This window comes from Rutidosis leptorrhynchoides, chromosome 7 (genome assembly GCF_046630445.1).
Source record: "Rutidosis leptorrhynchoides isolate AG116_Rl617_1_P2 chromosome 7, CSIRO_AGI_Rlap_v1, whole genome shotgun sequence".
Classification (NCBI taxonomy): domain Eukaryota; kingdom Viridiplantae; phylum Streptophyta; class Magnoliopsida; order Asterales; family Asteraceae; genus Rutidosis; species Rutidosis leptorrhynchoides.
This window is the reverse complement of record NC_092339.1, coordinates 317,259,170-317,403,348: the sequence shown is the minus strand read 5'-3', so window position 1 is coordinate 317,403,348 and position 144,179 is coordinate 317,259,170. Positions and strand designations below refer to the sequence as shown.

The window sequence follows — 144,179 nt, the reverse complement described above, 5'->3', positions numbered from 1 at the left end:
CACAAACTAAGTAGTTTGCATAGTCTGCAAATCATGGGATTTCTTTATAATCTATCTTCAATAGATATTCATCAGGAAAGTTGTCTTGTATGGCCGATTCATTTAGAACTTCTAATTCGGGATTTTCAAGACGAGAAAGATGATCAGCGGCGAGATTTTCTGCTCCTCTTTTATCTCGGATTTCAATATCAAACTCTTGTAAGAGTAAGATCCAACGGATTAATCTTGGTTTAGCATCTTGTTTTGAAAATAGGTATCTAAGAGCAGAATGGTCGGTATAGACCACCGTTTTTGCTAGAACGAGATATGATCGAAATCTGTCAAAAGCAAAGACAATAGCAAGGAGTTCTTTTTCAGTAGTTGTATAGTTCGTTTGTGCTCCTTGTAACATCTTACTAGCATAATATATAGGTTGAAATCGTTTTTCAATCCTTTGTCCTAAAACGGCTCCCATTGCAAAATCACTTGCATCGCACATTAGTTCAAATGGTAGATTCCAATTTGGTGTTATCATGATCGGCGCATTAGTGAGTTTTTCTTTAAGAATATTAAAAGATTTGATACACTCATCTGAAAAGATGAATGGAGCATCCTTTTCTAGGAGTTTATTCATAGGAGTGGCAATTTTAGAAAAATCTTTTATGAAACGTCGGTAAAAACCGGCATGCCCTAGAAAACTCCTAACTCCTCTAACATTGGTGGGATGTGGAAGTTTAGCAATTACATCTACTTTAGCTCTATCCACTTCAATTCCTTCTTTTGAAATTTTATGACCAAGAACGATGCCTTCTTTAAGCATGAAATGGCATTTCTCCCAATTAAGAACTAGATTTGATTGTTCGCATCTAATTAGCATTCGTTCCAGATTAACTAGACATGATTCAAATGTATCACCGAAGACTGAAAAGTCATCCATGAATACTTCCATGCATTCTTCTATCATGTCGTGAAAAATCGCCATCATACACCTTTGAAAGGTTGCAGGGGCGTTGCAAAGTCCAAATGGCATGCGTTTGTAAGCAAAAGTACCATAAGGGCACGTGAATGTGGTTTTCTCTTGGCCCTCGGGTGCTATTGGAATTTGAAAATATCCGGAAAATCCATCTAGAAAACAATAGTAACTATTTCCGGCTAATCTTTCCAACATTTGATCTATGAAAGGTAAGGGAAAGTGATCTTTTCTGGTGGCGTCATTTAATTTTCTATAATCAATACATACACGCCATCCTGTTACAGTCCTAGTAGGAATAAGCTCATTTTTCTCATTTGTAATGACAGTCATGCCACCCTTCTTAGGCACGCATTGAACTGGGCTTACCCATGGACTATCAGAGATTGGATAAATTAAACCTGCATCTAGCAGTTTAATAATCTCCTTTTTTACTACATCTTGCATATTAGGATTTAGTCTTCGTTGGCGTTGCACATACGTTTTATGACCTTCTTCCATAAGGATTTTATGTGTGCAATACGAAGGACTTATTCCTTTAATATCATGAATCTTCCATGCAATGGCTGGTTTATGAGCTTTCAACACAGAAATGAGTTGTGATTTCTCATTTTCAGTAAGAGAAGACGATATTATTACAGGTAATTCAGATTCACCATGTAACTAAGCGTATTCCAAATGGTTTGGAAGTGGCTTTAACTCTAATTTTGGAGGTTCTTCTATCGATGATTTGTATCGATATCTGTCTTCTTCTTTTAGCATTTGAATTTCTCCTGTTGTTGGTTCATATCCATTAGCTATAAGTGTAGCTAACATTTCAGCTTCATCAATTGGTTCATTACCTTCTCCTAAAGAACATTCTCCTGTTCCTTGTAATTCTGGAAATTCTTCTAATAATTCTGAATGTGCATCTATAGTTTGAATATAATAACATGTATCATCTGCAGATTGTGGTTGTTGGATTTCTCTATCAACTGAAACGGTAACACTCTCATCCTCTATACTTAGGGTCAGTTTCTTACCGAACACATCTATCATTGCTTTAGCTGTGTTTAAGAATGGTCTTCCTAATATGAGAGGAACTTGAGAATCTTCTTCCATGTCCAGAACAACAAAATCTACTGGAAATACTAAAGTACCAACTTTAACTAGCATGTTCTCCATTATCCCTCTAGGATATTTTATTGATCTATCGGCTAATTGTATGCTTATTCTTGTTGGTTTCAATTCTCCAAGGTCTAGTTTAGTGTATAGTGAATACGGCATTAGATTTATACTAGCACCTAAGTCTGCCAATGCTTCTATTGAACTAAGACTACCCAGAAAACATGGAATTGTGAAACTTCCTGGATCAGATAGTTTTTCTGGTATCTTATTCAACAGCACTGCTGAACAATTAGCATTCATAGTAACAGCCGAGAGTTCTTCCATTTTCTTTCTATTTGAAATTAGATCTTTCAAGAATTTAGCATATCTAGGCATTCCTGAAATCACATCAATGAAAGGAAGATTTACATTTATCTGTTTAAACATATCCAAGAATTTGGATTGCTCGGCTTCAAGTTTCTCTTTCTTCATTTTACTCGGGTAAGGAAGTGGTGGTTGATATGGTTTAACATAAGGTTTAGCCTTAACTGTGTTATCTTCATTAACCTTTTCAACTACCGGTTCTTTTTCCTTATCTTGATCAGGTTGTGGTTCTTGTGGAGTAGGAATAGCTTTATCAGAAGTTACAGGTATTTCCGGTGGTTTAAGTGTTGTACCACTTCTTGTGGTAATGGCTTTAGCTGTTTCATTCCGGGGGTAAGCATTTGTATCACTAGGTAGACTTCCTGGTTTTCTTTCACCTATTAACCTTGCTAGGTTACTTACTTCTTGTTCTAGATTTTGAATAGAAGCTTGTTGATTTCTAAATGCTTGAGCATTTTGTTCATTGGTTTGTTTCTGAGATGTGAAAAACTGCGTTTGATTTTCAACTAGCTTCGTCATCATATCTTCTAAATTCGGCTTTTTATCATCGGTTTGTTGTGGTGGTTTGTTTTGAAAATTAGGCCTTTGCTGGTTGTAAGTATTATTGGATACTTGTTGATTGCTAGGACCTTGTTGGTTGTTGTATGGAATATTTCTGTTATAATTCTGGTTTTGATTGTAAATCGGTCTTGGCGGTTGATAATTATTCTGATAATTATTTCCAGGCCTTTGGTTTATGTATGAAATATTCTCTCTTTGTTCCATTGTTAATTCAATATTGAGACAATCTTTTGTCAAATGTGGTCCTCCACACTGCTCACAACTAATTCGTATTGAGTGAATATCTTTAGTCATCTTTTCCATTCGTCTCTCGACAGCATCTATCTTTGCGGAAATGGAATCTAAGTCATGGCTAGAATCGGCTCTAGCTGCTTTAGATGATCTAACGATATCTTTTTCTTGGTGCCACTCATGTGAGTGGGAAGCAGTGTTATCAATAATTTTGTAAGCATCAGTTTTGGTTTTCTTCATAATAGAACCACCAGCTGCTATATCTATGTCTTTTCTTGTAGTGATGTCGCATCCTTGGTAGAATATTTGTACTATTTGACAGGTATCTAAACCATGTTGCAGACATCCCCTCAATAACTTTCCAAATCTTGTCCAAGCCTCATATAGAGTTTCATTTGGCTTCTGTGTGAATGTAACAATTTCTCCTTGAAGTCTTACGGCTTTAGATGCAGGAAAGAATTGTTTAAGAAATTTTTCAACTAAAACATCCCATGTATCGATCGCCCCTTCAGGTAACGATTCCAACCAATCTTTGGCTTCTCCCTTTAAAGTCCAGGGAAATAACATGAGATATATCTGTTCATCCTCTACTTCTCGAATTTTAAATAGTGTGCAGATCCTATTAAAGGTACGTAAATGTTCATTTGGATCTTCCTTCGACGCACCACTAAATTGGCATTGATTAGTCACCATGTGTAGAATTTGTCCTTTGATTTCATAATCTGGCGCATTAATGTCTGGATGAGTAATTGCGTGACCTTGGCCAGTGCGTTTAGCTCTTATTCGGTCTTCCATATTTAAAGGTTCCAGATTCTCCATAATTGAATTTGTTGAATCAGAATCACTAGAGGATTCTGATTTAATGGTTCGTTCCTCAACAATCTCTGTTTGAATGATTGGTGGTTTCGAAGGAAAATTTAATGGTTCAGGATCTATGAATCGTCCCTGAATATTCTCCGGATTCTCAATTGTGAGGTCGGGTTCAAAAAATGGATTATCGGAAATTTGAATTGGAGTACTTGGTCGACTGGATGACGATTCTAAAGGAAAATCAACGGCGGTAATATTTGCTAGATGTCTTGATCTAGTTACAGGTGGTGAACGTACAAAAGGTGGTGAACGTCTTGCTCGGTGCATTCACTGAATATCCTATTAGTTTTTAAAAGGAAAGAAAAATTATATAAGTTATCCAATTAATAGACTTTTCTGATTTTGCCCACGTTTCGAATAGCTAAAAGATGCAGCAGAGGGGCAGGATTCGTTTGGTCTTAATATAATTGAGGACTGTTTGGCTCCAATAACCCGGTCCACGTACAAATCCAACTATTACTACGAACCAGAAAATTTTGATGTCTATCAATTTAACCACTTAAAATAAATTTTTGTAATTTTAAGAAATTTAGATAAGAAGTAGAATAAAAATCTATGTCCTAAAACTAGAATAGCGAGAAATAAGAAAGAAAAAGAGCGCGTCGAAAAAGGTCGAAAAAGAAAAGATCGAAAAAAATAAAAGGCGTCGAAAAATAAGAAATAATAAAAAAAATGACTATAAAACTTAAAAAAAAAAACTCGACTAACCCAACCTTATTACTATCACTAACTTAAAATTATAATCGCAAATTGAGATTACTAATTGGAATGATAATTGATACATAGGTAAAAGGTGTCTAAAATATTAAAGCTTACAAGTAAAACTGTATCCTAAATGGCAATATCTTAAAAAGGAACTAAAACTTAAAAAGGCGTCGCAAAATTCTAAAGCACCTAAATCTTAGTCTAAAGAAAAAGCACTTAAGGGATGTTACGTATGAATGAGGAGAAGAAAAAGATTATTTTTTACGATCAGAATGCGCGAGCTTTATAGGGAGTTTCTGAAATTGGGGTTCCGCGACTCGCGGCCATTTTGGCCTTCAAACTCCGCGAGTCGCGGAGTTTACTTTTACAGCTCACACAAGCTTGGCTCTTTGTTTACCGACGGTTTTAAATATAAATATAATATATTAAATAATTATAAGAATTATTTAAATATTATATTATATTTATGTGCATAGTTGACTTGTAATTTTTAGTCCGTTGCGTCGAGCATTGAGAGTTGACTCTGGTCCCGGTTCCGGATTTTCGAACGTCCTTGCGTACAATTTAATATCTTGTACTTTGCGTTTTGAATCTTGTACTCTTGTAATTTCGAGACGTTTCTTATCAATAATTGGAACCTCTTTGATTGTCTTTTGTACTTTTGAGCTTTTTGGTCGTTTGCGTCTTCAATTCGTCGAATCTGTCTTTTGTCTTCACCTTTTATTATTTAAACGAATATCACTTGTAAATAGAACAATTGCAACTAAAAGCTTGTCTTTCTTGAGGAATAATGCTATGAAATATATGTTCGTTTTTAGCATTATCAAAACGAATATCACTTGTAAATAGAACAATTGCAACTAAAAGCTTGTCTTTCTTGAGGAATAATGCTATGAAATATATGTTCGTTTTTAGCATTATCAAATATTTCCACACTTGAGCTTTGCTTGTCCTCAAGCAATACTTCTTTATTCTTCACACTTTATACATCAGTGATTTCTTTACGGCGGTATAAACAATGGTAGTAACGATGTGGTTTACAGTCTCACATGACTTATGAAAAATTAGATCCTTTAGGAAATTGGATCTTTATGAAAACATTTGATTTTTTTGAAAATTAAATCTAGCTTTTACCCTAAATAAGTTTTCCGGAATAACCCTTCACCGGTGTTTGCAAAATATTTTTGTGGGTTTGGTGGGTTTCAGATTTGAAAATTTTAGCTCAAAACTTGTGGTTTTGTGTCACCCACTTGCTATCCTTGTATTGGGAAATCAACACGTCCAGTTTACTTGCTCCGTATATTACCTTTTGATAAACTACCATCCGGTTGTAAAGGAAAGCGTTAAACAAGCAACTGTTAAGGCAATGTCCCCTGACATGCTTTTAATTATGGTCTATAACGTGTCGGACGCAATTACTATCCTTGGTAGGAGCAATAGTAAAGCTCACCCTTATGATTTTTTGGTCTGGCACAAGGTCCTGTCTTTGACCATGCTATGCAACCACCGTTCTTACGGTTGACACCCGATTTGGTTCAGGTGACCTAATGAATTCCAGGTGAATTCCTAGGATTTTACGTTCAATGGTAATGAACGCATTGAAAATGGGTTTTCAGAAAACAAATCGGTTTGTAATTTTGATCAAAATATTTTCTCGTTCAAGCTCGAGTTTAGATATCATTGAATTCCATGAGTTTGAATTCTCAATCTTTAAGGTCAATCTCAAGGATTGAGTAATATCAGTCTTAAAAGCTAATTTTTAATCTTTAAGGAGATTATCCTTTCTGGGGATCTGATTCATTAGTCTTATCAAGCTAATTTGCACGGTGCCCCCATTGTACAAGACAGATCCTCTCATGGTTAGGATAAGTCTGACCACTTGGTGACCCTGTTTGATGCTGAGGTCCGTGAATTTCCTGCTGATTTTAGTGATGACTTTTCTAGGTTTTTCGTCAACCTACAGCTGGTCTGGACGACAATTTCATGACCTAAATCAAGAAGCGCGTGTCTTTTTCGGAAGACTTTACTTCCTTTAAATGATGGAATTGATTCATCGTGTAGATCCATCTTTCTTTCAAATATATTACAGTAAATCGGGTAAAACTGTTTAGTTTAGTCCAAAGCAAAAGTATCTTCAATTATTTGTTACAGAAATATGTGATATATGTTTAAGATAACTTGGTAATTTTTCCACACTTGGCTTTTATTTTCCTTTTTATTTTCCTCTATTCCATTTTAAATGAATTTTAACATTTTGATTTGTTTCTCAATTTATGTCATTTCTGAGGTAACAATAATTTCGGTGTTAACACCTAGTTTTATCGTTCATAAATATGTATAAACATAATTTTGAGTTCATTTAATTGAAAATTTTGAAAATTTTTACTAGAATTGGGTAGTCAGTATATAAGACTAGGGCTGTTCTTTATCAGAGAGCACTAGATTCTAATACAACTACTACTTTACTAGTATTTCTAATGGTAACTAAGTGTATAAAGTAAAAAATTTAAAATCCAAAAGAATTTAACCCCTTTCCACACTTAAGATCTTGCAATGCCCTCATTTGCAAGAAATCAGTAACAATTTAAATTATTGAGGGTGATTAGCGTAGAAAAATGATTAAATTTTACCAAAGTTTCTAAACATATTGGCATTTGTTTGCTGAATGATAAATGGTGCATATCATTTGTTAATTCCGTCTGTTGTTACATCACATTTATTTGTCATCTTGTCATCAAAATTAGTAGCTTTTGCTGAACTTAATGCCAGTCTTTGAAAATGCGCTGTTTTACCCTATTTTGTACAATTTACAATATACATACATACAAATATAAATATGCATGGCAATTTGAAATGGGACTTAATATCCCACTTTCAAATCCTAAATGTGAAATATTAGTACACAATAATAACAAAAATGATAAATATTACATTAGTATATTCTATAACATAAGTTTAAACATGAATAAGTAAAAAGATAAAAACATAAAAATCATATAAATAACCAAATGGAACCAAATCAGTCTGGATAGGGGTTCCAGTTCATCTCATCAGGTGGGTTCCATTGTTGGTTATAGGTGTTCTGATAGGCTTGGTTATAGTCATACCGGTTAAAGGGTGGTCGGATATCGGGGCTGTGTGGCGGAAAATGAGCAGGTCGAGTAGGTACATAGTTATTTGGTACCTGATATGATAGCTGGCTCATGATTTGGTGCTGATGAACTACCCAGCTATCGTGTTGGCATCGCCTATAATCCTCGTATACTCACTCGGAGTTCCACTGCTCGTACATACTATGTCTGGCCGCGTTCGTCATTGCTTCCTCATCTATACGAATGTGGACGTCAAGAATAGCATCTCGAAAGACATCCATAATGTCTTCCGCCTCCTCCATTTCCTCGTCTGAGCCTCTCTCTACCTGAGGATGAGATCCCTCATAGGGTACTGCCTGGTTACGTCTACTTTTCAATACCTTAGCACCCACATAAACTTTCAATCCTAAGGGCTCAACCTGTTCTCTACAAAGCTGTAATGGACCCCCTTGGTTCCTATCAACACCTAAATACTCTCCAATGAGAGTAACAAAAATACCTCCTCCTATTATACTCCCGTCCTGCATTCCCTCTACCATTTTAGAAAAATAAAAAGCAACACAGTAAGGGATATTGACAAAGCTTCTAGGATCTCGAATACACTTTAGGTAGAATAAATCATGTAAGGTAATTTTTTCTTTATTGTGACCTCTCTGTGTAATTGAGTTAGCCAAAAATCTATGAATAATACGAAGCTCGGCTCTGTCAATATGCGTATAGGAGTGTCCTCCTGCTCGTGTAAAAACATCAAAATGTGACATACGCCTCCAAATAGAGTCAGCGTTAAAGTTACTATCTACCCTTTCACCATAATGAATCAAATTTGTACAATCGGGTAATAGCAACTCACCAGAAGTATATATCTGTAAGGCCCTGGCCATGTCCAGCATGGACATTCTGTACATCCTACCGCCAAGGATAAACCTAAGAAATCTTCTATCATCTATTCTAACTATATTTGTATCAAGTGATACAGTACTCATCAACTCAACACACCATTCCTTATATACAGGTCTACGAATGGTGAAAAGACGTTCCCAATCTGTAAAAGAAGAACTGCCATACCTTTGTACCAAAAGCTGTCTAACACGGTCAGCTAGATGGACCGTTTCCAAAGGGGCCCAATCGATTACCCTTGGCACCTCTACATTTTTTGTTACCAATTTGAATTTGTTCCTTTGATATGTCTCGTAATCTCTCCATCTCCTATCAAATCTCATATTAGGATGCAGAGTGTGCTCAGGAATCGTTGAGAATTCTACTGGCGGCCTCATTGGGAATACTATGAATTCATCAACAAACTGTACCGGATCATAATAAGGTATGTGCTGATCAGGCTGTTGTTGTGGTTCTTGTTGTGGTTCTTGTTCGTGTTGCATTTCTGGTTCTGGTTCTGGTGCTGGTGCTGGTCGTCTAGATGATGATGCTCCTGAACCTTCAGTATCGGCTTTCTGCAAAACACATTAAACACAAAATTTGTGCATTCAAATATGCATTAGTGTTAGCAAAATAACAACTTAAAACAATCACTATAACATGTTAAATCAAAAGTAAACTTATACACATTTTCACAATTTTTCACAATTCTACACTTTTCAAATAAGTACATATGAAAATGTATACAAAGTTCATAAGCATTTAACTCAAATAACATGTCAAAATATTCATTACTAATAATTAAACAAGTCTCAAATGGCAATTACATCAAATTAATCAAGTTCATGAATTTTGGACTTAAAAAGTCCACTTTAATCTCTAAAAATCATGTTTAGGATCAATGTTTGGATCATTTAACTATCTAAACATGTTACACTACTCAATTTAGTAATAATTCATGACAAAAATCGACCATAACCTGTTTATATCAAAAAGCCCCAAATTGCTCAAGAACACTAACCTTAGATTTCTAAAAATTTTGAAGTTTTTTGCTTCAAATCATGTTAAATAGCATCAATCTTGGTTATACATGCATAAAATACTAACAATTTAACACTAATTACACTAGAAATTAACAAAATTGCATTAGGTAAAAAATTGATAATTATCACAAAAACTAGGAATTTATAGAGTTTAGGGGTGTAATTTTTACCATTTTGCTGAAGAATGAGAATCTAGGCATGATTAGAGCAAGAAAAATGACGAATTACGGTGAAAAATTGGCAAAATTTGGTGAAGATTTGAGAGAGTTTCGTGTTTGTGTGTGTGTTGTGGTGAGGAAGACAGACTCGCCGTCTGTATGTATCAGGCCAGATTTTTGCCTCCATGCGATCGCATGGAGGTATAAGGTGATTCCCATGCGATCGCATGGGTACCCGGCTACAGTGTTTTGACCCTTTTTTTTTTTTTTATAAAACCTTATACTTTATAAAACTTATAATTAATTAAATTTTAAAAATTTGTTTTCCTTTAGGAGCGAGGGTGTTTCGGATCGATGTCCTAGTCCATCCCTCGACAAAATTTTAAAATTTGTCAATTCAAAGCGCGGTTTTAAAAGTAAAGATTTTTGGATTTTTTAATGTTTTTGGCATACTTTAATTCAATAAGATTAAAAATAATGATAATAAAAGTTCTCGTCCCTCCCTCGGGTAAAGCAATTTCGGTTCAACTACCTAGTCTTCAACTCACGACGAATTTTAAAAAACATATTTTTAACTTAGCGAAATAAAGTAAATTTTTGTTTTTAAATTCACACAACTTAAATTTAAAATATGCATAAAATTAAAAATTCACATTTTTTTAAAAATTAAAAATTCACACCAAACTTATATTATATTTTTGTTTTTATACATACAAACTTAAAAATATCAATTGTTCAAATATTTACAATTTTAAATATATTAATTTAAAAAGTTTACAATATTAATTTAAGATTTACATATTAATTTTAAAAACATGGTAAAAATAAAATTAAAAATCTTTTTGACTTTTATCCCACTTTAATCAATCAAATATTATCAAAGATATGCGCCCCTCTTTTCGGTAAAGTAATTTCGGTTCCATGACCTAATTTAACTCATGACGAATTTTTGAAATATTTTGGGTTGATTGACTAAAGATATTTATACCTTAAGAATAAACGTTAAATTTCGCAGTGATGTAATAAATTTTTGTATGATATCAATAATTTCGGTCGCCAAACCTAATTTTATTCAATACCAATTTAATACTTTATAGCGAACAAATTAGCGTTTATTATCAAAAGTTTAAAAAAAAATAAAAAAAAAATTAAAAACTGTACGGACTTACCTGTGAGATAGTATTCTTAGTTATATGATCTATCCCATTCATAAGATAGTCGGTTTAATTGGTTTTCCATAGCTACATAGGCGTAACCTCGAGCATTCAGTGTTTTTTCTTCTAAACATATGAACGGTCCATCTCTGCATAAAGTAACAAATTCGGTATTTGAATAGGTTTGATTATTTGAACATTTACCTCCATGTGACCATTTTCCGCATTTGTGACATCTTTCTAGGTGTTGTGCTCATCTTTTTGCTGCGGATTTTGATTTTCCTTTACCAAATTGTAACTTATTATCTTCGCATCTGGATTCTTTTCTTACTCCGTCCAATCTTTCTCTGATTGCTGATACTAGTTCACTCGAAAGTGTGTCATTATTACATTTAGTGATCAAAGCGTGTAGCATTAGACCATGGTTTAGTTCACAGGCAGTCTTCATTTCGTAAAAACCTAAAAAAATTAAAAATTCAGAATGGGGGGAGAAGACTAGTTCTCTAGGGTCTGCTAGGGAAAGACCATTCGGGTTCCATTTTCGAGAACTACACGAAAACAGAAAATCTAACTCTAACAGAAATACATATTATCCTTTAAAGACTTGATTCTCCCCACACTTAGTTAGCTGTGGTATCAAAATTGTGATTAACTTCGTTGTCGACTTCCATCGGACTATCTATGTAATGTTTAACTCTGTGACCATTAACTTTAAATTCAATCCCATTTGAATTTATTAACTCTACTGTTCTATATGAGAAAACTCTTTTGACTATGAATGGTCCATACCATCTTGATTTCAATTTTCCAGGAAATAGCTTAAATCGTGAATTGAAAAGAAGAACTCTGTCTCCTTCTTTAAATTCTTTTGAACTTCTGATTCTTTTATCATGCCATTTCTTCGTTCTTTCTTTATAGATTAACGAATTTTCGTATGCTTCATGTCTTAATTCTTCTAATTCGTTTAATTGACTTAATCGTAGACGTCCGGCTTCATGTAAATCAAGATTACATGTCTTCAAAGCCCAAAATGCTTTGTGTTCAATTTCTACTGGAAGATGACATGCTTTTCCGTAGACGAGTTTAAAAGGTGTGGTTCCAATTGGAGTTTTGTAGGCTGTTCTAAAAGCCCAGAGTGCATCCTCCAATTTAATGGACCATTCCTTCGGATTTGATCCTACGGTTTTCTCTAGAATACGTTTTAAAGTTCGGTTGGTATTTTTAACTTGTCCACTTGTTTGTGGATGATATGCGGTGGAGATTTTATGAGTTACTCCATATCTTTTGAGAACTTTCTCAAGTTGATTATTACAGAAATGAGTACCCCGATCACTTATTAAAGCTTTCGGTGTTCCAAACCTTGCAAAAAGACGTTTTAAAAAGTTGACTACAACTCGTGCATTGTTAGTTGGGAGAGCTTGTGCTTTCGCCCATTTAGATACATAATCAATGGCTACGAGAATGTAGAGATTATTATGAGATTTTGGAAATGGACCCATAAAGTCAATACCCCAAATGTCAAATACTTCACATACTTGAATGACATTTTGTGGCATTTCATCACGTTGACTTATTTTTCCGGCCCTTTGACAAGCATCACAGGATTTGCAAAGAAGGTGTGCGTCTTTGTAAATTGTAGGCCAATAGAATCCAGCATCATAAACTTTTCTTGCTGTTAGTTGAGGCCCATAGTGCCCTCCTGTTGGTCCTGTGTGACAATGGTTTAAAATTTTACTAGCTTCATCTCCGAATACACATCGGCGTATTATTCCATCTGGACAACTTTTAAACAGATGTGGATCTTCCCAGAAATAGTGTTTTATATCACTAAATAATTTCTTTCGTTTTTGGTACGATAATCCTTTTTCAAGGAATCCACATACTAAGTAGTTTGCATAGTCTGCAAACCATGGAATTTCATTATAATCTATATTCAATAGATATTCATCAGGAAAGTTGTCTTGTATGGCTGATTCATTTAGAACTTCTAATTCGGGATTTTCAAGACGAGAAAGATGATCAGCGGCGAGATTTTCTGCTCCTTTTTTATCTCGGATTTCAATATCAAACTCTTGTAAGAGTAAGATTCAACGGATTAATCTTAGTTTGGCATCTTGTTTCGAAAATAGGTATCTAAGAGCAGAATGGTCGGTATAGACCACCGTTTTTGCTAGAACGAGATATGAACGAAATTTGTCAAAAGCAAAGACAACAGTAAGGAGTTCTTTTTTAGTAGTTGTATAGTTCGTTTGTGCTCCTTGTAACGTCTTACTAGCATAATACATAGGTTGAAATCGTTTTTCAATCCTTTGTCCTAAAACGGCTCCCATTGCAAAATCACTTGCATCGCACATTAGTTCAAACGGAAAATTCCAATTCGGTGTTATCATGATCGGCGCATTAGTGAGTTTCTCTTTAAGAATATTAAAAGATTTGATGCATTCATCTGAAAAGATGAATGGAGCATCCTTTTCTAGGAGTTTATTCATAGGAGTGGCAATTTTAGAAAAATCTTTTATGAAACGTCGGTAAAAACCGGCATGCCCTAGAAAACTCCTAACTCCTCTAACATTGGTGGGATGTGGAAGTTTAGCAATTACATCTACTTTAGCTCTATCCACTTCAATTCCTTCCTTTGAAATTTTATGTCCAAGAACGATGCCTTCTTTAACTATGAAATGGCATTTCTCCCAATTAAGAACTAGATTTGATTGTTCGCATCTAATAAACATTCGTTCCAGATTAGCTAGACATGATTCAAATGTGTCACCGAAGACTGAAAAGTCATCCATGAAAACTTCCATACATTCTTCTATCATGTCGTGAAAAATCGCCATCATGCACCTTTGAAAGGTTGCAGGGGCGTTGCAAAGTCCAAATGGCATGCGTTTGTAAGCAAAAGTACCATAAGGGCACGTGAACATGGTTTTCTCTTGATCTTCGGGTACTATTGGAATTTGAAAATATCCGGAAAAACCATCAAGAAAACAATAGTAACTATTTCCGGCTAATCTTTCCAACATTTGATCAATAAAAGGTAAGGGAAAGTGATCTTTTCTGGTGGCGTCATTTAATTTTCTATAATCAATACAAACACACCATCTTGTTACAGTCCTAGTAGGAATAAGCTCATTTTTCTCATTTGTAATGACAGTCATGCCACCTTTCTTAGGCACGCATTGAACTGGGCTTACCCATGGACTATCAGAAATTGGATAAATTAAACCTGCATCTAGCAGTTTAATAATTTCTTTTTTAACTACATCTTGCATATTCGGATTTAGTCTTCATTGGCGTTGCACATACGTTTTATGACCTTCTTCCATAAGGATTTTATGTGTGCAATACAAAGGACTTATTCCTTTAATATCATGAATCTTCCATGCAATGGCTAGCTTATGAGCTTTCAACACAGAAATGAGTTGAGATTTTTCATTTTCAGTAAGAGAAGACGATATTATTACAGGTAATTCAGATTCACCATGTAAATAAGCGTATTCCAAATGGTTTGGAAATAGCTTTAACTCTAATGTCGGAGGTTCTTCTATCGATGATTTATATCGATATCTGTCTTCTTCTTTTAGCATTTGAATTTCTTCTGTTGTTGGTTCATATCCATTTGCTATTAGTGTAGCTAACATTTCAGCTTCATCAATTTGTTCAGTTCCTTCTCCTAAAGAACATTCTCCTGTTCCTTGTAATTCTGGAAATTCTTCTAACAATTCTGCATGTGAATCTATAGTTTGAATATAATAACATGTATCATCTGCAGATTGCGATTGTTTCATTGCTCTATCAACTGAAAAGGTAACACTCTCATCCTCTATACTTAGGGTCAGTTTCCTACCGAACACGTCTATCATTGCTTTAGCCGTGTTTAAGAATGGTCTTCCTAATATGAGAGGAACTTGAGAATCTTCTTCCATGTCCAGAACAACAAAATCTACCGGAAATACTAAAGTACCAACTTTAACTAGCATGTTCTCCATTATCTCTCTAGGATATTTTATTGATCGATCGGCTAGTTGTATGCTTATTCTTGTTGGTTTCAATTCTCCAAGGTCTAGTTTAGCGTATAGTGAATACGGCATTAAATTTATACTAGCACCTAAGTCTGCCAATGCTTGTATTGAACTAAAACTACCCAGAAAACATGGAATTGTGAAACTTCCTGGATCAGATAATTTTTCTGGTATCTTATTCAACAGCACTACTGAACAATTAGCATTCATAGTAACAGTTGAGAGTTCTTCCATTTTCTTTCTATTCGTGATCAGATCTTTCAAGAATTTAGCATATCTAGGCATTCCTGAAATCACATCAATGAAAGGAAGATTTACATTTATCTGTTTAAACATATCTAAGAATTTGGATTGCTCGGCTTCAAGTTTCTCTTTCTTCATTTTACTCGGGTAAGGAAGTGGTGGTTGGTATGGTTTAACATAAGGTTTAGCCTTAACTGTGTTATCTTCATTAACCTTTTCAACTACCGGTTCTTTTTCCTTATCTTGTTCAGGTTGTGGTTCTTGTGGAGTAGGAATAGCTTCATCAGAAGTTACAAGTATTTCAGGTGGTTTAAGTGTTGTACCACTTCTTGTGGTAATGGCTTTAGCTGTTTCATTCCGGGGGTTAGCATTTGTATCACTAGGTAGACTTTCCGGTTTTCTTTCACCTATTAACCTTGCTAGGTTACTTACTTCTTGTTCCAGATTTTGAATAGAAGCTTGTTGATTTCTAAATGCTTGAGCATTTTGTTCATTAGTTTGTTTCTGAGATGTGAAAAACTGCGTTTGAGTTTCAACTAGCTTCGTCATCATATCTTCTAAATTCGGCTTTTTATCATCGGTTTGTTGTGGTGGTTTGTTTTGAAAATTAGGTCTTTGCTGGTTGTAAGTATTATTGGATACTTGTTGATTGCTAGGACCTTGTTGGTTGTTGTATGGAATATTACGGTTATAATTCTGGTTTTGATTGTAAATCGGTCTTGGCGGTTGATAATTATTCTGATAATTATTTCCAGGCCTTTGGTTTATGTATGAAATATTCTCTCTTTGTTCCATTGTTAATTCAATACTGAGACAATCTTTTGTCAAATGTGGTCCTCCACACTGCTCACAACTAATTCGTATTGAGTGAATATCTTTAGTCATCTTTTCCATTCGTCTCTCGACAGCATCTATCTTTGCGGAAATGGAATCTAAGTCATGGCTAGAATCGGCTCTAGCTGCTTTAGATGATCTAACGATATCTTTTTCTTGGTGCCACTCATGTGAGTGGGAAGCAGTGTTATCAATAATTTTGTAAGCATCAGTTTCGGTTTTCTTCATAATAGAACCACCAGCTGCTATATCTATGTCTTTTCTTGTAGTGATGTCGCATCCTTGGTAGAATATTTGTACTATTTGACAGGTATCTAAACCATGTTGCGGACATCCCCTCAATAACTTTCCAAATCTTGTCCAAGCCTCATATAGAGTTTTATTTGGCTTCTGTGTGAATGTAACAATTTCTCCTTGAAGTCTTACGGCTTTAGATGCAGGAAAGAATTGTTTAAGAAATTTTTCAACTAAAACATCCCATGTATCGATCGCCCCTTCAGGTAACGATTCCAACCAATCTTTGGCTTCTCCCTTTAAAGTCCAGGGAAATAACATGAGATATATCTGTTCATCCTCTACTTCTCGGATTTTAAATAGTGTGCAGATCCTATTAAAGGTACGTAAATGTTCATTTGGATCTTCCTTCGGCGCACCACTAAATTGGCATTGATTAGTCACCATGTGTAGAATTTGTCCTTTGATTTCATAATCTGGCGCATTAATGTCTGGATGAGTAATTGCGTGACCTTGGCCAGTGCGTTTAGCTCTTATTCGGTCTTCCATATTTAAAGGTTCCAGATTCTCCATAATTGAATTTGTTGAATCAGAATCACTAGAGGATTCTGATTTAATGGTTCGTTCCTCAACAATCTCTGTTTGAATGATTGGTGGTTTCGAAGGAAAATTTAATGGTTCAGGATCTATGAATCGTCCCTGAATATTCTCCGGATTCTCAATTGTGAGGTCGGGTTCAAAAAATGGATTATCGGAAATTTGAATTGGAGTACTTGGTCGACTGGATGACGATTCTAAAGGAAAATCAACGGCGGTAATATTTGCTAGATGTCTTGATCTAGTTACAGGTGGTGAACGTACAAAAGGTGGTGAACGTCTTGCTCGGTGCATTCACTGAATATCCTATTAGTTTTTAAAAGGAAAGAAAAATTATATAAGTTATCCAATTAATAGACTTTTCTGATTTTGCCCACGTTTCGAATAGCTAAAAGATGCAGCAGAGGGGCAGGATTCGTTTGGTCTTAATATAATTGAGGACTGTTTGGCTCCAATAACCCGGTCCACGTACAAATCCAACTATTACTACGAACCAGAAAATTTTGATGTCTATCAATTTAACCACTTAAAATAAATTTTTGTAATTTTAAGAAATTTAGATAAGAAGTAGAATAAAAATCTATGTCCTAAAACTAGAATAGCGAGAAATAAGAAAGAAAAAGAGCGCGTCGAAAAAGGTCGAAAAAGAAAAGATCGAAAAAAATAAAAGGCGTCGAAAAATAAGAAATAATAAAAAAAAATGACTATAAAACTTAAAAAAAAAAAACTCGACTAACCCAACCTTATTACTATCACTAACTTAAAATTATAATCGCAAATTGAGATTACTAATTGGAATGATAATTGATACATAGGTAAAAGGTGTCTAAAATATTAAAGCTTACAAGTAAAACTGTATCCCAAATGGCAATATCTTAAAAAGGAACTAAAACTTAAAAAGGCGTCGCAAAATTCTAAAGCACCTAAATCTTAGTCTAAAGAAAAAGCACTTAAGGGATTTTACGGCAAAGCCTAAAAATTTAGAAATAAAAATAACTATGGCAAAAACTATGAATTAAAACTAAATACGAGCGAAAAATACAAAAAATTACGCTAAAACAATTAAAAAGGGACAAAATATAAAAATATACTAAAAGTTGTAAAAAGGACAATTTTTATAAAAATATTATTTTTATATTATTTATTTTATAAAACTATTAATTTTACAACTTAATTAAACTAATTTAACTAAATATAAAATAAATTAAAAACTAAAATTAAACTAAATAATAAAATATTAAAACCTATTTAGGGTTTATTAAATAATAATAATAATACACCTTAATAAATGCAGTTTTAGGGTTGCAGTTGGCGTGTCAGACACTCTCATTCGATCGCATGAGTTTATGCCTTCGGGCTCATGCGATCGCATGAGCTGAGGTTTTGGGCCAAGTTACGGGCTGCTACAGTAGCAGGCCTGAGAGTTTTTATATTTTTTTTTTCTGTTTTGAATTTTCTGTTTTATATATTTATATAATATATTTTTATAAATTAAATAAAACTTATATTTTCATAAAATAAATATAAAGAAACTTTTATAGAACTTAAATATTTAACACACTCTTAAAAATATTTATATTTTTGTTTTCTTTTTATATTTTCGAATATTTAAAACGTATTTTTACAAAAGCGTATTTTAATAAAAATCTTTTTGTTTTTTTCTTTTTAGCGTTGCGCTTCCGGCTTTTAAGCAAGAAAGTTCCCCGACAGCGGCGCTAAAAATACTTGATAGTTAAAGCTAAGGGGTATAAAATACTATTAAATTTTAGCAGGAAATACTATTAAATACGATACAATTTTACACAAGATATTTATTTATTTATTGAATGGATATACTTAAACCTTGCTACAACACTTATAGGCAGTGTACCTAATCATACAGTAGTGTAGTTTTTAGTAAGTCCGGTTCGTTCCACAGGGAATCTTTTAATCAAAGCTTAACGCTATATTAGTTTAATTTATAAAAATAATAATATATATATAAGTAATATTATTATTTTAAAGGGGGTTTTTTACCGTTTAATGACCGGTTTGTCGATTTTAAAACTTTAGTCGCAGTTAAAACCAAATGTAAAATATTAAATAAATAAAAGACTTAATTTAAAGCGTAAAGTAAATAACGATAATGAAATTGCGATAAATAAAAGTGCGATAAAATAAACTTGCGATAATTAAAAAGTACGATAATTAAAAGTGCAATTAAATACAATAACAAAAAATAAAAGTACGATAATTAGAAGTGCAATTAAATATAAAATAAAGGAAATTAAATATGAAATAAAAGAATTATGCTTATTTAAACTTCCGTAATCATGATGTTTGACGTGTTGATTTTAGTTTTATGCCCATGGGTTAATTGTCCTTTGTCCTGAATTATTTAATATGTTCGTCTGGTTTTTGTCCATAACAGTCCATCAGCCATAAATATAAAGTGCGAGTGTCCTCCTCAAATTATCCTTATACCCGAAGTTAAATATTCCAACTAATTGGGGACTTAAACTGTAACAAGATTTTAATACTTTGTTTAATAATTACACCAGGATGTCGACTGAGTGTAACCCAAGGTTTTAATACTTTGTTATCAATTATGTCAAGTGTCCTTGTACATAATTTCACCCCTGTTTTAATAATTCTAGTGGCTATTAATCCATTCCCGTGTCCGGTTAAATGAATGATTATTCGTACATATAAATACCCCGCCCATCGTGTCCGATCGAGTGTAAATGGTTATTTATAGGGACGTTCAATTGTAAATCTTTATATTAAAATTAACAAACTATCATTTAGTTAAATAAATATAAAGCCCATTAATAGTCCATAGTCTAATTTCCACAAGTGTCGTTCTTTTGTCCAAACCTCAATTATGGTACAAAGCCCAATTACCCAATTTTAATATTTTTAGCCCAACATCATGATTACTTAGGATTAAATAAGCATAATAATAACTTAGCTACGAGACATTAAATTAAAAAGGTTGAACATAACTTACAATGATTAAAAATAGCGTAGCGTTACACGGACAGAATTTCGACTTACACCCTTACAACATTCGCTAACACACCCTTATTATTATAAATTAAAATTAAAATTAAAATTATAATATAAATATAAATATTATACGTTGAATGAGGAGAAGAAAAAGATGTGTTTTGTGTTACACCAAAGCTCGATTTTTATAGGCATGTGGGCTGGAACTGTGCACCATGCGATCGCATGGAGTTTCTTCCTCCAGGCCATGCGATCGCATGGCCAGCTGGGGAGACTCAAAATTCTTTGTTTTTTTATGCCGACGGTTTTTAAATATAATATAATATATATATTAATTTTAAGAATTAATTATATATTATATTATATTCATGTGCATAGTTGACTTGAAATTTTTAGTCCGTTGTGTCGAGCGTTGAGAGTTGACTCTGGTCCCGGTTCCGAATTTTCGAACGTCCTTGCGAATAATTTAATACCTTGTACTTTGCGTTTTGAATCTTGTACTCTTGTAATTTCGAGACGTTTCTTATCAATAATTGGAACCTTATTGATTGTATTTTGTACTTTTGAGCTTTTTGGTCGTTTGCGTCTTCAATTCGTCGAATCTGTCTTTTGTCTTCACCTTTTATTATTTAAATGAATATCACTTGTAAATAGAACAATTGCAACTAAAAGCTTGTCTTTCTTGAGGAATAATGCTATGAAATATATGTTCATTTTTAGCATTATCAACCGTGTATATCAATGTTTATCGCAACATAAATACATGGGAGAATTAAAAACATTATAATTCCTAGGGCGAAGTAGAAGAAAGCAGATTCCTCTGGTGGAAGTTGGAAAAGGAGAATGATTGTCGCGATAGTAAGGATGAGGCCAAGGATCAGAACTGGATTAATCATTTTCAGAATCTTTTGGATGTATGAAACAAGAAGGAAAGTATATGAATGGTGAGAATAATGGAACGGAAGAGTTTAATTTATAATGGAAATATCGGACAGAGTAATCGAAGCAGATCACCGTATTTAATTAGAGAGATCTTAATTTCCTTATTCGCCGAAGAATCAGATCTTATAGATTTCCAAGATTTTCTTTTAAATCCCTTGAATTCCGGAATTCAATTAAGGAAACGTCAAAAGTTAAGACGAAACTTTATTTATTCGTTTCACTCTTTTGTGATAATTTCATTCGTACTCTTCGAATAATCGAATTATTATTATCCATATTACTCAATGATGATAAAACTCAAGTATCAACTCGTATTCGTCATGAAAACATTTTTACTGTTAGCCATGACCACCTCACTCAAATTTAAGGACGAAATTTCTTTAACGGGTAGGTACTGTGATGACCCGGGAATTTCCGACCAAATTTAAACTTAATCTTTATATGATTTCGACACGATAAGCAAAGTCTGTAATATTGAATCTCAAAAATTTTGAAGTATTTTTCTTTATGTAATTACCCTTTGACTATTCTCGACGATTCACGAACCACGATTTGTAAATAGATAAGTATATATATGTATATATATGTATATGTATACATACATATGGATATTACTTATAAATATATAATGATATCAAATTTAATGATAAAAAAACAAATATATATATAAATATTGTTTTCAACTATGTAATAAAATTTAATATAATTATAGATATTGTAATTTGAAAATATATATTATATAATCATTAAATAATTATAACATTTTACTATGAATAAATGTAATTACAAGTTTAATTATAATTTTTATCTTATTATTACATTAATTATTATTATTAGTATTATTAGCATCATTAAAATTATAATATAAAATTTGTTATATGTAATTTGTTATAGTATTACTAGAGTTTTTATTGTTATGATTATTAATTTCATTATTGTTATTAACAATATTATCATATTATTATTAATATTATTTATATCATTATTATTCTTATAGTTATTATTATTAGAAAATAATACATTTTATTATTATTAACATTAATAATACAATTACTATCATTTTATGACTATTGGTAGCATTATTAATTAATTTTATTATTAATATCAATATTATTATTAATATTATTATTATATATAAATATTAATTATTAATATTAATAATTAATTATATAAAACATATAAACTTGAATTAAACGTACAAGTTTGTTTGATATCATTATCTAACTGTGTTAAATTATTGTTCTTTTCCTTAATTTTGTTACAATTTGCAATCAATCTTAGACAGCATCCAAATTCCATTAGGTATCATTTTCTACCTTATATTATTTTTTTTATTTTTTTTTCGACCGAATATATTATGGTCGACCCATTCATTTCTTAAATATCTGATTGTACAAATCAGTTGAAAAATTGCTATCTGTTTATTATTCTTTTTTTCTTCTCTCTCTTCACTGATCGATTTCATTGTACGATTTTGTTACACATCCCCATCATCCTTATTCAATTCTTGTTCTTGTCTCCAAATTATTACTTGTTAATATTAATTCTGAATATCTCAATATATATATATATATATATATATATATATATATATATATATATATATATATATATATATATATATATATATATATATATATAACAGCCTTTGCAGTGTAATTGAATTGGAACAAAAATATAAAAAAATATATATATATACATATACGACACCTCTGTTCTTTCTTCTTTTTTTTCCAAACTCGAAATCAAACAAATTGTCAAATTGTAATAATGCAGTCTTGTTGAGATTATTTCACTCAAACTATCTGCAAGGTTTTAGTTTCCAATTCCTAAAAACGAGTGTGAATTTTTTAGTCAAACTCTTAAATATAAAAAGTCAAATATTTTATTCATGGCGAAATTAGTGATTCTGTTGATGTCTCTGTTGAAATTGAGGATTCACAAAGATTATAGAGGTAATTTGAAATACATTTCGTATTATAAACTTTGTCCAAAACATTCTCTATTGCAAAAATCAATTTTTTTTAAAGGCCTTCGACGAATAGCCTGTACAGCAAAGGTTATTTTTAATTTTTTTTATTCACCATAAACTTTTGATATTAATTAGTTATCATCATCTTGATGTATACAAATTAGTATTTGGATGATTTGAGTGTATTGGTCGATTAATCGGTCTGAAGAAATTGAAGATGAAGAACACATGTAATATACGGGTTATATAGTTTAAAGAGTAAGAAATAATCAGAAAAAATGGAACAGATCTATGGTCAATTGTGTTGGTGGGTGAGCGAGGGATCCCGGGTTCGAGTCCCGTTTGCAGCAAATCTTTTTACTCAAGATTTTAAAGGGTATAATATGTTATTTTATATTTATTATTATTATTATCATTATTATTATTATAAATATGAATATAATTAGTAGTATTGTAATTATAAAAATAACACAGATTATTATTAATATTAGTACTTAGTATCAATTTATAATTATTAATATTATTATTGTTATTAATAACATTATCATTACTTTTATTGATGTAATTATCATTATCATTAAACTAATTAGTAATATTATCATTATTGTTATTATTAGTGTTATAATAATAATAATAATTATTATTATTATTATAGGTACAAGAATTATAATCATTATCAATAATATTATTAAAAGTATTAATAACCTTATTATTATTATTAGTAATCTTGTCATTTTAATATTAATACCATTGATGTTATGCGAGGTGTATATAAAATAGCTTTATATTTTAGCAGGAAATACTATTAAATACGATACAATTTTACACAAGATATTTATTTATTTAGAGAATGGATATACTTAAACCTTGCTACAACACTTATAGGCAGTGTACCTAATCGTACAGTAGTGTAGTTTTTAGTAAGTCCGGTTCGTTCCACAGGGAAAATCTTTAAACAAAGCTTAACGCTATATTAGTTTACTTTTATAAAAATACAAATATATATATAAGTAATATTATTATTATAAAGGGGGGTTTTTACCGTTTAATGACCGGTTTGTCGATTTTAAAACTTTAGTCGCAGTTAAAACCAAATGTAAAATAATAAATAAATACAAGACTTAATTTAAAGCGTAAAGTAAATAACGATAATGAAATTGCGAATAATAAAAGTGCGATAAAATAAACTTGCGATAATTAAAAACTACGATAATTAAAAGTGCAATTAAATACAATAACAATAAAAATGCGATAATTAGAAGTGCAATTAAATATAAAATAAAGGAAATTAAATATGAAATAAAAGAATTATGCTTATTTAAACTTCCGTAACCATGATGTTTGACGTGTTGATTTTAGTTTTATGCCCATGGGTTAATTGTCCTTTGTCCTGGATTATTTAATATGTCCGTCTGGTTTTTGTCCATAACAGTCCATCAGTCATAAATATAAAGTGCGAGTGTCCTCGTCAAATTATCCTTATACCCGAAGTTAAATATTCCAACTAATTGGGGACTTAAACTGTAACAAGGTTTTATTACTTTGTTTAATAATTACACCAGAATGTCGACTGAGTGTAACCCAAGGTTTTAATACTTTGTTATCAATTATGCCAAGTGTCCTTGTACATAATTTCACCCCTGTTTTAATAATTCTAGTGGCTATTAATCCATTCCCGTGTCCGGTTAAATGAACGATTATTTGTACATATAAATACTCCGCCCATCGTGTCCGATCGAGTGTATATGGTAATTTATAGGGACGCCCAATTGTAAATCTTTATATTAACATTAACAAACTATCATTTAGTTAAACAAATATAAAGCCCATTAATAGCCCATAGTCTAATTTCCACAAGTGTCGTTCTTTTGTCCAAACCCCAATTATGGTACAAAGCCCAATTACCCAATTTTAGTAATTAGCCCAACATCATGATTACTTCGGATTAAATAAGCATAATAATAACTTAGCTACGAGACATTAATGTAAAAAGGTTGAACATAACTTACAATGATTAAAAATAGCGTAGCGTTACACGGACAGAATTTCGACTTACACCCTTACAACATTCGCTAACATACCCTTATTATTAGGATTAAAATTAAAATTAAAATTAAAATATAAATTATAAATATAAATATAACGTATATAGATGGATGGATATATTGGATGAAAAATTGATCAGAATTCGTTGGGCTTTATAGGGAGTTTCAGTTTTTGGGGCTCCGCAACTCGCGGCCCATTCCTTCTTCAAACTCCGCGAGTCGCGGAGATCGTTTTCACAGCTCACCCACATTTGGCTCTTTGTTTACCGACGGTTTATTATATATTATAATATATATATTAATTTTAAGAATTAATTATATATTATATTATATTTATATACATAGTTGACTCGTAATTTTTAGTCCATTGCGTCGAGCGTTGAGAGTTGACTCATGTCCCGGTTCCGGATTTTCGAACGTCCTTGCGTACAATTTTATATTTTGTACTTTGCGTTTTGAATCTTGTACTCTTGTAATTTCGAGACGTTTCTTATCAATAATTGGAACCTCTTTGATTGTATTTTGTACTTTTAAGCTTTTTGGACCTTTGCGTCTTCAATTCATCGAATCTGTCTTTTGTCTTCACCTTTTATTATTTAAACGAATATCACTTGTAAATAGAACAATTGCAACTAAAAGCTTGACTTTCTTGAGGAATAATGCTATGAAATATATGTTCGTTTTTAGCATTATCAACCATCATTAAGATTATGGTTAAGATTATTATCATTACGAAAATAATACAAAATATTATTCTTTTCATAAATATTAGTATTAGTATTTTTTTTATAAATAATAGAATTGTTAATATTAACATAAGTATTATTATTTGTATTATCACGAGTATTATTATGTAAATTACAAAGATCGGTAACATAAATATTATTAACAGAAAAATTAATATTTTACGAATATAATTATTAATATCATTATTATTAACATTAATAGAATTATTAATATTATTATCTCGTCAGTAATATTAAGTATCATAATTACTATCATTTTTACCACTATTAATATTATTTTGGTTTTATTATAAATACAATTATTAACATACAAATGATATGTATATATATATGTTAAAAATATTTAATACATATAATATAACGAAAATTAATACCTTATATAACAAAATGAAGATATGAAATATATATATTATTAATATAAAAAGTATACAACTAATAAATTTATATATATATATATATATATATATATATATATATATATATATATATATATATATATATATATATATATATATATATATATATATTGTTCGATTACAATTATGTATATTAATAAATATACAAATGTTATAGGTTCATGAATCCGAGGCCAACCCTGCATTGTTCAGTTGTTCAAAGTCGTCATATGTATTTTTACTACAAAATACAGTATTGTGAGTTTCATTTGCTCCCCTTTTAAATACTTTTGCAATATATATTTTTGGGACTGAGAATTCATGCGCTGCTTTATAAATGTTTGACGAAATAGACACAAGTACTTAAAACTACATTCTATGGCTGAATTATTAAACCGAATATACCCCTTTTTAGTCTGGTAATCTAAAAATTAGGGAACAGACACCCTAATTGACGCGAACTCTAAAGATAGATCTATTGGGCCCAACGAGCCCCATCCAAAGTACCGGATGCTTTAGTACTTCAAAATTTATATCATGTTCGAAGGAGGATCCCGGAATGATGGGGATATTCTTATATGCATATTGTGAATGTCGGTTACCAGGTGTTCAATCCATATGAATGATATTTTTGTCTCTATGCATGGGACGTGTGTTTATGAGAAATGAAAATATGAAATCTTGTGGTCTATTAAAATTATGAAATAATTATTTATGTTAAACTAATGAACTCACCAACCTTTTGGTTGACACTTTAAAGCATGTTTATTCTCAGGTACGAAAGAAATCTTCCGCTGTGCATTTACTCATTGTAAAGACATTATGTGGAGTCGATCATCGCAATGGAACCAGATGTTGGTGACTTCGTCCAGACGGATTGGGACGGGGTATGACATAATGACCCTAACTGGCACAACGCTATGACCGAGGATTATAATGCTTTAATTAAAAATGGTACTTGGACTCTTGTGCCTAAGCCATCGGACACCAACATAGTTCACTCTATATGGCTCTTTAAGCACAAGTTTAATGCAGATGGTACCCTAAGCAGGTACAAGGCTCGTCTTGTCGCTAATGGTCGCAGTTAGCAGGTTGGTATTGATTGTGATGAGACCTTCCGCCCGGTTGTCAAACCGGCCACTATCAGGACTGTTCTTAGTCTTGCTGCTTCTCGACACTGGCCCGTTCATCAGCTAGATGTCAAGAATGCTTTTCTTCACGGCCATCTATCTGAGACTGTTTATATGCATCAGCCTCCAGGGTTTCGTGACCCTGCTCATCCAGACCATGTCTGCCTTCTGCAGAAAGCTTTGTATGGTTTGAAGCAGGCACCTCGTGCCTGGTTTCACAGGTTTGCTGAGTATGATCAGCATGTTGGTTTTCAGCACAGCAGATGTGACACATCTCTGTTCATCTATAGACACGGTGCAGACACGGCCTATTTATTATTATATGTGGACGACATCATTTTGACTGCAACATCGACTTCTTTTCTTCAGCGGATTATCAACTCCTTACATCAGGAGTTCTCCATGACAGATGTTGGTCCGTTGAATTATTTCTTGGGTATATATGTCAATCGTACTACTACATGGATGTTTCTTTCCCAACAGAAGTACGCGTCCAAGATCATAGAACGCGCAGGTATGGTTGGTTGTAACTCCAGTCGGACTTCGATTGATACATGTGCCAAAATCACTACGATTAGTCCTCCGGTCAAGGACCCCACACTATATCGTAGTCTTGCAGGCGCACTTCAGTACCTTACTTTTACGCGACCAGATATTTCTTATGCGGTACAACAGATATGTCTCTTCATGCACGATCCTAGGGAGCCTCATATGGCTGCCCTCTGAAGGATCATTCGTTATATACAGGGCACCTTAGATCTTGGTGTGATGACCCGGAAATTTCTGACCAAATTTAAACTTAATCTTGTATGATTAAACGTTTTTGACACGATAAGCAAAGTCTATGAAGTTAAATCTCAAAATTTTGAACTATTCAATTACCCTTCGAGTGTTCTCAACGATTCGCGAACAATTATATATAAATAGATACATATATATATATATACTATAACTTGAAAACGTAACTAAGTGTTGAGTATATGATAATGTGCATTAAACTTATTGGTTTGATTACCTGATTGATATATTTAACTACGGAGTTAAAAGATTATGCCAAACGATTGAATTAAAAGATATTTAATGAGTCCCTTAAGGATTATGATATTATTACGGGTCTCTGTTGTGAGGTCCACTTTGATTTGGGAAATCATTCATTTTTAACGATATTCGAAATAAATGGTAAAGTGTTTGTTTAAATAACGTAATTTGGAGACATACAATAATAAGGAATATTAACTGTTAGAATTAGATATATGAATAACTTGTGATATGTATTTTAAAACGTATATATTAATATTGAAAATATATAAAATATAATATTAAACTGGTCATAAAACGAATTGTTATTATATATATATTAACAAATAGCGAGACAATGATTTATAGAAGTAAATGACCAAAATACTCGAAAGTTTAAGATATACTTTGAGTGATATAGTTTAGGGATAATTTAAGGCTATATTTTGACAAAGGTACGTGACACGAAACGTAAAATGTAAGTTTTCTCAGCGTACGAAAGGACATTTGAAAAATCAGAACCGGGACATAAGTCGAGTGATGACGTATGACTTATCAGAACAAAAATTACAAGTCAACTATGCATGTGAATTTAATATAATATATAATTAATTATATAAATTAAATATATTATATATATAATATAAAATTATGTCGACAAACAAGAAGTTAAAAATTTGTGAGCTGTCCCAGGGTGCCATGCGATCGCATGGCCTTGAAGCACAAATCCCATGCGATCGTATGGGGTGCTTTTTCAGGAAAGATGCTATAAATTGCACGACTTCTGGTTCAGTTTTCTCACACTCTTTATATTACTCCATATTACTTATGTTATTTATTTAATTTATTATTTATAATAATAATAATAATAATAATAATAATTATTATTATTATTATTATTATTATTATTATTATTATTATTATTATTATTATTATTATTATTATTATTATTATTATTATTATTATTAAGATTATTATTATTAATCTTATTATTAATAGTATTAGTATTATTATTTTTACGATACAAAAATAATAATATATATAAAATATCACGACGGAATGATGTCCAAATGATTTCGAAACGGGTTTTCGAGCAAGCTAGAGCTAAGGAAATTATGGGTTATTGTCAAGGAGGTTATGGGTAATATTCGAGGGTATATTTGTGAATCAAACCTAGTGTTTATCATCTCCGTTACGTCTACATACTTTTCTGAAATATTGAATCACAATATTGATACGTAAGCATTTATATTTTATCTTTTATAAATTAATAGTGTATCCATGTCTAGAGCTCGAGTATATATATTTATACATGCTTGTATGCTAAATTTTGTCGCTAAACAGTTTATAATGAATCACGAATTAAATACATATATTACTGGTAAAAGGTATATGATATACATGTTTTTGGAAAGCTGGCGAAAAATCAATAACTTTTCATTTAGATATCGAATAGTTTCGATGAATGAATTAAAAGATATGATCAACTGAATTATGATTGACGTTAATTAAAATTGCTTTTAAATCTGCAATTAAGATTTAAACAACTTGTTTACGAGATTGATAAAATGTATTTTTGAATATTACCAACCGAGTAAATGAATCCTTATACAAGGTACGTCTTGTTTTGTTGAACTATTGTCAAAAATGACTTTTTGAAATGACTTTTGATAAACTTTTGTATGTCAATCTTGAGCATTAGGATTGTGATACACTATGACCTGACCTAGCTTGATAAACATTTATTGACTAACATATGTTCTCTAGGTTGAGATCTACGGTTATTTGGTAATCCGAGATTCAGTCACATTTTGGTGAACAACTTTATATGCTGCTAAGGTGAGTTTCATTTGCTCCCTTTTTACTCATTACATTTTTGGACTGAGAATACATGCAAATACTTTATTAACTGTTTTACAATATTTATATGCGTGAGTTTCATTTGCTCCCTTTTTAATTGCTTTTGCAATATATATTTTTGGGCTGAGAATACATGCACTTTATTTTAAACGCAATGGATACAAGTACATACTAAATTCTACACCGAGTTTGAACCGAAAATCCCTTAGCTTTAGTAACTAGTAACTGCCAATTATAAGAACTGGTGGGCGCGAGTAGTTGTATATGGATCCATAGGGCTTGACATCCCCGTCTGTTCCAGGTATAGAAACCCTAGTCTGAACTATAAAACAGACGTATGCTATTTGAGTTTAGTACATTTCCCCCTCCTACATTACCTTGCTGTTGGTTTCTCTTAACCTGTGGATGTCTACCATGGTATTGTACTGCGGCGTTATTTCGCCTCTTCAAAAATTTCGCACCATGGTATACATTTAAACCTATTGTATCGCGGGGTTCTGGTTCTTCGACTAATAATCCCCCCCGACTTATATCCACACCGAGATATTCAGCAATCAAAGTAATAAATATATCACCTCCTATTATGCTATGTGGTCTCATCCCCCTAACCATAGCTGATAAATAATAACCCACACAATAAGGTATACTTACAGCGATTTGTGGGTCTCGAATACACATATGGTAAAACAAATCCTGTTCATTTACCTTTTCCTTATTCTTACCTCTTTGTGTAATCGAATTAGCTAAAAACCTATGAATTACTCTTAACTCTGCTCTATCTATATCCAAATAAGAGTAATTTCCCCCTTTGAATCGGTGATGGCTTGTCATTTGACTCCATACACCATGTGTATCAAAATTTTCATCTATCTTTCTACCATTTAGTATCAACCCTCTACAATCGGCAGATGCTAACTCCTCAGGCGTATATATATGTAAAGCCTGAACCATGTCTAGTAAAGACATGTGGCGCATCGAACCTCCTAACAAAAACCTAATAAAAGATCGATCGGTTAAACTAGCTACCCGATCATTTAATTCTATACTACACAACAATTCTTCACACCATACTTTATATACAGGTCTACACATGGTGAATAAACGTACCCAGTCGTTAAAAGTAGAATTACCATACCTCTGTGCAAGTAATTCCCTAATTGGCCCGACCAATTCTACAGCTTCTAAGGGTCCCCATTCTATGACCCTCGGTACCTCAACAACCTTAGAATGAAGAGTATGCAAACCCCTTTGGTATTTTGGATAATCTATCCAAAGTCTGTCAAATCTCAGGTTCGGGTGCAACTCTTCCAAGTGCATATCAGAAAATGTCATGACCGGATGAGGTATATCCTGCTTGTAGTAGTTATCCACCTCCTGTTGTTCCGCATTCTCAGCAGGAGCATTGCGAGCTTGGGATGAAGATTCACCTCTTTCAGTCTGCAAAACACATCAAACACAATTTTTGTGCATCCAAATATGCATTAGTGTCAGCAAAATCATCAATCAAAATAATTACAATGACATGATCAATTTATATCAAACTTAAGCTTATTTTCATATTTTCATCAAATCTACACTTTTTCAAATAAGCATATACGAAAATGTTCGCCAAGTTCATAAGCATTCAACTCAAATAACATGTCAAAATAATCATTACTAGCAATTAAACAAGTTTCAAATGGCATTATCTTTCAAAAATCAAGTTCATGAATTTTAGACTTGAAAAAGTCCACTTTAATTCTCAAAATCATGTTTAGGCTCAAAGTTTGGATCATTTAACTACCTAGACATGTTACACTACTTAATTTAGCAACAATTCATGACAAAAATCGGCCATAACCTGTTTATATCAAAAAGCCCCAAATTTGCTCAAGAACACAAACCCTAGATTACTCAAAATTTGAAGTTTAAGGCTTCTAATCATGTTAAATAGCATCAATCTAGGCTATACAAGCATAATACATAAGCAATTTAAGCATAATTACACTAAAAATCATCAAAATCAAATTGGGTATAAAATTGCTCAAGAACACTAATTTTCGGATTAAATGGTGTTTAGGTGTAGAAATTTATCATTTTTCTTGAGTAATTCCTTGATAGCATCCTTCTCAACATGATTTTAGTAAAAGATTTGATGATTAACGGTTAAAAATTGTGATTTTGGGGGTGTTTTCTCGGGTTTTTTCGGGTTTATATTCGCTGTATGTTTGAGTTGTGGTGTGGACTGATCAGTTCAGCTCGATTTTATTTTTTTCTGTATTTTGGTCCTCCCGCCAGTCGCGGGGTTTGGTAGCCTCAAACACCGCGAGTCGCGGTGTTTGGTTTTTTTTTTTTTTTTTTAATAAAATCTTAACTTAATAAACAAATATAAAATAAATTTAAAATTTTGTTTTCCTTTGTTGTTTAGGACGAGGTCGTTTCGGATCGATGTCCTAGTCCGTCCTTCGACAAAATTTTAAAATTTGTCTTTTTCAAGCGATTGTTTTTAAAGCTTAGATTTTTGGATTTTTTAATGTTTTTGGCATACATTAATTCAATAAGATTAAAAATAATGATAATAAAAGTTCTCGTCCCTCCCTCGGTTAAAGCAATTTCGGTTCAGAGACCTAGTCTTCAACTTACGATGAATTTTAAAAATCATATTTTTAATTTAGCGAAATAAAGTAAATTTTTGTTTTTAAATTCACACAACTTAAATTTAAAATGCATAAAATTCAAAATTAATATTAAAAATTCATACCAAACTTAAATTTAAAAATTCATAAAAATAAAATTCACACCAAACTTAATTTAAATGTTTATATTATAAATTCACACCAAACTTATATTAATTTTTCAAATATTTACAATTTTAAATATATTGATTTTACAAAGTGTACAATATTAATTTAAAATTTATATATTAATTTTAAAAACATGGTAAAAATAAAATTAAAAATTTTTTTGGCTTTTTATCCCACTTTAATCAATCAAATATTATCAAAAATATACGCCCCTCTTTTCGGTAAAGTAATTTCGGTTCCATGACCTAATTTAACTCATGACGAATTTTTGAAATATTTTGGGTTGATTGATTAAAGATATTTATACCTTAAGAATAAATGTTAAATTTCGCAGTGATGTAATAAATTTTTGAATGATATCAATAATTTCGGTCGCCAAACCTAATTTTATTCAATACCAATTTAATACTTTTTAGCGAACAAATTAGCGTTTATTATCAAAAGGTTAAAAAAAATTAAAAATAAAAACTGTACAGACTTACCTGTGAGATAGTATTCTTAGTTATACGATCTATTCCATTCATAAGATAGTCGGTTTAATTGGTTTTCCATGGCTACATAGGCGTAACCTCGAGCATTCAGTGTTTTTTCTTCTAAACATATGAACGGTCCGTCTCTGCATAAAGTAACAAATTCGGTATTTGAATAGGTTTGATTATTTGAACATTTACCTCCATGTGACCATTTTCCGCATTTGTGACATCTTTCTAGATGTCGTGCTCTTCTTTTCGCTGTGGATTTTGATTTTCCTTTACCAAATTGAAACTTATTATCTTCGCATCTGGATTCTTTTCTTACTCCGTCCAATCTTTCTCTGATTACTGATACTATTTCACTTGGTAGTGTGTCATTATTACGTTTAGTGATCAAAGCGTGTAGCATTAGACCATGGTTTAGTTCACAGGCAGTCTTCATTTTGTAAAAACCTAAAAAAATAAAAATTCAGAATGGGGGGAGAAGACTAGTTCTTTAGGGTCTGCTAGGGAAAGACCATTCGGGTTCCATTTTCGAGAACTACACAAAAACAGACAATCTAACTCTAACAGAAATACATATTATCCTTTAAAGACTTGATTCTCCCCACACTTAGTTAGCTGTGGTGTCAAAATTGTGATTAACTTCGTTGTCGACTTCCATCGGACTATCTATGTAGTGTTTAACTCTGTGACCATTAACTTTAAATTCAATCCCATTTGAATTTATCAATTCTACTGTTCCGTATGGAAAAACTCTTTTAACTATGAATGGTCCAGACCATCTTGATTTCAATTTTCCAGGAAATAGCTTGAATCGTGAATTGAAAAGAAGAACTCTGTCTCCTTCCTTAAATTCTTTTGAAGTTCTGATTCTTTTATCATGCCATTTCTTCGTTCTTTCCTTATAGATCAACGAATTTTCTTATGCTTCATGTCTTAATTCTTCTAATTCATTTAATTGATTTAATCGTAGACGTCCAGCTTCATGTAAATCAAGATTACATGTCTTCAAAGCCCAAAATGCTTTGTGTTCAATTTCTACTGGAAGATGACATGCTTTTCCATAAACAAGTCTAAAAGGTGTGGTTCCAATTGGAGTTTTGTAGGCTGTTCTAAAAGCCCAGAGTGCACCCTCCAATTTAATGGACCATTCCTTCGGATTTGATCCTACGGTTTTCTCTAGAATATGTTTTAAAGCTCGGTTGGTATTTTCAACTTGTCCACTTGTTTGTGGATGATAAGTAGTGGAGATTTTATGAGTTACTCCATATCTTTTAAAAACTTTTTCAAGTTGATTATTACAGAAATGAGTTCCCCGATCACTTATTAAAGCTTTCGGTGTTCCAAACCTTGCAAAAAGATGTTTTAAAAAATTGAATACAACACGTGCATCGTTAGTTGGGAGAGCTTGTGCTTTCGCCCATTTAGATACATAATCAATGGCTACGAGAATATAGAGATTATTATGAGATTTTAGAAATGGACCCATAAAGTCAATACCCCAAATGTCAAATACTTCACATACTTGGATGACATTTTGTGGCATTTCATCACGTTGACTTATTTTTCCGGCCCTTTGACAAGCATCACAGGATTTGCAAAGAAGGTGTGCGTCTTTGTAAATTGTAGGCCAATAGAATCCAGCATCATAAACTTTTCTTGCTGTTAGTTGAGGCCCATAATGCCATCCTGTTGGTCCTGTGTGACAATGGTTTAATATTTTACTGGCTTCATCTCCGAATACACATCGGCGTATTATTCCATCTGGACAACTTTTAAACAAATGTGGATCTTCCCAGAAATAGTGTTTTATATCACTGAAGAATTTTTTTCGTTTTTGGTACGATAATCCTTTTTCAAGGAATCCACAAACTAAGTAATTTGCATAGTCTGCAAACCATGGAATTTCTTTATAATCTATCTTCAATAGATATTCATCAGGAAAGTTTTCTTGTATGGCCGATTCATTTAGAACTTCTAACGCGGGATTTTCAAGTCGAGAAAGATGATCAGCGGCGAGATTTGCTGCTCCTCTTTTATCTCGGATTTCTATATCGAACTCTTGTATGAGTAAGATCCAATGGATTAATCTTGGTTTAGCATCTTGTTTCGAAAATAGGTATCTAAGAGCAGAATGGTGGGTATAAACCACCGTTTTTGCTAGAACGAGATATGATCAAAATTTGTCAAAAGCAAAGACAATAGCAAGGAGTTCTTTTTCAGTAGTTGTATAGTTCGTTTGTGCTCCTTGTAACGTCTTACTAGCATAATATATAGGTTGAAATCGTTTTTCAATCCTTTGTCCTAAAACGGCTCCCATTGCAAAATCACTTGCATCGCACATTAGTTCAAATGGTAGATTCCAATTTGGTGTTATCATGATCGGCGCATTAGTGAGTTTCTCTTTAAGAATATTAAAAGATTTGATACATTCATCTGAAAAGATGAATGGAGCATCCTTTTCTAGGAGTTTATTCATAGGAGTGGCAATTTTAGAAAAATCTTTTATGAAACGTCGGTAAAAACCGGCATGCCCTAGAAAACTCCTAACTCCTCTAACATTGGTGGGATGTGGAAGTTTAGCAATTACATCTACTTTAGCTCTATCCACTTCAATTCCTTCTTTTGAAATTTTATGTCCAAGAACGATGCCTTCTTTAACCATGAAATGGCATTTCCCCCAATTAAGTACTAGATTTGATTGTTCGCATCTAATAAGCATTCGTTCCAGATTAGCTAGACATGATTCAAATGTATCACCGAAGACTGAAAAGTCATCCATGAAAACTTCCATGCATTCTTCTATCATGTCATGAAAAATCGCCATCATACACCTTTGAAAGGTTGCAGGGGCGTTGCAAAGTCCAAATGGCATGCGTTTGTAAGCAAAAGTACCATAAGGGCACGTGAATGTGATTTTCTCTTGATCTTCGGGTGCTATTGGAATTTGAAAATATCCGGAAAATCCATCTAGAAAATAATAGTAACTATTTCCGGCTAATCTTTCCAACATTTGATCAATGAAAGGTAAGGGAAAGTGATCTTTTCTGGTGGCGTCATTTAATTTTCTATAATCAATACACACACGCCATCCTGTTACAGTCCTAGTAGGAATATTCTCATTTTTCTCATTTGTAATGACAGTCATGCCACCCTTCTTAGGCACGCATTGAACTGGGCTTACCCATGGACTATCAGAGATTGGATATATCAAACCTGCATCTAGCAGTTTAATAATCTCTTTCTTAACTACATCTTGCATATTAGGATTTAGTCTTCGTTGGCGTTGCACATACGTTTTATGACCTTCTTCCATAAGGATTTTATGTGTGCAATACGAAGGACTTATTCCTTTAATATCATGAATCTTCCATGCAATGGCTGGTTTATGAGCTTTCAACACAGAAATGAGTTGTGATTTCTCATTTTCAGTAAGAGAAGACGATATTATTACAGGTAATTCAGATTCACCATGTAAATAAGCGTATTCCAAATGGTTTGGAAGTGGCTTTAACTCTAATTTCGGAGGTTCTTCTATTGATGATTTATATCGATATCTGTCTTCTTCTTTTAGCATTTGAATTTCTTCTGTTGTTGGTTCATATCCATTAGCTATAAGTGTAGCTAACATTTCAACTTCATCAATTGGTTCATTACCTTCTCCTAAAGAACATTCTCCTGTTCCTTGTAATTCTGGAAATTCTTCTAATAATTCTACATGTGCATCTATAGTTTGAATATAATAACATGTATCATCTGCAGATTGCGGTTGTTGCATTGCTTTATCAACTGAAAAGGTAACACTCTCGTCCTCTATACTTAGGGTCAGTTTCTTACCGAATACGTCTATCATTGCTTTAGCCGTGTTTAAGAATGGTCTTCCTAATATGAGAGGAACTTGAGAATCTTCTTCCATGTCCAGAACAACAAAATCTACTGGAAATACTAAAGTACCAACTTTAACTAGCATGTTCTCCATTATCCCTCTAGGATATTTTATTGATCGATCAGCTAGTTATATACTTATTCTAGTTAGTTTCAATTCTCCAAGGTCTAGTTTAGCGTATAGTGAATACGGCATTAAATTTATACTAGCACCTAAGTCTGCCAATGCTTCTATTGAACTAAGACTACCCAGAAAACATGGAATTGTGAAACTTCCTGGATCAGATAGTTTTTCTGGTATCTTATTCAACAGTACTGCTGAACAATTAGCATTCATAGTAACGGCCGAGAGTTCTTCCATTTTCTTTCTATTCGTGATCAGATCTTTCAAGAATTTAGCATATCTAGGCATTCCTGAAATCACATCAATGAAAGGAAGATTTACATTTATCTGTTTAAACATATCCAAGAATTTGGATTGCTCGGCTTCAAGTTTCTCTTTCTTCATTTTACTCGGGTAAGGAAGTGGTGGTTGGTATGGTTTAACATAAGGTTTAGCCTTAACTGTGTTATCTTCATTAACCTTTTCAACTACCGGTTCTTTTTCCTTATCTTGTTCAGGTTGTGGTTCTTGTGAAGTAGGAATAGCTTCATCAGAAGTTACAAGTATTTCAGGTGGTTTAAGTGTTGTACCACTTCTTGTGGTAATGGCTTTAGCTGTTTCATTCCAGGGGTTAGCATTTGTATCACTAGGTAGACTTCCCGGTTTTCTTTCACCTATTAACCTTGCTAGGTTACTTACTTCTTGTTCTAGATTTTGAATAGAAGCTTGTTGATTTCTAAATGCTTGAGCATTTTGTTCATTAGTTTGTTTCTGAGATGTGAAAAAATACGTTTGAGTTTCAACTAGCTTCGTCATCATATCTTCTAAATTTGGCTTTTTATCATCGGTTTGTTGTGGTGGTTTGTTTTGAAAATTAGGTCTTTGCTGGTTGTAAGTATTATTGGATACTTGTTGATTGCTAGGACCTTGTTGGTTGTTGTATGGAATATTTCGATTATAATTCTGGTTTTAATTGTAAATCGGTCTTGGCGGTTGATAATTATTCTGATAATTATTTCTAGTCCTTTGGTTTATGTATGAAATATTCTCTCTTTGTTCCATTGTTAATTCAATACTGAGACAATCTTTTGTCAAATGTGGTCCTCCACACTGCTCACAACTAATTCGTATTGAGTGAATATCTTTAGTCATCTTTTCCATTCGTCTCTCGACAGCATCTATCTTTGCGGAAATGGAATCTAAGTCATGGCTAGAATCGGCTCTAGCTACTTTAGATGATCTAACGATATCTTTTTCTTGGTGCCACTCATGTGAGTGGGAAGCAGTGTTATCAATAATTTTGTAAGCATCAGTTTCGGTTTTCTTCATAATAGAACCACCAGCTGCTATATCTATGTCTTTTCTTGTAGTGATGTCGCATCCTTGGTAGAATATTTGTACTATTTGACAGGTATCTAAACCATGTTACGGACATCCTCTCAATAACTTTCCAAATCTTGTCCAAGCCTCATATAGAGTTTCATTTGGCTTCTGTGTGAATGTAACAATTTCTCCTTGAAGTCTTACGGCTTTAGATGCAGGAAAGAATTGTTTAAGAAATTTTTCAACTAAAAAATCCCATGTATCGATCGCCCCTTCAGGTAACGATTCCAACCAATCTTTGGCTTCTCCCTTTAAAGTCCAGGGAAATAACATGAGATATATCTGTTCATCCTCTACTTCTCGGATTTTAAATAGTGTGCAGATCCTATTAAAGGTACGTAAATGTTCATTTGGATCTTCCTTCGGCGCACCACTAAATTGGCATTGATTAGTCACCATGTGTAGAATTTTTCCTTTGATTTCATAATCTGGCGCATTAATGTCTGGATGAGTAATTGCGTGACCTTGGCCAGTGCGTTTAGCTCTCATTCGGTCTTCCATACTTAAAGGTTCCAGATTCTCCATAATTGAATTTGTTGAATCGGAATCACTAGAGGATTCTGATTTAATGGTTCGTTCCTCAACAATCTCTGTTTGAATGATTGGTGGTTTCGGAGGAAAATTTAATGGTTCAGGATCTATGAATCGTCCCTGAATATTCTCCGGATTCTCAATTGTGAGGTCGGGTTCAAAAAATGGATTATCGGAAATTTGAACTGGAGTACTTGGTCGACTGGATGACGATTCAAAAGAAAAATCAACGGCAGTAATATTTGCTAAATGTCTTGATCTAGTTACAGGTGGTGAACGTACAAAAGGTGGTGAACGTCTTGCTCGGTGCATTCACTGAATATCCTATTAGTTTTTAAAAGGAAAGAAAAATTATAATAAGTTATCCAATCAATAGACTTTTCTGATTTTGCCCACGTTTCGAATAGCCAAAAGATGCAGCAGAGGGGCAGGATTCGTTTGGTCTCAATATAATTGAGGACTGTTTGGCTCCAATAACCCGGTCCACATACAAATCCAACTATTACTACGAACCAGAAAATTTTGATGTCTATCAATTTAACCACTTAAAATAAATTTTCGTAATTTTAAGAAATTTAGATAAGAAGTAGAATAAAAATCTATGTCCTAAAACTAGAATAGCGAGAAATAAGAAAGAAAAAGAGTTCGTCGAAAAAGGTCGAAAAAGAAAAATGGTTGAAAAATAAAAGGTGACGGAAAAATAAAAGAAACTTATAACACTTAAAAACACTTGACTAACCTAACCTTATTACTACAACTAACTTAAAATTATAATCGCAAATTGAGATTACTAATTGGAATGATAATTGATACATAGGTAAAAGTCGTCTAAAAATATTAAAGCTTACAGGAAAAACTAAATCCCAAATGGAAATAACTTAAAAAGAAACTAAAACTTAAAAAGGCGTCGCAAAATTCTAAAGTACCTAAATCTTAGTCTAAAGAAAAAGCACTTAAGGAATTCTACGGCAAAGCCTAAAAATCTAGAAGTAAAAATAACTATGGCAAAAACTAAGTTTAAAACTAAATATGAGCTAAAAATACAAATATTACGCTAAAAAGATTAAAAAGGGACAAAATATAAAAATAAACTAAAAGTTGTAAAAAGTACAATTTTTATAAAAATATTATTTTTATATTATTTATTTTATAAAACTATTAATTTATATATATAATAAAACTAATTAAAATTTAAAATACAATTTAATTTAAAAACTTAAACTAATTATATTAATAATTAAGTAATTAGGGTTTATTAATAATAATAATTAATAATTACCCGTAATAAATGCTGATTAGGGTTTCTGTCGGTGCCAGGGTGGCTCCTCGAGTTGCAGTATTCCAAGCAGCAAACTCCGCGAGTCGCGGGGTTCCAATTTTCAACTCAGGTACAGTTTAAAATTTGACGCGTTTTTTTTTATATTTTTTTTCTGTTTTCTGTTTTAAAATCTAAAATATTTATATAATAAAAACTTATATTTTTATAAAATAAAAATAAAGAAACTTTATAAATTAATAAAATCTTAAAAATATATAAATTTTTGTTTTTCTTTTTATATTTTCGAATAATTAAAAACGTATTTTTACAAAAGTGAATTTTAATAAAAGTAAACTAAAAATAAAAATCTTTTTTTTTATGTATGTAGCGTTGCGCTTCCGGCTTTTAAGCTAGATTGTTCCCCGGCAGCGGCGCCAAAAATAACTTGATGTTATGCGAGGTGTATATAAAATAGCTTTATATTTTAGCAGGAAATACTATTAAATACGATACAATTTTACACAAGATATTTATTTATTTAGAGAATGGATATACTTAAACCTTGCTACAACACTTATAGGCAGTGTACCTAATCGTACAGTAGTGTAGTTTTTAGTAAGTCCGGTTCGTTCCACAGGGAAAATCTTTAAACAAAGCTTAACGCTATATTAGTTTACTTTTATAAAAATACAAATATATATATAAGTAATATTATTATTATAAAGGGGGGTTTTTACCATTTAATGACCGGTTTGTCGATTTTAAAACTTTAGTCGCAGTTAAAACCAAATGTAAAATAATAAATAAATACAAGACTTAATTTAAAGCGTAAAGTAAATAACGATAATGAAATTGCGAATAATAAAAGTGCGATAAAATAAACTTGCGATAATTAAAAAGTACGATAATTAAAAGTGCAATTAAATACAATAACAATAAAAATGCGATAATTAGAAGTGCAATTAAATATAAAATAAAGGAAATTAAATATGAAATAAAAGAATTATGCTTATTTAAACTTCCGTAACCATGATGTTTGACGTGTTGATTTTAGTTTTATGCCCATGGGTTAATTGTCCTTTGTCCTGGATTATTTAATATGTCCGTCTGGTTTTTGTCCATAACAGTCCATCAGTCATAAATATAAAGTGCGAGTGTCCTCGTCAAATTATCCTTATACCCGAAGTTAAATATTCCAACTAATTGGGGACTTAAACTGTAACAAGGTTTTATTACTTTGTTTAATAATTACACCAGAATGTCGACTGAGTGTAACCCAAGGTTTTAATACTTTGTTATCAATTATGCCAAGTGTCCTTGTACATAATTTCACCCCTGTTTTAATAATTCTAGTGGCTATTAATCCATTCCCGTGTCCGGTTAAATGAACGATTATTTGTACATATAAATACCCCGCCCATCGTGTCCGATCGAGTGTATATGGTAATTTATAGGGACGCCCAATTGTAAATCTTTATATTAACATTAACAAACTATCATTTAGTTAAACAAATATAAAGCCCATTAATAGCCCATAGTCTAATTTCCACAAGTGTCGTTCTTTTGTCCAAACCCCAATTATGGTACAAAGCCCAATTACCCAATTTTAGTAATTAGCCCAACATCATGATTACTTCGGATTAAATAAGCATAATAATAACTTAGCTACGAGACATTAATGTAAAAAGGTTGAACATAACTTACAATGATTAAAAATAGCGTTGCGTTACACGGACAGAATTTCGACTTACACCCTTACAACATTCGCTAACATACCCTTATTATTAGGATTAAAATTAAAATTAAAATTAAAATATAAATTATAAATATAAATATAACGTATATAGATGGATGGATATATTGGATGAAAAATTGATCAGAATTCGTTGGGCTTTATAGGGAGTTTCAGTTTTTGGGGCTCCGCGACTCGCGGCCCATTCCTTCTTCAAACTCCCCGAGTCGCGGAGATCGTTTTCACAGCTCACCCACATTTGGCTCTTTGTTTACCGACGGTTTATTATATATTATAATATATATATATATATATATATTAATTTTAAGAATTAATTATATATTATATTATATTTATGTACATAGTTGACTCGTAATTTTTAGTCCATTGCGTCGAGCGTTGAGAGTTGACTCATGTTCCGGTTCCGGATTTTCGAACGTCCTTGCGTACAATTTTATATTTTGTACTTTGCGTTTTGAATCTTGTACTCTTGTAATTTCGAGACGTTTCTTATCAATAATTGGAACCTCTTTGATTGTATTTTGTACTTTTGAGCTTTTTGGACCTTTGCGTCTTCAATTCATCGAATCTGTCTTTTGTCTTCACCTTTTATTATTTAAACGAATATCACTTGTAAATAGAACAATTGCAACTAAAAGCTTGTCTTTCTTGAGGAATAATGCTATGAAATATATGTTCGTTTTTAGCATTATCAACCATCATTAAGATTATGGTTAAGATTATTATCATTACGAAAATAATACAAAATATTATTCTTTTCATAAATATTAGTATTAGTATATTTTTTTTTATAAATAATAGATTTGTTAATATTAACATAAGTATTATTATTTGTATTATCACGAGTATTATTATGTAAATTACAAAGATCGGTAACATAAATATTATTAACAGAAAAATTAATATTTTACGAATATAATTACTAATATCATTATTATTAACATTAATAGAATTATTAATATTATTATCTCGTTAGTAATATTAAGTATCATAATTACTATCATTTTTACCACTATTAATATTATTTTGGTTTTATTATAAATACAATTATTAACATACAAATGATATGTATATATATATGTTAAAAATATTTAATACATATAATATAACGAAAATTAATACCTTATATAACAAAATGAAGATATGAAATATATATATTATTAATATAAAAAGTATACAACTAATAAATTTATATATATATATATATATATATATATATATATATATATATATATATATATATATTGTTCGATTACACTTATGTATATTAATAAATATACAAATGTTATAGGTTCATGAATCCGAGGCCAACCCTGCATTGTTCAGTTGTTCAAAGTCGTCATATGTATTTTTACTACAAAATACAGTATTGTGAGTTTCATTTGCTCCCCTTTTAAATACTTTTGCAATATATATTTTTGGGACTGAGAATTCATGCGCTGCTTTATAAATGTTTGACGAAATAGACACAAGTACTTAAAACTACATTCTATGGCTGAATTATTAAACCGAATATGCCCCTTTTTAGTCTGGTAATCTAAGAATTAGGAAACAGACACCCTAATTGACGCGAACTCTAAAGATAGATCTATTGGGCCCAACGAGCCCCATCCAAAGTACCGGATGCTTTAGTACTTCGAAATTTATATCATGTTCGAAGGAGGATCCCGGAATGATGGGGATATTCTTATATGCATATTGTGAATGTCGGTTACCAGGTGTTCAATCCATATGAATGATATTTTTGTCTCTATGCATGGGACGTGTGTTTATGAGAAATGAAAATATGAAATCTTGTGGTCTATTAAAATTATGAAATGATTATTTATGTTAAACTAATGAACTCACCAACCTTTTGGTTGACACTTTAAAGCATGTTTATTCTCAGGTACGAAAGAAATCTTTCGCTGTGCATTTACTCATTGTAAAGACATTATTTGGAGTCGATCATCGCAATGGAACCAGATGTTGGTGACTTCGTCCAGACGGATTGGGACGGGGTATGACATAATGATCCTAACTGGCACAACGCTATGACCGAGGATTATAATGCTTTAATTAAAAATGGTACTTGGACTCTTGTGCCTAAGCCATCGGACACCAACATAGTTCGCTCTATATGGCTCTTTAAGCACAAGTTTAATGCATATGGTACCCTAAGCAGGTACAAGGCTCGTCTTGTTGCTAATGGTTGCAGTTAGCAGGTTGGTATTGATTGTGATGAGACCTTCCGCCCGGTTGTCAAACCGGCCACTATCAGGACTGTTCTTAGTCTTGCTGCTTCTCGACACTGGCCCGTTCATCAGCTAGATGTCAAGAATGCTTTTCTTCACGGCCATCTATCTGAGACTGTTTATATGCATCAGCCTCCAGGGTTTCGTGACCCTGCTCATCCAGACCATGTCTGCCTTCTGCAGAAAGCTTTGTATGGTTTGAAGCAGGCACCTCGTGCCTGGTTTCACAGGTTTGCTGAGTATGATCAGCATGTTAGTTTTCAGCACAGCAGATGTGACACATCTCTGTTCATCTATAGACACGGTGCAGACACGGCCTATTTATTATTATATGTGGACGACATCATTTTGACTGCATCATCGACTTCTTTTCTTCAGTGGATTATCAACTCCTTACATCAGGAGTTCTCCATGACAGATGTTGGTCCGTTGAATTATTTCTTGGGTATATATGTCAATCGTACTACTACAGAGATGTTTCTTTCCCAACAGAAGTACGCGTCCGAGATCATAGAACGCGCAGGTATGGTTGGTTGTAACTCCAGTCGGACTCCGATTGATACATGTGCCAAAATCACTACGAGTAGTCCTCCGGTCAAGGACCCCACACTATATCGTAGTCTTGCAGGCGCACTTCAGTACCTTACTTTTACGCGACCAGATATTTCTTATGCGGTACAACAGATATGTCTCTTCCTGCACGATCCTAGGGAGCCTCATATGGCTACCCTCCGAAGGATCATTCGTTATATACAGGGCACCTTAGATCTTGGTGTGATGACCCGGAAATTTCTGACCAAATTTAAACTTAATCTTGTATGATTAAACGTTTTCGACACGATAAGCAAAGTCTATGAAGTTAAATCTCAAAATTTTGAACTATTCAATTACCCTTCGAGTGTTCTCAACGATTAGCGAACAATTATATATAAATAGATACATATATATATACTATAACTTGAAAACGTAACTAAGTGTTGAGTATATGATAATGTGCATTAAACTTATTGGTCTGATTACCTGATTGATATATTTAACTACGGAGTTAAAAGATTATGCCAAACGATTGAATTAAAAGATATTTAATGAGTCCCTTAAGGATTATGATATTATTACGGGTCTCTGTTGTGAGGTCCACTTTGATTTGGGAAATCATTCATTTTTAACGATATTCGAAATAAATGGTAAAGTGTTTGTTTAAATAACGTAATTTGGAGACATACAATAATAAGGAATATTAACTGTTAGAATTAGATATATGAATAACTTGTGATATGTATTTTAAAACATATATATTAATATTGAAAATATATAAAATATAATATTAAACTGGCCATAAAATGAATTGTTATTATATATATATTAACAAATAGCGAGACAATGATTTATAGAAGTAAATGACCAAAATACTCGAAAGTTTAAGATATACTTTGAGTGATATAGTTTAGGGATAATTTAAGGCTATATTTTGACAAAGGTAAGTGACACGAAACGTAAAATGCAAGTTTTCTCAGCGTACGAAAGGACATTTGAAAAATCAGAACCGGGACATAAGTCGAGTGATGATGTATGACTTATCAGAACAAAAATTACAAGTCAACTATGCATGTGAATTTAATATAATATATAATTAATTATATAAATTAAATATATTATATATATAATATAAAATTATGTCGACAAACAAGAAGTTAAAAATTTGTGAGCTGTCCCAGGGTGCCATGCGATCGCATGGCCTTGAAGCACAAATCCCATGCGATCGCATGGGGTGCTTTTTCAGGAAAGATGCTATAAATTGCACGACTTCTGGTTCAGTTTTCTCACACTCTTTATATTACTCCGTATTACTTATGTTATTTATTTAATTTATTATTTATAATAATAATAAAAATAATAATTATTATTATTATTATTATTATTATTATTATTATTATTATTATTAATATTAAGATTATTATTATTAATCTTATTGTTAATAGTATTAGTATTATTATTTTTACGATACAAAAATAATAATATATATAAAATATCACGACGGAGTGATGTCCAAATGATTTCGAAACGGGTTTTCGAGCAAGCTAGAGCTAAGGAAATTATGGGTTATTGTCAAGGAGGTTATGGGTAATATTCGGGGGTATATTTGTGAATCAAACCTAGTGTTTATCATCTCCGTTACGTCTACATACTTTTCTGAAATATTGAATCACAATATTGATACGTAAGCATTTATATTTTATCTTTTATAAATTAATAGTGTATCCATGTCTAGAGCTCGAGTATATATATTTATACATGCTTGTATGCTAAATTTCGTCGCTAAACAGTTTATAATGAATCACGAATTAAATACATATATTACTGGTAAAAGGTATATGATATACATGTTTTTGGAAAGCTGACGAAAAATCAATAACTTTTCATTTAGATATCGAATAGTTTCGATGAACGAATTAAAAGATATGATCAACTGAATTATGATTGACGTTAATTGAAATTGCTTTTAAATCTGCAATTAAGATTTAAACAACTTGTTTACGAGATTGATAAAATGTATTTTTGAATATTACCAACCGAGTAAATGAATCCTTATACAAGGTATGTCTTGTTTTGTTGAACTATTGTCAAAAATGACTTTTTGAAATGACTTTTGATAAACGTTTGTATGTCAATCTTGAGCATTAGGATTGTGATACACTATGACCTGACCTAGCTTGATAAACATTTATTGACCAACATATGTTCTCTAGGTTGAGATCTACGGTTATTTGGTAATCCGAGTTTCAGTCACATTTTGGTGAACAACTTTATATGCTGCTAAGGTGAGTTTCATTTGCTCCCTTTTTACTCATTACATTTTTGGGCTGAGAATACATGCAAATACTTTATTAACTGTTTTACAATATTTATATGCGTGAGTTTCATTTGCTCCCTTTTTAATTGCTTTTGCAATATATATTTTTGGGCTGAGAATACATGCACTTTATTTTAAACGCAATGGATACAAGTACATACTAAATTCTACACCGAGTTTGAACCGAAAATCCCTTAGCTTTGGTAACTAGTAACTGCCAATTATAAGAACTGGTGGGCGCGAGTAGTTGTATATGGATCCATAGGGCTTGACATCCCCGTCTGTTCCAGGTATAGAACCCCTAGTCTGAACTATAAAACAGACGTATGCTATTTGAGTTTAGTACACGTTGGTTTACGTGTATTGTACATGTTGGTTGCATGTATGTTAAAACAGGGGTACTTATTATAACGTTAAAGCTTAGTTACCAGGGTGCTCAATCTTGTAGAATATTTTAATAAACCTTTTCTAGATGAAACAACTGAAATCTTGTGATCCACCTTTATGTACAGATTATGCAAAACATTAAAACTATGAACTCACCAACCTTTGTGTTGACACTTGTTAGCATGTTTATTCTCAGGTTCCCTAGAAGTCTTCCGCTGTTTGCTTATATGTTAGACAAGCTATGTGCATGGAGTCTTACATGGCATATTTATCAAGGAAACGTTGCATTCACCAAATCATCACCATGTATCTTATTTTGACTGCATTGTCAACGGAATTACTATTGTAACTATTATTTACGGTGATTGTCTATATGTGGAAATCATCAGATGTCGAAAACCTTTGATTTAAATATTCATTGATGGTGTGCCTTTTCAAAAGAATGCAATGTTTACAAAACGTATCATATAGAGGTCAAATACCTCGCAATGAAATCGATGAATGACGTGTTCGTCCATATGGATTTGGAGCGATCGTCACAGTTGGTATCAGAGCGTTGGTCCTAGTGAACCAGGTCATGAATGAGTGTGTCTAACTGATAGTGGTTAGGATGCATTAGTAAGTCTGGATTTCGACCATGTCTACATGTTAAAAGTTTTGCTTATCATTTCTTGTCAGAAATTACATGTTTATCATCTTAAGTCTAAACGCGTCTTATTGCATTGATTGCATAGATAGTCTATAGAAAAAATTCATATCTTAGCGTATCTGTTACTGTAAACTTTTCCTGGCATCTTCCGAAAATTCCTCCGTGATTTATGGAATTTTGGTATTATATATACATATGTAAATTATGTATTAAAGAGTACCAATCTAAATTCTATAATCTATTTCATATCAAAAATCATCTCTCTAATTATACAAGATGGATCCCGTATCTAGTTCAAATTCCTTAAACTCCGACAGCTATTCCGATATGGATATTCACCTGAATTCCGAAGACAGTGTAACCGGAATGGATCAACTAATCAGCCATCACCTATTCTGGATGAATTGGGGATGGGTTCGTAGCCTACTTAATTATTGGAGACAAGAAGAAGGCGATCCCTTCCATCCACCACATTGCCCTCTTGGCGAAGAACCTGAAGCACTTACCGGCGAACCTGTTCGAGACACCATTTTCTCTCTCATTTCCAGAGTATCTCATCACGATAATATACTATCTCAAATTCTGGATCTTATTCATCCGCTCGTCCGAACCGCCAATCATCCCGGTGTAGTAGAAGAAGTCAACGAGCTTCGCGCTCGGGTAGTGGCTTTGGAGACTATGGTGCAAAGGTTACAAGCACCAGCAGCATCACCAGCATCAACAGTACCACCGGCAACAACACCAACAGTACCATTACCACCACCAACAACATCCGCATCGCAAACCTCAACTTCACAATATGTTCCACGAGCATCAACGTCATACGCACCGTAGTTACCAAGAAATACCAGCAACAATAACCGATGAAGTATTAACTAATTTCCCCTGAAGAAATTTTATGTATATTTAATATATATGAATTTTGAAATGAAAATAAATCTTTTCGTACTAAGCTATTACATGTAAATCTTAACTGGTAGGTACTACTCGGTTAGTTCATATTACTAATATGCAATAATGTACATCCTTCCTTAACAACTTAACCATTGTTAACTACAATCTCTGTTTCAACTTAATGAATTCCATTTCATAATAAACCAAGTGTATTATTCAATTACATAATTGATTTTACATTTTCATTTTCGATGTACTCAAAACTTTTCAGAAAACATCATATGTGCCTTGTAAGGTTCACAAAAATTCCACGAGCACCAACATCCTTCACCGAGGAATATCAATAAGAATAAATAATGAAGTGTTGATTTCATTAGTGAAAAACTCCGCAAAGATTATGTAATCTTTAATGTTTTAGAGATTAATCATTTCTAAGTCAAGCTGAAAATCAAATGAGCTTAATATGATATTAACTCATTAAATCCGTATTACATCTGAAGAAATATACATACATATATTTTCATAAAGACTGTAATAAAAATTCTTTTGTATAAAATATTACTTGTGAAATCTTTAACGGGTAGGTAATTCCCGGGAAATATATAAGTTCACAATTAATATGTTATACTGTACATTCTTCAACTTTGATTCAAAAGTTATTAACTATGCTCACAGCAATATACAATCGTTTCCATATAAATTCAATTACATATTCTGATATTGACGGATCAGAATCCAAGTCAAGATTTAACGGGTGACATCATTCTAAGATCTCTATATCTTTCAAAGCTATACTTTGACTTCAAAAATGTGAAAGATCCTTTAGCATTATTATTACTGAAAATAATATTGCAATCCCTTTTCAAAGTATCCAGTTTTACCACACTTTCAACCAGTCAACTTCAACTTTTTAGATTAACCTTATTATAAACTTGGCATATACGTTCTTGTTACTGGGGAACCTTTCATGTTCCACCACATTAGCAGTAAATTTACCAACAACTTTATTAATCCTTGACCTTTCGAAAAATCCTTATACTCATTGAAACCCTATCATGTACTCATCCACATCTTGTAACAATAATTTCCATACCAACAACCGGGAATTAGCAATCAGTATTTTGAATCTCGCAGCATTTTCTACGACAACAGTTATATATACATATAATGTCTATCTTCTAGACTTACATAATTCGAATGTGAAGTTTCTGAAAAACATCCCAAACTATGAACTAGTTCTCTGAAATTGGAACAATGCTGATGAAGCAGCAAAAACTGTAAACGACCTTAACAGTCAAAAGTTTGATGATAAAGAATAGTATGGTGGTAAAGCTGAGAAAAAAAAGAGAAGGTTTGGAACTGAAAAACGGATTAAGCAAAGTATGAAGGAGGTTGTGGATAAATCACAAAGACTGAATCTACCTTCAAAGGATCCAAATGATTCAGTGTCTGCTAAAATCGTTAGCAAACACCTTACTCCTCATTCTAAACCTTCACAGACAGATTTTCCGCATCATCCTCTGATATTAGAAATTCTAAGATATCATCGTATCTTTCATTATAAATATCCTCGATATTTCTGAAGATATTTTTTTTATAACCATTCTTATCTGAAATCATTCATCTTTTCGCGCTATCTATGTTACATCATAAAAGAAACTATTTTAGTTTCTAAAATCTAAAAAATTCAAAAAATAGATGTTTTGAAGTAATGTTGGGAATTGATGCATGAGTTAGTATAATATAATGACACTTGATCAACGTGATTATATTACAGTAAGTCATGCTGAGTTTCTAATGGAACGTGATAAAGGTTCACAGATCACACCCTCATCATGAACCATGTTACATAACTCTTCCATTCTATTTAATCTCTAAATATATCAAGAAAATACTTTTCTTGATGATTCGGTCTTTTCCAGATATTCTGGTAATTTGACAAATCAAGATCGTGTCATTACAATATTTTTCTTAGAATATTAACTATGTTCATTCCGAAATGTATAGCTACGAATTCTGGACCATTATCCGCTTGACTTAAGGTCAGGAAGAGAAAACGAAAGCATGAAGCTCCGAAATATAATGGAAAATATAAAGCCCGAAAACAACTCTGAAATTACAAACCATGTATATCAATGCGTATAGCAATATAAACACACGGGAGAATGAAAAACAATATAACCCCAAGGTAATAGTAGAAGAAAATAACCTCCTCTGGTGGCAGATGAAAAAGAAGAATGAATGATATGATTGCCAAGAAAATATCAAGAATCAAAACTGGATGAAGCATTTTCACAAATCTTTTGTAAGTATGAAATAAGAAAGAAGGATATATGAGTGGTGAAAATAATGAAACGGAAGAGGTCAATTTATAGCGAAATATTAGACATGGCAATCGAGGCAGATTACGCATTTAATCAAAGAAAATCCTAATTTCCGCAAATTCTGAAGAATCGAATTTTATTTAGATTATGAAGATTTTCTATTCCTTAAATTCCGGAAATCAATCGTTACTATGTCAAGAGATAAGACGTATCTCTATTCTCCATTTCACTCTATTACGATAACTTCTCTCATACGCTCCGAGTAATTGGATTGTTTTATCCATATTATTCAACGGTGATAAAAAAATTCTATTTATCAACTCATATTCGTCGTGAAAACATTTGTCTTGTTAGCCATGACAACTTCACTCAAATTTCGGGACGAAATTTCTTTAACGGGTAGGTACTGTGATGACCCGGAAATTTCTGACCAAATTTAAACTTAATCTTGTATGATTAAACGTTTTCGACACGATAAGCAAAGTCTATGAAGTTAAATCTCAAAATTTTGAACTATTCAATTACCCTTCGAGTGTTCTCAATGATTCGCGAACAATTATATATAAATAGATACATATATATATACTATAACTTGAAAACGTAACTAAGTGTTGAGTATATGATAATGTGCATTAAACTTATTGGTTTGATTACCTAATTGATATATTTAACTACGGAGTTAAAAGATTATGCCAAACGATTGAATTAAAAGATATTTAATGAGTCCCTTAAGGATTATGATATTATTACGGGTCTCTGTTGTGAGGTCCACTTTGATTTGGGAAATCATTCATTTTTAACGATATTCGAAATAAATGGTAAAGTGTTTGTTTAAATAACGTAATTTGGAGACATACAATAATAAGGAATATTAACTGTTGGAATTAGATATATGAATAACTTGTGATATGTATTTTAAAACGTATATATTAATATTGAAAATATATAAAATATAATATTAAACTGGTCATAAAACGAATTGTTATTATATATATATATTAACAAATAGCGAGACAATGATTTATAGAAGTAAATGACCAAAATACTCGAAAGTTTAAGATATACTTTGAGTGATATAGTTTAGGGATAATTTAAGGCTATATTTTGACAAAGGTACGTGACACGAAACGTAAAATGCAAGTTTTCTCAGCGTACGAAAGGACATTTGAAAAATCAGAACCAGGACATAAGTCGAGTGATGACGTATGACTTATCAGAACAAAAATTACAAGTCAACTATGCATGTGAATTTAATATAATATATAATTAATTATATAAATTAAATATATTATATATATAATATAAAATTATGTCGACAAACAAGAAGTTAAAAATTTGTGAGCTGTCCCAGGGTGCCATGCGATCGCATGTCCTTGAAGCACAAATCCCATGCGATCGCATGGGGTGCTTTTTCAGGAAAGATGCTATAAATTGCACGACTTCTGGTTCAGTTTTCTCACACTCTTTATATTACTCTGTATTACTTATGTTATTTATTTAATTTATTATTTATTTAATTTATTATTTATAATAATAATAATAATAATTATTATTATTATTATTATTATTATTATTATTATTATTATTATTATTATTATTATTATTATTATTAATATTAAGATTATTATTATTAATCTTATTGTTAATAGTATTAGTATTATTATTTTTACGATACAAAAATAATAATATATATAAAATATCACGACGGAGTGATGTCCAAATGATTTCGAAACGGGTTTTCGAGCAAGCTAGAGCTAAGGAAATTATGGGTTATTGTCAAGGAGGTTATGGGTAATATTCGGGGGTATATTTGTGAATCAAACCTAGTGTTTATCATCTCCGTTACGTCTACGTACTTTTCTGAAATATTGAATCACAATACTGATACGTAAGCATTTATATTTTATCTTTTATAAATTAATAGTGTATCCATGTCTAGAGCTCGAGTATATATATTTATACATGCTTGTATGCTAAATTTCGTCGCTAAACAGTTTATAATGAATCACGAATTAAATACATATATTACTGGTAAAAGGTATATGATATACATGTTTTTGGAAAGCTGGCGAAAAATCAATAACTTTTCATTTAGATATCGAATAGTTTCGATGAACGAATTAAAAGATATGATCAACTGAATTATGATTGACGTTAATTGAAATTGCTTTTAAATCTGCAATTAAGATTTAAACAACTTGTTTACGAGATTGATAAAATGTATTTTTGAATATTACCAACCGAGTAAATGAATCCTTATACAAGGTACGTCTTATTTTGTTGAACTATTGTCAAAAATGACTTTTTGAAATGACTTTTGATAAACGTTTGTATGTCAATCTTGAGCATTAGGATTGTGATACACTATGACCTGACCTAGCTTGATAAACATTTATTGACCAACATATGTTCTCTAGGTTGAGATCTACGGTTATTTGGTAATCCGAGTTTCAGTCACATTTTGGTGAACAACTTTATATGCTGCTAAGGTGAGTTTCATTTGCTCCCTTTTTACTCATTACATTTTTGGGCTGAGAATACATGCAAATACTTTATTAACTGTTTTACAATATTTATATGCGTGAGTTTCATTTGCTCCCTTTTTAATTGCTTTTGCAATATATATTTTTGGGCTGAGAATACATGCACTTTATTTTAAACGCAATGGATACAAGTACATACTAAATTCTACACCGAGTTTGAACCGAAAATCCCTTAGCTTTGGTAACTAGTAACTGCCAATTATAAGAACTGGTGGGCGCGAGTAGTTGTATATGAATCCATAGGGCTTGACATCCCCGTCTGTTCCAGGTATAGAAACCCTAGTCTGAACTATAAAACAGACGTATACTATTTGAGTTTAGTACACGTTGGTTTACGTGTATTGTACATGTTGGTTGCATGTATGTTAAAACAGGGGTACTTATTATAACGTTAAAGCTTAGTTACCAGGGTGCTCAATCTTGTAGAATATTTTAATAAACATTTCTAGATGAAACAACTGAAATCTTGTGATCCACCTTTTATATACAGATTATGCAAAACATTAAAACTATGAACTCATCAACCTTTGTGTTGACACTTGTTAGCATGTTTATTCTCAGGTTCCCTAGAAGTCTTCCGCTGTTTGCTTATATGTTAGACAAGCTATGTGCATGGAGTCTTACATGGCATATTTATCAAGGAAACGTTGCATTCACCAAATCATCACCATGTATCTTATTTTGACTGCATTGTCAACGGAATTACTATTGTAAACTATTATTTACGGTGATTGTCTATATGTGGAAATCATCAGATATCGAAAACCTTTGATTTAAATATTCATTTATGGTGTGCCTTTTCAAAAGAATGCAATGTTTACAAAACGTATCATATAGAGGTCAAATACCTCGCAATGAAATCGATGAATGACGTGTTCGTCCATATGGATTTGGAGCGATCATCACACTTGGCCTCCAGCTCTTTGCTTCTTCCACCACATATTTGGTCGCATATTCTGATGCAGATTGGGCCGGCTGTCCCTCTACTAGACGATCCACTTCCGGGTACTGTGTATTTTTGGGTAATAATCTTTTATCTTGGTCTTCCAAGAGGCAGCATACACTATCTCGCTCCAGTGCAGAAGCAGAGTATCGAGGCGTTGCCAACGCCGTTGTAGAGACTTGTTGGATTCGTAATCTTCTTCGTGAGCTCCACTGCCCGCTTACATCCGCTACTCTTGTTTATTGCGATAATGTGAGTGCTATTTATATGTCTGGGAATCCGGTTCAACATCAGAGAACCAAACACATCGAGATAGATATACACTTTGTTCGCGACCTTGTTCTGAAAGGTCATGTGCGTGTGCTTCATGTTCCCTCTCGCTATCAGTTTGCAGACATCTTCACCAAAGGCTTACCTACGGCACTGTTTGATGAGTTTAGATCCAGTCTTAGCGTTCGCTCTGCTCCCGATACAACTGCGGGGGGATGTTAGACTAGTATATTAGCCTATATTTGTATTATTGGCCCGTGTTCTATAAGGGCCCATTTATGCTATTTATCCCATTATGTTTAAGCCTTGCTAGGCTATAAATGTACACTGTATTATGATTTGGGGTATTCAAGATAACAAAGCACGACATTCAACAATAGATGAAAGCTTTGGAAATGAAGATAACTCTGGTGCAGTTGTGAGTTTCAAATAGTCTTTTGTGATTTGTTAATCTTGTTAGCTTTGCTACTATGTTCTTGATTTCATGTTACAGTTGAGTTGATGCATAAAATGTACTATTTTTATATTTAAAATTCTATTCATCGTTTGAACGCGTAAATTTCATACGTACTTCGTATTGGAGTTGCAGAGAAATGATTTTATCTTCATAAATGCAGGAGTGTATCCATAGTGGTTCTTTAAGGGATGCATATAATATCTTATCAGTGAATGGTGTTGAGGTGTGGAAACTTTAAACAAGTAGAAAATTGATTCTGGTGATAGATGCGGTGCATCTAAGGGTGGATGAGGCGCATTCATCAAGCGTTTTTTGCCGAAGGTTTTAGATGCGGCGCATCTGGATCCAGATGCGGCGCATCTGGATCTATTACTTGAACCTGCATCGCGATTTTGAATCTGTAAACATGGAAAGCAAGAGGGATGCGGCGCATCTCATCCAGATGCGGCGCATCGCCTGTCTGGCAGCAAGTTGTCAACTTGCACACTTTACAACCGATCTTGTTTGGTTCAAGTTGCACTTTAGGTGCATGTTGGACTACTTTACACCATCAAAGGTGGCTGTGATCATACCATAGCATAGGTGTAAAGGCTTGCTAGTTGTCCATGTTGATTACTTGATTGTGATCTTGAAGATCAAGTTGCAAGAACACTTGTGTTCTTAGTTTCCTATAAATATAGCCTCATGTAACTCATTGTAACTCACCACCACGAAATTAATCAATATAGAACACTCTTTGGTTGGCCGTGGACTAAAGCAATCATAAACGATTGCATATAACCACGTTAAATTCCTGTGTTTTTATCATTCTTGATAGCTTTATAATCTTTTCACTATATTTTTGTTTATTGGAAGTGGGTTGATAACTTGGGGTTATCTAGTCTTGTTTGGGCTCACCTAGTCGGGTTTCCTAAAAAGTGGTATCAAGAGCTCTCGGGTTTACGAGTTTTCGGAAACAATGGCGGAAAAGAGTGATGTGAAGATCGATCGGTTTGATGGAACCGACTTTAGTTTTTGGAAGATGCAAATGGAAGATATGCTCTATCAAAAGAAGCTTTACCAACCCTTAAAGGGTGTTAAGCCGGAAGGAATGGATCAAGGCGAGTGGGAGTTGTTAGATAGGCAAGCCCTAGGGGTTGTTCGACTTTCTCTGGCCAAGAACGTCGCTTACAACATTGTGGGTGAAACCACAACGGCGGGATTGATTGCGGCTTTATCTAACATGTATGAAAAGCCATCCGCTTTGAACAAGGTTTTCCTAGTTAGGCAATTGGTGAAAGCTAGGATGATGGAGGGATCCTCGGCGGCGGATCATGTAAACGAATTTAATTTGATTTTAACCCGGTTGAAATCAGTTGATATTAAATTTGATGATGAGCTAGAGGCGTTGTTCTTACTATCTTCATTGCCCGATAGTTGGTCCGGTTTAGTGACGGCGGTTAGTGGTTCATCCGGAACTACTAAACTCACTTTTGAAGGAATCCGTGATTTGATTCTTAGCGAAGATATTCGTAGGAAAGATTTGAATAGGAGTTCGGGTTCGGTTCTAAGTGTTGGTCGGGGAAGAGCTAAGTCGCGAAGTCCGTCAAAGAGCAAGAGTGTGGTGTGTTGGAATTGTCAACAAGTCGGTCACTATAAGTCTAAGTGCCCGAGTTTAATGTCGGATGGGAGTTCAACGAATATGGTGATTGAAGATGCGTTGTTGTGCCAAGAAGATGTTCTTGACGAATCTTGGGTTTTAGATTCAGGTGCCTCGTGTCATGCTACCCCATACATGAACGAGATGGTGAATTTCAAGTCGTATTCCGGTAAGGTTCGAGTCGCGAATGGGAGTACACTTGATGTTGCGGGTATTGGTGATCTTGTGGTTAAACACACTTGGATCTTGAGGAACGTGAGGTTCATTCCAATGCTCAAGGGTAGGTTAATCTCGGTTGGGCAATTGGATGATGATAAGTGTCATGTCCTATTTGGAGATCAAAGGTGGAAGGTGTTTAAGGGAGGTCATGTGGTGTGATGACCCGGGAATTTCCGACCAAATTTAAACTTAATCTTATATGAATTTGACACGATAAGCAAAGTCTATTAAACTGAGTCTCATAATGTTTGAACTATTTCCATGGATGCATTTGACTTTGACCATCTCCGACGATTCACGAACCATAGTTTGCAAATAAATATGTATATATATATATATATATATATATATATATATATATATATATATATATATATATATATATATATATATATATATATATATTTATATATATATATATATATATATGTATATGTATATGTATATATATAATAATTTGAAATTATAAAATATAATTTAAACATTAGAACTAGAGATATAAAATAAGATACAAAATAATTAAGTATAATTTAAAATGAACCCATATATATAAAGACACATGATTTTTAGGTATAATTATTATATGTAATATATATAAAATTAAATAAGATAGAATCAATAAAAGTAATTATATAATATGATTATTAAATATTACATAATTAATAATATGTAAAATTTAAATAATAAAAATAATTACAAGTTAAGAATATAGTTGTTATAAGTAATATTAATATTACTTTAATTATTACCATTAATATTAACATTAATGTTAGTATTGTTGATATTAGTATTATTAGTACTATTGTTATTAGCAATATTATAGTTATGCATTTTATGGTAATTATTGTCATTACCATTAGTAATATTATCATTATAAATTTGTCTTATTTTAATATTAAGAATATTATTATTATAGTTAAATTTAATATTAAGATTAATTATAATCTGTAAAGAAAATAAATAAATATAATAGACATACAAATACTGTAATATGTAAATACAAAAATATATATATATATATATATATATATATATATATATATATATATATATATATATATATATATATATATATATATATATATATATATATATATATATTGCGATATATACAGATATGGATCTTTAGGAAATAAGTATTATTTATTGTTATTATTATTATTATTATTATTATTATTATTATTATTATTATTATTATTATTATTATTATTATTATTATTATTATTATTATTATTAGTAATTATTGTTATTATCATTAATATAAGTAATATTATCATTATCATAGTTATTATTATTTGTATTATCATTAAGTATTATTAATATTGTTATTATCATTATTATTAATTTTATCAGATTATTACTAATCTAAGTATTATTATTATTATTATTATTACTAGTATTATAATTATTATTAGTTTTATAAATATCATTATAAGTATCATAATTATTATTATTACTATTATCATTATAAATATGATTATTTATATTATAATGAGTATTACTAATATGTAATTACTAAAAATCATTTTTATAAGTATCATTAACCGAAAAATTAATATTTTTGCAGTTATTATTATAAATATCATTATTATTAGCATTAATATATTTATTAACAATAATACCTTATTTAGTAATATTAAGTATTATGATTATTATCATTTTTATCAATAATAATATAATCGTAGTATTACTAAATTTATTATTTTTAACAAACGAATGATATATACATATATAAAAATATACTTAATACATATAACATAACAACATTTCTAGTTTTATATACAAAATGAATATATGAGACGTATACATATATTTAATATAAAAATGATATAATTAGTAAATTATATATATATAAACTTATTCGATTACGATTATATGTTTTAATATATATACAAATGATATAGGTTCGTGAATCGAAGGCCAACCCCGCATTGTTCAATATAGTCATATGTATTTTTACTACAAAATACATTAGGTGAGTTTCATTACTCCCTTTTTAAATGCTTTTGTAATATATATTTTTGGGACTGAGAATACATGCGCTGTTTTTATAACTGTTTTACGAAATAGACACAAGTAAATGAAACTACATTATATGGCTGGAGTATTAAACCGAATATGCCCCTTTTTAGTCTGGTAATCTAAGAATTAGGGAACAGACACCCTAATTGACGCGAATCCTAAAGATATATCTATCGGGCCCAACAAGCCCCATCCAAAGTATCAGATGCTTTAGTACTTCGAAATTTATATCATGTCTGAAGAAGGATCCCGGAATGATGGGGATATTCTTATATATGCATCTTATGAATGTCGATTACCAGGTGTTCACCATATGAATGATTTTTATCTCTATGTATGGGATGTGTATTGAATTATGAAATCTTGTGGTCTATTAAAATATTGAATTGATTGTTATGATAAACTAATGAACTCATCAACCTTTTGGTTGACACTTTAAAGCATGCTTATTCTCAGCTATGAAAGAAATCTTCCGCTGTGCATTTGCTCATCTTAAAGATATTACTTGGAGTCATTCATGACATATTTCAAAAGACGTTGCATTCGAGTCATTGAGTTCATCAAGATTATTATTTAGTCAATTATAGTTGGATATATTATGAAATGATATGCAAGCCGTCAACTTTCGATGTAAAGCAAGTTTGTCTTTTAAAAACGAATGCAATGTTTGTAAAATGTATCATATAGAGGTCAAGTACCTCGCGATGTAATCAACTATTATGAATCATTTATAATCGATATGGACTTCGTCTGGATGGATTAGGACGGGTCGTCACATGTGGTTGCTCGCGGGTACAAGAGGGGGGCCATGTATATGGTTGAAGAATGGCTAGGTGATTTCGTGGGTATTAGAAATCCTAGCATGCTAATGCTTTTCGGATTTGTTGAAGGATCTTGTTTGAGTGGGAGCTCAAGGGAAGTCAAAGCTAGTGAAGATTCAGGATGAATTGGTTATACTAGAGCTTTCGTTACTTCAAGTAGATCTTCTCCAATGGCAACTTTGTTGCAATCGGCCGAAGAAGATGAACAAGAGATTTTCTTGAGAGTCACTGTTAAAGAAACATCCATACAGTGGGAGTTGGCTCGTGGTGGAAAATCGGGTTTGTCAAAAGACGTGCGAGCGTATGTAGTCGGTGTTCCAATGGTGAAAGCTAAGGCGGTTATGTGGAAGATCAAGGGTGTGAATGCATTCTCACATGGTTGCCTTGATGGGATTATCCTCATGTTTAATCTACCTGCGGGTTTATTCTATGTTGGAAAGATAAATCGGGTGGAGGTTATCGTGTACGGGTGGATCGCTTGGGCGATGGGGTTAATTGGGTCGGGTCAGACTCAAACGACCCGTTATTTCCTAGAGTAAGGAAATAGGTGTCATAGCCAAAGAGTTGTTGTTGTTTGTGTTTTATTCTCTCAAGCTAGTAACATGGTGATCAAATTATAGCTCAGCGGAAGGAGGTGTAATTAGTGGGTCAAGTTGTTATTGTGGGATAATAATGTTTGAAGTCTAACAAGTAGCGTTGAAGACCTTATATCGAAAGTCTACTCATCCGAAGTATGTGATGAGGTGCTTGTACTAAACGGTAATTGGAGGACCCCAAATGGCGTTTGGCGGTGTGTAAATGGTATTTAATGTTCTTGGTTAGATTAGGCGAGTTTACGAAGGATTGAGTTTGTTCAAAGTCTTCAAGTGGGAGATTTGTTGAGGTGTGGAAACTTTAAACAAGTAGAAAACTGATTCTGGTGATAGATGCGGCGCATCCAAGGGTGGATGAGGCGCATTCATCAAGCGTTTTTTGCCGAAGGTTTTAGATGCGGCGCATCCGGATCCAGATGCGGTGCATCTGGATCTATTACTTGAACCTGCATCGCGATTTTGAATCTGTAAACATGGAAAGCAAGAGGGATGCGGCGCATCTCATCCAGATGCGGCACATCGCCTGTTTCTTGTCAACTTGCACACTTTACAAACGATCTTGTTTGGTTCAAGTTGCACTTTAGGTGCATGTTGGACTACTTTACACCATCAAAGGTGGCTGTGATCATGCCATAGCATGGGTGTAAAGGCTTGCTAGTTGTCCATGTTGATTACTTGATTGTGATCTTGAAGATCAAGTTGCAATAACACTTGTGTTCTTAGTTTCCTATAAATATAGCCTCATGCAACTCATTGTAACTCACCACCACGAAATTAATCAATATAGAACACTCTTTGGTTGGCCGTGGACTATATAACCACGTTAAATTCCCGTGTTTTTATCATTCTTGCTAGCTTTATAATCTTTTCACTATATTTTCGTTTATTGGAAGTGGGTTGATAACTTGGGGTTATCTAGTCTTGTTTTGGGCTCACCTAGTCGGGTTTCCTAACAAATGGTATAAACGAAATGTTTATAATGCATACCCCTTAAGATTTGTGATTAAATGACTTTAAGAGTGTTTCCTAGTGTTAATTTGACTGCATTTTTTTATAGATGTTTCGCCGATAGAAATAGCAAGTGCGAGATTTCTGGATTTTATTGTGGACAATTTCATTAGCTCACATGTAGTTGAAGTAACAAATTTTGAGACTGATGGTATCTCGAAGTTGAGTAAGAGAAAGCCAACAGACCTTCAATACGAAGGTGATTCACGGTTTGTGTTGCCATTAATGTATGTGGCAAATATGTACGAAACCTTAGTTAATGAAGTAAATATGAGACTTCCGTCATTGGATGGCATGCGCGAAAGACAATTGGAGTGGCACTCGAAGCTGCTGGTTGTAGCGACCCGACAAAATCGTCATTGACGGCGCCGACTACTTAGGTCCCGTTGCGTGGTCGTAGTCCCTATATGAGACTCGTTTGACCAAAATTATGTCGCATTCATTTGAAAGGTGCAAGACTTGCAAGTTTAGTTTACAAAACCGTTCGACAACAAGTCTAAGTTTTCAAAAGTCGTAAAGTATAAATGAAATAACTTGCGACATAATTAGTTTAAAAACACAGTTGCTATAAATAGCGTAAGTAAGTAGACAAAAGTTTGAATCCAAAAGTGCTATCCCTAGCGTATGCATGCATGGTTGACTCCAATCAAGTAATCAAAGAGTGCGGAAGCATGTATCAAGTAGCCGAGTATGAACCTGAGAAACATATAGAAAACTGTCAACGAAAAACGTTGGTGAGATCATAAATGTATTTGTAAAAGTATATTTTGAACCACAATAGTTTGTATAGATGATTATCCAAATCGTATTTATTCCGAAGAATGTAGTTTGTATTGCGAGCACCCAATTACCAAAGCTTAACTGAATCTTCCCTCTGAATTTTGAATATAGTGTTAGAACATACACTATGCACGTTGAAATTATATTTCATCCACTAACGGTAGCGAACCGTCTGAATGAGGGTTCGTTAAACCCGTATGGCCACACAACATAATCACTCGCTTACACTTACACCCTGCAAGTGGAACTAATGATAATTGGATTGAGGACTTTTGTTCTAACTCGCCTGTATCTTTGTATTCGTATTTGTGTTCAAAGTATAAAAGTATGAAAAGTATATATACATGTGAAATGTATATAAGTATGTAACGTATATGTTTCTCAGCCCACGATTTAAAAGAATAAAAGTATTTGCAAAGGTGGGACCATGATCTCACCTCGAGTGCACGAGTATAAAAGTACTTCACAAAGTAACGTATGCATGATAGTTGCTTAGCCTTGACCTAAACAAATAAGTTGTATCAATTAACCGGTTACGACACAAGGTCGGGTGAAATGTGTTCAATTAGTCCTATGGCTCGTTACGACTCGATTAAGTATAGCATGTGAATCACGTTGTCAAGTTTCATACAAGAAACAAGTATAAAAGCATGTTAGAATGATTGTATAAAAGTTTGGTTAAGTTTGACTAAAAGTCAAACTTGGTCAAAGTCAACGAAAAAGTCAACACGTTCGGGTCGGACCTCGGACTATTTTTCTATGCTAGTTATTCATATATAAGCATATTAGAACAAGTTTCATGTGAATCGGAGGTCTAGAACATGGCAAACATTTTTGGTAAAAAGGGACAAATGGGACAGAAGCTGGACACGTTATACGCCGCGCCGCGGCCAGGCCTGTCGCGCCGCGACAATGGCCGTGGCCTGGTCCCAGGCCTGTTTCACTTATTCAAGACTTGGTCAATTTTCAAACAAACGCAAAACTCAAACCGTAAACAACTAGAAGACGTATCTTATACCGTTGGAAAGCTCTTTTGACAAAGAATACAACTAAACACAAATCATCAAACAAAAACATTATTTACAATAACCGAAAACTCGTCAATTGATCAAGAAAGGTTTATTTTCAAAGTTTCAAGTTCGTAAAACGTATTTTATGATTCGGGAATCCAATTTACACATACGATATGCCGTTACGAAGGTAATGAAACATACATTACAACTAAACACTAACAATTAACATTCCATGGCATTTAAGCATCCAAAAGTTCATGTCAAGAACTATCAAACCCTAGTCAAACATCACAAAATCATTAATCGGGTTTTTGAAGTTTTCTTAATCAACCTACACATCCAAATGTGGCTAATGATACTAGTAACACAATTAAAACATGCACTTTAACAATCTAACAACATTAACTCATCCAAAATCAAGGATTAAGCACACCCATTTCAAGTTCATGCTAGTTACTCCAAAAACAACAAATCGAGCAAACCAAACATATATTCATGTTAGACTTGAGCCATAGACACTAACTAACACCATTTCAAATCAAAAACACGAATTTAGAGAAATCTAGAGTTTTAGAAATGTTACCCAAACGAGATGAAGTTGGTATCAAATTGTAGAGGATGAAGAGAGGATTCCAAATATGTAATTTGTTTTGTTGTTTGCTTCCCGATCCGAATTTAGATGATGAATTTGTGATTTTGGTGTTTGAGTTCATGAAAGGGAAGTAGAGAGAAAAGAGGAAGAAGGTGGGATTGAATGTGTGGTGGTAGTGGTGGGTTGACTAGTTGACCTAGTCAACTAGTTTGCCCACTAGCCAACTTTGGTCCCTCAAGTTTCAAAGCGGGTGCGGGAATTAACCAAACGAATATTTTAAAAAAACGCTCGAGTAGACGAGTGGTGTTATAATTAAATAACGAGAATATTATAAACGTTAGTCAACGGAAATTGGGAATTTAAATAGCGAAAGATATTATTTAAAAAAAAAGACGGTGTTAAAAATAAATTTAACGGAAAAAACGCGGGATGTTACATTATCCACACCTCAAAAGAAATTTCGTCCCGAAATTTAGTTGGAAGTAGTAGTTGTTGAATCTTACTCGAGATCTTGCGTTGTAAATTCTACGAATAAGTGAAGGTACGTCCTTGAGTATTTCCACGAATTTTGACGGTCGGGATCATATGTTGTTTTAAGGTTTGGTTCCATGATTTCATGGTTTCCGGTCCTCCTAGGAAGTGAGGGTTATCGTCGATAGTGAGTTCATCAAAGGAGATAACAAGTTCTCGTTTCGCAAAACACGTCTTTGAGTTGATACATCGAAGGTAGGATAAACGGAGATTCAAAATGGGTCGGAAAAGTCTAAACGGCTAGCGACGGGTCCAAAACACCCCAAGAATTTAAAGGATCAAAATATCGCGGATTTAGCTTCCTACGTTTTCCCGAAACGGATTGCACCTTTCCAAGGTGCGACTCTTAACGTGACGCGGTTTCTCACGTGGAATTTGAAATGTTTACGTCTAACATCGGCGTAGCTCTTGGTGATTACGAATCGCGTAGGGTTTTACCTGAATATGAACAAATTTTCTCGGTTGCTCATGAATAACCTCGGCCCCGGTGAATTGATCATCGTTTACTTGGTTCGACAAAGGAGAACGACGTTTCCGGTCACATGTGGTTTCAAAAGGAGTGACATTAAAACTCGAATGAAAATCATTGTAGTACGAGGATTCGGTCAAAGGAAAATACTTTTCTCAAGTAAATTTGAAGTTGGTAATACAAACTTGTATTATGGTTTCCAAGGTTTAAATCGCATGTTTGTTCGGTCCGTCGGGTTGTGGATGGTACGCGGTACTCATGTCTAAACGCGGTCCCGAGGCTTTTTGTAAGTCTAGAAATGAAACGAGGATCTCGATCCGAAACGAGGTACATTTCCTTAAAGCATATCGAACAAGTTTGCTAGGAATGGAAAGCGTTAGCTAGGAAAAGTTTCTCAAGACATTCGCGTCGCGGAAGATTCGTCGGTTTCCAAAAACGTTCGTCGGAACTATTCACCCTCGAGGTGAATACTAGTATAACGTGGCGAGTCTCCCTCCATTGAGAATTTAAAATGAAAGATTTCCTGAACCAGAATTACGAGTATAAGGCGAGAGAAGTTTCCGCCTCGATGCGAGCATAACGAGTAAATTGTAGTTAGTCAACAAGACTGCGCGAGGACGAGCTAGTACACCCGTGTGACATACGGTTGAAGTCGAATGGAATCGGTAATTCATTCGGAAGCATAAATATAATTTGTCAATAATTGAAGGTGTATCCCCGGTATGGTTGTTATAAATATTCTCGGAGTTTTCGGATGTCCAAACATGAAAGGATGAAGTCATGTACATGGCACATGGTGGTGTTTAGGTTGATCGAGTCTAACCACCATCACGTGTCACTAGAACTTTGGTATGTCTTACCGTAATATAACCACGTTGATCGAGTGTCGTTATATTACGCTAACTCATACCTCCATTCCCACATCACTCTATAGATTCAAGTTCGTGTCATCGCGAAAATCTAAAATGAACAAAATGTAACGACGTCTCAAACGTGACTCGTATTAAATCGAAAGAATTTCTGCAACTCTAAGGAAGCGTTCCCCGAGGGAAGTGTATAAATGATTGTTCACGTCAATGTGGTTCGAGTCAGACAATAAGGTATTCAGGTATGAAAAGAGTAACGAGTCATGATAACGAGTAGCACGCAACCGTAGCGATAAATGGTGATGACGATACTCACCTAGAGTAGTGATGGTAGTAACACCAAAAAGTAGATAGTAAGAAACACCAGTGTGAAACCGATAGTAAGTTGAAACGGTGGCGAATAACAATCCGGGAGACAGAGTTCCCGAACAAGTGTGACTAATGAAGTCGTCGTCATCCATACGTGTATGAATCGTGAATTTACGTGTATTACCAGAAAGTGGCGGAATACGAGTTCGTATGATGAAGGTTGGGTACCATTAAAAAGTTTGCCTAAGAATGATTCAAGTATAATGCACAAGTAGTCAAGTAAGTGCTATCTATAGCAAATGTATGTCAGAATGCAAATGCTAACTATCCGGTTGTAGTCTAGACTCACTAATGCGTCCTAACGACTCTGTTAGACACACTAATGCACGTCCTAGTTCCCTACAACCAACGCTCTGATACCATCTGTAGCGACCCGACAAAATCGTCATTGACGGCGCCGACTACTTAGGTCCCGTTGCGTGGTCGTAGTCCCTATATGAGACTCGTTTGACCAAAATTATGTCGCATTCATTTGAAAGGTGCAAGACTTGCAAGTTTAGTTTACAAAACCGTTCGACAACAAGTCTAAGTTTGCAAAAGTCGTAAAGTATAAATGAAATAACTTGCGACATAATTAGTTTAAAAACACAGTTGCTATAAATAGCGTAAGTAAGTAGACAAAAGTTTGAATCCAAAAGTGCTATCCCTAGCGTATGCATGCATGGTTGACTCCAATCAAGTAATCAAAGAGTGCGGAAGCATGTATCAAGTAGCCGAGTATGAACCTGAGAAACATATAGAAAACTGTCAACGAAAAACGTTGGTGAGATCATAAATGTATTTGTAAAAGTATATTTTGAACCACAATAGTTTGTATAGATAATTATCCAAATCGTATTTATTCCGAAGAATGTAGTTTGTATTGCGAGCACCCAATTACCAAAGCTTAACTGAATCTTCCCTCTGAATTTTGAATATAGTGTTAGAACATACACTATGCACGTTGAAATTATATTTCATCCACTAACGGTAGCGAACCGTCTGAATGAGGGTTCGTTAAACCCGTATAGCCACACAACATAATCACTCGCTTACACTTACACCCTGCAAGTGGAACTAATGATAATTGGATTGAGGACTTTTGTTCTAACTCGCCTGTATCTTTGTATTCGTATTTGTGTTCAAAGTATAAAAGTATGAAAAGTATATATACATGTGAAATGTATATAAGTATGTAACGTATATGTTTCTCAGCCCACGATTTAAAAGAATAAAAGTATTTGCAAAGGTGGGACCATGATCTCACCTCGAGTGCACGAGTATAAAAGTACTTCACAAAGTAACGTATGCATGATAGTTGCTTAGCCTTGACCTAAACAAATAAGTTGTATCAATTAACCGGTTACGACACAAGGTCGGGTGAAATGTGTTCAATTAGTCCTATGGCTCGTTACGACTCGATTAAGTATAGCATGTGAATCACGTTGTCAAGTTTCATACAAGAAACAAGTATAAAAGCATGTTAGAATGATTGTATAAAAGTTTGGTTAAGTTTGACTAAAAGTCAAACTTGGTCAAAGTCAACGAAAAAGTCAACACGTTCGGGTCGGACCTCGGACTATTTTTCTATGCTAGTTATTCATATATAAGCATATTAGAACAAGTTTCATGTGAATCGGAGGTCTAGAACATGGCAAACATTTTTGGTAAAAAGGGACAAATGGGACAGAAGCTGGACACGTTATACGCCGCGCCGCGGCCAGGCCTGTCGCGCCGCGACAATGGCCGTGGCCTGGTCCCAGGCCTGTTTCACTTATTCAAGACTTGGTCAATTTTCAAACAAACGCAAAACTCAAACCGTAAACAACTAGAAGACGTATCTTATACCGTTGGAAAGCTCTTTTGACAAAGAATACAACTAAACACAAATCATCAAACAAAAACATTATTTACAATAACCGAAAACTCGTCAATTGATCAAGAAAGGTTTATTTTCAAAGTTTCAAGTTCGTAAAACGTATTTTATGATTCGGGAATCCAATTTACACATACGATATGCCGTTACGAAGGTAATGAAACATACATTACAACTAAACACTAACAATTAACATTCCATGGCATTTAAGCATCCAAAAGTTCATGTCAAGAACTATCAAACCCTAGTCAAACATCACAAAATCATTAATCGGGTTTTTGAAGTTTTCTTAATCAACCTACACATCCAAATGTGGCTAATGATACTAGTAACACAATTAAAACATGCACTTTAACAATCTAACAACATTAACTCATCCAAAATCAAGGATTAAGCACACCCATTTCAAGTTCATGCTAGTTACTCCAAAAACAACAAATCGAGCAAACCAAACATATATTCATGTTAGACTTGAGCCATAGACACTAACTAACACCATTTCAAATCAAAAACACGAATTTAGAGAAATCTAGAGTTTTAGAAATGTTACCCAAACGAGATGAAGTTGGTATCAAATTGTAGAGGATGAAGAGAGGATTCCAAATATGTAATTTGTTTTGTTGTTTGCTTCCCGATCCGAATTTAGATGATGAATTTGTGATTTTGGTGTTTGAGTTCATGAAAGGGAAGTAGAGAGAAAAGAGGAAGAAGGTGGGATTGAATGTGTGGTGGTAGTGGTGGGTTGACTAGTTGACCTAGTCAACTAGTTTGCCCACTAGCCAACTTTGGTCCCTCAAGTTTCAAAGCGGGTGCGGGAATTAACCAAACGAATATTTTAAAAAAACGCTCGAGTAGACGAGTGGTGTTATAATTAAATAACGAGAATATTATAAACGTTAGTCAACGGAAATTGGGAATTTAAATAGCGAAAGATATTATTTAAAAAAAAAGACGGTGTTAAAAATAAATTTAACGGAAAAAACGCGGGATGTTACACTGGTGGTTTGTATAGGAAACTTGCAAGCAAGTTTCCTAAAAAAGGTAATTACTTTGTTTTGGAATTTGGTTTCGTAAGTTTGTAGATTATTTATTAAAGATATGTGTATGGTTAATAGGAAATTTTGCGTTTAAAAGACGAGAATTAGCAACGTCTTTTGAGACGAGGTCGAGATTTCCTGAATTAGTGATACAAGAGGAGAAGCGAGTTCGTTTTATTGTAGTCGATGGTTTGGAAATTATTGAGAAGCCAACTATTACACATATAGATAATGCAGAGTGGTAAGTTTGAGTGATAAATTTTATATCATGCATTACAGTACTGTACATAAGTCACTAATTGCGCTTTGAAAAAGAGTCAAATTCTTAGATTGTAATTGGCTATAAATGATTCTGTTACTATGTAGGTTTAAGAGGTTGACTGGTCGAAGTGAGGTAGCCGTCTCACCTCGTGACTACAAGTTTTATGCTCCAAGGCACAAGTTTAGGCGTTCGGGATCTAATTCCGTTTCAAGCATTCCTGGTTTTCCGGTAAGTTTAATGCTGCTATATAGAGGTGCAAAAATGGGCGGGTCTGGTAATGGGTCCGAATGTGTTACTTTTGGTGTGGTTTGGGTTTACCCAAGACAATGTGTCACTGTTACAAAGTTTTTGTTACTTCAGTAAGGTAATAGTATAAGTTTCTGTATAATATGATCTAGGGGATTTTCAAAAATACACTCGGTGCGACTTTCCAGATGTTAAACTGATTTGACTCGGTTTAAAGCTATTTTCTTATTTAACTTGTTAAAGATAACAAAATCCCAATCGACCCATTTTAGGTAAATGGGTTGAAATTACCACCTCTACTTATTTTGAAAAATGATGTTTAACACTACTGAAGTTGAAGGTAAATATTAATACAGTATATCTTCTTGACATACATTGTTTAGACTTTTTCAGATGCAGAAAATTCTTCTCCAATGTCTGTAATTCAAGGCTACCGATTGCTTAGTGAAGTAGTACCCGTTTCTTTGATCGCATATCTTTTTATATTTAGAACTTTAGACGAAAACTAATTGATGAATGTTGTTGGTTCTTTGTGTAAAATATTATTTAGCCAGAAAATCAGCAGCAGACCCCATCAAAACAGCATACACAAAGTCGTTCACACCATGGTCAATTTCATATCGTAAACCATGGTCAATATTCTCAACACAATCAGTGTTGCTCGTAGTCACACCTTCCTGGAATTGGGCATACACAGGGTGCCTCTACATTGTCTCAACAGATGGCGTGTTTACAGCCACTCAATAATCACCTCGGAGGGCGATTGTATGTAATGGTGATGTTTGTCTTTATTCTAATGCTCTTCCTAGTTTATTAAACACTTTAATGGTTTCGGTATATGGTTTTAAATAGGGCGGTGATATTTCCATCACATTTTCTGATAAATCCACGACACATGCATTAGTGAGTTGTATAATTTTTTTTAACGGCGGTTAGGGTCACTGACGGCGTCCGAACGCGATGTCGGAACCCACCTACCCGATCATTTCCTGGGACGAACTATTATAGTCCTACCGCCCCTTAGCACGAAACCCCCACAGTGAATCCATACTGGCATCGAGTGTGGTAAAACCCCCTCGGCTGAGGCTCGAACGCAAGACGTCCGAGACCTCCGAGGCCCGTGAAATGGACGGATAACCTAAAGGGAAATATTTTGCAGCTGATGGCCTAAACCTCTTATCGAAAGTTAGGTCACCACCAATGAACCAACACCCTGACCTCCCTTATTGGAAGTCAAGTCACCATCAATGAACTAACACCTTGAGGTTATTAGTGAGTTGTATATATACAACTTGTTAACGCATATATGTGGTGGGTAACGAGTTTTTCAAAAATGTGGTGGATATAATATTACCCTTTCAAATATACATATAAATCAAATATGAAGTTCTATTACCAGACATGAAAAGCTACTTAGCTCGTTAATTGATTGCATAACAGCCAACAAGTCCTGCAAAATTCTGTGATGAATGTGGTGTGAAGAGGCTGGAAACCTGATATTATTCTTCTCTCTTTTTCCTATTTGGTACATAAACAAGAATTGAGGGTTCGCGCGTTGCTGCTCTAAGGTTTATGCGATTTTAACGCAAACTATCGATTTAGAAGGCACATTTTACTTCATGTTTTTTTTGGGCACACAAACTACAACAAAAAACAATTATAGTCTCCAAAAACGACCTATCATTTGTTGATAGCCATATCACAAAGTTTAAGTACATACGATCATAGTTATACATTCTAGAGTTAACTTACATCACAAAGCGTTAAGGTTACCAACCTACCATAATTTACATTACCAAGTACCTAACCGCAAAGTGTTAACATGTAGTAAGTACAATAAGAATAACCGAGAGGGGAGAACAATCTTTGCCACCTGTACAAATTTATTTATCATTACAAAGTTCAGGTGTCCCGAAAATGAACCCTTATATTATATCAATTAAAATCTAAACAAAAACTAAGTCGTACCACTGGAGACGCAAACTGAATGAAACCACAATGCTCTGATTTTCCAGTCTATATACAAAAATCAAACAAAACACATCTGTTAGCTTTAAATCACACAACATCAAACGACAATCAAACTAACCTTCCTGTTCCTTGCAATCCTAACTCTCCTAACTTCTCCAAACTGCTTAAAAAAAGCTGCAAAACCACGCGATGCGATAAATCAACTTAAAGTAGTTGAAACTTGTAATACTAACAAACAATACAACATTCAAAACATATATGAATAAGTCACATGTGCATGTTCATAAGTCTCAAAATCATAAACAAAAAACTTACCTTCCATTTCATTCTCATAAAATCCATGAGGAATTCTTCCAATATACAACACAGTTGATTTATTTTCTAAGTTTCCGGAAACCGGCAATTTTCGAGCTGGACCACCTTCTAATGGCTATTTCAACAGAGAAATAAATCAATCAAAACCTATTAATTAAGTAATCATATAAATCCTAATTATCCAGAACAACAACAGTAATGAAAGTACTGATAAATTACCAAGAACTCAACAACATCGTTTTTACGAGCTACCGTCAATTCATTAGAGCCTTTTTTTGACTTTCTTCATCATTGACTTTTCGCCTTTTTCCCCATCTTCTTCTTCTTCTTCTTCAAATTATCATGATTAAACTGGAGATATAAACACATAATAACGATGCAGCAGTTGATGCAGCTCCTGTAAACAGAGATAACATATTGCAACGAATCAGCTGTTGATAGTCACACGAACAACCACAGGCAACAATATGAAAAAGAAACAAACAAACATAATACCAGGCAGACCCGTCTGGAGATATCTTCACTCTTGTTCAAACTTTTTAACCCAGTTTTTTGGTGGCTGCAAAAAACTAAATATATAAATAATCCTTTTACATTAAACATTAATTTTAAAGGCTATTTTTCAAACCGTAACCATGTTCATAACCATAACCATAACACCAATTACATGGCTTTTTTTAGTTATCTACAATAATAAATTCTTCTAAATCGAGAAATCTCCAACAAATTCATATAACAAACAAATCTTAAAAAAAATACATAACGATACAACACATACACATTCCAAAACCACACCAAAACTCTAAAATGAGATTATAAATCTGTTGACAACTTCAAAGAAACTAACTACCTGCACCTCGAGTTCCGTAGGCAATTTTTATAACATACTGCTAAGATTAAACATAAGAAACTTAACACGTCAATCAATCAAAAAGTCCAAAATCGAACCATCAATAGATGAACAAAAATAATGAATTGGAGTTATGTAAAAAAGTTAAATCAGATAAATACGACTTTTATCTTTCTTCATACCAGAATAAAGTGTTGCAATGAACGCAAACGCAGGAACAATCACGCAAATCGCGATGTATGAAGCATACACGTAAATACTGAAACTGGATAAGTTAAGTCAGTAAGCAGTTTAAATGATAAATGCAAACAATAATGACTAACAACTGCTCAACAAATTTTAGTTTTTTTATTCTAAGAAAAGTCAAAGAAAGACAATTTGGAAGAAAATGGAATCTACAATTTACAAACAGTTGAAAACTTCATAATATGAGGCTTATTTCTTAAACCCATATTGACACACCGACCCATTATAGCAATTATGCATAGAGCAGTTGCCTAAATGTGTAAACATATCACTTGGTTAATTAAAATAAACCAATGAAGCAAAAACTTCAAACTAAGTCTCTTGTTTGTTCTTTACTGCAAATATTGTGTTTCTTATACAATTTCAAAAGTACTTTATTAGTTACAAAAAGAAGTTTGGTCAAATTTAATAGAAAAATTCACTTAATACATACCTCACTATTTTTTTCAGTTTATTGTTTTAAAAAAGAACGAAAGTGATTTTTCCCAATACAAGTTCATAGCAAAAAATAAGATCGAAAAGTGCTCAAACTCACCCTAGTTCTAGCGAAGTGTGCTAGCAATCGTCTTCAGTGGGAGGACCACTATCGCACCTATCATTGTTTAGCACGTTGCCGAAGACAAATAAGAATATCAGGTTAGTGAGATAATTTAAGGCGTAAAAGAAATTTGACAAAAGAATATGATTACCAAGTTGGTGGGACGATGGCGTTGCCGGCGACTTCTTTAAAGTAACCTTAACATGTTGACATACTACTGTAAACTGCAGCATACTGAAATAAAATGTTAGAACAATTATATATTCCAAAAATTATAAACTGTTAACTGAAAATAAAGTTTACTTAGTTGATAAACTAAATAAGTCAGTCATCTAAACCATAAAAGCAGGTACATGCTTTCTGAAAATTTAAGGATAAAAATAATTCCAACATTTATTTATAAACATAATAAAAGCAACCGATGTATGGTCCAAATTTTCATGTTTCACCGAACACTGTAGTTAGAATGTAAGTAACGGAAACTATAAGAGATGACTTACAATGCATATGTATAAGCTCAGAGATGTAGCAAATTTGTCATCGCCAAAAGAGGACAAATAACTTATTTCTTGTAGAAGATAAAACAACTTTTTAGCCGGTTTATCTTACTTAAGAAAACCTAAAATACAAATACATATAAGATCAACAGTTCATCCTAAATTTAACAGGCATGTAGTCATATCCTGCTATTGATTGAAAAAATAATAAATAGACAAACGTCAAACGTACCAATATTAGAAGAATTATGAGCAGAACATTCAGGAGAACCTGCAAGCACCGAAAAATGTATGTAAATATGTCGATTAGAACTGTTACTACAATAGTATCATCCAACTATAACAAAGAAACACAAAGCCAATCATTAACATGAAAAACAAAAATAAATCACAAATTTATAGGCAAACTAACCTCCTGTTCCAGGTTTTAATAAAAACCGTAAATTCGATCAACAGTACTCGCAAGAGAAACATAGTCTCGAGCGTGGTCTCTAATTGAAGCACTCATTAATGAAGGCATAACTGGTCCAATACCGACAACATAACGTTAACAGTTTCTGTAACAGACAATAGCATTTAAAATTTGTACTGAAAAGAATGTAAAGAACCAATTTTACTAAAAAAATTTCCCGATATTATATAATTTAGAGATAAAAATTTAACAACAGATATGCAGAGCACAAACAAACAACTAAATATGTTGCAAATATATTCCATATATACATATTCCATAACAAACCCGTGAAATTAACCAAAAATGTATATAAAACTAAATAAAGTAGTTGAAATTGATACTCGAGTTACCGTATCAGAGGACCAAAATAGCTGATAATCAATCGATGTAGTAACCCGTCCTTATCCACCTGGACGAAGTCATCAACATTTGGTCCCATTGCGATGATAGACTCCAAGTAATGTCCTTAAATTGAGCAAATGCACAGCGGAAGACTTAATTCGTACCTGAAAATAAACATGCTTTAAAGTGTCAACCAAAAAGTTGGTGAGTTCATAGGTTTATCATAACAATCATTTCAATATTTTAATAGACCACAAGATTTCATAATCATAAACATAATACACTCGCAAGTGTATGTAAAGCATTCTAAGTGGTTGAGCACTTGGTAACCATACTTAACTATTAATCAACGTCGCATATTCCCTTTATTATGAAATCTCACTACACTGTACCAAGTGTAGCCTACAAAACGAAGTACTGTGCAACCGTTGAATACTGGTCGTCCAGTCCGGTTGGGGTTGTCAGGCCCGATAGATCTATCAACAGGATTCGCGTTTACAATACCCATGTAAATATTAGTTACCAAGCTACATGGAAATATGCCAGTGGTACAACTCAACGTAGAATATATTTTTAAGTACTTGTGTCTATTTTGTAAAGCATTTATAAAAGCAGCGCATGTATTCTCAGCCCAAAAATATATATTGCAAAAGCAATTAAAAAGGGATCAAGTGAAACTCACAATACTGTATTTTCTAGTAAAAATACATATGACGTCATTGAACAAGTATAAGGTTGGCCTTGGATTCACGAACCTATATCATATATATATATATATATATATATATATATATATATATATATATATATATATATATATATATATATATATATATATATATATATATATATATATATATTAACACACATGATTGAAATCGAACAAATTATGTATTAATCTTAGTGATATAATTATTATATTTAATAATTTATAGGTTTCCTTAATAATTTAATTAGATCTATTTAATTTATTTACTTTAAATAGATAATTATTATTTATTATAAAAATACTAATAGAGTTATGTTATATGTACTAAATATATTTTTATATAATTAGGGTTTATTTGTTATAATGTTAATAATAAGATTATTATTAATAATAATGATAATTAATGGTAATAATAATGATAATAAAACTAATGATACATATAATAACGATAATACTAATAATGTTAATATGGATAATAAAAATGACAATAATAATAATAAGAAAATATATGAAAATTTAATGATGATAGTAATAATAACAAAATAAAAAGTTGTATTATTTTTACAGTAAAATTACTTATTTGATAGTAGTTCTTAATACTAAAAATACTTAATAACAATACTTGATTATAATAATACTTATGTTAATAATAATAGTAATAATAATAATATTAATAATAATAATAGTAATAATAATTATATGTATTTTTATATGTATCCTTGTAACTTATAAACTTTGTAAGAGTAGCTAAATATCTTAGTTTACATTATTTTTGTAATCTTATCATTTTATTACTAGTTAGATTAATACTTTCAATTTTTAAGACCAATCTTATTAATATTAAAACTATCTTAATTCTTAATTAATAATAATAACAATAATAATAATAATAATAGAAATGGAAGTGTATACCCTTTAAAAAGTTATCCCAAAAAGAATTGTGCCTTATGAGACTCGAACCTATGACCTCTCGAACACCCAAACCACCTCTTAACCAACCATCTGTTTTCTCCATTTCCGAAATTTAACATACCCGAATTTATTTATCCCTTATTTTCGGTTTTTCGGCCCAACAACAAAATCATACACGGCCCAACTGAATTACATTTTATCTCGACCCAATTAAAGGTTTACGGCCCACAGTCATTGTTTCCAAAGGCCTGCTATCATGTATCCGTATCAATATAATTGTGGATTGTGGGGTTAATGGTTGTCGGCTGATTTTAAAGAAAAAGGAAAAGGGATCGAAAAGTTGTTACCAGCTCATGATATCGTTATCATTATCTCCTTTATTACACAATATCTTCCACCTTCACTCATTATTTTAATTTTATTTTCATCCCGTAACAGAAAAACATAAGCAAAAGAAATCGAGTATGAGGGATTTGCAGGTTAACTATATGCTGGTGTTTGGCTTTCGATGGAAAAAGTAGTGATAGCTGCGATGTGCAGTAACTTCATACGAACTAGAATTATAGCAATCGTAATAGTTTAAATGGGGTGTGGGGTGATGTTTGAAGGTGCGTACAGCAATACAGTTGCAGCAACACAGATTAATTTGATTCGATGATGATGGTTTATGGGTTTGTGAGTGTTTAGGGTGGTGATATGGGTTTGATCTTCATGATGGAAAACAGAAATAAATACTTACAGCTGCAATAGTATCACAGTGACGTGTTGTTGGTTTCCTGGATATTCAAACAAAGACAGGAATAGTAGTAGGTGAACAAAAGTGATCAACGAATATGATGGTGTTTTTCTTTGGTTATCAGATTGGTGGGTGTTCGGTTGATGATAGTTCTCTCATGATTGTTTGTAGAGTGTTGAAGTTTTGGTGATGATGGAGACTGATGGTGATGGCGGTCGAACCAGAAACTAGTAGTAGTAGTTAGCAATATACAAGGTTTGGTTGAGCTACAAGTGGGTGTGGTGTGGGTTCGTGAAGGTGATCAAGTACGTGAATTTGGTTAGGGTTACATGGGTAGTGTTACGGTTGAGACTTCGGACAGAAACAAAAGCACTAGAGTAGTAGTAGATTGTCGTTTAAGGTGATGAAGATGATAGTTTGAAAGGTGATAGGGATGATCGATGGTTCACAAGACAGGAAAAAAAAATAATGGTAGTAACGATGATGATGATGGTGGAGGATGCAGGTGGTAGTGATGAAGGTGGGTGGGCGGTCCCCTGTGATGGTGATCTTGTGGTGTGTGTGTAAGGTTGAAGATATAAATGATGAATGTATAATATGCATATGTAATGTTATGTATATATATATAGATAGATGTTAGATATTATAATCACAAGAAAAACAGTAACCTAATTAATTTAAAATGTGTTAAACAATAATACAGATAGTATCCAATCAATCTCTCAATTTAAAACAGTAAAGCAACCGGTTGTTTGTTAATGGGACTAGACACAGTATAATGAAGTAATAATAATTTGGTGATGATTGTCAAAAGAAGACTAGTGAATATGTGATGATGATAGAATTTTTAACAAAGGCACTTAGATATATATATCTTTTGATATCCGTTTATGCATATATGTTATTTGGGCAGGTGTAATATATATATATATATATATATATATATATATATATATATATATATATATATATATATATATATATATATATTCTAATCTTATAATAATAACTAATAATATATAATGTAAGTCCCAAACAAGAACGTACATTGGTGAATTGATCCAAAGTCAAAAAGTGAACAAGTGGTAATATGAGTGTATCATGCACTCTGTCTATATCTATATTACAATTAAAACAAGCACAGTAACTTAATATAATAATAATTCTCTATTTTAAATGTACAAGAATTTCATAAGGGGATAAATAATATCAATCTTCCAATAAATTTAGCATAGTATTATAATATAATTTTTCAAATTACATTTCGAATTAATAATTATATTTTTAAATATTTATGTATCTATTTACAAATAGTGGTTCGTGAATCGTCGGGAATGGTCGAAGGTCAATTGAATATATGGACATTGTTTCAAAATTTTCTAGACTCAACATTACCTATTTTGCTTATCGTATCGAAATCATATAAAGATTAAGTTTAAATTTGGTCGGAAATTCCCGGGTCATTACAGTACCTACCCGTTAAAGAAATTTCGTCCCCAAAATTTGATAGAGGTCGTCATGGATAACAATAGGAATGTTTTCATGACGAATATGAGGTAATAATGGAGTTTTATCATTATTGAGAGATATAGATAAAACGATTCGATCATGTGGAGCGTATGAGTTAAGCTATCACAAAAGAGTGAAATGAGTAAATAAATATATTTGTTTCAATCGATGACGTAGTTATTATTGATTTCAGGGATTTAAGGGATTTAAAGAAAATCTTTCGTAATAAGATTTGGTTCTTTAGTGATTAGGGAAATCAGGATCTTCTTTGATTATATGCAATAATCTGTTTTGATTGCTCTGTCAGATATTTCATTATAAATCCACCCTTTCGTTTCCTTATTTTCCACAACTCACATCTTCTACTCTTTCTCCTTAATTCCTACTTTGAGACATTCGCCAATATGCTCCATCCCATTCTGATCCTTGATATACTCTTAATTTTCACATCTGTCATCCTTCTCTTTCATCTACCACCGGAGGATTTTATTTACTTTTACTATTATCTTGGGATTATAGTGTTATTAATTTTCCCGTGCCTTTACGTGGCAATACGTATTGATATGCACGGTTTGTAGTTTCGAGGTTGTTATTGGGTTTTGTATCTTCCCTTATATTTCGATATCCCTACTTCTGTCTTCCATAATCATTGTCATCCACAGTTAATGATCTCTCCTATTTGCTGCGATTTATACTCAAATTTCTATTTTTGAAGCTTTATATTTTTTTTTCGTTTCCTCTTCCCGTCCTTGAGTCAAGCGAGTAATGGTCCGGAATTCGTAGGTATGAAATTTGGAATGAACATAGCTAATGCTCTCAGAAAGAAATGGTAATGGCACGATTTTGATTTGTTAAATTACCAGAATATCCTGAAAAAGACTGAATCATCAAGAAAATATTTTCTTGATATTTTTAGAATTTATATAGGATGTATGAGCCGTGTAACATGACACATGATGATGGTACTGTGAATCATCACATTCCATTAGAAACTCAACATGACTTACTGTAATATAATGACGTTGATCAAGTGTCATTATATTATACTAATTCATGCATCAGTTCCCAACACTACTTCAAAACATTCATATTTTAAATTCGGAGGTTTCAGAATTTAGAAACTAACACAGTTTCTTTTATGTTGTAACGCAGTTATTACGGAGAGATACATGATCTCAGATAAGAATAGTTGTGAAAATATCTCCAGAAATATAGAGAATATGTATAACGGAAGATATGAAGATATCTTATAATATCTAAGATAAGATGATGATGAAGAATATCATCTGGAAAGGTTTAGAATAAGGAGTAGGGTTCTTACTAACGGTTTCAGCAGGCACTGAATCATTTGGATTCTTTGAAGTCAAACTTATTCTTTGTGATTTGTCTACGGCTTCCTTCATAATTTCGCATAATCCGCTTTTCGGTACTAAATTTTCTATTGAGTGTTTCCAATACTCCATTTTTTATCATCAACTTTTGGCCATTAAGACCATCTACAACATGCTGCTTCGTCAGCATTCTCAAAGTTAACGGATCTGGGTCATCGGTTATCAAACCGAGGTAGTTTCAGAAGAATTGTGTTTTTAGATGATTAAACGCTGATGGTAGTAGGGTGGAACATAAAAGATTTTCCGGTAATGAAGGCGAAAAGACAACGTATATATATCGAGGTTATAATAAGACTAGTTTTGCTGAGAAATCGAAATTAACTTGCTGGAGCTGTAACAAAATTAATTACTTTGAAAAGGAATCGTAAGGTTGTTTTTGCTAATAAATGGCAAAGGATTCAACACAGATATGTGTTAAACTATGAATTTGGGTTCGAGAGTTTTTCGGATGCATAAATCTTTTCTTCCGTAGATGAAGTGTGGTTAGTTCAACTTCTCGGTTGAGGTGTTTTCAAGAATCATGAAAAGATTTGAACGCGGATTGTAACTGTTGAGGTACAAATGAGGTTTAAGATGAAATCAAGTGGCAAACTTGAAGAATTGTTTAGTTTCATATGTTATAATCAATATTTTAATTTATTTTAATTGTCCAAAGTTAGCACTCCAAGAGTCCAATAGTCCAATAGTTCAATAGTTCATATATAGTTTAATATAATATTCGAATTAATTAATACATATCGTGACCCGTGTACCGATCTCAGTATTGATCACAACTCAAACCATATATATATTTTGGGATCAACCTCAACCCTGTATAGCCAACTCCCACATTCACATATAGAGTGTCTATGGTTGTTCCGAAATATATATATAGATGGGTCGATATGATAGGTCGAAACCTTGTATACGTGTCCCGTTATTTAAAGTGCGTAAAATAAATAAATATATATCATGACCCGTGTACAACGTATTGTCTCAGAATTAATCCGACGTATTGTGTACATGTGTCCCGATTTAAAGTGCGTAAAAGTAAATAACAGAAATTAAATTGCGATATATAAAATGTAATACGGAATTAACAGTTAGCTGGGAACAGTTAGCTAGGAACAGTTAGCGTGGAATCTTAACAAAATTCATCATAGTTAATTTGTTTGTTGCTAACACTTTTTATTTTGTCCGATGTTTTCTTCGTTATGCCACTTGTTGAATTCGGATAGGTCAAAATCCAAATATGAAATTGAATGAAAATGGTTATTCTGCGGTGAACGGATTTGTATAACGATGGTTGTAAGTAGGGTAGTAAATGACTGTTGAATCAGATTCGAAGAATGGACAGTGTAACTTATTAATGTGAAATCTAAATATTCTTCGGGTACTACCTACCCGTTAAAATATTTTCATCATTAATAGTTTGTACGAAAGAATTTTTAATTACAAATTTTATGAAAATATACTTGCATATATATTTTCTTCGGATGTAATTACGAATTTAATGAGTCAATAGGATATTAAACTCATTTGATTTATTGTTATTACTAGATTACATGATCTCTAAAACATTAGAGATTACATAAACGTCATGTCGAACGAAGATAAATGAGGTAGAACTAATGTAAAGCGAAGATAATCGATGTAGAACGATATGTAGAACGAAGATCATACTCGAAGTATAGATGGTGATATTGAGGCGTGTGATGTTGATATCCGAGGTACAGATTGTGATGTTGAGGTTTACGACGCGGTTGTGGTTGGGGTGATAAGGGTAATGTCGGCATTGATGATGGTGGTACGGATTATGCTGCTGGTGCTGCTGCTGGTGTTTGTAACCTTCGCACCATATTCTTCAAAGTCGTCACGCGAGCGCGAAGTTCGTTAACTTCTGCTAGTATACAGGGATGATTAGCAGTTGGAGCAAGCGGATGAATAAGATTCGAAATATGGGAGAGTATATAATCGTGACGAGACACTCTGGAAATGAGAGAGAAAATGGTTTCTCGAACAGGTTCGCCGGTAAGTGCTTCAGGTTCATCGCCAAGAGGGCAATTTGGTGGATGGAATGGATCTTCGATGTGAAATGATTTTCGGATATCGGATGATATTCTAACTTCATAGAATATCTATATGTATAGTACTAAAGATTTTGTAGACTACGGAGAAATTTACGGCATATGTCAGGCAATTCTACAGTAACAGATACACTAAGATATGAATTTTGTCTTTACACTATTCATGCAGTCAATGCAGTAAACGTTTCTAGACTAGGAACGATAAGCATGTAGTTTACTACGGATGATAGGTAGATGATTTCTGATTAGAAATGATAAGCAAAACTTTTGACATGTAGACCAGGTTCAAGTCCAAACTTATTACTGTAACCTAACCACTACTAGGTCGAAGTCCAGACTCACTAATGCATCTAAACAACTACCAGTTAGACACACTCATACGATGATCGACTCCAAGTAATGTCCTTAAATTGAGCAAATGCACAGCAAAAGACTTAATTCGTACCTGAGAATAAACATGCTTTAAAGTGTCAACCAAAAGGTTGGTGAATTCATAGGTTTATCATAACAATCATTTCAATATTTTAATAGACCACAAGATTTCATAATCATAAACATAATACACTCACAAGTGTATGTAAAGCATTCTAAGTGGTTGAGCACTTGGTAACCATACTTAACTATTAATCAACGTCGCATATTCCCTTTATTATGAAATCTCACTACACTGTACCAAGTGTAGCCTACAAAACGAAGTACTGTGCAACCGTTGAATACTGGTCGCCCAGTTCGGTTGGGGTTGTCAGGCCCGATAGATCTATCAACAGGATTCGGGTTTACAATACCCATGTAAATATTAGTTACCAAGCTACAGGGAAATATGCCAGTGGTACAACTCAACGTAGAATATATTTTTAAGTACTTGTGTCTATTTCGTAAAGCATTTATAAAAGCAGCGCATGTATTCTCAGCCCAAAAATATATATTGCAAAAGCAATTAAAAAGGGAGCAAGTGAAACTCACAATACTGTATTTTGTAGTAAAAATACATATGACGTCATTGAACAAGTATAAGGTTGGCCTTGGATTCACGAACCTATATCATATATATATATATATATATATATATATATATATATATATATATATATATATATATATATATATATATATATATATATATATATATATATATATATATATATATATATATATTAACACACATGATTGAAATCGAACAAATTATGTATTAATCTTAGTGATATAATTATTATATTTAATAATTTATAGGTTTCCTTAATAATTTAATTAGATCTATTTAATTTATTTACTTTAAATAGATAATTATTATTTATTATAAAAATACTAATAGAGTTATGTTATATGTACTAAATATATTTTTATATAATTAGGGTTTATTTGTTATAATGTTAATAATAAGATTATTATTAATAATAATGATAATTAATGGTAATAATAATGATAATAAAACTAATGATACATATAATAACGATAATACTAATAATGTTAATATGGATAATAAAAATGACAATAATAATAATAAGAAAATATATGAAAATTTAATGATGATAGTAATAATAACAAAATAAAAAGTTGTACTATTTTTACAGTAAAATTACTTATTTGATAGTAGTTCTTAATACTAAAAATACTTAATAACAATACTTGATTATAATAATACTTATGTTAATAATAATAGTAATAATAATAATATTAATAATAATAATAGTAATAATAATTATATGTATTTTTATATGTATCCTTGTAACTTATAAACTTTGTAAGAGTAGCTAAATATCTTAGTTTACATTATTTTTGTAATCTTATCATTTTATTACTAGTTAGATTAATACTTTCAATTTTTAAGACCAATCTTATTAATATTAAAACTATCTTAATTAATAATAATAACAATAATAATAATAATAGAAATGGAAGTGTATACCCTTTAAAAAGTTATGCCAAAAAGAATTGTGCCTTATGAGACTCGAACCTATGACCTCTCGAACACCCAAACCACCTCTTAACCAACCATCTGTTTTCTCCATTTCTGAAATTTAACATACCCGAATTTATTTATCCCTTATTTTCAGTTTTTCGGCCCAACAACAAAATCATACACAGCCCAACTGAATTACATTTTATCTCGGCCCAATTAAAGGTTTACGGCCCACAGTCATTGTTTCCAAAGGCCTGCTATCATGTATCCGTATCAATATAATTGTGGATTGTGGGGTTAATGGTTGTCGGCTGATTTCAAAGAAAAAGGAAAAGGGATCGAAAAGTTGTTGACAGCTCATGATATCGTTATCATTATCTCCTTTATTACACAATATCTTCCAACTTCACTCATTATTTTAATTTTATTTTCATCCCGTAACAGAAAAACAGAAGCAAAAGAAATCGAGTATGAGGGATTTGCAGGTTAACTATATGCTGGTGTTTGGCTTTCGATGGAAACAGTAGTGATAGCTGCGATGTGCAGTAACTTCATATGAACTATAATTATAGCAATCGTAATAGTTTAAATGGGGTGTGGGGTGATGTTTGAAGGTGCGTACAGCAATACAGTTGCAGCAACACAGATTAATTTGATTCGATGATGATGGTTTATGGGTTTGTGAGTGTTTAGGGTGGTGATATGGGTTTGATCTTCATGATGGAAAACAGAAATAAATACTTACAGCTGCAATAGTATCACAGTGACGTGTTGTGGCTTTCCTGGATATTCAAACAAATACAGGAATAGTAGCAGGTGAACAAAAGTGATCAACGAATATGATGGTGTTTTTCTTTAGTTATCAGATTGGTGGGTGTTCGGTTGATGATAGTTCTCTCATGATTGTTTGTAGAGTGTTGAAGTTTTGGTGATGATGGAGACTGATGGTGATGGCGGTCGAACCATATACTAGTAGTAGTAGTTAGCAATATACAAGGTTTGGTTGAGCTACAAGTGGGTGTGGTGTGGGTTCGTGAAGGTGATCAAGTACGTGAATTTGGTTAGGGTTACATGGGTAGTGTTACGGTTGAGACTTCGGACAGAAACAAAAGCACCAGAGTAGTAGTAGATTGGCGTTTAAGGTGATGAAGATGATAGTTTGAAAGGTGATAGGGATGATCGATGGTTCACAAGACAGGAAAAAAAAAATAATGGTAGTAACGATGATGATGGTGGAGGATGCAGGTGGTAGTGATGAAGGTGGGTGGGCGGTCCCCGGTGATGGTGATCTTGTGGTGTGTGTGTAAGGTTGAAGATATAAATGATGAATGTATAATATGCATATGTAATGTTATGTATATATATAGAGATAGATGTTAGATATTATAATCACAAGAAAAACAGTAACCTAATTAATTTAAAATGTGTTAAACAATAATACAGATAGTATCCAATCAATCTCTCTATTTAAAACAGTAAAGCAACCGGTTGTTTGTTAATGGGACTAGACACAGTATAAGGAAGTAATAATAATTTGGTGATGATTGTCAAAAGAAGACTAGTGAATATGTGATGATGATAGAATTTTTAACAAAGGCAGTTAGATATATATATCTTTTGATATCCGTTTATGCATATATGTTATTTGGGCAGGTGTAATATATATATATATATATATATATATATATATATATATATATATATATATATATATATATATATATATATATATATATATATATATATAATTCTAATCTCATAATAATAACTAATAATATATAATGTAAGTCCCAAACAAGAACGTACATTGGTGAATTGATCCAAAGTCAAAAAGTGAACAAGTGGTAATATGAGAGTATCATGCACTCTGTCTATATCTATATTACAATTAAAACAAGCACAGTAACTTAATATAATAATAATTCTCTATTTTAAATGTACAAGAATTTCATAGGGGGATAAATAATATCAATCTTCCAATAAATTTAGCATAGTATTATAATATAATTTTTCAAATTACATTTCGAATTAATAATTATATTTTTAAATATTTATGTATCTATTTACAAATAGTGGTTCGTGAATCGTCGGGAATGGTCGAAGGTCAATTGAATATATGGACATTGTTTCAAAATTTTCTAGACTCAACATTACCTATTTTGCTTATCGTATCGAAATCATATAAAGATTAAGTTTAAATTTGGTCGGAAATTCCCGGGTCATTACAATCGATAAGGCTTGAACCTAGAAAAAACGATGATAAAAAAGATAAGATGAAGGTACAAATGACGGTTTCGAGAACACCCAAAACAAAAAATCAAAATCAGGAAACAATCGTTTGATTAAAATACGATGCTGGAAACAATCTGTTGATAAATTAACGATACCTGGGTATCCCAATCAAATCCAACAAATAAAGATACCCAATGCAAAATCAATAAAAACTTACCGTTCATCAGAAAGGGTAAAACCCTAATTTGTCGATGTGGGTGAAAGGATCAAATACCAGACTGGTTTCGTGGATTAAGAAATATAAGCCGGCTGAGAAAGACACCAACCCTAAATTGCTTCAATTGTTGTTTGGTAGAAAGTAATTGGGTGTTGTTAGAAGAGAAAAGTGAAGATATGGATTGAAGGTAAGGTGGATGATGTGAAGGTATGGGTCGTAGGTGTGTGACGACTCGGGAATTTCTGACCAAATTTAAACTTAATCTTTATTTGATTTCGACACAATAAGCAAAGCCTGTAAAGTTGAGTCTCAAAAAGTTTATACTGTTTCATATATTCAATTGACCTTCGACTGCTCTCAACGATTCACGAACAATTAATTGTAAATAGATATGTGTGTATGTATATATAAATAATAAATTCTAAATATAATTTGAAGTATTATATGTTGTTGTTATTAAAAATTAATAAAATAAAAATAGAATATTATAATAATTATTATTTAAAATATATCTCTATATATAAATAAAGTATATTAAAAATAAATATTAAATGATTGTAATAATCGTTTGATGTTTCGATTGATATTAAGCAAGTTAAATTCAAATTTATGTAAAAATAAACGGTGTTACGAAAATGAGTTCTATAAATTTTAGGCTTATTAAAAATGTATTTAGGAACTATTTATTAAGTTTAAACACTTTTTATATTTCACCCATAAATGAGAGGGACAGTTGATGTAATTTTTATTTGTCAAATTAAGGATCGAATTTTATACCATAATGACTAAAATAAATAAATAAAGTTAATTTAAAAATATGAGATTTTTCTGAACACTTTTATTCTCCACTGAGTTACACAACGGGGTACGATATACCATTCCATGAAAACGTAGTCAGTATACTTACAATCTAACGTCACGAGATGTAAATTATTAGTGTGCTGTGATTGCATGATTCAATTGACATAGATATTTATTATTATATTATTATGATTATTTTACTCCGTGAATTAATCAATCAAAAGTGTACTGTATGTCTCCACTAACTAACATCTTATATATACATATGCATTTTGAGATGTAACTTATACAAATGAACAACCCATTTCATCCACCACCTTCTCTCTTCATTTTAAATTTTCTTTGTCTATATTTCTTAAACTGTTTTCTCGATTCAAACACCAACAAAATCACAACCATCACCATCTTTATTAAACACCATCAATAACAAACTAAAATACTATGCTTGTTGTTCGTTCGAACCATTAACCACCACTCTACAACCACCGTATCTCCACCCTTAAACCACCTCCATCGAACCCTAACCCACAAGACCACCATCTCATCACCACAAAACACCCTAGTCACCTTCCTTCTTCTTCTTCTTCGTAAACCCGCAAAACCACCATCTTTATAACCGCAAACCACCATCATTTGTTTATGATTGTTCATCTTTTCGTTCTACCTGCTATTACACCAATGCTTGATCAGCCGTCACGTACATTTATAACCATCAAAAACTGCTGCAATTTTTTTTTAAGCTTCAACATCATTTAAACACCTCCACCGCTGTTATATATATGTTTTTGCAGCAACATCACCACACACCCTTCTACTTCTATTTTGTGGCTTAATCTACTAGGTGTTTCATTTTTTTTTTACTTCGATCGAACTATCATCATACCCCATCAGTCACCTTATCATCACCCTACATCATTTATCTTTCTGTTTTTACTTCGTTCAATCCTGCTATGCTGTCACGCTAGTTTCTGTTCCTGTCTAACGAACCCCACAAAACTTCATGATGGTAACAAAAATAGTATGATTATATCGGGTCACAGTTTAAAGTTGCCATTATGGGTGTATTTGAATATTAAAATACATCTCATTATTAAACTCCAAGACATGTGTGGGACAATGATCAATGTTATGGCAGACAAAGTGGATGGGAACTGTTGGTGAACCGATAGTGTTAAGAGTTTCTAATTTTTTTTTTTATCTTAACGTCTCAACATATTAAACCTATCGGCTGTTGGGCTAAACATTTATTTGGGCCAAGGTTTAGTTAGGAAACTCTGTTGGGCCGAGATATTGTTTTTCCCTTTGAGCTGAAGAGATGATGAGAATGATGATTACCGTATGATGATGTTGAAAGATCATGATAATAATGATGTGATGATGATTATGATCACGTTGATGATGATATAAGGAACGTGATGTGTTACGATGATGAGGTAGGATGATAAAGATGATGTTTGGGTTATTATGACGATTATGTGATGTTAATATGATGATAAATGGATTTTAGTACCGCTGTTATACTAGGTTTTGAGTAAAAAGAAAATAACAGACAGATAAACTAATTATATAGTTTTAATACGGGGTATAAATTAGGAATGAAAGAACAGAGGAGTGGTTTGTAGTGTTTGGGGTGGAACGAGAGGTCTTGGGTTCGAGACTTGGCAGCGGCTAATTTTTTTTAGAAACTTTTACAAGTTCTTTAAAGGTAGTAATATATTTATTATTATTATTATTATTATTATTATTATTACAAGTTCTTTAAAGGTAGTAATATATTTATTATTATTATTATTATTATTATTATTATTATTAACATTATTGATAATATTGTTGTTGTCATTATTGTTAAGTAAAAGTATTATTATATTATTATTATAAATACCATCATTATTATCATTATTATTATTATTATGAATATCAATATTAGTAATATTATTATAATTATTATCATTACTATTTTTAGTATTATTATCATTATAATTAATAATATATATATATATATATATATATATATATATATATATATATATATATATATATATATATATATATATATATATAGGTATTATTATTAGTAAAATCATTATTTTTAAAGTTATTATTATTAGTAGTCATTATTATTAAAATTAACATTTTTATTAAAAAGTATCATTTTTATTAAAGTTATCATTTTATCATTTATATTAAAAGTATCATTTTTTTATTGTCATTATTATTATTTTTATCATTACTAATATTATATTAGTATTATTATAATTTTAACAAACAAACGATATGTATACATATACAAAATATATTTAAAACATATAACATAACAAAAATTATATTTTTATTTATTTTAAATATATAAAATGAATATATGAAACATATAGGTTATTAATATAAAAATGATATAACTAATAAATTTATATATATATAAACTTATTCGATTACAATTATGTGTATTAATATATAAACAAATGTTATAGGTTCGTGAATCCGAGGCCAACCCTGCATTGTTCAATATCGTCATATGTATTTTTACTACAAAATACATTAGAGTGAGTTTCATTTTCCTTTTTACCCTTTATGTTTTTGGGCTGAGAATACATGCGCAACTTTTATGAATATTTTACGAAATAGACACAATTAATTAAACTACATTATATGGGTGAATGATCGAAGCCGAATATGCCCCTTTTTACTTGGTAACCTAAGAATTAGGGAACATCACTAATTTTGAGAATTAGTGCACGCCTAATTGACGCGAATCCTAAAGATAGATCTATGGGCCCGACGAACCCCATCCAAAGTATCGGATGCTTTAGTACTTCGATGTTGTTTATATCATGTCCGAAGGATTTCCCGGAATGATAGGGGATATTCTTATATGCATCTTGTTAATGTTGGTTACCAGGTGTTCAATCCATATGAATGATATTTTTGTCTCTATGCATGGGACGTATCTTTATGAGAAATGGAAATATGAAATATTGTGGTCTATTAAAATTATGAAATGATTATTTATGATAAACTAATGAACTCACCAACCTTTTGGTTGACACTTGAAAGCATGTTTATTCTCAGGTACGAAAGAAATCTTCCGCTGTGCATTTGCTCATTTTAGAGATATTACTTGGAGTCATTCATGACATATTTCAAAAGACGTTGCATTCGAGTCGTTGAGTTCATCAAGATTATTATTAAGTCAATTATAGTTTGATATATTATAAAATGGTATGCATGCTGTTAACTGTCGATGTAATGAAAGTTTGTCTTTTAAAAAACGAATGCAATGTTTGTAAAATGTATCATATAGAGGTCAAGTACCTCGTGATGTAATCAACTATTGTGAATCGTTTGTAATCGATATGGACTTCGTCCGGATGGATTAGGACGGGTCATGAAAGTAGGTATGGTGTAGAGGATGGAAAATTGTGTGGATGAGAATGAATTTTCTTCTCCCGGTTCAAATATTGTGTGGTGGATGTAGGGTGCAAAAGATGAACAGGAGGGGTTTGTGAGTGAGGGGGGTAAACGTGGACCAATGGGAGAAGGAAAACCTAACTTGTATTAGTATGTGTATAATTTAGTATTATTATGTTAAACTATAATTTATTTCCATTAGGATTTTGTATTCTTTGCTAGGAAATTTTAATATATTTTTGTCATGTGTCTTATGCAGGCGCAGAATAAGGTAGTAGAGTTTGTATCTTTATTCTATTCTATAGTCATATAGTAGCAAAAGTTTGTCATCTTATTTGTTGTATCGCTCCTAAGATAGATGGGTCAACCGCTCAAGTAAGATCAAAGTTTGACTAGTTTGAGATGTAGCATTGATTTGTTGTATTGTGTAACTTAACTTCTAAAGTTATATGTTTTAGCATGCAGCTTTGGGCTTCTGTTGGTAATGAAAGAATTCATTGTGTATATATCGAGTACGGGAAGGGTTGGAAACAGTCAAAGAGTAATTGGTCTTTGACATTTTAGTTCGGGTTCGAAATATTTTGAAAGTCTAGGTTGTAGACTAACTAAAGAAAGACTAACTAAAGAATGGCCTGTAAGCAACAACTGATTAAGCGACAATCAGTGTTCAATAACTTATCAGTTATCATCTATATATCATTATTTACTTTGTATGTATTCTGGTACATATATGTGAGATGGGTTATAAAATTTCCTAAAATATAAAGTAAAAGATAAAAATAAAACAAATTAATTTTCACCAAAATACATTGTAATTACCATGATTGATTTGCTTTTTTTTTTTCTTTCTTTTTTCTTCCATTTAATGACTTTTTTGGTTATCAAATGTTACTGACTTTGAAGTGTTCTTTTTATTTATTTTAACTCATTATTGAATTATTGAATATTTGTTACATCAATTGTGGTCAAAGTTGAAAAAGACGCGAAACGGGGTCGTGACGGTTAGGACTTTAAAACGTTGAAACGGGGTCGAGACGGACGTTGACTAGCGTTGACTTTAATATATAAACATATATATACACATATTTTAAAGCCAAAAAACCTTCGTTATCCTGTTTGTACCTATAATCGCTATTATCGTTAATATAATACAAAAAGGTAACACTAAACTACCTCAATTTGATCGATTTGACCGACTTTTGAACTATTTTATACAAATTTTTGATTTATGACCGGCGTTGACCCGACCATTCCCGCATTTGACCCTATTTTTGACCGTTGACACTTGACCGACTCATTAGACGACGGGACGGCACCAAACATCCAAAATGTCGCAACGGGCGTCACAACAGACGCAACGGACGTTGTTTACAGTACTGATTGTGGTACAAAATGAGATTAAAAATCTAATTCATTTACCATTTAAATACGCATTTAGAAGTAAAAATTATAGATAGATCATACCTTTAAAATGTCAGTTCTGTTTTTTTTTTTTTTTTTTTTTTTTTTTTTTTTTTTATATAAAACCAATTGAAGATAGTTTACATTACATGAACGGTCACATTTTTTAATAATTTGATAATTATAGTTTTTTATTTAAATAAAAACTGAAACGGAAATCGACTTGTACGTTGTTAACGTTACTTAACAGTTATTTTTTCTAATATAATCAGAATATAAAATATATAATATTTGTATCTGATATCTAATGTATCTAATCTATTGCATGCAATATTGTGCTTCTTTGTCTCTTCATCCTTCACACATTGTTCGCCGGCCATATTCTAACTCCCAACCATAATTTGAAAAAACTTCCGTTCATTTAACAGTCGTCAATAGTCAGATCTCTGGTTTAAATACAACGGGACACCGATTTGAACGTCACTCATAATTCAATATTCCAACAATGTATAGGGCCTTTGTAGGCCCGTTTGATTCTACAGTGATCATGATGTACACCCTTAAAGACGCCTCCGATTATTGGCATATTTTAAACGACACTCCGATTTGGCAAGATCGTATGTTTCATGCTCTCGCTTTTCTATATGGCCTCGTTGCAATCGTCGCAATGGTGATTCTACATTTTGTTTATTTCATGATGCATTGGATATAATTATTATGATAGAAATTTTATTTGTTACATTGATGATTCACGGACAATCAATAATTAATGATTTTTAATTATGTTATATTAATTATCAGAACTGTTGGTTTAGAGTTTTAGTATTTTGATTGTGATTAGAACCACATCTTCAATTTGACTGTTAAACAAACTATGAAATCATAATTTAAGTTTAAACTTCCTATTGGAATTTTATTACATTAACTATCATCATTAGTAGATTTCAACGGATTTGTGTAAAAAAAAGAAGGAAACAAAAGCCCTTAGTGCTGTCGTTAACGGTACATAAAAGTGTTGTACAATTTAATAACTGTCAATTTAAAGTCAATATATAATATGTACACTGTTATGCACGTTAACAATAAGGCTGTCGTTCGGCCGACTATATTGCACTTGATCAAATCCTCCCTTGATCATCATAATGATTATTATGGCAAACGTGCAATTGATCTACTAACGACGTGTGATTATATGGCTATTTCCAGATGCAATTGGTTCGGATACAACAACGCGTGCCAGAGTATGGTTGGACCACCCAAAAAGTCTTCCATTTTCTCAACTTCTTGGTTAATGCAGGTCTGCACATTCCCAATGTTTTTTTCTATTTTTATTTTCATAAATGTGGTTTATAATTTATGAATTTATACTGATAATAAGTACGTATTGTTATTGCAGTCAGAGGTTTAATTTTTGTCTTTCGTCGTGATATTCAACACTTGCAACCCGAGGTTAGAATCTTTATAAATCATTAAATCCACAAATATAATGTTCATATGTATATGTAAGTCCTCATTTGCTCAAGCACATTTGAACATCTTTTTTGTCAGATTGTGCAACATATCTTGATTGATGTCCCAAGTCTTGCGTTTTTCACTACCTACGCTCTCTTGGTTTTATTTTGGGCAGAAATTTACTACCAGGTTTCTTTTCTAGCTAATCCTTTTTTCTTAATTTATACCCTTTCTGTTTTCAGTTATGAAGTTATGATTGTCAAAGTAACTATGTAGCTAATCTTTACCAGGCACGGGCTGTATCTACTGATGGTCTTCGACCCACTTTTTTTACAGTCAATGGAATAATCTATGCAATCCAAGTAAGCATTATAATATCCTGCACAATAGTATGTAGGGTGTAGTTAACTTAGTTTGCAAAAAAAGAAAGAAAAAAAAAACCTATGTTGTGATCTTTATAACAGATAACTTTGTGGGTCGTAATCTGGTGGAAGCCGGTCCGTGTTATGGTGATCCTTGCCAAGATGTTCTTTGCAGCGGTGTCATTGTTTGCTGCTTTGGGCTTTCTGGTATATGGTGGAAGGTACTTCACTTAATACTGTATTAAATTTTGGATTTTGCTAACGACAACCCAAGGGCTATGTTAAGACACATAAATTACTTGTACAATCAGATAACCGCCACCATAAATTTAATAACAACTGCTGTATATAAGTGTTTTAAATGTGTTAATGACAGCCTAGTTAGCAAAATCCTATTTTTTTATGATTTTGCATTTTTTTCAAAATGTGTAATCTCTTGACTTCAAGTATGTGTGCAGGCTCTTTTTAATGTTACAGCAGTTTCCTGTAGAATCAAAGGGCCGGCGAAAGAAGTTACAGGAGGCATATATTTAATAAATTTTTTTTTTTTTCAATTTAGATTTATTTGCCCTACACACATATATATAATTACGTGATGTTATGATTTATATTCTTGATGCAGGTTGGATATGTGACGAGTATCTGTTTTACATGTTTCCTAATAAGATCTGTCATGGTGAGTTTCCATTTCGTCATAACAGATTTCTGCGGGCTATATTATTGTATCTTATTTTATTTTTAATTTATTAATTTTGTTTTTTTGATGATTAGATGTGCTTTAATGCTTTCCATAAAGCTGCCAACTTGGATGTGTTGGAACATCCTGTTTTGAACTTCATATACTATGTGGTAATCTTCCTTAATTTGATGCGCGTATGTTTAATTGATTGGTTCATGGCGTGTTTACGACATAAAACAACATACGTTTGATTAGCTTATATCATTCAAAGCATGGAGACATATGCTGCATATTGTCACAATTGTTTCTGAACTAGAGGTGGGAAAACGGGCGAGTTAGACAGGTTGGGTAACAGATCAATATGAGATTGGATCAAAGATGGTAATTATGGTTACGGGTCAGAATGGGCTGATTTGACCAAAACATAATATGTCCATATATTTTCTAATACCTACATATATTTTTCGCCGCATTTTCTTATTCAATACAATGATTTACGAGGTCTTATACCCCATGAATATGAACTTTAGACAATTTCTGCAAATTTGACCCGTTTCCTTTTTAGCTAAATTTCTGCACTATACCCATTTGACCCAAATGAAATAACACATATTTGAGTCGGCTCATTCATAATCAGACCTCCATTTCATTTTACTAATTACTGTCCTTTCAACAGTTGGTGGAGATACTACCATCGGCTCTCGTTCTATTTATCTTAAAGAAGCTGCCGCCTAAAAGAGGGATAAATCAATATCACAATATCCGCTAAGTTGAAGACCGTTGTTACAGACTACCCAGAAAACATCCCATGAAACTGGAAACTAGTTTTCAGTTTGGTTACTGATGGAAACGGAAATCAAGAATATATTACATGGAGTCCTAAGGTCATAAAGAAATTGATGTATCCGATTTCTGATTTAGTAATATATGTTCACTCAAAATGTTGATCAATATCCAGTTCCCATAAAGTCTTCAATACATAAGTTTATGCAATTCTTTATCTTTGCACATGACACTTTAAGAAATTGACTATTCGTTACTGTATGTTTTTCTATCGAAGTCATATAATATCATAAACTAAATCTTGAATAAAATGGTCTACAATGTTAAAAATTTGCATTAAGCATGGTTTCTACTTTCTACCGGACTTTATTAAACAGATTATTGTTTGCACTATTTTCATTACTTTATATATAAAACCATTTTGACGTCATGTTTCTTTCACAAGAGATCTCAGATTGAAATCTCACTGGCAACGCATCTTGAAATGACCAAAAAAATATATAAAATCAATAAAAATACTCATCGTCTCAAGTAATTTAAACAGGAAAAACCATCTGTTTTTACCGGTTTACCCAATATGAATGTATTGTATATTGTAACCTAAAAGTTAAACACGTGTAGTTCAAGCTATATCTATATAATGTCAATAGTTTGCATCCATCATAATTCATAGTTTTATTAATTATTTTTTTCAATGATAATCATGTTGATGGCCGAGCTTAACTACTTTAAGACGTGAAAGCTTCTAACATTTATCTTCATAAGCATTTTAATTTATGTGTTTTTATATTAGACTTTAAGCAGTTAAACTAAGTACTTCTAGATTAATGTCATGTCATCTATTTTGTATAAAAATCATCATTTTGCATCAGTCACCGAGTCACCATCAATAAAAAATTCATCTTTCTTAATATAAAGGCAGCGTCTTCTAAAAAAAAAAAAAAAAAAAAAAAAAAAATTTACTAATTACATTGCATTATAAGTGTACAAAATGTAGGCATCCCAAAAAACGTTGTCTGATGCTTTCACGATTCCTTTGAATGTAATTTTTGATTCGTGAGGCACGTTGTCTAGATGTTTCACCTCTTTCACAATCTTGCTATTCGACGAATAGTTGTACAAATCAAATAATATCTTCATTTCCGGAAGAAGATTCGAGAAAGAAATTAACTTTTACCATTCGGTTATCCATTGTATTTAAAATGAGAATATCCTGTGGTGGTTTGAATGAACAGTATAATCGTGTATTTATAGTTGAAACCTTTTATAAAACTAACTAGGCGTTAGAATATGTTTTTACCTTTTTGCAACGCTCGCTTATTCGTATATTTTCAAATACACTGTCACATAAATGTTAAGAAACAAATTTCGCCTGTATCATCTTCACCCAACTCTCAGTCAATTTGTCTCGCAAACTCCCCACTACAGGCGTTTATAGTGGTTCTCAATGCCACCTCACGCACGGGTGAAACTACAGTTTTGCTCCCACTACAATACATGTGATGGTCTAGTATTCTACCACGTGTAGACATGCACCTTATCCAATTGTCAATATATCAATTTTCTTGCCTAGCAACGTATCAACAAACTGGTTATTGGATGTGTGAAGGATATCAAAACAACAAGAAAAGTGTGTTTTAGTGTTAAGGCGCGTCGTGGCTCATTAAGGCCCGTCATGGCTCACCACTTGGATTGAGGTTCGAAGGTTGCAAAGCTGTCGGTTTTGAAATCATGCTTTAAGCCACGGCGCGGCTCCTCCAGCCATGACGCGGCTTAAGTGTAACGACCCGACTTTTTCGACTTTTAATTATATTTATTACTTTCACGAAACTGCGTATTTGTGCGTACTGATTTAGATTATATTCCGGGATCATTAATTTTGTTAATTATTCTCATTAATACCTACAACGTGTTATTAAGTGCTTAATCACTTAACATGATCCTTGAATGCATTTACGACCGTTAATGTCACTTATTGTTTAAAACGAGCTACGTACTTGGTACACGTTAAACTTTTGTCATAATTGGAATGTTATGACTATGTAAACATAATTGTTATTTATCTATGACAATTACTTGGCTTAATGGTTTATTAATTACACTTAGTGTTTACTAATGCTCACTAGTAGCCTTATTGGACTTCCATGGCCCAACCTACTCAACTTAGTGGACTAATTAGTGGATTAATTAGCCCATGTAATTAATAACTAGCCCATGAAAATAATGAGACAAGTAACTTGCATGCTTTTGTACAAATGCTTACACTTTGTTGCATGCTACCCAACATATCAACATCACCTTATACCACCACCATAGACCACACCATGCCACCACCACATGAGGCCAAAGTGGTCCCCCACCCTTGCCTCCCCAACCGTCGGCCACCACCCCACCCCACCATCACCATTATTTATTTATTTTTCTTTTCTTTCTTTGTTAAATACCCACATTTCATTCATTTTCTCAAACATACACTTCTCTCTACCTTCTCACTTTAGAGTTTTCTCTCAAATACTTGAAGAACTTGTAAGTTCTTTGCTTCTTTTTCTTTCTTTTCTTGCTTTAATTCATAAATCATCATCATCATGAACAAAGATTCAAGTTTTGTAACTTGAATCTTCATAACTTTTGTTGATTCAAACTTTGTTTTGAAAAGTCTTCAAGAACATGAAGGATTCAAGCTTTTTAGCTTTGAATCTTCATAATCTTGTTAGATCTAAGTTATTAACTTAAGATTCCTTTAATTATGTTAAAAGATCAAAAATCGTGTTTATGATCTTCATGTAACTTTTAGATCCAACACTTTACTTTATGGATCTTCAAGAAAGTTGAAATACAAGCTCACTAGCTTGAGATTTCTACAAAAAGTTAGTTAAGATCAAGGTTTATTAACTTATGATCTTTTTTAATTTGTTGTACTTTAGATTTGTGACTTTTGATTTCATTAAACAAAAGATACAAGCTTACTAGCTTGAGATCTCATAAGTATTGTTAGGAATTCAAGCTCTTTAGCTTAGGGTTTTATCTTTGTGTTTGATCTAAGGTGTGTAACTTATGGTCTTCTACTTGGTCTAAATAAAAGCTCATTAGCTTATGTTCACTTTACTTTACAAGATCTAAGTTTTGTAACTTATGGTTGTGTAAAAGTTGAAAGTCTAAGTGTTATGACTTAGGGTTTCACCAAGAATATGAGATCTAGACTTTTTAGTCTAAGGTCTTTAATACTTAGCTAAGATCTAAGTTCTATAACTTAAGGTCTGTGACGACCCGAAAATTTCCGATCAAATTTAAACTTAATCTTTATATGATTTCGATACGATAAGCAAAGTCTGTAATGTTGAGTCTCAAAAAGATTTGAAATCATATTCATGTAATCAATTACCCTCTGACCATGCTCGACGATTCACGAAAAATTGTGAGTAAATAAATATGTAACTGTATTTATATATATAAATAAATAAATATAAATATAAGTGCATAGATAATAATTTAAATTTACAAAGTACACTTAAACAATTTGAAATTAAAAATGTAAAATAAGAAACAGAATAATTATGTTATTATTAAAATGAATATATAAAAAATATATATATAATATTATTATGAATCTATATAGATAAATATATATAAATGATTTCTATTAATAATTATTATATTGTAACAGTTATAAAACATATAAATGTTAAATATTCAATTGATGTATTCATATAATATATGATTATTAGATATTACAAAATTTATAAATTGTAATATTAATATATTAAATGTAATTACAAGTTTAATTATAGTTACTATATTATTATTACATTCATTATTAATATTAATATCAGTATTATTAATATTATTAAAATTATAGTACTGAAATTTGATATATTTGATTTGTTATATTTATATTATTGTAACTAGTAATAAAGTTATAATTATAGTATTATAATTAATATTTGTGTTATTATTAGATATTATTATTACTATTATTATGATTATGATTATTATTATTATAAATTATTATTATTATCATTATTATAGTTATTAGAAAATAACACAATTTAATTATTATTATTAATAATAATATTATTATTATTATTAATATTATTATTATTATTATTATTATTATTATTATTATTATTAATACTATTATTATAATAATTATTATTATTAATATAATTATTAATTATTAATATTAATAAAATACTACGTACCAAATTGGAATAAAACTCAGTGTTATATCCTAATCAACTGTAATTTATTTGTACCTTATGTATCTAATTATTGAAATTAATCCACAAATTGGTACGATTCTGTTAGACTTCGTTATCTGGTTTATTTTTTTATATAAACTGTCTGCTTCAAAATATTATTTGTCGACTCAAATTGATATAAAACAGATAAATTACTCAGAGTTATTATCACATTCAATCAACTACACATCTTCCATATCAATTATCACCTACAACTAATTTAATTGATTTAATTTTAAAACAGAAAAAGAAAGCTGAAACCAGTCGACCCTGTTTTGAGTCCATTTTCTTAAAAGCTTTAATTCAACTTGTATTTCAAAATGTAATAATGCAATTCTATTAGAAATCATCCACTTAAATTATCTGGAAAGTTTCAGTTTCCAATTTTTAGTATCAAGTTCGAATTTTCGAGTCAAAGTTTTGGTTTTAAAAAGTCAAACTTTGTTCTTCAATCAAATTCGAGTTTTCTGTTAAGATTTGAGTTTAATTGATGATTTCGAAAGTTTATAGGAAGTAATTGGAACATATTTCATGTTGTAATTACAACCTATAAGTATCTAAAAATCAAAATCAAGTTTTTGAGTTTAATTGTTTTCGTGAACCTGTTACAGATTATTTTTGTTGCTGTTCTTTTTTGTCAATCACGTTAACCTCACACTCAACTCGTTTCTGTTTCAATTTCATATCCTAAGTCAAACAAATTAAAATGCTGTTGAATTTCCCCTTTGGTCAAATGATGGAGAAGAAGATGGAACAGACAAAATACGGTTTATATTTAAGTGAGGAAGGAATTAAAACAGATAAATACAAACAGAGGAATGGTTATGAGGTGATTCTAGTGAGCGAGAGGTCTCGGGTTCGAGCCTCGTTCGGGACAATCTTTTTTAGACAAAGTTCTGAAAGGGTATACACCATTACTTTTAGTTCTATTATCATTATTAATATTGATTATTATGATTATTAGTATTATTATTGTTATAATTATTATTATTAGTTAATAATGTTATTCTTATGATTATAAGTCTTATTATGATTATTATCATTTCATTATTATTATTATTATTATTATTATTATTATTATTATTATTATTATTATTATTATTATTATTATTATTATTATTATTATTATTATTATTATTATTATTATTATTATTATTATTATCATTTTTATTATTATTATCGCTATTATTATTGCTATTATTATTATTACTAGTGTTATATTTATTAGTATTATTATTTTTACTAATAAAAGTAATAGTTACCATTTATGATTATTATCGTAATTATAATTACAATGATGATATTATTATTGTTATTACTAAAATTATTATCATTACTAGTATTATTATTAAGTAGTATTAGTATCATTAATATGATTAATATTGATAAAAGTATTATTATTATTATTATTATTATTATTATTATTATTATTATTATTATTATTATTATTATTATTATTATGAAAATAACACAATTTATTATTATTTTCATTAATATTAGCATTAGTACCATTTTTAGAACTATTATCATTATTATTATTATTAACAAAAATATTATTAATATGAATATCATTAGTAGTAATGTTATTATCAATATAATTAAATACAACTTTTATTTATATTAAATATTATTATCTATATAAAAATATACTTATAAGTATATTACATATAAGTATAAATTAATTAGATTAACAATCTTTATATAAATATCCATATATAACAAACTAAGTATTTTTAATATATATATATATATATATATATATATATATATATATATATATATATATTCATATATATAAAACTAAATAGATAATGATCATTTTCAGATATATATATACAAATTAATTACATAATATATAAAGTTATAATTATTCGATTACGAGTATATGTTTTAATATATATACGAATGATATAGGTTCGTGAATCCAAGGCCAACCTTGCATTGTTCAATGTCGTCATATGTATTTTTACTATAAAATACAATATTTTGAGTTTCGTTACTCTCTTTTTATATATATTTTTGGGACTGAGAATACATGTGCTGCTTTTATAAATGTTTTACGAAATAGACACAAGTACTTAAAATTACATTCTATGGTTGGATTATTAAACCGAATATCACCCCTTTTAGCTTGGTAACCTAAGAATTAGGCAGACGAGAGGTTCTGTTCCTAATTGACGTGAATCCTAAAGATAGATCTATTGGGCCTAACAACCCCCATTCAGGTTATGGATGGCTTTAGTACTTCGAGATTATTATTATACAGACGAGAGGTTCTATTTGGGGATATTCTATGCATTAAAGTTAATGTCGGTTACCAGGTGTTCAATTCATATGAATGATTTTATCTTTATGCAGATGAGAGGTTCTGTTTATAAATACGAAAATCTTGTGGTCTATTAAATTAATGGAAATGATTGTTTATGATAAACTAATGAACTAACCAACCTTTTGGTTGACACTTGAAAGCATGTTTATTCTCAGGTATGAAAGAAATCTTCCACTGTGCATTTGCTCATTTTAGAGATATTACTTGGAGTCATTCATGACATATTTCAAAAGACGTTGCATTCGAGTCGTTGAGCTCATCAAGATTATTATTAATTCAATTATAGTTTGATATATTATGAAATGGTATGCATGCCTGTCAACTTTCGATGTAGTGAAAGTTTATCTTTTAAAAACGAATGCAATGTTTGTAAAATGTATCATATAGAGGTCAGAACCTCACAATGTAATCATATGTTATTGTATTCATCATTATGGATTAGGACGGGTCGTCTCATGTGGTATCAGAGCGGTGGTCTTTGTGACAACCCGGAAATTTCCAACCAAATTTAAACTTTAATCTTTATATGTTTCCGACACGATAAGCAATATTTGTTAAGTTAAATTTCAAGAATTTTAAACTATGTTCATACATTCATTCAACCTCGATCAAGTTCCAACGATTCACGAACCATTAAACGAATATGATTATATATGTATATGTGTATATATATTATAACTTGAAACGTAAACAAAATATTAGATTAAATACTTTATATGATTGTATCTGTTTCAAAATGTTTATCAATGGAATTAGAAGATAAGATCAAATGATTGAATTATCAGATATATTGAATTATGATTACAAGTCTCTGTTGAAAGGCCCACGTTGATTTGAGAAATCTTTTCATTTTAACAATATTCGAAAAATAGTAAAGTGATTTATAAATATGAACAAATTGTCAATCATTGAGAACTAGACAAAGGATAGTGGAAGATTGAATCTCATAAAGACTCGATTGATCTATTTAGTTTCAAACGTACAAACACGTTTTCAGTTTAAAAAGAACTTTATTATTAAAACGTATATACCTTTTATAAATATCTAGAATCACTTTTGACAACTCATTACTTAACTAGTATGATAAAGATAACGATATTTATATTTTATTTTATTAAATATATATAACGATTTAAATTAATATTATATATTTATACGCGTATTATACGTACATAGTTTTATACTTTTTCTATACTTAAACTTTACCTTTACTTTATTTTTACTTTACTTTAACTTTAATAATTCATACTTTAATAATTCACTTTAATAAATCATACTTTAATAATTCACTTTAATAATTCATACTTTAATAATTCACTTTAATAATTCATACTTTAATAATTCACTTTAATAATTCATACTTTAATAATTCACTTTAATAATTCAAAAATCTATTATAAATAGAATTCAATAGGTTTCATTATTTCATAGAAACTTGAAAATATTTTTCTCTAAACTCTCTCAATCGATTTACATATATATATTTACTCCGTATTATCTCAAGATATTATTAGTATACATTAAATATTACGACGGAGTGCTGTCCGAGTGATTTCGAAGTTGTTTTTTTGAGTGGGATAGGATTAAGGAAATTATGGGTTATAGCTATGGAGGTGATTGAGTATGGTTCATGGGTATGCTTGTGAGGTCAATATAGTGTTTATCATCTCCGTTGCGTTTACGTACCTTTCCTGCAATATTGAATCTCAATATTGATATGTGAGTACTCATAATTTAATTTTTACATACTAATAGTGTATCCCTGACTAGTGCTCGAGTATATAGGATTATGCATGCTTGTACTTTTGATATTGCCATTAGATAGGTTATGTTGATTCCTAAATTAGTTACATATACGATTGAGATAAGGTATAAGATATGCATGTCGTTGGAAAGCTAGCGAAAAATAGTTGAATTTTGGTTTAAGAAGCACTTGAATCCAAGTAACGGTTAGAAAGTTATGAAATAAACAAAACGTGGTTATTTGGATTCTACTCGTCGAGTAGATGAATTTTCATATAAAGCACGTCTCGTTTCGTTGAACGGTTGTCAAGTTATGGACAAAAGAAGTTTTGCAAATTTTGATGAAATGTCAAAACGGGAACTGAAATTCTCGCTGATCTGCGTTGTTTCATATATAAAAAAATACCACTGAATTCTTTGCTGTAAGGTCTAACAAACGACTCTGGCCGTTTGTCAATTCGAGTCTCGACGATTTTTCTAAAAATCATCAAAGTTGACGGTTTGGTCACATTTTAAAATTCTAAAAAGAGCTGAAACTTTTTTATTTAAAAATGTCAGTTTTGTATCAGTTGTCATGGACGGCCTGATATGTGTTTACTCTTGCCAAAAATCATGTTATATCTTTGTGGTAACGAGAATTTGCAGGCTTTGACCGTTTGTCAATACGATTTTTGAGGAATTTTCTAAATATCTCCAAAGTAGGCTACTCGGTCACTTTTGTAAATTTATTAAAGCTGAAAAATTAACTTTGAAACGCCGAAAACGCGTTGGCAACTACGAGTTGTCTAGGTTTAGTTTACTTCTGTAATATTTATGCTTAATCTTTTTGGTAATGTGTAAATTTTATCTTTGACCGTTTATCAATCGGAGTTCCGATAATTTTTCTAAAAATAGCTGAAGTGGCCCGTTTAGTCATGTTTGACCGAAAATCATTTTTGTATAAATTATTATATATTTGCATGCGACCTCATTTTTACTTTGACCTTTGACTTTTGATTTAACCTTTGACTTTTGACTTTGAACTTTGACTTTTCCTGTTAACTTTTCAGTTAACTTTTTGTGTTGATTTTCTCTAAAAAAAAAAAAAAAAAAAAACTAAAATACTATTTTATGATTATGAAACCATTTGTGTTACGTTGTTTTACACGTCACCTTTTACTAGAATCTTAATTGAGCATGAATAATATAACATGTTACTATACTGTAGAGTCAGACTCGAGCTATAGGATAGGATTACACTATGACCTGACCTAAATTGCTATACAAATATTGACCAACATATAAATATATATAATTAATATAGGTTCGTGAATCCGAGGCCAACCTTGCACTTGTTCAATGACGTTATATGTATTTTTACTACGAAATACAGTATGGTGAGTTTCATTTGCCTTTTTACCCTTTATATTTTTGGGACTGAGAATACATGCGCTTTTATAAATGTTTGACGAAATAGACACAAGTAATTGAAACTACATTCTATGGTTGAATTATCGAAATCGAATATGTCCCTTTTTATTAAAGTATGGTAATCTAAGAATTAGGGAACAGACACCCTAATTGACGCGAATCCTAAAGATAGATCTATTGGGCCTAACAAACACCATCCAAAGTACCGGATGCTTTAGTACTTCGAAATTTATATCATGTCTGAAGGAGGATCCCGGAATGATAGGGGATATTCTTATATGCATATTGTTAATGTCGGTTACCAGGTGTTCACCATATGAATGATTATTTTTGTCTCTATGCATGGGACGTATATTTATGAGAACTGGAAATGAAATTCTTGTGGTCTATTAAAATGATGGAAATAAATGATTATGATAAACTAATGAACTCACCAACCTTTTGGTTGACACTTTAAAGCATGTTTATTCTCAGGTGTTAAAGAAATCTTCCGCTGTGCATTTGCTCATTTTCAAGAAATTACTTGGAGTCTTTCATAGCATATTTTGAAGAACGTTGTATTCGAGTCATTGAGTTCATCAAAGATTATTATTAAATCAATTTATAGTTGGATAGTGGATATTATGAAATGGTATGCATGCCTGTCAATTTTCGATGTAAATAAAGATTGTCTTTTAAAAACGAATGCAATGTTTGTAAAATGTATAATATAGAGGTCAAATACCTCGCAATGTAATCAACTATTGTGAATCGTTTATAATGTATATGAACGGGTCCTTTCAGTTGGTATCAGAGCGGTGGTCTTAGCGAACCAGGTCTGCATTAGTGTGTCTAACAGATAAGTCGATAGGATGCATTAGTGAGTCTGGACTTCGACCGTGTCTGCATGTCAATAGTTTTGCTTATCATTTTGTGTCAAAAATTAACTACTTATCATCCTCAGGAAATTATCTGCTTATCATTTTTAGTCTAAGACACGTCTTGCTGCATTGATTGCATGAATAGTGTATAGACAAAAATTCATATCTTAGCGTATCTGCTAAATCATATCTTATCGTATCTATTACTGTAAACGTTGCCTGATATATCCCGTAAATTCCTCCGTAATTTACGAAATCTTTTGTTCTATATATATGGATATTCTATGTAATTAGAATACCATCCGATAACCGAAAATCATTTCATATCGAAAAAAAAAAAAATCCTTATTCAATCGTACGAAATGGAATTCATCATTAATTCAAGTTCCTCGGATTTCGAAATGGAATCCCACTCCAGCTCCGAAAGCAGTGTGACCGGAATAGATTAACCAATCAGTCATCACCTATTCTGGATGAATTGGGGATGGGTTCGTAGCATCCTCAATCATTGGAGACAAGAAGAAGGTGATCCCTTCCATCCACCACATTGCCCTCTTGACGAAGAGCCTGAAGCACTTACCGGCGAACCTGTCCGAAACACCATTTTTTCGCTCATTTCTAGAGTATCTCGTCACAATTATATATTACATCAAATTTTAGATTTTATTTATCCGCTCATCCGAACCGACAATCACCCCGGTGTAATAGAAGAAGTCAACGAGCTTCGCGCTCGGGTAGTGGCTTTGGAGAATATGGTGCATAGATTACAAACACCAGCAGCAGCATCAGCAGCATAACCAGTAACACCATCATCAACGCCAATAGTACCATTACCACCCCAACCACAACCACGTCGTAAACCTCAACTTTACACTCTGTCCCACGAGCACCAATGTCATACGCCCTGTAGATACCAAGGAATACCAACAACAATAACCGACGAAGTATTAATTCATAACTTCATTGGAGAAACATTCCGCGCAGATTATGTAATCTCTAAAGTCTTAGAGATTATCTAATCTAGCCCTAACCATAAATCAGTTAAGCGAACCAAAATGATAGAAGGAAGAGTAGAAACCCTAACAAAAATGGGGTGTGATTAACAAGCTAAACTTGTTTTACCAACAGCATCAACAGTACCGTCAGCGTCACCAGCATCATCAGTACAGTCAATATCAGAATCAACAACACCTATAACATCACAAACTCCGTCAGCTCAAGAATCACTATGGACATCATTACGAATCAATAACCCGTATATTGTATCAACGAGTTATGAAGAATTAACTCATTCCCTTTGAAGAAATTATATGTATATTTTATATATTTTGAAATAAAAATAAATCTTTCCGTGCTAAGCTATTGTGTGTGAATCTTAACTACTCGGTTAATTCGTATTACAAATATGCAATAATGTACGTCCTTCGGCCGCAACTTAACCAGCGTTAACTACAATCTCTGTCGCAATTCAACAAATTCCAATTCATAATAAATCAAGTATATATTTGATTTTACACTTTCATCATCGATGTACCCGAAAGTTTTCAGATAACATCATTCGTACTTTGCGAAATTCACAAGAAATCCACGAACCGAACATCATACATCAACAAATAACGAAGTATTGATTCATAATTTCAATGTGATTAAAGAAATACTGCGTAAAAGTTATGTACTTTTTAAAGCCTTTAGGGATTACTCAATTCTAGTTTCAACCGTAAATCAAATGAGTTTAATTTAACATTAACTCATTAAATCTATGTTACATCTGAAGAAAATATACATATATATATTTTCATAAAGACTGTAATAAAATTCTTTTGTACAAAATATTAATTGTAAAATTTTTTTTAACGGGTAGGTAATACCCGAGAGATATATAAATTCACAATTAATATATTACATTCTTCGAATCTGATTCAGCAAATCATCCATTATACTCCCTACTTTTACAACAATATACATTCTTTTATAGAAATCAAAACAACCATACTGATTCAAAATTTAATTACATATTCTGATTTTGAAATCTCAAAATTCAACTTGAGATATGACCAAAATCATCACTCTTAGATCCTTACATCTTTCACAAGCTATATTTTGACTTCAAAACTGTGTTAGAACATCAAATATATGTTAACGATTACAATCTGTGTTCAAATCCTTCGAAAATTTCTGAAGACACTTCGAATGATGAGCAATCGAGATGATGATCCAACCACATGTTACCCACAGTTATGTACCCGAAAAACTCTTGAAACCAAAGTAAAAGTTTAAACAACATATCCGCGTCAGATTCTTTAGCATTTATTAGCAAAAATAACTTTGCGACTCCTATTCAAAGTAGCCAGTTTTGTCACAGCTCCAGCAAGTCAACTTCGACTTTTCAGTCAGACTAACCTTATTATAACCTTGAGATATACACCATCGTTACCAGAGAACCTTTTACATTCCACCACATTATTAACAGATGTATCAACAACTTCATTACCCTTTGACTTTAGCCTCTCCAAAAAGTCATTATAATTATTCATTAAAACCCCATCATTTACTCATTCGCATCTTGTAATGAGAATTTCCATACGAATCATTGGGAATTAGCAATCAGTATTTTGAAATCTCGCAGCATGTCTACGCCAACAGTTATATGTGTATATATAATGTCTATCTTCTGGACTTAATTTGAATGTGAAGATTCTGAAAAACACTTCGAACTACGAATTGGTTCTCCGAAAATGGAAAAATACTGATGAAGCAGCAAAAAAACTATAAACGACCTTAACAGTAAAAGTTTGATGATAATGAATAGGTGTGCTGGCAAAGCGCAGAAAAAGAGAAGTCTTGGAACTGGAAAACGGATTGAGCAAAGTAGGAAGGAGGCTGTGGACAAATTACAAAGACTGAACCTGACTTCAAAGGATCCAAATAATTCAGTATCTGCTGAAGTCATTAACGAATACCTTGCTCCTGACTCTAAACCCCTGCGGACAATATTCTTCATCATCCTCTGATATTAGAAATTCTAAAATATCATCATATCTTTCATTATAAATATCCTCCATATTTCTGAAGATATTTTCTTAATTTTTCTTATTTGAAATCATTTACCTCTTCGCGCTATCTGTATTACATCATAAAAGAAACTATTATAGTTTCTAAATTCTGAAACATTCAAGTTTAAAATAGGAATATTTTAAAGTAGTGTTGGGAACTGAAGCATGAATTAGTATAATATAATGACACTTGATCAATGTGATTATATTACAGTAAGTCATGCTGAGTTTCTAAATGGAACGTGATGATTCACAGATCATAACATCATCATGTGCCATGTTATACGACTCTTGTATTCTATTTAACCTCTAAAATATCAAGAAAATATTTCTTGATGATTCGGCCTTTTCCAAGGTATTTTAGTAATTTGACAAGTCAAGATCGTGCCATCACAATTTCCTTCCTAGAACATTAACAATGTTCATTTCAAAATTCATATCTGTGAATTCTGAACCATTACAAGCGGTGCTTAATCGCAAGAAGAAGAAACGAAAGGACAAAACTCCGAAATAGAAATTGGGGTATAAATTGCAGCAAATAAAAGAGTGCATTAACTGTGAATGATAATGATTATAGAAGACAAAAGCAGAGACTTTGAAATATAAGGGAACATATAAAGCCCAACGACAAACCAGAAATTATAAACCATATATATCGATGCATATAGCAATATAAAGACACGGGAGAACTAGGAACACTATAAACCCAAGAGTATAGTTGAAGTAAATAGATTCTTCCGGCGGTAGATGAAAAAAAGAAGAATGACCGATATGAAAGTTAGAAGTATATCGAGAATCAGAACTGGATGGAGCATATTGATGAATACTTTAAAATATGAGTTGAGGGAGAAAGAATAGAAGGTGATGAAACATGACTAGGAACTTAGAAATCAACAGATTTAACTCACACAATGGCAGAATAAGTGAATCAACCCCTCTAGTAAATATGTTAAGTTTTTTTTTTTGATTAATTTAGTCAAACCACAACTAAATCAAGTGTGATTAGATCAACACCTAGAGCTATTATTCACCACCTGGGTGATTTGGACTGAGAGAGAATCGAAGGAGCTCACTAGATCTGAGTGTGTGTAACAAATGAGAGGCTTAACCTAAAATGAAGAACATAAGACTTTATATACCCCTGCTGTTGACACACCCATACGATTCATTCATCACACGTACGAGTTGGCTTCATCAACCGTACGGGTGATCACTCACTCGTGTCTTATCATTTAGGTTGTAATTGTGACTTAGCTCAGCATCAACCATGCGTATGAGCCTGTCAGCCGTACTAGTGAGGCTTCACTCGTACGTCTGACTAAGTCTAACATAGTCAAACATCTAAATCTCGTTCCTGCAGTTCCTGTAACCACATACAAACACGGATAGGATAATAACGAGCAATCATGGTGGCCTGTAAACTGTTGTACCTGCAATGGACGTGGGTAGATGTCTAGGGACTTGCATAAAATGCATCAACAGATGGTGTGAGTTGTAAGGAAATGAAGGAGGTGAATTTATAAGAAAATCTCCGACAGAACAATTAAAATGGACGATCGCATTTAAAGCGGATCCTAATTCCCTTGATTACCGGAGAGTCAAATCTTATTAAGAAGATTTTCTTCAAATCCCTTAAAATCTGGGAATCAATCATATCTATGTCAAATGATAAGATGAATCTACACTTACTCATTTCACTCTTCTATGTTACCTACATTCGTACTCTTCATATAAATGGATTGTTTATCCAAAGTATTCGCTGATGATAAAACTCTAATTTTCAGCCCGTATGCATCATGAAAACATACTTATTATCATTCACGACCTTACCACTCAAATTTCGGGACGAAATTTCTTTAACGGGTAGGTACTGTGACAACCCGGAAATTTCCAACTAAATTTAAACTTTAATCTTTATATGTTTCCGACACGATAAGCAATATTTGTTAAGTTAAATTTCAAGAATTTTAAACTATGTTCATACATTCATTCAACCTCGACCAAGTTCCAACGATTCACGAACCATTAAACGAATATGATTATATATGTATATGTGTATATATATTATAACTTGAAACGTAAACAAAATATTAGATTAAATACTTTATATGATTGTACCTGTTTCAAAATGTTTATTAATGGAATTAGAAGATAAGATCAAATGATTGAATTATCAGATATATTGAATTATGATTACAAGTCTCTGTTGAAAGGCCCACGTTGATTTGAGAAATCTTTTTATTTTAACAATATTTGGAAAATAGTAAAGTGATTTATAAATATGAACAAATTATCAATTATTGAGAACTAGACAAAGGATAGTGGAAGATTGAATCTCATAAAGACTCGATTGATCTATTTAGTTTCAAACGTACAAAAACGTTTTCAGTTTAAAAAGAACTTTATTATTAAAACGTATATAACTTTTATAAATATCTAGAATCACTTTTGACAACTCATTACTTAACTAGTATGATAAAGATAACGATATTTATATTTTATTTTATTAAATATATATAACGATTTAAATTAATATTATATATTTATACGCGTATTATACATACATAGTTTTATACTTTTACTATACTTAAACTTTACCTTTACTTTATTTTTACTTTACTTTAACTTTAATAATTCACTTTAATAAATCATACTTTAATAATTCACTTTAATAATTATACTTTAATAATTCACTTTAATAATTCACTTTAATAATTCATACTTTAATAATTCACTTTAATAATTCAAAAATCTATTATAAATAGAATTCAATAGGTTTCATTATTTCATAGAAACTTGAAAATAGTTTTCTCTAAACTCTCTCAATCGATTTACATATATATATTTACTCCGTATTATCTCAAGATATTATTAGTATACATAAAATATTACGACGGAGTGCTGTCCGAGTGATTTCGAAGTTGTTTTTTCGAGTGGGATAGGATTAAGAAAATTATGGGTTATAGCTATGGAGGTGATTGAGTATGGTTCATGGGTATGCTCGTGAGGTCAATATAGTGTTTATCATCTCCGTTGCGTTTACGTACCTTTCCTGCAATATTGAATCTCAATATTGATATGTGAGTACTCATAATTTAATTTTTTCATACTAATAGTGTATCCCTGACTAGTGCTCGAGTATATAGGATTATGCATGCTTGTACTTTTGATATTGCCATTAGATAGGTTATGTTGATTCCTGAATTAGTTACATATACGATTGAGATAAGGTATAAGATATGCATGTCATTGGAAAGCTAGCGAAAAATAGTTGAATTTTGGTTTAAGAATCACTTGAATCCAAGTAACGGTTAGAAAGTTTTGAAGAACGTTGCATTCGAGTCATTGAGTTCATCAAAGATTATTATTAAATCAATTTATAGTTGGATAGTGGATATTATGAAATGGAATGCATGCCTGTCAATTTTCGATGTAAATAAAGATTGTCTTTTAAAAATGAATGCAATGTTTGTAAAATGTATAATATAGAGGTCAAATACCTCACAATGTAATCAACTATTGTGAATCGTTTATAATGTATATGAACGGGTCCTTTCAGTCTTAGCGAACCAGGTCTTGCATTATTGTGTCTAACTGATAGTTGTTTAAATGCATTAGTGGGTCTGGACTTCGACCGTGTCTTCATGTCAAAAGTTTCGCTTATCATTCCGTGTCGAAAATTACCTGCTTATCATTCTTAGGGAATCACTTGCTTATCAAACTTAGTCTAGACACATCTTACTGCATTGATTGCATGAATAGTGTATAGACTAAAATTCATATCTTAGCGTATCTGCTAATTCATATCTTAGCGTATCCGTTACTATAAACTTTGCCTGGCATATTCCGTAAATTCCTCCGTAATCTACGAAATCTTTTGTTCTATATATATATATAGATATTCTATATAATTAGAATACCATCCGATAGCTGGAAATTATACCATATCGAAAAATCCTTTATCCAATCGTACGAAATGGAATTCACCACTAGTTCAAGTCCCTCGGATTCCGATATGGAGTTTCACTCGAGCTCCAAAAGCAGTATAACCGGAATGGATCAACAAATCAGTCATCATCTATTCCGGATGAATTGGGGATGAGTTCGTAGTCTACTAAATCATTGGAGACAAGAAGAAGGTGATCCCTTTTATCCACCACATTTCCCTCTTGGCGAAGAACCTGAAGCACTTACCGGTGAACCTATCCGAAACACCATTTTCATCCTCATTTCCAGAATAGCTCACAACAATCATATTCTATCCACAATTCTAAACCTTATTCATCCACTCGTTCTGACTGTCAATCATCCCGGAATAATGGAAGAAGTCAACGAGCTTCGCGCTCGAGTTGTAGCCTTGGAAAATATGGTGCAAAGCGTACCAGCTTCAGAAACATCACCGACACCAACAATACCACCAACATCAATACCAGAACCACCAACAACCCAAGTTTCAACATCACACACCTCAACATCTCATTATGTACCTCGAGCATAACCATCGTTCTACGAATCGTTCTACATCATTTATCTTCGTTCTACATGGTGATTATGTAATCTCTAATGTTTTAGAGATTATGTACTCTAGTTCTAACCGTAAATCAGATGAGTTTAATATCATATTAACTCATTAAATCCATGATTACATCTGAAGAAAATATATATGTATATATGTTTTCATAAAGATTGTAATTAAAAATTCTTTTGTACAAACTATTAATGGTGAAAATATTTTAACGGGTAGGTAATACCCGAGGAATATTTAGATTTCACATTAATAATTTACACTGTACATTCTTCGAATCTGATTCAACAGTCATTTACTATCCTACTTATATCCACAGATATACGAATCCGTTTATCACAGATTAACCAATTTCATTCAATTTCATATTTGGATTTTGACTTATCAGAATCCAACAAGTGGCATAATGAAGAAAACATTAGACAAAATAAAATTTGTTAGAAACAAACAAATTAACTATGAGAAATTCAGTTAAGAATCCACGCTAACAAAATCCTAGCTAACTATTCCTAGCTAACTGTTCATTCCTTATTACATTTATTTATCGCAATTTATTTATCGTAATTTTATTTATCATCAATTAATTTCTGTTATTTATTTTACGCACTTTAAATATCGCTGGATAAATCGGGACACATATACAATGTTTTGACATATCATATCGACGTCATATATATATATATTATTTGGAATAACCATAAGTCACTCTATATGCTGTAATGTCCGAGTTCGCATATAAAGGGTCGAGGTTGATTCTAAAATAATATATATATACTTTGAGTTATGATCGAGTCTGAGACATGTATACAATGGGTCATGATATGTATTAATTAATTCGAATATTATATATTAAAATATATATGAATTGTTGAACTACTAACTGTGGACTACTAACTGTGAACTATTAACATTGGACAATTAAAATGAATTAAAATGAATTAAAATGAATTAAAATGAATTAAAATATTGATTATAACATATGAAACTAAAGATTTCTTCAAGTTTGCCACTTGATTTCATCTTAAACATCCTTTGTATCTTGACGATTACAAACAGCGTTTAATCATATAAAAACACAATTCTCTTGAAACCACCTCGGATTGATAACCGATGATTCAGATATGGTAGCATTAAATGCAGAGGAAATAGCAAAATTGTAGATGGTCTAGATGGCCAAAAGTTTGATAATAAAGAATGGAATGTTGGGAACGCTCGATAGAAAATTTAGTACTGAAAAACGGATTGAGCTAACCATGAAGGAGACCAAGGACAAATACAAGGATCAAACCCTATATTCAAAGAATCCAGGTAATTCTGGATCCGATGAAATCTTTAGAGAATATCTTACTCCGAAGTCATGTTAAAATCTTGCAGAAAATTTTTCTTCATCAACTTTTGAACTTAGAAATTCTAAAATATCATCATAAATATCTTCAATATTTCTGAAGATATTTTCATAAATATCCTCGTTCGAAATTATATACCTCTTCGTGCTATCTGTATTACATTATATTGAAAACTTCTGTAAAACCTAAGTATAAATTATGAACGAATTCTAAAGTAGTGTTGGGAACTGAAGCATGAGTTAGTATAATATAATGACACTTGATCAACGTGATTATATTACAGTAAGTCATGCTGATTTTCTAATGGAACGTGATGATTCACAGATCATAACGTCATCATGTGCCGTGTTACACGACTCTTACATTCTACTTAATTTTCAAACATATCGAGAACATATCTTCCTGATAGTTCTATCTTTTCTCTTGAATCCTGGTAATTTGACCAATCAAGATCATGCTATTACAATCTCTCTCTTAGAACATTAGCTATGTTCATTCGGAAATTCATATCTACGAATTCTGGACCATTATTCGCTTGACTTAAAGTCGGGAAGAGAAAACAAGAGCATGGAGCTCCGAAACATAAAGGAGAATATAAAGCCCGATAACAACACATAAATTACAAACCATGTATATCAATGTTTATCACAACATAAAGACACGGGAGAATTAAAAACACTATAACCCCAAGGGCGAAGTAGAAGTAAACAGACTCCTCTGGTGGAAGTTGGAAAAGGAGAATGATTGTTGCGATAGTTAGGATAAGGACAAGGATCAGAACCAGATTAAGCATTTTCACAATATTTTGAATTTGGAAATTGAGTATGGGAGTGGTAAAAGTAATGAAACGGAAGAAGTTAATTTATAGCGAAATATCTGATAAAGAAATCAAGGCAGATCTCCGCATTTAATTAGAGAGATCCAAATTTCATGAATTACCAAAGAATCAAATCTTATATAGATTACTAAGATTTTCTCTAAATCCCTTGAATTTCGGAAATCCACCGTGACTACGTCAAAAGTTAAATCTCTATCTCAATCTTTTGTGACAGCTTCACTCGTACGCTTCACATAATCGAATCATTTTATCTATGTTAGTCAATAGTGATGAAACTCTATTTATCAGCTCCTATTCGGCAGGAAAACATTCGTATTGTTAACCATGACGATCCCGATCAAATTTCGGGGACTAAATTTCTTTAAGGGGTAGGTACTATGACGACCCGGAAATTTCCGATCAAATTTAAACTTAATCTTTATATGATTTCGACACGATAAGCAAAGTCTGTAATGTTGATGAAATGTCCCGTTCATATCGATTATAAACGTTCCATATTAATTGATTTCGTTGCGAGGTTTTGACCTATATATGAGACGTTTTTCAAAGACTGCATTCAATTTTAAAACAAACCATAACCTTTATTTTATCGATAAAGGTTTAAAAATATTACGACGATTATCAAATAATGATAATCTAAAATATAGCGTTTTCATACGATTATTACATAATGGTTTATAATAATATTACACATCAATTTAAATCTTCGAATGCAGTTTGTCATTGTGCATTTTGGTTGGAAGAAGTCCAATTTCTCGGTCACATAGTGAACAAAGAAGGTATTCAAGTGGATCCGGCAAAGATTAAAACCGTTGAAAAGTGATGGTCCACACACTCGGTTCATGAGGTCCATGAACACGGCTGATGCGTTAGTCAAACCAAACGGTATAACCATAAACTCGTAATGACCGTAACGCATCCTGAAAGTAGTCTTCGGAATATCATCCTCCTTCACCCGCATTTGAAGATACCCGAAACGTAAATCGATCTTCGAATAAACCGACGAGCCTTGTAGTTGATCAAATAAGTCGTCGATTCTAGGTAGTGGGTAATGGTTCTTGATGGTAAGTTTGTTCAACTCTCGGTAGTCGATACACAACCTGAATGTACCATCCTTCTTTTTAACAAACAAAACAGGAGCTCCCCATGGTGATGTACTTGGTCGTATAAAACCACGCTCTAAAAGTTCTTGTAATTGGCTTTGGAGTTCCTTCATTTCACTGGGTGCGAGTCTGTATGGAACACGAGCTATTGGTGCAGCTCCTGGTACGAGATCTATTTGAAATTCAACAGATCGGTGTGGAGGTAGTCCCGGTAATTCTTTCGGAAATACATCGGGAAATTCTTTTGCGACGGGAACATCATTGATGTTCTTTTCTTCGGTATTGACTTTCTCGACGTGTGCTAGAACGGCATAGTAACCTTTTCTTATTAGTTTTCGCACCTTCAGGTTACTAATAAGATTTAACTTTGCGTTGCTCTTTTCTCCGTACACCATTAAGGGTTTTCCTTTTTCTCGTACAATGCGAATTGCATTTTTGTAACATACGATTTCTGCTCTCTCCTTTTTCAACCAGTCCATGCTGATTATCACATCAAAACTCCCTAACTCTACTGGTATCAGATCAATCTTAAACGTTTCGCTAACCAGTTTAATTTCTCGATTCCGACATATATTATCTGCTGTAATTAATTTACCGTTTGCTAATTCGAGTAAAAATTTATTATCCAAGGGCGTCGGTGAACAACTTAGTTTAGCACAAAAATCTCTACTCATATAGCTTCTATCCGCACCCGAATCAAATAAAACATAAGCAGATTTATTGTCAATAAGAAACGTACCCTAACAAGCTCCGGGTCTTCCTGCGCTTCTGCCGTATTAATATTGAAAACTCTTCCGCGGCCTTGCCCATTAGCACTCCCCTTATTCGGTCAATCTCTATTAATGTGGCCCGGTTTTCTTACATCCAAAACAAACTATGGCGGCATTATTTGTTCCGACATTATTTGTTCTTTTAATTCTATTATACATTGGTCCGTAGACCTCACACTTCGTTGCGCTATGACCATTTATTTTACACCTGTTGCAAAATGTCATGCAGAACCCCTGGTGATGCTCTTCACACCTTTGGCATGGCTGTTTTTGGTTTTTGTTGCCATTGTTGTTGTTGTTGAGATTGTTGTTGGGATTTTTATTGTTGTTGAAATGATTGTTGTAGTTGTTGTTGTTGTTGGGACATTTGTTGTAGTTATTGTTAGGATTGCAGTTATTGTTGCGATTGTTGTTGCGGTTGTTATGATTGTTATTGTGATTGTGGTTGTGATTGTTGTTGTTGTTGTTGTATTGGTGACCCTTATCACTGGTTTCTTCCCACTTTCTCTTGACCTGTTTCATGTTGGCCTCTTCGGCCGCCTGCTCCTTAATCCTTCCCTCAATCTGGTTTACTAGTTTGTGAGCCATACGGCTTGCCTTTTGTATGGAGGCGGGCTCATGTGAACTCACATCTTCATGAATCCTTTCTGGTAACCCTTTAACAAATGCGTCGACCTTCTTTTCTTCATCTTCGAACACTCTTGGACATAATAGGCACAACTCTGTGAATTGTCATTCACGTGGTAATGTCGAATCCTTGCGTTCGTAATCCTCTAAGCTCTACTTTGAGCTTATTGACCTCGTTTCTGGGGCGATATTGTTCATTCATCAGGTGTTTGAATCCTGACCAAGGTAGTGCGTAGGCAGTATCTTGTCCCACCTGCTCGAGATAGGTATTCCACCATGTTAACGCAGTGCCTGTGAAGGTATGCGTAGCGTACTTTACTTTATCTTCTTCAGTGCACTTACTTATGGCAAACACCGATTCGACCTTCTCGGTCCACCGTTTTAATCCAATTAGACCCTCAGTTCCATCGAATTTCAGAGGTTTGCAGGCAGGGAATTCTTTGTAGGAGCATCCTACACGATTTCTTGTGGAATTAGTTCCACTGCTAGATCCAGAGTTATTGTTATTTTGCATCGCAGCCTGTACTGCGACTATGTTTGCTGCAAGAAAAACACAGAAGTCTTCCTCGCTCATGTTCAAGTTCTGACGAGTAGTCGGTGCCATTTCCTTCAAAAATAGCCAAAAGAATTAAGTTAATCATATAGAATATTAAGAGTAGTCAATAGTATTTCGTAGCATAATATGAACTTATTTATAAAAGCTTTTTCTTCATATTAGCGTTTTATAATTTTTCATTCGGGTAGTACCTACCCGTTAAGTTCATACTTAGTAGCTAATATACAATTCAACTACTACAATTCTATATGAAAAACTGATTACAATAATATTTCACGTTCAAACTTTTATACAATATTTTACAAACTTACAATATCACTCTATTACATATAGTATGAAATATAGCACACAATAACTTTAATACAAGACAGTTGCGAAGACAATTCTAGTTAATACGAAAGTCGTTCAGGAAAGGCAATAAAGACACGTAATTCATAAGTCCAGAAACAAGTCATGCATTCGGGTTTTACTAGTATTATTTCTCATCCTTGATCTTGTGGAAAATAACCGTTGTGACCATTGGCAAGGCAACATGTTGTAACGTTTTCAAAAGGATGGGGGTTACGTAATGCCCAACAGCCCCGTGATAATCTAAAAATCTTATTTCTCACCCCAACTACTGAATCCGTCACTTGTGGGAATATTTTATTTAGTAGTTGCAATCCTATGTTCTTTTTCTCGATTTTGTGAGAAGCGAACATTACTAACCCGTAGACATAACATGCTTCTTTATGTTGCATGTTTGAAGCTCTTTCTAAAGAACGAAGTCCTATGTTGGGATAGGTAGTGTCAAAATAGGCTCTCAACCCGTAGCTCAAAATTGCATCTGGGTTCCCCGCATTCAATGCTTTAAAGAAAACATGGCGTAACTTATGTTCTCCCCAATGTGATATACCCCATCTATTAAAGGAAAGCCTTTTATAAACTAAGGCATGCCTGGAACGTCTTTCAAATGTTTGACAAACTAATTTCGCCATAAATAATTATGCCGATGAACTCTGACCGACTCTAGACAAGATTTCATCAATCATGTCCCCGGGTAGGTCTTCTAAAATATTTGGTTGTCTATCCTTAACGTCCATTGTGTGTTTTTATACTGTAAAATAGACGAGGATTAGATTCGTAAAAGATAATTAACAAACAATACAAGCAATTTTTACGTATAACATGAAAATACAAGCACACTACAATACATATATTACACAACATGATTACAACTCTTTATTCCGACTCACTCGTTTCTTCCTCTTCGGACTTGGTTCGTTTCTCTAATTTCCTAGGGATATATGGTGCTCCCCTAATACGAGCCGTTCTTTTCTCAAATGGTCTAGAAAAACCTGGTGGCTTATATGTTCCCGGGTTATAGTGAAAGTTTAAGAAATATGGGTGTTTACGGTACACCCCATCAGGGTACTTCATGTTAACATAAAGTTCATTGGTTTTGGGCTCGGGGTTTTCTATTTTAATGCCTTTTCCCTTATTGTTTTCTTTTGCTTTTTCAAATTGGGTCGAGGTAATTTCTATAACATCATCGGAATCCTCATCGGGATCCGATTCATCAGAAAACTGGTAATTTTCCCAATATTTTGCTTCCTTGGCGGAAACACCATTGACCATTTTTAACTTTGGTCCATTGGTTGAGGATTTTCTTTTATTTAACCGTTTTTCTGTAGTTATTAATATTTCTTCCTCTGGAACCTCTTCTTCTTCTGGTTCCTCTTCTTCCGGTTCCTCCTCTTCCGGTTCCTCCTCTTCCGGTTCCTCCTCTTCCGGTTCCTCCTCTTCCGGTTCTTCCTCGGGAATTTGTGAATCTTCCCAAAATATATTCGACTCTTCATTATTATTAAGTGAGTCGATGAGATTTGTACTAGAGGTAGACATCTATCACACAATATCAAACACGTTAAGAGATTAATATATCACATAATATTTACATGTTAATAATATATAGTTTCCAACAAAAAGTGTTAAGCAATCATTTTTGAAGAAAACACAGTCGAAGTCCAGACTCACTAATGCATCCTAACAAACTCGGTAAGACACACTAATGCAAATTTCTGGTTCTCTAAGACCAACGCTCGGATACCAACTGAAATGTCCCGTTCATATCGATTATAAATGTTCCATATTAATTGATTTCATTGCGAGATTTTGACCTCTATATGAGACATTTTTCAAAGACTGCATTCGCTTTTAAAACAAACCATAACCTTTATTTTATCGATAAAGGTTTAAAAATATTACGATGATTATCAAATAATGATAATCTAAAATATAGCGTTTTCATACGATTATTACATAATGGTTTACAATGATATTACACATCAATTTAAATCTTCGAATGCAGTTTTTAAACAATATTATACAAGCATGCTGACTCCAACCCTTGCCCATAAATTAGCATGCAACGGCGGAAGCTCTTCATAATCACCTGAGAATAAACATGCTTTAAACGTCAACAAAAATGTTGGTGAGTTATAGGTTTAACCTATATATTTATCAATTCGTAATAATAGACCACAAGATTTCATATTTTCATTTCTTGTAAACAACATGCATGCATAAAAATCATTCATATGGTGAACACCTGGTAACCGACATTAACAAGATGCATATAAGAATATCCCCATCATTCCGAGACATCATTCGGACATGATAAAAAAACTCGAAGTACTAAAGCATCTGCAACCATGAATGGGGTTTGTTAGGCCCAATAGATCTATCTTTAGGATTCGCGTCAATTAGGGGCTAGTTCCCTAATTCTTAGGCTACCAAGCAAAAAGGGGCATATTCGGCTTCGATCATTCACCCATAGAATGTAGTTTCGATTACTTGTGTCTATTTCGTAAAACATTTATAAAACTGTATGTATTCTCATCCCAAAAATATTAGATTTTAAAAGTGGGACTATAACTCACTTTCACAGATTTTTACTTCGTCGGGAAGTAAGACTTGGCCACGGGTTGATTCACGAACCTATAACAAATGTATACATATATATCAAAGTATGATCAAAATATATTCACAACATTTTTTTATTACGTTTTAACGATTTAAGTTTGTTAAGTTAGCAGTCCAACGTTAGTAATCTACAACTAGTTGTCCACAGTTAGATGTACAGAAATAAATCAATATATATTATCTCAAATCAATCCACGACCCAGTGTATACAAGTCTCAGGCTAGATCACAACTCAAAGTATATATATTATTTTGGAATCAACCTCAACCCTGTATAGCTAACTCAAGCATTACTGCATATAGAGTGTCTATGGTTGTTCCCAAATAATATATATAGATGGGTCGATATGATATGTCAAAATATTTTATACGTGTCTATGGTATCCCAAGATTACATAATATATGTTAGATTACATGTATAATACAATATAAGTTAGTTAATTTATGATTTGTATAGATTTGTTATAAATTTCACGTAGCTACAACAAGCAAAATTATCCAATTTTGTTTTACCCATAACTTCTTCATTTTAAATCTGTTTTGAGTGATTCAAGTTGTTATGGTTTCATAATGAACTGAAATTTATGAAACTAAACAGAAAAAGTATAATTTTATTGTCGAAAATACAAGTTACAAGTCAATATTGTAAGAGGTAGTCATTTCAGTCGAAAGAACGACGTCATGATGACCATTTTAAAAAACATACTTCCACTTTGAGTTTAACCATGATTTTTGGATATAGTTTCATATTCATAAGAAAAATCATTTTCTCAGAAGATCAACTTTTAAATCAAAGTCTATCATAGTTTTTAATTATGTAACACAAAACAGCCCGCGGTGTTACTACGACGGCGTATGTCTGATTTTACAGTGTTCATCGTGTTTCCAGGTTTTAAATCATTAAGTTAGCATATCATATAGATATATAACATGTGCTCAGTTGATTTTAAAATTTAAGTTAGAGGGACTAACTTTGTTTACGAACAAGTTTAGAATTAACTAAACTATGTTCTAGTGATTACAAGTTTAAATATTCGAATAAGATAGTTATATATATATGAATCGAATGATGTTATGAACATCATTACTACCTCAACTATAGTAGGTAAACCTACTAGAAGTGACAAAAATTGATCTAGCTTCAAAGGATTTTTGGATGGCTTGAAAGTTCTTGAAGTAGAATCATGACACGAAAACAAGTTCAAGTAAGATTTCCACTCGAAATAAGATTGTTATAGTTATAGAAATTGAACCAAAGTTTGAATATGAGTACTACCTTGAATTAGAGAGATAACCTACTGTAAATAACAAAGGTTTCTTGATCCTAGATGATTGCTTGGAATGGATTAGAAAGCTTGGAAGTAGACTTGCAACTTGAAAGTGTTCTTGAAGTTTTCTTGAGTAGTTGTTTTGTATGTTGATATAGGTTAGGATTTATGAGCTAGATTGATGTAGACTATGAATGAAATGATGAAGAACACTTAGAACAATGAAAGAACACTTGAGAGAGAGTTGTTTGATGCAAAAATAATTGAAAATGAATGTGTTTGTGATGAGTACCAAAAACGTGATTATGCTAGTCAATATAAGGTCACATTTGTTTGTTATTTTGTGAGATATTTCATGCTAGATGTTAAATGATGGTTCCCACATGGTTAGGTGACTCACAAGGGCTGCTAAGAGCTGATCATTAGAGTGAATATACCAATAGTAAATACATTTAGAAGCTGGGAATTGTACGAGTACGAATACGGGTGCATACGAGTAGAATTGTTGATGATAATGAACGAGAATGTAATTGTAAGCATTTTTGATAAGTAGAAGTACTTTGATATGTGTCTTGAAGTCTTTCAAAAGTGTATTAATACATCTTAAAATACTACATGTTTATACATTTTAACTGAGTCGTTAAGTCATCGTTAGTCGTTACATGTAAGTGTTGTTTTGAAACCTTTAAGCTAACGATCTCATTTAATGTAGTTAACCCATTGTTTATTATATCTAATGAGATGTTAAATTATTACATTATCATGATATTATGATGTATGAATATATCTTAATATGATATATATACATTAAAATGTCGTTACAACGATAATCGTTACATATATGCCTCGTTTCGAAATTCTTAAGTTAGTAGTCTTGTTTTACATATGTAGTTCATTGTTAACATACATAATGATATATATAATTATCATTTTATCATGTTAAATATAGTGTAACAATACCTTAATATGATACATATGTATTTAGTAAGGCGTTGTTATAACGATAATCGTTATATATATCGTTTCGAGTTTCTTAACTTAGCAATCTCATTTTTTTATGTATATAACTCATTGTTAATATACCTAGTGAGATACTTACTTATCATAATATCATGTTAACTATATATATATATATATCCATATATATATAATCATATAGTTTTTACAAATTTTTAAGTTCGTGAATCGCCGGTCAACTCAGGTGGTCAATTGTCTACATGTAACTCATTTCAAATAATCAAGTCTTAACAAGTTTGATTGCTTAACATGTTGGAAACATTTAATCATGTAAATATAGTTTTCATTTAATATATGTAAATATGGAAAAGTTCGGGTCACAACAGTTGAGTCTCAAAAAGATTTGAAATCATATTCATGTAATCAATTACCCTCTGACCATGCTCGACGATTCACGAACAATTGTGAGTAAATAAATATGTAACTGTATTTATATATATAAATAAATAAATATAAATATAAGTGCATAGATAATAATTTAAATTTACAAAGTACACTTAAACAATTTGAAATTAAAAATGTAAAATAAGAAACAAAATAATTATGTTATTATTAAAATGAATATATAAAAAATATATATAATATTATTATGAATCTATATAGATAAATATATATAAATGATTTCTATTAATAATTATTATATTGTAACAGTTATAAAACATATAAATGTTAAATATTCAATTGATGTATTCATATAATATATGATTATTAGATATTACAAAATTTATAAATTGTAATATTAATTTATTAAATGTAATTACAAGTTTAATTATAGTTACTATATTATTATTACATTCATTATTAATATTAATATCAGTATTATTAATATTATTAAAATTATAGTACTGAAATTTGATATATTTGATTTGTTATATTTATATTATTGTAACTAGTAATAAAGTTATAATTATAGTATTATAATTAATGTTAGTGTTATTATTAGATATTATTATTACAATTATTATTATTATGATTATTATTATTATAAATTATTATAATGATCATTTTCAGATATATATATACAAATTAATTACATAATATATAAAGTTATAATTATTCGATTACGAGTATATGTTTTAATATATATACGAATGATATAGGTCCGTGAATCCAAGGCCAACCTTGCATTGTTCAATGTCGTCATATGTATTTTTACTACAAAATACAATATTGTGAGTTTTATTACTCCCTTTATATATATATTTTTGGGACTGAGAATACATGCGCTGCTTTTATAAATGTTTTACGAAATAGACACAAGTACTTAAAATTACATTCTATGGTTGGATTATTAAACCGAATATCACCCCTTTTAGCTTGGTAACCTAAGAATTAGGCAGACGAGAGGTTCTGTTCCTAATTGACGCGAATCCTAAAGATAGATCTATTGGGCCTAACAACCCCCATTCAGGTTATGGATGGCTTTAGTACTTCGAGATTATTATTATACAGAAGAGAGGTTCTGTTTGGGGATATTCTATGCATTAAAGTTAATGTCGGTTACCAGGTGTTCAATTCATATGAATGATTTTATCTTTATGCAGACGAGAGGTTCTGTTTATAAATACGAAAATCTTGTGGTCTATTAAATTAATGGAAATGATTGTTTATGATAAACTAATGAACTCACCAACCATTTGGTTGACACTTGAAAGCATGTTTATTCTCAGGTATGAAAGAAATCTTCCACTATGCATTTGCTCATTTTAGAGATATTACTTGGAGTCATTCATGACATATTTCAAAAGACGTTGCATTCGAGTCATTGAGCTCATCAAGATTATTATTAAGTCAATTATAGTTTGATATATTATGAAATGGTATGCATGCCTGTCAACTTTCGATGTAGTGAAAGTTTGTCTTTTAAAAATGAATGCAATGTTTGTAAAATGTATCATATAGAGGTCAGAACCTCGCAATGTAATCATATGTTATTGTATTTGTCCTTATGGATTAGGATGGGTCATCTCAAGGTCTTGCTTATTTAGTTTGATTCAAAGTTTATAGCTTAAAAGAACTTGTACTTGTGTTGAAACTAAGAAATTGATGTAACTTTGGTGCATCATCTTGCTCAAACTCTCACATGAGTTGTATTTTATTTCTTAGTCTTAACTTTGTGTGTTGATGGTTAAACCTCGGTTAAAGTGATGCTAAAACATCAAGAGTTGTACACTTGAGGCTTATACGCATCAAGGATGAGAAGCGTGATGAGCATCAAACACCAAGAAACCCACCGGAGCACTTGTTATCTGTTTTTCAGGGTCTGAACAGATCTCTGAGCTTCTGGAAAAGTGAATTTCCAGATATTTCAGTTCGATTAGATGACATTTTGTTTAAGAATTGTCTTAATCCGATATACGGTTTAGGATTTATAGCCTCCCGAAAGTCACTACGCCCTTGTAACGACGTGCTGAAAATTCTGACCTACTCGCGCTTGAACAGTCGCCACGGTCAAACGACATCGAGTTAGGATCTGAAAATTGGACAGCGGTAAAAGGACTCACATACGGATCCTTGATCACTGATCGCGCATCATTTCATTTTGTATAGAGGTCGTAGCAGCTGAACGAAGTCAGCCTTTGTTTCGATCTATATTCTTGATTGAAAACTTACTTTACTTTTTACGTATGATGTTGATGATGTTGATACTTAAGACTTAACTTACGTACTTTTAAACCCTTTGGGACGATTTACTGAACTAGTAACTTTTGACTTAGGTTGAGGACCTTTCGGACCGACTTACTTGCTTACTTACCTCGTACCGACTTTTACCGCATTTTCACTGTGAGTTATAGCTCCCTTTTTACTTCAACTATTTTTGGTACTGAGAATACATGCGCTTTTTATGTTTTACTTACTAGGCACGAGTACTTAAACTTTATATATGTGTGGGTGATATAATGGCATAAACTTTCCCTTTAGCTCGGTAACGTTTAGTCATTGGTTTTTGAACCGGTGAACGCGAATCTTAGATATGGATCCATAGGGTTTGACATCCCCACTCGGGCTAGTCGCGTTAGCATTTAACGGGTGTTTAATACTTCGTAAATTTACGCACTCGCTAAGTGTACTTTTAGGGGGTGATATTTACGTTAAGTTAGTTACCAAGTGCCCACGGTTAAGCATATACTTTTCATACTATTTTGAATACGAAATCTCGTGGCCTACATGTAGCGACCCGACAAAATCGTCATTGACGGCGCCTCTAACTTAGGTCCCGTAACGTGGTCGTAGTCCCTATATGAGACTCGTTTGACCAAAATTATGTCGCATTCATTTGAAAAGTACAAGACTTGCGAAGTTTAGTTTACCAAACGGTTCGACAACAAGTTTAAGTTTACAAAAGTTGTAAAGTATAAATGAAAATAACTTGCGACATAATAAGTTGAAAATCACAGTTGCTATAAATAGCGTAAGTATGTATGCTTTAAGTTTGAATCCAAAGATGCTATCCCTAGCGTATGCATGCATGGTTGACCCCCAAGCAAGAAATCAAAGTGTGCGGAAGCATGTATCAAGTAGCCAAGTATGAACCTGAGAAACATATAGAAAACTGTCAACGAAAAACGTTGGTGAAATCATAGATGTGGTAATAAACATTATTTTTGAATCACAAGATTTAGTATTTCCATAAAATTGATCATCCAAAAGTTGCATTCCAAAATAGGTTCGCGAGCACCCAATTATCAATGCTTAACATTCCTTCCATAGAACCCCATCACAATTGTGTTAGAACATACATTGTTTCTCGAAAATATATTTCATTCGTAAACGGTAGCGAACTGTCTGAATGAGGGTTTGTCAAACCCATATGGATCCATACAACATAAGTTCTCGCTTACACCCGGCAAGTGTAACTAATGATAATCGAATTGAGGATTTTGTTCTAAACTCGATGTGGAATGTTTGTTTCATCGGACTTGTGTTCAAAACATAAAAGTAAGTAGTACAAGATGTAATAAAGTATATGTTTCTCAGCCCACGATTTAAAAGTATAAAAGTTGTTGAAAAGGTGGGACTATGATCTCACCTCGAGTGCACGAGTATAAATGTACTTCACAAAGTAAACGTGTGCATGAAAGTTGCTTAGCCTTGACCTAAATAAGTAAGTTGTATCAATTAACCGGTTACGACACAAGGTCGGGCGAAATGTGCTCAATTAGTCCTATGGCTCGTTACGACTCGATTAAATATAGCATGTGAATCACGTTGTCAAGTTTCATGCAAGAATCAAGTATAAAATAAGATTTGAACGATTGCATAAGTGTTTGGTTAAGTTTGACTAAAAGTCAAACTCGGTCAAGTCAAAGTCAATGAAAAGTCAACACGTTCAGGTCAGGTCTCGAACTATTTTTCTGAGGTTTTTAATCATATATAAGCATGTTAGAACAAGTTACATGTGAATCGGAGGTGCGTAGCATAGCAAACATTTTTCGAAATTTGACAAAGTAGGTCAGAAGCCAAACACGGCAAATGCCGCGCCGCGGCCCCTGGTGTCGCGCCGCGCCAATAGGCGTGGCCTGGTGCCTGGTCTATTTCAAAAGTTCAAGTCTCAACCAAACCTCAATTTAGCACAAATCACAAACTGTAAACACTTAGAATACGTATCTTATATCGTTGGAAAGCTCTTTTGACAAGGAATACAACTAACCACTTTTTATCAAGCAAAAACATCAATTACAATAACCGAAATCTTGTCAAGTGATCATTAAAGGTTTATTTTCAAAGTTTCAAGTTCACAAAAATGCATTTTAAGATTTGGGAATCCAATTCACACACATGATGTGCCGTTTTGAAGGTAATGAAACATACATTACAACTAAACACTTACTAATAACATTTCATGGCATTCAAAACATTGAAAGTTCGTTTTAAGTCTATCAAACCCTAACCAAAATTCACAAAAATCAATAATCATGTGTTTGAAGTTTTCTTAATCAACATACGCATCAAAAGGAAGCTAGTGATACTAGTAACACAATTAAAACATTAACTTTAACAATTTAACAACATTAACTCATCCAAAATTAAAGATTAAGCACACCCATTTTCAAGTTCATGCTAGTTACTCCAAAACAACAAATCGAGCAAACAAAACATATATTCATGTTATACTTGAGCCATAGACACTAACTAACACCATTTCAAGTATATAAAACGAATTTAGAGGAATCTAGTGTTTTAGAAAAGTTACCCAAATGTGATGAAATTGGTACCAAAATGTAGAGGATGAAGAGAGGATCAGGAATATGTAATTTGTTTTGATGTTTCCTTCTTGATTCGGATTTGGATGATGAATTAATGAAATGGGTGTTTGAGTTCAAAAATGGAAGTAGAGAGAAAATAGAGAAAGAGATGTGGGATTGAATGAGTGATGGTAGTGGTAGGTTGACTAGTTGACCTAGTCAACTAGTTTGCCCACTTGACGCCAATAGTCCCTCGAGTTTAAAAGCGGTTGCGGGAATTAACCAAACGAGTATTTTAAAAACGCTCGAGTAAACTAGTGATGTTATAATTAAATAACAGGAATATTAAGAATGTTAGTCAACGGAAAATATGATTTTAAATAACGAAAGGTATTATTTAAAAAAAAAGACGGTGTTAAAATAAATTTAACGGAAAAACGCAGGATGTTACACTACATTACATTATTGTTAAAATTAAACTATAGCTCGCCAACATTCATGTTGACATTTTAAAGCATGTTATTTCTCAGGTGCTTAGACGTTTGTTGCTTTCGCTGTATTAGACTCGCTGTTAGACTGCTGTGTTAGACTTCCGCTGCATTGTTTAGTGATGTCTCAATCATGGAACTTTTATGTTGCATTCATAACTTATGTTACATTTGAACAATGGCTCTGTAATGACATTTGTGTCACGTACTTATATTAATGCTTTCTATTCGTATAAGCACGCTATCTTTTGTAAAATGCTATCTTTTCATGAATGCAAACTTGTTTTAAATCAGCTTATAGTGTTGTAACCTTGTAATGGACTTGTTGTTGATGATCCGTACACGCTGATTTTGTACGGGGTGTCACATTTGGTATCAGAGCAATGGTTGTAGGGAATTAGGTTGCATTAGTGTGTCTTGACGGAGTCGAGTAGGATTCACTAATAGGACTAATCTACAACTTGCTTGTTTACTTGTTTTTGCGGAACTTGTTGCATTCTATTGCTTACTTTTACTGCTATATGCCGTATGCTACTACTTGTTTTCACTACTGCATGCTACTATCTGTTTTCGATTGCATGATACTTCTGTAGGATTTTGTTATTATTGCCAAGCTATGTATTGCTGTAGACGATCTAGGTTGCTGTAGTGCCTGATTACATGCTTGCTATATGTCTTACTGACATGGAAAAAGTTATTTTTCCTTGTTCAGATGTCGGACATACAGCCCATTATCATTGACTTGGAGAGCGACTCAGATTCATCTGCTACTTCACCAACTATTGTTGCTGACTCACCGCTACCCTCCGGCGACTCCGGTGATTCGTCTTCTAGAGACAGTGGACACGCGCTTGACCTGATGGACGTCTCAGATGGAGATGAGGATCCCGCGGAGATTCCAGCTCCACCCAGCCCTAGACTCCCGAGGCCACAGCACCATTCCGGTGGTACTGTGATCCCTGGAGAGACGGAGATGGTCCCTTCCGTAACGAGCAGGGACATTGGGCCAGATGCACCGCTGACGGACGTGTCGTACCGATTACACCTGGCAGATATCGACTCATGACCACCGGTCAGACACATCCACCCGTACGTGACATACCTGCACTACCTTCGGATGATTCAGACGATTCATCATCCGATGATACCAGCGAGGAGGATCCCAGGGAGGATTCTGAGGAGGACTCCGAGGAGGAGCCCGTGCAGCCACCCTCTACCCTGCCGAAGAAGCGGTACCGCTTCGATGGTACTGTTATTCCAGGGGTTAATGGAGGTAAGCCGTTTGTGAATGCACGTGGACTGTTGGTGAGGGTCACCACTCGTAAGCGGGTTGTACTGTACCCTTCTGATCCATTCATGCGTAAGGTCACTCTTTATGCGCCATCTACTTCTGGCATTGCACCATCTGCACCACCGGCGCCACCTGCACCATCTGCACCACCTGCACCACCTGCCCTACCAGCATCTCCCACCATCGAGGAGCTGATGTGGGAAGTGCATGCCTTACGTGCTCGGGTGACTGAGCTCGAGGACCAGGTAACCCACTTGATGGGCTCATTTACACACCCTCTCCCTAGGACTGTTGTATTAGATTTCTTTATGTATCCCGTTAGTAGTTTCTTGTTTTTCATTTATGTATCGTACGAACCTTATGAAGCAGTATGCAAATTTTATTATTATGAATGGAACTTAACGTTGTTGGAATTATTGTACGGCGTTTTATTTAAGTTGTTACATGATGGTTTTTGTGCTATCTACAACTAGTTTACAATGCTTAGTTAACGTGTATTGTGTTGTTTCCATATTGATTACCTTATACTATAGTATTATGAAATATTGAATGCTGTATTTTGACTTAAGTCGAAATTTTTATTTAGAAGATCTATGGCAAACGGAAGAGTTCCAAGGGAAACGCCCATAGCAGCACAGATTGAGGAGATGATAGCTACTCGAGTAGCAGCAGCTATGGCGAATGTCAACCCCCAAGCTCCACCGGCTAACCAGAACATTCAGAACGGGTGCACTTATAAGGAATTTCAGAGTTGCAAGCCCCACAATTTCAGTGGTACTGAAGGGACAGTTGGGCTGACGAGATGGTTTGAAAAGTTGGAATCCGTATTCCGTGTGAGTAACTGCTCCGAAGTGAACAAAACTAAGTATGCCTCCTGCACACTGTCGGATGGCGCTTTAATCTAGTGGAACACACTCGCCCAGGCTAAGGGAATTGACGAGGCTTATGCTACACCATGGGAGGAGTTTAAGAGTGCTATGATCGAGGAGTACTGCCCCAGAACCGAAATTCAGAAGATGGAAGCGAAGTTTTGGGAACTGAAGGTTGTAGGAACTGACCTTGATGGCTATAACCGAAGGTACTTGGAGTTAGCTTTGATGTGCCCCATGATGGTTACTCCTGAATTTAAGCGAATGGAACGGTATTTGTGGGGACTTCCCAAGACCATTCGGGGAAATATCACCTCTTCGAAACCAGCAAATGTCCCGGAAGCTATGCGCATGGCGCACACCCTGATGAACCAAATTACCCATCAAGAGCCAGAAAAGGTGAAATCGGAATCGGGAGCTAGTAATGGGAAACGTAAGTTGGACGGAAACAACGAAAAAGTCTTTGATCAAAACCCAGCTAAGAGGCATGAAAATTTCAAGGGAAACAACGACTGGAGGAACCCGAACCCGAACCCTAGCTCTAACCCTAACTACAAAGGTAGCCTTCCGCAATGTAAGAGATGCTACAAGCATCATACTGGGTACTGCAACGTGGTATGTGAAAAGTGTAAGAGGACTGGACACATTGGCAAAGATTGTAAGATCAACACCTCAACTATGAGAACAAATCCAAATGGGCCAAAGAAATGCTTTGAATGCGGCCAGCAGGGTCACTTCAAGAATGAATGTCCAAATAAGAAAAAGGATGGCGGCCCAGCACGTGGAAGAGTCTTCAACATGAATGCCAGGGATGCCCGTGAGGATCCTGACTTGGTCACAGGTACATTCACTATCAATAAACTATTAGCTTCTGTCTTGTTTGATACCGGTGCCGATAGGAGTTATGTATGTAGACACTTTTGCTCTAAGATAGACTGCTCATTAGTTCCTTTGGACGAGAGTATCCTAGTCGAGGTGGCAAATGGGAAACTTGAGAAAGTTGACCAAGTTGGCCGAAGAGGTATTATAAACTTAGCTGGCGTAGATTTTGAGATTGATTTAATACCCATTAAGTTGGGGAGCTTTGATGTGATAGTCGGTATGGACTGGTTGTCCAAGGTGAAAGCCAAAGTTATCTGTGGAGAGAAGATTATTCGTATACCTCGCGGAGATGGTGTGCCATTGATTGTTTATGCCGAGAAATGTAGCCCAAAGTTGAACCTTATTAGTTGCATGAAGGCACAGAAAGTCATGAGAAAAGGGCGTTTTGATGTTTTGGCACATGTGAAAAAGTTGGAAACGGAGGAGAAAAGCTTGGATGATGTGCGAATTGTGAACGAATTTCCCGACGTCTTTCCAGAAGAATTGCCAGGATTACCCCCACCGAGATGTCATAAGTCTGCACCTGTGGCTCGCGCACCTTATCGACTCGCACCTTCCGAAATGCAAGAGTTGCAGAGTCAACTACAAGAACTGCTAGAGCGTGGATTTATCCAACCAAGCTCTTCACCTGTAGCGACCTGACCAAATCATGTTTGACGGCGCCGACTACTTAGGTCCCGTTACGTGGTCATAAGTCTTTAACATGACGTTTGACCAAAATATGTCGCATTCATTTCATAAGAAAAAGGATGTTTCAAGTTTACAAATGTAGTTCAAAAGACTAGTTACATTACAATGTTTGACGTACGAATGAAACCTATGCGACACAATTTAAAGTAGTCAAAAGACGCTCCAACTATGCATGTATAATCGACATCCAAGCAAGTATCAAAAAGAGTGCGGAAGCATGTATCAAGTAGCTTTCAAGGACCTGAGAAAACATATAGAAAACTGTCAACGAAAACGTTGGTGAAATCATAGGTGTTTTAGTAAACGTTGCATTTGAACCACAAGATTTAATATAATATGATTATCAAAATCATTTGCATTCCAAAGTTGTTATCTATTTCGCGGGCACCCAATTATCAAACTTAACTGTTTTGCACCCTTTGTGTAGTGTTAGAACATACACTAGACTCGAAAATATATTTCATCCGCCAATGGTAGCGAATCGTCCGAATGAGGCACGTCAAGCCCATGTGATCACATAATATAAGTTCACGTTTACACCCTGCAAGTGTAACTAATGATAATTGAATTGAGGATTTTCGTTCAAACCCGTACGTGGAATGTTCGTTTTCGTACTTGTGTTCAATGTGTAAAAGTATGATACGTATATGTTTCTCATCCCATAGTTTAAAGCATAAAAGTTGTTTGAAAGATAGGACTATGATCTCACCTTGAGTGCACGTATGAAAAGTACTTCACAAAGTAACGTGTGCGAAGAATAGTGCTAGTCTTGACCTAAACAAATAGGTCGTATCAATAACGGTAAACCTGATAGGTCAAAGATGATCAATTAGTCCTATGGCTCGTTACGACTCGATTATGTTGCATGTGAATCAAATTGGTTGGTCAAAGTCAACGAAAAAGTCAACACGTTCGGGTCGGGTCCCGAACTATTTTTCTGAGGTTTTTATTCATATATAAACATGTTAGAACAAGTCTTATGTGAATTGGAGGTCCATAGGGTGCCAAACATTTTTCATATAATTGACATGTAGGTCAGAACCTGAACACGGCTTAGGCCGTGCCGCTACCCAGGAATGCCGCACCGCGACAATACACGGGAGCTGGTACCTGGTTAGTCTCAAATGTCCAAGTCTCAATTCAAAACACTTTCAAGCATAACTCGCAAACCGCTAATACTTAGAACTCGTATCTTATATCGTTAGAAAGGTAATTTAACAAAGAACACAACTAAATACATTTCACCAACCAAAAACGTTATTTGTAACAATCAGCTTTCCAAAGTAAATGATCAATTAATGCACACATTTAATACTCAAATTTGATAAGTGCACATTTATGATTCGGGCATTTAATGCATACATACAACATGCCATTTTGTAGGTAATCGAGCATACAATACAACTAACTACTTACTAACAATAATTCATGGCATTCAATGCATCAAATATTCATTTCAAGCTTATCAAACCCTAACCCAAATTTACCAAAATCACTAATCGAGTTTATGGAGTTTTCTCAAGCAACCTACACATGAAATTGAAGCTAGTGATGTTAGGAACACATTTAATACATGCATTTATGACATTTAACATCATTCAAACAACCAAATCACCAAATCAAACACACCAAAGTTTATGTTCATGCTAGTTACTTCAAATAACAAAATCGAACATATAAATCATATATTCATGTTAGACTTGAGCCATAGACACTAATTAACAACTTTATAAGTTAAAAACATCAAGAACACCAAATCTAGTGATTTTAGAAAGTTACCCAAATGTAATGAAGTCGGTATGGAATCGAAGAGGAAGTTGCAAGGATTCCAAATATGTAATTTGTTTTGCAAGACACCACTAGCTTGGATTTAGATGATGATTCTTCAAAATGGAGAATTGAAAGAAAATGTGGAAGTAGAAGAAGAAAAGGAAAATTAAAATGAAAAAGATAGGTGGTGGGGTGACTAGTCACAAGTTAGTCACCTCTTTGGCTCTTTGGCGAAACTAGTCCCTCGAGTTCGGTTGCGGGTGCGTGAATTACCTAAACGAGATATTTTTAAAACGCGAATTAACGAGGGATGTCATAATCATATAACGGAATTTAAATAGTTAAATGGAAAAGTAAACGGAAAAAGGCGGGATGTTACATAACCTACTCCTTAAAAGAAATTTCGTCCCGAAATTTAAGTAGGCGTAGTAGTCGTTGTTTCTTCCTCGAAATTTTGCGTTTCCGGAATCGGGAATAAGTGAGGGTATTTCTTTTGCATTTGATCTTGCCTTTCCCAAGTAAACTCGTGTCCTCTTTTAGCATTCCAACGAACCTTGACAATCGGGATTCGGCTTTGTTTCAATGTCTTGACGGAGGTGTCCACAATTTCAACCGGTTCTTCCACAAAATGGAGTTTGTCATCAATAGTAAGTTCCTCGAGAGGGATGACGATATCGGGTTCGGCAAGACACTTTTTCAAGTTAGATACATGGAAGATAGGATGAACGGAGCTCAATTGAGGCGGAAGATCTGAACGATAAGCAACGGTTCCAATACGCTCCAAGATTTCGAAGGGACCAATATACCGCGGATTTAATTTCCCACGTTTTCCAAAACGAATGACACCTTTCCAAGGTGCGACTTTTAACATGACGCGGTCACCGACTTGAAATTCAAGGTCGTTGCATATTTTGACGAATCCAGGCCGTTCGAAGCCTATCTCGGATTTGAACGATCTTCTCGGTGGTTTCGTGAATTAGTTCGGGTCCGGTGATTTGTACGTCGCCTACTTCGGCCCAATAAAGAGGAGAACGGCATTTTCAGCCATATAACGCTTCAAAAGTGCGGCTTTAATACTCGCGTGATAACTATTTTTGTAAGAGAACTCGGCGAGAGGTAAGTGCTTGTCCCAAGCTTTTCCAAAATCAACCACACAAGCCCGTAACATGTCCTCTAAGGTATGAATTGTGCGTTCGCTTTGTCCATCGGTTTGGGGATGATATGCGGTGCTCATGTCTAAACGCGTTCCCAACGCTTTTTGCAAGGTTCGACAAAATCTAGAAACAAAACGGCCATCTAGGTCGGAGATAATCGATAAAGGTACACCGTGTCGGGCTACGATCTCCTTGATGTAAAGTTGTGAAAGTTTCTCCATTTTGTCGGTTTCTTTCATAGCGAGAAAGTGTGCGGATTTGGTGAGACGGTCAACAATAACCCAAATGGTATCATAGCCGCCCGTTGTCTTTGGTAACTTGGTGATGAAGTCCATCGTTATTCTTTCCCACTTCCATTGCGGGATTTCGGGTTGTTGAAGTAACCCGGATGGTCTTTGGTGTTCGGCTTTGACTTTGGAACATGTCAAACACTTGGCAACATAAGTAGCTACGTCCCTTTTGATGTTCGGCCACCAATATTGTTCTTTAAGGTCGTGGTACATCTTATTGGCACCGGGGTGAATCGAGTATCGTGACTTATGGGCTTCATCTAAAATAAGACTTCGTAGGTCCCCATAACTAGGCACCCAAATCCTTTCGGCGAAATATCAGAGTCCGGTTTCCTTAGTTTCGAATTGAGAGACTAGAATGTTTAAGAGCTCGTGTGAAACATTTTCATCCTTGAGAGCCTCATCTTGGGCTACCCGAATTTGGCTATTAAGGTTGGTGTGGATGGTGATGTTTAAAGCTCGGACACGAAGAGGCACCGCTCTTTCTTTTCGACTTAAGGCATCGGCTACTACATTTTCCTTCCCGGGATGGTAGCGAAGCTCGCAATCGTAATTGTTTAAGGTTTCAATCCACCTTCGTTGTCTCATGTTTAGTTGCTTTTGATCGAAGATGTGTTAGAGACTTTTGTGATCGGTAAAGATAGTACTCTTGGTTCCATAAAGATAGTGTCTCCACATTTTAAGTACAAAGACAACGGCTCCGAGTTCGAGATCATGTGTCGTATAGTTTCGTTCATGAATTTTGAGTTGTCGAGAAGCATAAGAAATGACTTTCGTTCGTTGCATCAACACACACCCAAAACCATGTTTCGAGGCATCGCAATATACAACAAAATCTTCATTGCCTTCGGGAAGTGACAAGATAGGAGCGGTGGTTAGCTTTGTTTTCAAGATTTGAAATGCGGATTCTTGTTCGGTCGCCCAAATGAATTTTCTTTCCTTTGTGAGTTAATGCGGTTAGAGGACGAGCAACCAAAGAGAAATCTTTGATGAATCTACGATAGTATCCGGCGAGACTCAAGAATTGACGAATGTGAGTAGGAGTAGTAGGGGTCTCCCATTTACTAATGGCTTCGATTTTCGATAGATCGACTTTAATACCTTGGTCACTTACAACATGACCAAGAAATTGAACTTCCTTTAACCAAAATTCACACTTGGAGAATTTGGCATAGAGTCGTTCTTGTCTTAAAAGTTCAAGCACAAGTTGGAGGTGTTCCTCGTGTTCTTCTTCGCTTTTTGAATAAACCAAAATATCATCGATGAACATGATAACGAATTTGTCAAGATACGGTTTGCACACGCGGTTCATAAGATCCATGAACACCGTCGGTGCATTAGTGAGACCAAATGGCATTACAAGAAATTCATAGCTACCATAACAAGTTCGGAAAGCGGTTTTGGAGACATCTTCCCCCCTTAAGCCTTAATTGATGATAACCCGAGCGGAGATCGATTTTTGAATATACACAAGACCCTTGTAGTTGATCAAAGAGGTCATCGATGCGAGGAAGAGGATATCAGTTCTTAACCGTCAATTTGTTTAGTTCACGATAATCAATGCACATTCGTAGGGATCCGTCTTTCTTTTTAACAAACAAAATCGGAGCACCCCAAGGTGAATGGCTAGGTTGGATAAAACCACGATCAAGTAGTTCTTGGATTTGACTTTGCAATTCTTGCATTTCGGATGGAGCGAGTCTATATGGTGCACGTGCTATGGGTGCGGCTCCCGGAATAAGATCGATTTGGAATTCAACCGGTCGATGAGGTGGAAGACCCGGCAATTCATCGGAAAATACATCGGAATAGTCACTAACAATTGGCACATCATCGATGTGCTTCTCATCAGACTCGACTTTCTTAACGTGAGCAAGGATCGCAAAACAACCCTTACGGAGTAGTTTTCTAACTTTAATGCATGAAACGAGGTTGAGTCCGGTGCAACTCTTATCGCCATAGACGATAAAAGGTTCACCATTCTCGATAGGAATTCAGATTGTGTTAAGATCACAAAGGATGTGAGATTTCATTTTGGCTAGCCAATTCATACCGATTATTACATCGAAGCTTCCTAGTTCCATGGGTATCAAGTCAATTTCAAACTCATTACCCAAAATGTTTAACGTACACCCTCGGTAATATGTGTCGGCACTCAATAGTTTTCCGTTGGCCACTTCAATGGTATAAGTGGTATCTAGTGGAAGTGGTGGAGTATTAAAAGAATGAGTCAAAGTCTTGGATGCAAAACTCTTATCGGCACCCGAATCGAATAAACAAGTAACATAAGTGTTGTTGAGGAGAAACGTACCCGTGACTAATTCATTGTCATCTCGGGCTTCCTCAGTGTTGATGTTGAAAGCTCGTCCGCATGTGTTGGTATTGGCTTTCTTCTTCGGACACGCATTTCTAAAATGACCCGTTTGGCTACATTCATAACAAGTACCCGGTTTTGGTTCATTGGGCACCTTTTGAGTGACGGGGGCGGCACTTCTACAATCGTTGGCCACATGACCACCCCTTTGGCACCGGTGGCAAAATAGATTGCTACATTCACCATAGTGGTGTTTGTGGCATTTGTTGCAAAAGGGTTTATTTCTGCCATAACTTTTCTTGGCGTCGGAGGTGAAAGGCTTTTTGGTGAAGTTGTTGTTGTAGTTGTTGCTTGATTGGGGGGCTTCCCATTTTATTTTGTTGCCGCCCGATTTATCCTCGGCTTTAGGTGCCGGAACTATGATTTCGTCAACCGTTTCGATCAATTGGCAGGCCATGTTCAAAGCTTGTTGTAGGTTAGCGGGTTTGAATGACATCACTCCTTGTTTGATGCTCTTTGGAAGACCATCCATATAGAGTTCAACCCTTTGAGATTCGGGGTTCACGAGGTTGGGACACATCAAGGATAGCTCGGCGTATCGTTGATTGTAGGCCTTGAGATCATTTCCGAACGCCTTTAAAGTTCTTAGCTCTTGTTCGAGCTTTCGGGTTTCTTCACGAGGGAAAAATTCGACGATCATCTTTTCTCTCAAATCGGCCCAAGAGAGGGCGTGAGCTTCATCGGTACCCACCGATTGTACATACGTGTTCCACCACGTGAGGGCGATACCGGAAAAGGTGTGGGTGGAATATTTGACTTTATCTTGGTCCCGACAACCGCTTATGCTAAAAACGGCTTCCATTTGTTCGAACCATCGAGTGAGCACAACCGGTCCCCCGGTTCCATCAAAAGTGTGAGGTTTGCACCCCATGAAGGCTTTGTAGGAGTACCCTTCGGTTGAGTTACCGGCCCCTTGATTGTTGTTGTGGTTGTTGTTATTGTTGGAGGAGTGATCGGCCATGGCCGCTTCCACGGCGGTGGCTATCATTCGTTGTAGTGCTTGTTCGGGAGTCTCATGGCGTGGCACACGACGAGGAGGCATTGTTCCTTCAAAACACAAGAATACCGTTGATTAGTATTCTTAATAATACTAACCATGATATGGAATAAGGATAGAGAGAAATTTTCCTTGACTCGCCTTAAATTCTTTATGTCATAATGTCGGAATGTTCGTATGAGTCACCGTAATATAATCCCGGAAATTATATTACCCTAATTCATATGTGCATTCGACACTAATTCATATAGTCAAGGTGGCGCGTCAATTAAATCAAGCATCGTGAGATTAAGATTGAATAAGAATTAGATATGATAGACGAGTTCGAGTATAATGCACAAGTAGTCAAGTAATTCCTACTTCAAGTCTATATGCCAGTTGTAGTCTAGACTCACCAATGTACCCTATGACTCGGGGTCGACACCAATGAACTCTAAATCCCTACAACCAACGCTCTGATACCATATGTAGCGACCCGACCAAATCATGTTTGACGGCGCCGACTACTTAGGTCCCGTTACGTGGTCATAAGTCTTTAACATGACGTTTGACCAAAATATGTCGCATTCATTTCATAAGAAAAAGGATGTTTCAAGTTTACAAATGTAGTTCAAAAGACTAGTTACATTACAATGTTTGCCGTACGAATGAAACCTATGCGACACAATTTAAAGTAGTCAAAAGACGCTCCAACTATGCATGTATACTCGACATCCAAGCAAGTATCAAAAAGAGTGCGGCAGCATGTATCAAGTAGCTTTCAAGGACCTGAGAAAACATATAGAAAACTATCAACGAAAATGTTGGTGAAATCATAGGTGTTTTAGTAAACGTTGCATTTGAACCACAAGATTTAATATAATATGATTATCAAAATCATTTGCATTCCAAAGTTGTTATCTGTTTCGCGGGCACCCAATTATCAAACTTAACTATTTTGCACCCTTTGCGTAGTGTTAGAACATACACTAGACCCGAAAATATATTTCATCCGCCAACGGTAGCGAACCGTCCGAATGAGGCTCGTCAAGCCCATGTGATCACATAATATAAGTTCACGTTTACACCCTGCAAGTGTAACTAATGATAATTGAATTGAGGATTTTCGTTCAAACCCGTACGTGGAATGTTCGTTTTCGTACTTGCGTTCAATGTGTAAAAGTATGATACGTATATGTTTCTCATCCCATAGTTTAAAGCATAAAAGTTGTTTGAAAGATGGGACTATGATCTCACCTTGAGTGCACGTATGAAAAGTACTTCACAAAGTAACGTGTGCGAAGAATAGTGCTAGTCTTGACCTAAACAAATAGGTCGTATCAATAACGGTAAACCCGATAGGTCAAAGATGTTCAATTAGTCCTATGGCTCGTTACGACTCGATTATGTAGCATGTGAATCAAATTGTCAAGTTTCATGCAAGATACAAGTATAGAAACAAGTTAGGAAGGTTGCATAATCATTTGGTTAAGTTTGAACAAAAGTCAAACTTTGGTCGGTCAAAGTCAACGAAAAAGTCAACACGTTCGGGTCGGGTCCCGAACTATTTTTCTGAGGTTTTTATTCATATATAAACATGTTAGAACAAGTCTCATGTGAATCGGAGGTCCATAGGGTGCCAAATATTTTTCATATAATTGACATGTAGGTCAGAACCTGAACACGGCTTAGACCGCGCCGCGACCCAGGATTGCCGCGCCGCGACAATACACGGGAGCTGGTACCTGGTCAGTCTTAAATGTCCAAGTCTCAATTCAAAACACTTTCAAGTATAACTCGCAAACCGCTAATACTTAGAACTCGTATCTTATATCGTTAGAAAGGTAATTTGACAAAGAACACAACTAAATACATTTTACCAACCAAAAACATTATTTGTAACAATCGGCTTTCCAAAGTAAATGATCAATTAATGCACACATTTAATACTCAAATTTGATAAGTGCACATTTATGATTCGGGCATTTAATGCATACATACAACATGCCGTTTTGTAGGTAATCGAGCATACAATACAACTAACTACTTACTAACAATAATTCATGGCATTCAATGCATCAAATATTCATTTCAAGCTTATCAAACCCTAACCCAAATTCACCAAAATCACTAATCAAGTTTATGGAGTTTTCACAAGCAACCTACACATGAAATTGAAGCTAGTGATGTTAGGAACACATTTAATACATGCATTTATGACATTTAACATCATTCAAACAACCAAATCACCAAATCAAACACACCAAAGTTTATGTTCATGCTAGTTACTTTAAATAACAAAATCGAACATATAAATCATATATTCATGTTAGACTTGAGCCATAGACACTAATTAACAACTTTATAAGTTAAAAACATCAAGAACACCAAATCTAGTGATTTTAGAAAGTTACCCAAATGTAATGAAGTCGGTATGAAATCGAAGAGGAAGTTGCAAGGATTCTAAATATGTAATTTGTTTTGCAAGACACCCACTAGCTTGGATTTAGATGATGATTCTTCAAAATGGAGAATTGAAAGAAAATGTGGAAGTAGAAGAAGAAAAGGAAAATGAAAATGAAAAAGATAGGTGGTGGGGTGACTAGTCACAAGTTAGTCACCTCTTTGGCTCTTTGGCGAAACTAGTCCCTCGAGTTCGGTTGCAGGTGCGTGAATTACCTAAACGAGATATTTTTAAAACGCGAATTAACGAGGGATGTCATAATCATATAACGGAATTTAAATAGTTAAACGGAAAAGTAAACGGAAAAAGGCGGGATGTTACATCGCCTTTGGGCATACCTGTTTTTTTGTAAAGAAGAAGGACGGAGCTTTCCGCATGTGTATTGATTACCGCGAACTCAACAAGTTGACGATTAAGAACCGGTATCCCCTTCCCAGGATTGACGATCTTTTCGATCTGCTGCAAGGATCAAGCGTTTACTCTAAGATCGATTTACGATCAGGTTATCACCAGTTGAGGGTGAAGGAGAGCGATGTACTTAAGACTGTATTCCGAACTCGTTATGGTCACTATGAGTTCCTGGTAATGCCATTCAGTTTAACCAATGCACCTGCCGTGTTTATGGATCTCATGAATTGCGTATGCAAGCCATACCTAGACAAATTCGTTATCGTCTTCATAGATGATATCTTGATCTACTCCAAAAGCGAAGAAGAACATGAACAACATCTCCGACTCGTGCTTGAGCTCTTGAGACAAGAGCAACTCTATGCCAAATTCTCTAAGTGTGAATTTTGGTTAAAGGAAGTTCAATTTCTTGGCCATGTTGTAAGCGACCAAGGAATCAAAGTCGATCCCGCTAAAATCGAAGCAGTTAGCAAGTGGGAAACTTTCACTACTCCTACTCATATTCGCCAATTTTTAGGCCTCATCGATTACTATCGTAGATTCACTCATTGATTGCACGACCATTAACCGCATCGACTCACAAAGGAAAGAAGTTCGTTTGGACGGCCGAACAAGAGTCGGCATTTCGAACCCTGAAGCAGAAGTTAACCACCGCACCTATCTTATCCCTTCCCAAAGGCAGTGATGATTTTGTTGTATATTGCGATGCCTCGAAACATGGTTTTGGGTGTGTATTGATGCAATAG

General features: G+C 33.1%; 1 protein-coding gene, 1 long non-coding RNA gene and 1 pseudogene across 2 annotated transcripts; 2 read left to right on the top strand and 1 right to left on the bottom strand.

Annotated features, from left to right (window-relative positions):
* The first annotated feature begins 55,801 nt into the window (after positions 1–55,801).
* On the top strand, positions 55,802–71,677 carry LOC139860215 (uncharacterized protein At2g02148-like; annotated as a pseudogene).
* Positions 71,678–72,099: 422 nt separating this feature from the next.
* LOC139857047 (uncharacterized) lies at positions 72,100–72,582 on the bottom strand. The gene is made up of 3 exons (XR_011762318.1): positions 72,467–72,582; positions 72,270–72,325; positions 72,100–72,196 (listed from the first exon to the last, which is right to left on the bottom strand). It is a non-coding gene; the product is annotated as an uncharacterized lncRNA (long non-coding RNA).
* Positions 72,583–93,177: 20,595 nt separating this feature from the next.
* On the top strand, positions 93,178–95,934 carry LOC139857546 (tobamovirus multiplication protein 3-like). The gene is made up of 10 exons (XM_071846355.1): positions 93,178–93,342; positions 93,879–93,969; positions 94,069–94,121; positions 94,221–94,313; positions 94,415–94,486; positions 94,589–94,707; positions 94,945–95,008; positions 95,109–95,162; positions 95,258–95,335; positions 95,842–95,934. The coding sequence occupies exons 1-10, from the start codon at positions 93,178–93,180 to the stop codon at positions 95,932–95,934; spliced, it is 882 nt and encodes a 293-aa protein (XP_071702456.1).
* Positions 95,935–144,179: the final 48,245 nt, after the last annotated feature.

What these genes read in the sequence shown, in the direction of transcription:
- LOC139857546 (XM_071846355.1), top strand. Translation starts at nt 93,178, where the DNA reads ATGTATAGGGCCTTTGTAGGCCCGTTTGATTCTACAGTGATCATGATG. An exon ending in TTCAACACTTGCAACCCGAG is followed by an intron (nt 94,122 to 94,220) that starts GTTAGAATCTTT and finishes CTTTTTTGTCAG; the next exon opens with ATTGTGCAACATATCTTGAT. An exon ending in GGCGAAAGAAGTTACAGGAG is followed by an intron (nt 95,009 to 95,108) that starts GCATATATTTAA and finishes TTCTTGATGCAG; the next exon opens with GTTGGATATGTGACGAGTAT.